Consider the following 142,855-nt stretch of genomic DNA (forward strand, 5'->3'; position numbering starts at 1 on the left):
CTAAGAATCCACGGCAGTTTACACAGTTGTCTCCTAAAAACTCGAGTTAAAGGCTCTGCCACCTGCCTGTATTTACTGAGAAGGGGTGGAACTTTTAGGAGGTGGGGCCTACTGTGTTGGCAAGTTTTATGTCACCCTGACAAGTCTGTCATTTGGAAAGAGGGACTCTCAATTGTGAAAGTGCCTCACAAGAGTTGACCTGTGGGCAAGCCTGTGCTGTATCTGGATCCGAAAGCAGCAAAAAGGGACTCCTCCACAGGCAGGCAAGAGGAGGCTGTGATTCCACACTGGGTAGAGCTTGAGTATAGAACTCAAAGCCCACCTACATAGTGACAGACCTACTCCAACAAGGCCACATCTTCTAACAGTGTCAAACATGGAAACACATGAATCTATGGGGGCCAAACCTACCCAAACCAGCACAGTTATGGTGCTGTATTACAGCACTAGAAATCCTAACTAAGATGGCTACTGAGAGGTGTGGTGGGTTGGCCTAATGTTCATTGACTCTGCCTTGTTTTTCTGCCACTCCCAAGCACCCCCTCCTTGGGACCCCCTCAGGACAAACTGAGGCTGGTCCCCAGCATGTAGAGACCCTGTTACAAAAACACCAAGGAAAAAGGCTTATTGATTGACAAGAAACAACAGATAATGTTTGTCATTTGATCTGTGTTGTTTCAAATATATTTATTTCATGTGTATGGTTGCTTTGTCTGCGTGTATGTCTGTCTACAACATAAGTGCAGCAGTCAGGGAGGCTAGAAGAGGGTGCTGGATCCTCTATAACCAGTGTCACTGGGTTCTGTTGTGTTTTAATTTTCTATTTTTCTTTCCTCATATATTACATCCTCTCCCCTTCCTCTCCTCCCCACAGACTATCCATACCAGCTCCCTTCTCCCCAGATTCACCCTCCCTTCACCTTTCCCCAGAAAAGCGCAGGCCTCCCAGAGATATAAACCAAACATGGCATAATAATCTATAATAAGACCAGACACATGTCATCATGCCAAGGCTGGATGAAGCAACCCAATAGGGGGAAAATGTCCCACAAGCAGGCCATAGAGTCAGAGACAGCTCCTGCTTCCACTGTTAGGAGCCCCACAAGAACACCGGCTACACAACTGTAACACAAGTGCAGAGAACCTAGGGAAGACCTCTACAGGCTCCCTGGTCTCTGTGAGCCTCCACGAGTCAGTTGATTCTGAGGGCCATGTTCTTGTGGAGTCCCTGACTCCTCTGGTTCCTCCAATCCTTCCTCCCGTTTCGCTGCAGGACTCCTCAAGCCCCACCTAATGTTTGGCTGTGAGACTGCATCTGCTCCCATCAGTTGCTGGATGAAGTATTTTTCTCTCTCTAATTTTTAACATAGACGTTTTAACTTAATTTTTATTTATTTATATTTTTTTAATTGAAAACAAATTCTTCTCTCCTACGGTACATCCTGAACAGTTTCTCCTCCCTCCACTCTTCCTAGCTCCTCCCCTAGTCCCTGAATCCCGCCCCCCTCCCCCTCTGTCTTTCTCTCTCTGTCTCTGTCTCTCTGTCTGACTTCATCAGACAAGAGCAGGCCTCCAAGAGAGACAACCAAACATGACTAATCAGAATAGACTAAAGCAAAGCAAAAGCCCTCACACCAGAGCTGGGCAAGGCAACCGAACAGAAGCGAGAGTCAGAGACACCCACTCTCACAGTTAGGAGTCCCACAAAAGGCTAAGCGAACAGCCATAACACACACACACACACACACACACACACACACACACACACACACACACAGGACCTGGTGTAGACCCCTGCAGGCCCATGCTTGCAGCTTCAATCTCTGTGAGCCCATGCTTGTGCCTGCTTTGTTGACTCAGTGAGCTGTGCTCTCCTGGTGGCTTCCATCCCCTCTTCCAAGGAGTTCCTCAAGCTCTGAGGGGAGGGGCCCAGTAGAGACCTCCAATTTAGACTCTCTTTGCACCCACGTCCATCTGCTGCTGGAGAAATGCTCTCAGATAATGACTGGACAAGGCGCACATCTATGCAAATAACAGTATCATTAGAAATCATTTCACTGGTTTGTTGTTGCTTTGTTTGTTTGTTTACCAGTAGTGTTTGGGTCTACCCTAGGCCACTGAGCTATCCAGTCTGGTTCCTAGCCACCCAAGCAGAACTGGTCATGAGCTCCCTCTCGTGGAGTGGACATCAAATTAACCAGACATTGGGTTGGCCACTCCTTCAAGTCCTGAGCCACATCTTGCAGGCCAGACAGGCTGTTGGTCGAGGTTTTGTTGCTGGGGTGGTATCTATGTTTCTCATTCAGTTATCTGCAGAGTGCCTTGCTGCACCAGAGACTTGAAGGCAGGGGATGAAGGCTCCGCGTAGGCACCATCTAGGTCATTTCACATTCAGTGAGCTGCACAGATACTGTCCTCCACAATGGGGCCCAGCTGTTAATTGGCAGAGAGTAACATTCTCTCTCTCTCTCTCTCTCTCTCTCTCTCTCTCTGTGTGTGTGTGTGTGTGTGTGTGTGTGTGTGTGTGTGTGTGTGTGTGTGTTTGGGGAAGGGTGTGTATCCTGGGAATCAAATGTAGGTTGTCAAGCTTAGCAGAAATTGCCTTTACTCGCTGAGGCATTTCACTAGCTGGAATAAACAGGAATAAACAATAATGAAAAAGAACAAATTAGAGATGAGGTTTGAAAGGGAAAATTGTTGAAATGAGGATTTCCTGGGCAAGCAGGAACTCTGGTCAGGAGGATATGAAGAGTGACTGGAAGACACGAGGGAGGGATAGAGTAAAGGAGAATGAGAGAAAATGAAGATGGTTTGACTGCTCTTCCAGAGGACCTGGGCACACTTTCCTGAACCCACATGGCCACTCACAACCATCTGTAATTCCAGGGACCTGATGTCCTCTTCTGACAGCCACAGGTTTTACGTCCACATGATGCATGTGCATATGTATGGGAGTGAATTCCCCTACACAAATTTTAAAGAAAACTTAAGAGACAAGGAAGTGAGAAACGGGATTATTAATGTCTCCGCAAGGAAGTTCCTATTGGAAGAAAATATGAATAACATATAGAAGTATTTCAAAATCATACTGAGGCTTTCTCTCAAGATTAAAGTCACATATAAGACATCAGATTGAATATGTTCTGAGATCCAAACAGAATGAACAACTGGATACTTCACATTAAGACATTTTAATATCATTTTCAAAGAAAAATTTTAAAAATGTCTCAAAGAGATAAAATAAATCAACAGAGGGAAAAATCATATCAATGCTGGACTTTTCAATAGGTCTACTGACAGGACATGGATAATGTGATAATATGCCGCAAAACCCAAAACCCAAACAAAGGTAACTTTTAGGTATTAGGATGTTGATAAAAGTTTTAAAATCTGAAAAATGCTAAGAGAATTTTGAGACCAAGATAGCAAGATCAAATATGTAAAGGCTATAGAAGAGCTGGAAAGAGATGTGTCAGTGGGTAAAGTGCTTGCCTCACAAGCTTGAGGACCTGAGTTTAGGACCCCAGTACAGAGCCTGGTGCAGAAGCATACACCTATCCTCCCAATACAAGGTGGGCACAGACAGGTGGATTCCAGGAGCTTGCTGGTCAGTCAGTGTAGTTGAATAAATGATCTCCAGGTTAAAGACTCTATGGGTCCGAGTTCTGCCTCTCCCCTGGAGTGTCTGAATGCTGCTCCAGCAGACAAAATGCAAGGGGACTAGGCTACACTCCATTCTTGCCACCATCAGGGTGTTGGGCTCATGGGACATGCCAACACACTGCTCAGGGTGGCAGAATGCAGCCTAAAAATGGGGGCCCCAGTCGGAGTGAGAAATGGTGCAGGCTGGAGCTGAGATGAAGATTACCAAATTCTGGAACACCCAGACACTGCTGGGAACCTCGGGGAGTTGGGAATGGCCTGTGGGCTGGTGATGAAGGGCTAGGGAGAGGCTGGGCCATAGCAGAGTTAGTATCAGGAAGGACAAAAGCAGCTATAAGAATAGAGGAGAGGGAAGCCTGTGGAGGGCACATGGCCTGGGTGGCAGTCACCAGGTCATAGATGTCTTTCCAGATCTTGTGGAAGGTGGGCCATCTTCTTGGTTGGTGAGGTGGTGTCGGTCATTTCTAGAGGGAACTCAGATAGGCTTTGGTTGGTCCTGTGGGAAAACACAAATGAAACCCCTCCTGGTTGTAAGGAGAAGGTCTGGTCCCTTCCAGATTCTATCCAAAGGATCTCGCCATCATACTAGGATGAAGGGGGTGGGGGTGACTTTTGTGTGTCAATGGAGGGAGACAGGATGTTTGGAGATTTTGTAGATGTTAAATATGTTAAATGTAGTTAGAGCTATCATTAATTGTACATTGGAGAGGTAGAAGGTTCTCTTTTGTTTTAGAAGTTGGGCTTTTAGGGTTTAATGTGTTCTTTTACTATTCCCTAAGGACTGTGAGGGATCCCAGTATGTCAGTATGTCAGATCTTTCTCTCTCCCTTGGTCCCTCCTTAAGGTCCTGCCTCTGTCTGCCCTGCCTAGCTGTTGGCTCCAGCAGCTTTACCAATCAGAACCAACTGGAGGCAGAGTCCCTCAGTGTTATCTTCAGACATGCAGATTCTCATGCAAACAATTTTGGGGAAACAAATTAACGTAATACAAGCAGCCACACCAATCCAATAGCAAACACCAAACATGAACCAGTAGCAGCAGCTCAATCCAGCAGAAACCACAAGGTTCTGCCGAATTGGCAGGAATCAACCAGAATATCACATGTTCTTTGGTGCATTTCTAGCTACAAAGTGCAGCCCAGGGAAGCCCAGGGAAGCCCAGCCCAGCCCACTGAAGCCCAGTGAAGTGTTGCAAGGCAAGAGTGACCTCTGTTTATGGTATTCCATTCATACTCTTCTCAAACACCACACACCCCTTCGAGCATCCACTCCAGCAAAACATCAGATGCCTTCTTGTGTGTCTGCTTCAACAAAACATCCTCTCCGGAGACAGCTTCTGGGAAAACATCATGTGACTCAAGTGAGTTTACAAAGAAACCAGAAATCTCCACTTCAAAGGAGAAACGGAGCAAACGTGTGTGCACAGACAGATAACAATCATGTGCTATGAGATGAAATGGCTATAAAGAAACATCTATATTTTATTCTCCCACACATAACATAAAAAAATGGAGACTAAAATGTGCATCCTTCATAGTGGCCTTTTTAATGGTTACAAGGCTACGGTTGCATTCAGCTTGTCAATAGTGTATGTCCATATCCACACTAAATGCCAGTATCCAGGCTCTACCGAACGTCACATGGGCTGAACATCACTCTAGACTCTTCTTGTTTTACAGATGTGACATTCTTTTTTTTTTTCCCTAAAGGATTTTCTCCGTCCACCCACTCCCCACTCCCCGCACCAGCCAACAACCCTGTTTGTATGAGCAGACTTTCTCTATGGGGATGAAATTGAGTCCCTGGATAAACCAGCACAATACTGACCCCTGGCGGTCAGCTCTGATGTGTGGCTGCATGAGGGGTACGGTTTAAAACTTTTTTCCCTTTAACTTCTTGACAGTTTGTGGTTCGCAACGCACAGCCTTTCTTAGTTCCCATGTTAACATTTAAGTCATTTTCCCCTTATTTTAGGAAATCTAGAGCTAGAGGAGAGGAAGCCCAGGGGAAACGGCGTCACCTGGTTCTGCTCTGATGCAAACCAAGAATGTGAACTTCAGCAGAGAAACAGAGCCTGTGAGGTATGTGATGCCAACGGAGGCAGGAGAGAAAATGAGAACGGCCCGGGGGTGGGGTTCTGGAAAGGTACTTGAGCTGGGTGTTGCAGATTAACTTCCCGTGGTTGGTCATCTTTGGGGAGGTCTGGGCTGTGAGGGGTGCAGCACTGAGGGTGCTCAATATCAGAGTGACCGTTAGCCTTGAAAATTTGAGGTGTGGGTCTGGCTGTTGTCTCCCGTGGGCTTGCCTGATGGCCTCAGTAGAGCTGGAGTTGGGACTGCTCTGCTCGCTGGGTAGCCTTAGAACTGGTTAGCTTTCTTCTCACACCCCGAGATATGGCTCAACGTGCCCAAGGACTTTGGGATGTGAGGTAATTTTGAAAGGTCCATCATTGCTATCTCTGCCATATATACTCATGTCCCTGAGGAAGAAGGAGAAACATACTAAGAGTAGCCTCTCTTGTATCATCTTCTCTTGCCCCAGGACTGCTCTCTGGTATGATCCTCCTTTTTCCTGCCCCTGGAGGCCTTCCTCAGGCACCTTCTGCTTATTTTTTTTAAAACCTGGAATAGAGATTACCAACAAGGGCCCAGGCCTCTCTCCTCCTCAGAGGATACTTTCTGAGGAATAAGCAGAGCCCAAGGAATAACACTTCTATTTATCGCTGCTAAGGTCTTGCCCATCCATCTTCTTAGGTATATACCCCAGAAGAGTTGTGACCCCACTTCTACTACCCCTATGGTGTACATTACACTAGTATATAGACACGTGCTGTTTCAGCTCACTGTGGAGTTGCCTCTGGAAGTAAGACTCCATCATGCTCCAGGTAGAAGAAGCAAGTTTGTTTCAAAGGGTCCTCCAAGCCTCTGGTCTGGGAATGGGTAGTCTAACCTTAAACAGGGAGGAAGAGAACAGCAAAATGGGCCAGAACTGAAAACGCCATGTTTCTGTGAACAGCCTGAAGGTTATGGTCTCAGTTAGGGTTGTTGTTGTTGGTTTTTGGTTTTTGGGTTTTTTGTTTTTGTTTTTGTTTTTTGTTTTTTGTTTTTTGTTTTTTGTTTTTTTGTTTTTTTGGTTTTTTTTTGCTGTGAAGAGACTCATATGTAAAGGAAACCATTTCATTGGGGCTAGCTTACAGTTTCAGAGGTTTAGTCAATTATTGTCTTTGCAGGGAACCATGCAGGCATGCAGGCAGGCAGGGTGCGAGAGAAGAAGGAGCTGAGGGTTCTACACCTTGATCCCCAGGCAGCAGAAGGAGACTATGTGCCAACAAGTGGAGGTCCCACCAAGATCGGGAAAGTGAGGAATTCCTGATGAGGTTGTCCCAGGAAGCTGGCTGGCGTAGAAGGAGGGACGTATTGGGTGAGTGCACAGCCAAAAAAAAAAAAAAAAAAAAAAAAATCGCACCACGGGAACCTCGAGTTCTACTAATAATTAACAGATCAGATAGTCGCTTTACTCGAACAGCAGGGAATGGGGACAAAGGTAAAAACAGCTAAAGAAATTTATCAAAACTTTAGAAAAGACTAGTCCCTGGCTTATTCATTCAGGAGGACTTAATATTCCTGATTGGGAACAGGTTAAGAGAGATTTGCAAAGAGCACTGAGGAGAGATGGCGCCCAGAGCATTCCTGTCATCAAGCTCTCTCTATGAAGACTGGTCAAGGATGCTCTCTTGAGTACTAACACTAGTATAAAAGGAGGATGTCAGAGATAGAAAGAACATTCAGAGCAGCACAGGATGATGCTTCTCGTAAGTCTTTACAAACCTCTGATTCAGATCAGGATTCATGCTCAGAGGAGGATGAAGAGACATCAGAAGAAGAAATAAAAGTGCCTAAGAGGAAGATTAATAAGTACAGGGTTGCTAAAAAATCAGAATTTTGTCCTCCAAGTGAAAAATCCCTTCTTTAAAGAAGAGGGAGATACTGCTCCTCCCACCTATGAACCCTATCCTTCCTTGGAATGGTGGTAAAAATACAAGGCTACAAGAAGAGGGGTAATTTTCCCTGAGCCTCCCACTGGACAGGGAGTGGTGGATCCTGTTGTTGAGGTCCCAGACCCCAGAAATGCAGGTCAATCTATCAGACAGCTTGTTCCTCTGAGTTTTAAGGAGTTGAAAAACCTGAAAGAAGCAGTCTCTGCTTATGGTCCCCTTGCTCCCTTTACCTCTGCCGTTTTTGAGTCCTATGTTATGTCCAATCTGACTCCTGGAGATTGGCAACAATTATGTAGGGCAGTATTGAGTGGGGGAAGATTATCTATTTTGGAGGGGAGAATATCAAGAGCAATGTGGGCAACTAGCTCGACTTAATGCACAAGCAGGATTCCCCCCAAAGAAATCTAGAAATGCTGACAGGAGCAGGACAATATGTGGCCCTTCCAGCCCAGATTCAATATGATCCTGCCGTTTATGCTCAAATCTCCTCAGCGGCAGTTAAAGCTTGAAAGGCATTGCCCAATAAGGCAGCCAGAGAACAATTATCCAAGATGACACAAGGACCCTCGGAGCCTTTTCAGGAATTTGTGGCAAGATTATTACAGTTGGCTGGGAAGTTGCTTGGAGATGTTGACACCGATATGCCCATAGTAAAACAACTGGCATATGAGAATTCTAATAAATGGTGCAAGGAAGCTATGAGACCTCATAAGAATAAAAGTTTAAATGACTATTAAATTGTGCAAAGAAATAGATGGGAATTATGTGGTGGGACAAGTCTTAGCTGCAGCCATGAAGAGGGGAAATGGAGAGACCAAGACATGTTTTGGGTGTGGACAACCTGGACATTTTAAAAGAGAGTGCCCTCAGAACAAAAAGATAGGAGGCCTTGATTATGCCCTCGGTGCCGTAAAAGTTATCATTGGGGAAATGAGTGCAGATCTAAGCAAAATGTTGAGGGACAGCCTTTACACCTTCTGGGAAACGGGAAACAGGACCCGCTCTGGGCCCCCCAAACCAGAGTGTATGGAGCTATGAAAACTTCTATGATAGAATCTACCCCAATTCAGTTTGTCCCTCAAACCAACCCCTTCATATCAAAGACCTTGTCAGAGGTATCCCCAGGAAGTGCAGTACTGGACCTCTGCTCCTCCACCAGGGCAGTCTTAACACCTCAAATGGGCCCCCAGGCACATGGCACTGGGGTACATGGGCCCCTGCCCTCTGGGTGTATAGGTCTTTTAGTAGGCCACAGCAGTGCCTTGATGAAACGGATAAGAATTTTTCCTGGAGTGATTGACTCTGATTTTACTGGAGAAATTAAAATTATGGTTTCTGTAGAAAAGGATGTTGTAGTTATTCCTCAAGGGGATAGGATAGCTCAATTGGTTCTTTGGCCCTGGTTTTATACCAACAATCCTGTGTTTAAATCTCCCCGTGGAAATCAAGGTTTCGGGTCCACTGGGTCCGGAGCATTTTAGGTTTCCTCTTTAGAGAAACGCCCCACACTCATCCTATGGGTTGAAGGAAAACCCCTACATGGGCTCCTAGATACCAGAGCTGATACCATTGTCATAGCTAAAGCCTTCTGGCCAAAGTCCTGGCCCTTAGAGATATCTTACTCCACCTTACAAGGAGTGGGGACAGCTACAGTTCCTCAAAAAAGCAGCAAGATTCTTAAATAGGGAGATGAGAAAGGACATGAGGGATGGTTTCAGTCTTTTGTTTTAGAGCAAATACCTACCAACTTGTGGGGATGAGATGTAGTCAACGATATGGGGGCTGTGCTGACAATCAGCCTGTACGAAACATGATGAGGAAACAAGGTTTCATCCCAGGGAGAGGACTGGGCAAAAATTTACAAGACCTTCTAGTGTAAGTGAAGAGCCAAAAATAATTAAACATCCTCATAATAAAACAGGCTTGGGAAATTTATCCTAAGGGTCACTGTTAATAAGCCTCCTTACGTTAAACCTTTGCCCATCACCTGGAAGCCAAATGATCAGGTGTGGACTCCACAGTGGCCCCTGTCCAAGGAGAAATTGGAGGCAGCTCATCAATTAGCACAGGAACAATTACAAGCTGGTCATATTGATCCTTCCAATTCCCCTTGGAATACACCCATTTTTGTGATTAAGAAAGTCTGGAAAGTGGAGATTATTACAAGATTTAAGGGAAATTAATAAAATTATGATACCTATGGGACCTACTTAGCCTGGTTTCCCTTCTCCTGTAGCTATACAAAAAAAATGGCATATGATAGTTATTGACTTGAAGGATTTTTTCTTTACTATTTCACTAGACCCTAAAACTGTGAATTTGCTTTTAACATTCCTTCCACCAGTTTTCAGGAGTCTTCTCATCACTATCATTGGGTCGTGTGACCTCAGGAGATGGCCAATAGTCCTACTATGTGTCAGGTATATGTAGCCTTTGCCCTAAAGCCTTTGAGGCAGAAATATCCACAGATATATATTGTCCATTTCATGGATGACATTTTATTGGCGGCTCCAGATGAAAAGGCATTGCTGATAGCATATGCTGACTTACAAGAAGATTTGGGTGCTGCAGGGTTAGTGATTGCCCCTGAGAAGGTTCAAAGGAACTTCCCATACCAATATTTAGGACATGAATTATTACAGAAAGGAATTCACCCACAAAAACTTAAAATTAGGTTAGGTATACTAAAGACCTTAAATGACTTTCAAAAATTATTAGGTTATATAAATTGGCTTTGACTGACGTTAAAATTAACCATGGGACAGTTGAAGCCATTATTTGATTCCTCTCCAAATTCACCTAGACAATTAACTCCAGAAGCTGATGAGTGCTTAAATTTAGTACAACAGGCTTTGGAAGAGGCTCACCTTAATTATATTGATTATTCTAAGCCTCTTTCATTTTTGATTTTTGTATCTGCTCATTCATCTACTGGGCTTTTTTGCTTTAATGTGAGTTTATTTACAAGCTCACCTGCAAAGATAGTAATGGCTTATCCTCAGGTCATTGCTCAATTACTGTTCAAGGCTCAAAGAATTAGCTTACAGACTTTGGCAAAGAACCAGATCTTATTATTACTCCCTATACCAAAGAACAGCTACAACATTTAGCCCAGGGACTTACAGACTGGGCTATTTTAATGTGCACAGTTGTTAGTCAATTTGATAACCATTATCCTGATAGTAAGATTTGTCAGTTTCTAAAAATGCATCTGGCAATTTTTCCATGGATTATTGTAAGTTCCCCTTTACAAAAAGCTCGTTTAGTATTTACTGATGGTTCCCCCAATGGATGTGCTGAGGTAGTGTCTGGAGGGAAGGAAGAGGTTATAAAAATTCTTAATTGTTCTGGACAGCTAGCAGAATTGAAAGCTTTACAACTAACTTTGGTTATGTTTCCTGATGAACCTTGTAACATATACACTGATAGTGTGTATGTGTTTCAGATTGTTTCACCCCTTGAGACCGCTGCCTTCATTGCTCCTGTTTCAACCATTTGTGCCTGCTTATTACAAGTACAGGCTTTGCTATGGCAGCGTCGGGAACCTATTTATGTGGGCCACATAAAAATATGTCTTAGCACAAGGCAATGAGTTGGCCAATTCTTATACTCGGTCTCCATGTTATTAGATGTTAATGAGTAATACTACCTATGATAAAGCTTTACAGATGCATAGAAAATGTCATCTTAATGCTAATTCTTTGAGGTTTCACAATGGAGGAACTAAAAAACAAGCAGCCCAAATCATCAGTCAATGTCCTCAGTGTGCCCCATTTTTTTTCTCTCCCAATTTGAGAGTTAACCCAAGAGGGTAACAGTCTAATGATATTTGGCAAATGGATGTTACCCATATTCCTTCCTCTGGGAAGTTATGGTTCCATGTGTCTATTGATACCTATTCTGGCCTGCTCTTTGCCTCTGCCCACTGTGGAGAGAAAATTAAAGATGTTAAAAGTCACTGCTTACAGGCCTTTGCCTTTATGGGAGTCCCACAACAATTAAAAACTGATAATGGTCCTGCATATACTAGCGGGCCTTTTAAGAAATTTCGTGAGGATTATGACATTGTATATACAACTGGCATTCCTTATAATCCTCAAGGACAAGCCATAGTAGAAAGAGCTCATCTAACGCTTAAGAATTATCTTGAAAAAACAAAAACAGGGGACCAGAATTCCCCACCTGCTTAACTTTCCTTTATTATCTATATTTAAAATTTTTGGTTAGTAGATAAGAATAACTGTTCAGCAGCAGATAGACATTGGAAAGGAATAAGACATAAGGAAGGTCTGGTCCGTTGGAAAGATTTGACCTCAGGATTGTGGAAGGGACATGACCCTGTATTAGTTAGGGTTAGGAGTTCTGCTCGTGTTTTTCCTAGAGATGCTGAAGCACCCATTTGGGTTCCTGAGTGTTGTATACGTCCGGTATGGATGGAGACCTATTGGAGCTTCCTGAAAAATCCTCCGATCCTGATGCCAGTGGGAATAAGGAGCAGAGTTTGACCAGTGGTGATCGCCACCAATAGGGCAACAGGAAAAGCAGCTGTCCTGTTTGTTGACTTGCTGGGAACATGAAGATTCAGCTCTTGTGGTTCGGGTCCCTGGAGTTGTTCCTGTGTCCTTGGATGAAGACGGAGAGTTTCCCCTCACCTTGTGTTGTCATGGAGGAGATTTTGGCATTGCTACAGCCATCGTTACCACCACTGCATATCCCGTCCCACCGTGGCTTGCGCTCTGACCCCTCCATGCACCGCTGCGTGCTGGAGGAGAAGGCCAGACTCCAGCAGTTATCCCTGCCCCTCCCAGTTTCCCCAGCAGCTGTCGCTGCTGTGGCTGGTGTTGCCATTTTGCAGTCTGTGGCTTCACAGGAATGTCATCTGCATGAAGCTGCTGAGGACCAGGGAACTCTTCCCTGGTTGTGCGGATCTCATGCATGGTTCCATTGCCTGCAGGTAGTTCGGGAGAAGGTCGGTTGATCCTAAACCGTTATGGGAAAGACTTTGGCATCTTCGCTGCTATTGTAGCAGCCATTGCTGCTGCAGTCACTGTGGCTACAGTGTCTGGGATTGCCCTCCCCCAATCTATCGTTAGGCAAGCACAGTGGATAAACATTCAGGAGTAGTTGCTGACAATTGGGATTTTTAAATTTAAATCAACAGTCAGTGCTTTTACAGGAACAGCTTGATCTCTTATTTTCACACATGTTTGTGTGAAGCCTTACAATGGCCCTCAGGTGCCGCAGTTGTTGGCCTTGTACTTCTTATCACATGTGCAAACAGCGACTAAGCAGGTGGTACTCTCCTTGTCAGGAGACAATCCCTCTGCCCAAATCTAGTTCAGCCTTCACAAGAAGTAGTTAGCCAAAGATGGGCAACTATTTGGGACCAATACCCACCTAAGACAGGGTCTCTGAGACTGGCAGATATTCCCAGAGATGGGCAAGGGGTTGGCACCCCAAAGTGTCCTAAGACAAGCACTACTTTTTTTTTTCTTTTTTCTTTTTTTCAGAGCTGGGGACCGAACCCAGCTTGCTAGGCAAGTGCTCTACCACTGAGCTAAATCCCCAACCCCTGACAGGCACTACTTAATAAAGAATAAAAAGGGGGACTTGTCAAACCCTCCTGGGTCCCTTCAGTGTTTGACCCCTGCTGAGCCTTGCTGATGTATGTGGAAGCCTTTTGTTCCTAACAAAGGAATGCCCTGATCTTCCTGGTTGCCCTGAGTGGCATACCTGGGTGGTACACCTGGGTGATAACACTGTTAAATCAGTTCCTGATTTTTTTTCCTCTTTCTTTGTTCCTGAGAGCTCAAGCCGGTTTTTCCACTGTGCTTCCTGGATATCTCCACCAGTGAACTTGGGGTGTATATTTGGTGGATCTAAGTAAAAGATTTGGCATTGGTTTTTGTTTTTTTTTTTTCATCTTTATTAACTGGGGTATTTCTTATTTACATTTCGATTGTTATTCCGGGTTTCTGGGACAACATCCCCCTAACCCCTTCCCCTCCCCTTCTCGATGGGTGTTCCCCTCCCCATCCTCCCCCCCTTATTGCCCTCCCCCCCCAATAATCACGTTCACTGGGGGGGTCAGTCTTGGCAAGACCAAGGGCTTCCCCTTCCTCTGATACTCTTACTAGGCTATTCATTGCTACCTATGAGGTCGGAGTCCAGGGTCAGTCCATGTATAGTCTTTGGGTAGTGGCTTAGTCCCTGGAAGCTCTGGTTGGTTGGCATTGTTGTTCATATGGGGTCTCAAGCCCCTTCAAGCTCTTTTGGTCCTTTCTCTAATTCCTTCAACATGGGGTCCCGTTCTCAGTTCAGTGGTTTGCTGCTGGCATTTGCCTATGTATTTGCTGTATTCTGGCTGTGTCTCACAGGAGAGATCTACATCCGGTTCCTGTCGGCCTGCACTTCTTTGCTTCATCCATCTTATCTAGTTTGGTGGCTGTATATGTATGGGCCACATGTGGGGCAGGCTCTGAATGGATGTTCCTTCTGCCTCTGTTCTAAACTTTGCCTCCCTATTCCCTCCCAAGGGTATTCTTGTTCCTGTTTTAAAGAAAGAGTGAAGCATTCTCATTTTGGTCATCTTTCTTGACTTTAACGTGTTCTATTCATCTAGGGTAATTCAAGCATTTGGGCTAATAACCACTTATCAATGAGTGCATACCATGTGTGTTTTTCTGTGATTGGGTTACCTCACTCAGGATGATATTTTTCCAGTTCTATCCATTTGTCTATGAATTTCATAAAGTCATTGTTTTTGATAGCTGAGTAATATTCCATTGTGTAGATGTGCCACATTTTCTGTATCCATTCCTCTGTTGAAGGTCATCTGGGTTCTTTCCAGCTTCTTGCTATTATAAATAAGGCTACTATGAACATAGTGGAGCATGTGTCTTTGTTATATGTTGGGGGATCTTTTGGGTATATGCCCAAGAGGGGTATAGCTGGGTCCTCAGGTAGTTCAATGTCCAATTTTTGAGGAACCTCCAGACTGATTTCCAGAATAGTTGTACCAGTCTGCAATCCCACCAACAATGGAGGAGTGTTCCTCTTTCTCCACATCCTCGCCAGCATCTGCTGTCACCTGAGTTTTTGATCTTAGCCATTCTCACTGGTGTGAGGTGAAATCTCAGGGTTGTTTTGATTTGCATTTCATTTATGACTAAAGATGTTGAACATTTCTTTAGGTGTTTCTCAGCCATTCAGCATTCCTCAGCTGTGAATTCTTTGTTTAGCTCTGAACTCCATTTTTTAATAGGGTTATTTGTCTCCCTGCAGTCTAACTTCTTAAGTTCTTTGTATATTTTGGATATAAGCCCTCTATCAGTTGTAGGATTGGTAAAGATCTTTTCCCAATCTGTTGGTTGCCGTTTTGTCCTAACAACAGTGTCCTTTGCCTTACAGAAGCTCTGCACTTTTATGAGATCCCATTTGTCGATTCTTGATCTTAGAGCATGAGCCATTGGTGTTTTGTTCAGGAAATTTTCTCCATTGCCCATGTGTTCGAGATGCTTCCCCACTTTTTCTTCTGTTAGTTTGAGTGTATCTGGTTTGATGCAGAGGTCCTTGATGCACTTGGACTTAAGCTTTGTACAGGGTGATAAGCATGGATCGATCTGCATTCTTCTACATGCTGACCTCCAGTTGAACCAGCACCATTTGCTGAAAATGCTATCTTTTTTCCATTGGATGGTTTTGGCTCCTTTGTCAAAAATCAAATGACCACAGGTGTGTGGGTTCATTTCTGGGTCTTCAATTCTATTCCACTGGTCTATCTGTCTGTCTCTGTACCAATATCATGCAGTTTTTAATCACTATTGCTCTGTAATACTTCTTGAGTTCAGGGATAGTGATTCCCCCTGAAGTCCTTTTATTGTTGAGGATAGTTTTAGCTATCCTGGGTTTTTTGTTATTCCAGATGAATTTGCAAATTGTTCTGTCTAACTCTCTGAAGAATTGGATTGGTATTTTGATGGGGATTGCATTGAATCTGTAGATCGCTTTTGGTAAAATGGCCATTTTTACTATATTAATCCTGCCAATCCATGAGCATGGGAGATCTTTCCATCTTCTGAGGTCTTCTTCAATTTCTTTCTTCAGAGGCTTGAAGTTCTTATTGTACAGATTTTTACTTGCTTGGTTAAAGTCACACCGAGGTATTTTATATAATTTGGGACTATTATAAAGGGTGTCATTTCCCTAATTTCTTTCTTGGCTTGTTTCTCCTTTGTGTAGAGGAAGGCTACTGATTTATTTGAATTAATTTTATACCCAGCCACTTTGCTGAATTGTGTTTATCAGGTTTAGTAGTTCTTTGGTGGAACTTTTGGGATCACTTAAATATACTATCATATCATCTGCAAATAGTGATATTTTCACTTCTTCTTTTCCAATCTGTATCCCTTTGATCTCTTTTTGTTGTCTTATTGCTCTGGGTATCACTTGAGGAACTATACTGAATAAGTAGGGAGAGAGTGGGCAGCCTTGTCTACTCCCTGATTTTAGTGGGATTGCTTCAAGTTTCTCTCCATTTATTTTAGTATTAGCTACTGGTTTGCTGTATATAGCTTTTACTGTGTTTAGGTATGGGCCTTGAATTCCTATTTTTTCCAGGACTTTTATCATGAAGGGGTGTTGAATTTTGTCAAATGCTTTCTCAGCATCTAATGAAATGATCAAGTGGTTTTTATCTTTCAATTTGTTTATATAGTGGATTACATTGACGTTTTCTGTATATTAAACCATCCCTGCATGCCTGGGATGAAGCCTACTTGATCATGATGGATGATTGTTTTGATGTGCTCTTGGATTCAGTTTGCAAGAATTTCATTGAGTATTTTTGCGTTGATATTCATAACGGAAATTGGCCTGAAGTTCTCTTTCTTTGTTGGGTCTTTGTGTGATTTAGGTATAAGAGTAATTGTGGCTTCATAGAAGGAATTTGGTAGAGCTCCATCTGTTTCAATTTTGTCGAATAGTTTGGATAGTATTGGTATGAGGTCTTCTATGAAGGTCTGATAGAATTCTGCACTGAACCCATCTGGACCTAGGCTCTTTTTGGTTGGGAGACCTTTAATGACTGCTTCTATTTCATTAGAAGTTATGGGGTTTTTTAAATGATTTATCTGTTCCTGATTTAACTTTGGTACCTGGTATCTGTCTAGGAAATTGTCCATTTCCTGCAGATTTTCAAGTTTTGTTGAATATAGGCTTTTGTAGTAGGATCTGATAATTTTTTTAATTTCCTCTGATTCTATAGCTATGTCTCCGTTTTCATTTCTGATTTTGTTACTTTGGATACACTCTCTGTGTCCTCTCGTTAGTCTGACAAAGGGTTTATCTATTTTGTTGATTTTCTCAAAGAACCAGCTTTTGGTTCTGTTGATTCTTTGTATAGTCCTTTTTGTTTCTACTTGGTTGATTTCAGCTCTGAGTTTGATTATTTCCTGCATTCTACTCCTCCTGGGTGTATTTGCTTCTTTTTGTTCTAGAGCTTTTAGGTGTGCTGTCAAGCTGCTGACATATGCTCTCTCCTGTTTCTTTCTGCAGCCACTCAGAGCTATGGGTTTTCCTCTTAGCACACCTTTCATTGTGTCCCATAAGTTTGGGTATGTTGTACCTTCATTTTCATTAAATTCTAAGAAGTCTTTAATTTCCTTCCTTATTTCTTCCTTGACCAGGTTATCACTGAGTAGAGAATTGTTCCATGTATATGTGGGCGTTCTTCCCTTATTGTTATTGAAGACCAGCTTTAGCCGTGGTGTCTGGTAGGAGGCATGGGATTATTTCTATCTTTCTGTATCTATTGAGGCCTGTTTTATGACCTATTATATGGTCAATTTTGGAAAAAGTACCATGAGGTTGTGAGAAGAAGGTATATCCTTTTGTTTTAGGATAGAATGCTCTATAAATATCTGTTAAGTACATTTGGTTCATGACTTCTCTTAGTCTGTCTATGTCTCTGTTTAATTTCTGTTTCCATGATCTGTCCATTGATGAGAGTGGGGTGTTGAAATCTCCTACTATTATTGTGTGAGGTGCAATGTGTGCTTTGAGCTTTAGTAAGGTTTCTTTTATGTATGTACGTGCCCCTGTATTTGGAGCATAGATATTTAGGATTGATAGCTCATCTTGGTGGATTTTTCCTTTGATGAATATGAAGTGTCCTTCCTTATCTTTTTTGATGACTTTTGGTTGAAAATCTATTTTATTCTATATTAGAATGGCTACTCCAGCTTGCTTCTTCAGACCATTTGCTTGGAAAGTTGCTTTCCAGCCTTTCACTCTGAGGTAGTGTCTGTCTTTGTCTCTGAGGTGCGTTCCCTGTAAGCAGCAGAATGCAGGGTCCTCATTGCGTATCCAGTTTGTTAATCTATGTCTTTTTATTGGGGAATTGAGTCCATTGATGTTGAGAGATATTAAGGAATAGTGATTGTTGCTTCCTGTTATATTTGTATTTGGATATGAGGTTATGTTTCTGGGCTTTGCTTCTCTTTGTTTTGTTGCCAAGACAATTAGTTTCTTGCTTTTTCTAGGGTGTAGCTTGCCTCCTTATGTTGGGCTTTACCATTTATTATCCTTTGTAGGGCTGGATTTGTAGAAAGATATTGTGTAAATTTGGTTTTGTCATGGAATATCTTGGTTTCTTCATCTATGTTAATTAAGGGTTTTGCTGGATACAGTAACCTGGGCTGGCATTTGTGTTCTCTTAGGGTCTGTATGACATCTGTCCAGGATCTTCTGGCTTTCATAGTCTCTGGTGAGAAATCTGGTGTAATTCTGATAGGTCTGCCTTTATATGTTACTTGACTTTTTTCCCTTACTGCTTTTAATATTCTTTCTTTATTTTGTGCGTTTGGTGTTTTGACTATTATGTGATGGGAGGAGTTTCTTTTCTGGTACAATCTATTTGGAGTTCTGTAGGCTTCTTGTATGTTTATGGGCATCTCTTTCTTTAGGTTAGGGAAGTTTTCTTCTATGATTTTGTTGAAGATATTTACTGGTTCTTTGTGCTGGGGCTCTTCACTGTCTTCTATACCTATTATCCTTAGGTTTGATCTTCCCATTGAGTCCTGGATTTCCTGTATGTTTTGGACCAGTAGCTTTTTCTGTTTTACATTATCTTTGACAGTTGTGTTGATGATTTCTATGAAATCTTCTGCTCCTGAGATTCTTTCTTCTATCTCTTGTAGTCTGTTTGTGATGCTTGTATCTACGGCTCCTTGTCTCTTCTTTTGGTTATCTATATCCAAGGTTGTCTCCCTTTGTGCTTTCTACACTTGATCTTAGCCAAAAGGCCGAGAAGCGATCCTTTGTGCTTTCTTTATTGCTTCTATTTCCATTTTTAATTCCTTCACCTGTTTAATTGTGTTTTCCTGGAATTCTTTCAGAGATATTTGCGTTTCCTCTCTATAGGCTTCTGCTTGTTTATTTGTGTTTTCCTGCATTTCTCTAAGGGAGCTCTTTATGTCTTTCTTGAAGTCCTCCATCATCATGATCAAACGTGATTTCAAATCTAGATCTTGCTTTTCTGGTGTGTTTGGATATTCAGTGTTTGCTTTGGTGGGAGAATTGAGCTCTGATGATGCCATGTAGTTTCTGTTGCTTGGGTTCCTGTGCTTGCCTCTTGCCATCAGGTTGCCTCTGGTGTTACCTTGTTCTGCTATTTCTGACAGTGGCTAGACCATCCTATAGGCCTGTGTGTCAGGAGTGCTGTTGACCTGTTTTCCTGTTTTCTTTCAGCCAGTTATGGGCACAGAGTGTTCTGCTTTCAGGTGTGTAGTCTTCCCTGTCTACTGGTCTTCAGGTGTTCCTGTGGGCATGTGTCCTGAGTCCACAGGCAGGTCACTTGGAGCAAAAAAAGTTGGTCTTAACTCTGGTCCCAGGGCTGAAGTTGCTCCCGGGGGCTGCTTTTGAGGTCTCCGTGAGGGCAGCAACCAGAAGGGCCTGTCCCACATTTTCCCGGGGCCCCTGTGCACTGGGGTCCCAGATGGTGTTAGGTGTTTTCCTCTGGCGTCAGAAATGTGTAGTCTCTTCTGGCTTCCCAGGCATGTCTGCCCCTCTGAAGGTTTAGCTCTCCCTCCCACAGGATTTTGGTGCAGGAAGCTGTTGACCATGTCCCTTCAGATCCAGGTGGTGTCTGGACCACAGGGGACCTGCCACTTGAGTGCCTGGCATTCTTTTTTAACATGAATGACCCAAGTCTTTGCATTTTTTCTTAAACCTTGCAGGCCTACGCCCGGCTCTCGGTACCATGTCAGCACAGGCACTTACAGCTCACAGTGACACACTTTCTCCAACAAGGCCATACCTCCCTATGGGTCAAGCATTCAAACACAGGAATCTACTTCCCACCACCACATTGATGCCTCTAGCAGAAGTTGTTGTTGTTTACCACATGGTGTGAAAGTATAGAGGCAGGGAAGCTGGAATTTCAGCCATGAGCAGCTAACACATGAAGGCAAAGCTTGCCTGGGTGCCAGCTGCCTGCCTCAACTTCCCTGGTTGATCTGATGGTATCTGTACCTGTCCTGTTTGTTTCTTTGTTTGTCTGTTGAAGTCTCACCCAAAGGAACAGTGCTCTCTTAGGGACTCTGTCTCTTGGAAAATCCCACTAGTGCCTCAGTGGGGCTTCCTTCTTTTTTTGCTGGATGTTTTAGGTGCCTTGTTTTTGATGTTTTGCTATCTCTCTGCTATTTGGTATTTGTACTTTTACTTTGGCTTGCTGTATACTTAATAAACATACTCACTTGAAACTGAAAACATGGCCATCATACCCTAGAGAGCGAGCAGCCCTACCACAGTCAGACTGCTCACCTGGCCACGCCTCCAACAAAGGAGCACACAGAAAACTGACAGCATCAGGCCCTTGAGCAGAAGGAGTCCATACTGCAGAGAGACCAGAAGCCTCAGGGAGGTCCAGCCAGGAGAGGAAGAACTTTGGTTTCTGGAGGCAAGAAACAGACAGAGAAGCCTGGGTTGGGATATCACCTGCTCCTGTGTGACCTCAAGCCATCTCCTTGTAGCTGGAATTTTTGTGTATACAGACCCATCCTAAACTCTGAAGGGACAATGAACACAATCGGGAATGGAGCCCTGGGGTCCCTGGGCCCAAGAGGAAAACAAGTTATAAGTCGGAAGGGGGGGAGGGGAGGGGAGGAAGAGGAGGGAGAAAATGAGATGGGGGGGTGTTGGTGAGTCTGGTTAGCCACTACGCTGTGAGACCTGCCTGTCTTTGCCTCCCAACAGAGATTCCAGGTCTAGATCTGCCATACCCAGCTTGTTATGTGGGTGCTAGGGACCGAAACTCGGATACCCATGCTCACTGCTTGCATAGCAAACACTTTAGTCACTGAACCAGCTCCCTAGCCTTTTATGAGTCTTTGCTATTGGAGAGCTTTCCTTTCTGTGAAATTTATGTTGATATCTCTTCCTTTTTATTCCTCCTTATAGAGATTCAGACTCATTCTTATTCTCTCTGTCTTTTCTACAGCTCTTCCAATGCTTGGGACCTGCTGCCAAGCCACCATTTCTTCTTTTCCACCTCCATGTCTGGACCTGGAAGCACCTCTGAAGAACTCATGCCCAGCCATCCTGAGGATGAGCCTCACTACAAGAGCTCCCCAGGCATCCTTTGCCAGGACTCTTCCCTCTAAAGACACCCCTACTCACCTGTGCTCAGAGCTCCTTGACTTACCTGTGCTCAGAGCCATTGATGGAAGAGTCAGTGATCTCCTCAGGAGAGGTGGTCAGAACTAAGAAGTATATAAAGATGGTAACTGTTTAGAGGACCAGGACAGAGGTCAAGACAGGGTCAGTCCCAAGAGCCATGAGAGGAAGTAGAGAAGGATTAGATGGGAGCACACTTCACAGTCCCTCAGGTTAGGGCTACTTGCATTCAAAACCTTTATACTTATTTTCTTACATATGTAAGGGCATCAACCTTAAAGGCAGGCCTCCCCTACCTTTACCCTCCCCAAACTGCCTGGCTATCCCTCTTTCCTCCTGGCCAACCTACCTGTGCTTTCTGGGAGCCAAGCAATCGTCTGTGAAGGAAGAGTTGATGAGGCTAGAGAAGAAAAGAGAAGACAACTATGAATAAAAGGAAGAATGGGGTCTGGGCCTTAATCTGTGAAAGATGCAGGATGCTCAGAGGTGACTGAACCTAAAATCTTTAACCTAAGACTTACATATTTATGGGCTGCTGAAATAATTTGAAGACCTGAGTTTGAACCCTAGGACCCACAGTGGAAGGGAAGAGCCAACTCCCAAAAGTTGTCCTCTGACCCCAAATGTGCATAATGATCTGTGCCCTCACACATAAAATGATAGCATAATAGCAATAGTAATAATTATTATCATTATTATAATTATAAATTTTAAAAGGGGATTTCACACATCTATGCTATGCCATTTACCGTTTTAATACTTGCATATATGGCATGACATTCAAACCAAATTTAGCCTATGTACTTGACATTTATCATTTCTTCATGGTAAAAACACTTAAAATATTTTTATAGCCTTTTAAAAATAAGTCGAGGTTGGGGAGAAAGTTAAAGTGCTAGCTGCTCTTGCAGATATGGGATGATAGATAGATAGATAGATGGATGGATAGATAGATAGATAGATAGATAGAGAGAGATAGAACATATAGAAATATAGTCCCATATATACTAGTCCTACTAGTAGGACATATAGTGTATATAGTACATATAGATAGGGCATATAAGACCAGCATTTGATTCCCAGCACCCATATAGTGACTCACAACCATCCATAACTCCAGTTCCAGAGGATCCAGTATCCTCCACTGACCTCCATGGGTCATATGTGTTACACAGATAGTCATGCAGTCAAAACATGCATATGTGCAAAATAGGATAAATAAATATTCTATATTTTTAATAATCAGAAACAAATAGCACATTATTGTCATCTGAAGTCTGTGCAACACAGCATTAGAATTTCTGTCTCTTTTATGTCACTCAATGGTCTTCAGCCAAGCCCTACCCTCACTTCTCCTGGGCTTCTTCCTCAGCTTCTGGTAACCACTAATCTATTCCAAGGTCTATCAAATCAGCATTTTGTTACTCTTGATTGGTAGTTTTGAGACAGTGTCTCACTATGTAGCTCTGACTTGCCCAGAACTTCCTTGGTAGACCAGGCTAATCTCAGACTCACAGAGATCCATTTGCCTCTGCCTCCTGGGATTAAAGGCTTGCACCATCATGATTCTTTTAAAGTCAGGGTTACATGTAGTCCCAGCTGAACTCAAACTTACTTCATAGCTCAAGATGATGAACTTGTGATCTACTTGCCTTCACCTCCCAAAAGCTGGGACCATAGGCTGGACAGACATAATAGTAGTTCCAGGCTGTTGTCACCACGACAACTGTGCTAACTTACATGCCCGCCCAGCCCCCTCCACCCGGCCACATGTAAGGCTTTCTCCAAGTTTTCCCCAGCACCTGTTATTGTTTGTCTTTTGGGGAAGGATGGTTTTTACAGAGTGATATGATATCTCACAATGGTTTTTATTCATGTTTCCCTGGTAGGCAGTGACACTGAGGATTTTCTTAGCTGTTTGGTTGTTGTTTGGTTTGGTTTTGATAGTTGCTCAGATTGGCAGAGGAGCATTATGCATAGCAGAAATCAACTCTGGCCTCCCAGTGGAAAGTGGGTTGTGGTGGACCTGGTAGCACAGTTCATCTCTCTCTATCTGAAGCCCTGAGTGGAACTTCCTCATTGCTTAGTCTCTAGGGGATCCACCCAAGGTGAAGGCTCTACTGAGTCTCGGGCTCCTAAACCTGCTTGACCATTACTCTTTCCTCCTTAATAACCTAGGAGCCAGATTACCTAGGAAGAGTAGGTAAGGCTATAAGAGAAAAAGAGAAGATGACTGTGCAGAGTTCTGAAGGGAAAATCAAGTCTCACCCCCAAACAGTGACAGGATATAGGGGAGCTTAGAGCAGACATCAGGAACCAACAAGCTAATAACTATCAGATGACCTTCCTGAGATGACTTTGCCTTAGTTTAAAATTTATGACATAACTCTGGTAGGCAAACCCCCGGAGAAAATCATTTTAGGAAATATTCTTGCTATCAATTTGCTTTTCCTGTATTAAGACATATATATCACTAGGTGTTAGCCCACCCTTTTAAGCAGATCTCTGCAGAACAACAAAGATGTACTGTCTTGTAGTGATGCTATAGAGACACATAGATGATTTATTTATCTTCAAAGGTGATCCTCTAAGAATTCCTAAATGTATTGTAATCATTTAAGCTCTTTTAATGACACTATTAAGTCCTTTCTGATAGCCAAAACTGCAATGAGAACTCTGCCAGACTTTAGTGTCACCAGTTAATTGCTACAGGCATTCTACTACTCAGAACACATTCCAAGAGGTTGTAAAACCATTAATCAAAGGTTATAGAAAGATAATTAATGATTTCTTATAGGTGCTAGGACAAAAAATAAAATAGTGACTCGGTTTATCTACATAAAACTAGGACAAAAAATAAAATAGTGACTCGGTTTATCTACATAAAACTTCACAATAACTTTTTTTTTGGTTCTTTTTTTCGGAGCTGGGGACCGAACCCAGGGCCTTGCGCTTCCTAGGCAAGCGCTCTACCACTGAGCTAAATCCCCAACCCCCACAATAACTTTTTAACTCTCCAAGAACCTGTGGAACTGTGACAGCTGTTTAGCCAGATAATTACTCCTAATAGATATGCATGTAAACATGCTCTGTTGTAAACTTCTATTTCAATTTATGATTTTGAACTTGTGTGCAAACTTGTGATGAACTTTTTACCATGTAATAATGTATTCTGAAAGATGTAAGTGCTGAAGACAACTTTTTAGACAAAACACTATTTAGACAGATCGGAACAGAACGTTTTAGAACAGAAGTGATGCTATTTTTTTTTAATTTGGGACACAAGAGGCTTTTTAGACAGAACTAAACTCAAGAAGAACTTGAAGTAAAGGGATAGCATTGGGAGAAAGGGCATTGAGAGTAAGAGCATTATTGTGACACCAGAGCAGGAGGAGAGAGCAAGACTAGACAGAGAATGCAGGATGGAATAACTTAGAAACTATAGGTAACATAAAAAACTAAGAGAGCAATGGTCTTATAGAGGAAGAGGAAAAAAGGAAGCTACAGAGAGCAGAAGGAGCAAGCAGGCTTCTTCTTACCGTGGGACAGAACAGGTCCTTTCTTAATAACAAGGCAGGCTTAGTCTTATTAAAATGAGTAAAGCTTTCTTCTAACAAACTTGGGTTTAATTCATTTAGCATTAAAAGGGTAGAAGCTTTTTCTTTCTCTATGCAATGAAGATTGGAGCTTATTGTTTTATCCAGAATGAGTGAGTTTTTTCTGCACTGGTGCTTGCTCTTTTGCTCCAAATGCATATGTAACTGTGAATGTGTGTGTGTGTGTGTGTGTGTGTGTGTGTGTGTATGTGTGTGTGTGTAAGTATGTAATTGTGAGAATGTATGCAACATAAACCCAACTGGTTAATAGAAATATATAAATATGTATGTGTGAATCAATATATGAATTTATGTGAGTTTATGCATATTTGCTTATGTAAAAGTTTTTCCTTCTGTGAGCATAATTCTCTTCTCCTGGTTCAATAGAAGTTTATTAATCCAAACTTTCACCTAGCCTCACAATCTAGAGGCATCTAGCAAAAGAGGAAAGTCTCTAGCAATTAATCCTCTAGCAATTAATCTCCTGATGCTTTAGGATGCGGTTTTTAGCCTCAGAGGAACACAGAAGGCAGGTCAGCGACAGTAGCATAGTAACTTAGACATAGATAAGTAAATCAGCCACAGTAGCATAGTAACATAGACTTAGCTAAGTAAACTTTTTTATTATTATACAGCAACCCTAAGTATCTTGTAAGACAAAAGTCTTAGCCTCCACTGACACACTTCCTTCTCTGCTGCCTCAAGAAGAGAGAACAAAAAAGAGGGCTATGCCAGGGCTGGGCTCTGACAAGCTGAACATCAGGGTGCCTTGGAGCAATATGCATTTGTAACTCAGGTCTGCACAGGTGTGCCTAAGTAAGAAAGTGAGTAGGAAGGCTGGAGAGATAGCTCAGCTATTGAGAACACAGATGGATTTTGCAGGGAATCTGTTTGGTTCCTAGCATCCACACAGAGTGGTTCACAGCAATTTGTGACTCTAACTGCAAGAGAATCCTAGTCTCTGGCTTCCATGGGCACTGTCCCACATGTAGCATGTGCCCACGAGTGCACATAATTTAAAATAAAAACATCCCAACAGTTTTTGGAGACAGAGTGTCACTATGTATCTCTGGCTGGCCTAGGCCTCACTATTTAGACTAGACTGGCCTCGAACTCAGATCCACCTGCCTCTGCCTCCCAAATGTTGAAATTAAAGTTGCACGATGCTAGTATAAACTAAATAAGAGTCGAAAAAAGACTCTACGTGCCTACCCCATGAAACTTAAACATTCTTTCCTAATGCAGAGCTAGGTATGACAGAGATTGGAAGCTGTCTCTCCTCAGTCAGATCAGGTGTCAAGATTAGGGGTCACAGAAAGAAGTGAGATATATATATTCAATCAATCACTTGGTCCCTAAAAGGGGGGGCTATATCTCAAAAAAGGGGCTTACCTGGAGATACCACCAGGCTGATGTTTCTGAGAACGGTTACTATATTTTGAGAAGCATTAAATAAACTACACCAGTAGAATGCCGAGTCCTCTTCTGTTAGCTGAGTCATGGTGATGTTGAAGAAGCCAGATTCAGGATCATCCCAGATCATGTACTGTAATTCCCTGACTGCTTTCAGAGGCTCAGAGGTAGTGATCATTCTTTGACATCTATTTGGAGATGTTTGCCGGCACCATGTTTTCGGCACGTAAGGTCCCTCCTCAGGCTTGTACTGGCACCACACGGAGAGACTCTGTCCTACCATTCTATGAAGCTCTTCAGATATAACTGTGGACCCCCAGACACCTGGACAACAAATCAAGTCAGAGGACAGAGCTCCAGCTGTATACATTTGTTTCTGAGGCTGGGGAAGCCAAAAGGCAGGGACTTCCAACATCCAGATGCAGAACATGACCCCCAAAGTCAGCCCTGGTCACAGAGTTAACCTGGTTCCTGTCCAGCCCTTCTTCTTTTATCCCACCTCTCAATGCCTTATATCCTGAATCATCTCACCTGAGACCAGGAGCACCAGCAGCAAAGGGACCAGTAGCATACCAGTTCAGACTCTGTCAGTGGAGGAGAGAAGAGAAAAAGAGGAGGTCTCTGAACTAGGCAGGACTCTTCTCCTGAGTCTCAGCATCTGTGAGATGCAAGAACCAAGCAAGATCAGAGCTTCGATTGGGGAAGTGGCCAGCCTGGGAAAGCAGGCTTATAGACCCATAAGAGGAAGAGTAGCTAGGCCCTGACTGGGGACTCCTAACTGCAGAGACCATCTCTGGCCCTCACATTTCATCCCCGCCCCTGCTCATCCTCTCCCCATCTCAGCTACTCTGCACTATCCACCAATCGCTTTCCTCCATTGTTGCTACAAAAAAGAACACTCTAAAAAAATATGAGAAGTAGGAGGCCTGTTCCTCTTTTCTTTTTCCCTGAGAAAGGACAAAGGTCCCTAGAGTGTGCCCAGAGTCCTGGAAATCCCCACCCTTAAGATAAGTCAGGGCCCTCACCTCCAATGTATAGTCATCCTGGAAGGTTTGTGAGCCACCAGACTCCAACATCAAACTGTAAGGATGGTCTCTGTAAAAGATGAGGGGGGCCTACTGGGGGTAAAGAACAATGAGGAAGAATCGTTAGAATGGAAGTCAAGAGGGAGGAATCTTTGAGGGGTGAGAAAGGAAGCAGGGAAATTTGTGATCATATAAACTGGTATTCATTGAAGGGACACATGAGTGGGTGAGTGAACACATGAGAAAAAGTATCTCACATTAACATTTCACATGCAAAAATGTGTGGAAGAAAGGGTGACCCAGGCTGGGACAGTCTAGCAATAAAATACGCTTATGCTTATATTCAGCATAATACCTACATGTATGGGTTAGTTTAGGAAGATGATGGAGTATATAAACAAGTGGAAAGGAAGAATACCTCCCTGTCTCAAAGATTCCATGACCTGCGATTGGGGGTTGGGGGGACTGAAGGCCCATATCCCTCAAAGTCATGTGATGAAGCTCAACTCCAAAAGAGGTAGGGCCTGTGAGGAGTTGACAGGTCACATGGGCTCCATGCTCATGAATGAAGTTGGTGCCTTTGCAAAGCAGAGCAAGAGATACAGTCTCCTGCTCTGTCTTGCTGTGGTTTGTATCTAATTTCCATTTGCTCTTAAAGGTGGGTGGATCAGAAGCTCAGTCCCCTGAGTAGTGTAAGGCCTTTAAGAAGCAGGCTAGGGGGGCTGGGGATTTAGCTCAGTGGTAGAGCGCTTACCTAGGAAGCGCAAGGCCCTGGGTTCGGTCCCCAGCTCCGAAAAAAAGAGCCAAAAAAAAAAAAAAGAAGCAGGCTAGGGAGTCCTTAGAACAACTGACATACCTTGAGTTACCACTCTGTGTCGTCTGTGTTTCTCTCTCTCTCTCTCTCTCTCTCTCTCTCTCTCTCTCTCTCTCTCTCTCTCTCTCTTTCTCTCTCTTCTCTCCCGTCACTCCCATAACAGACTTTTAACATTTGATGCCATATAATTTGGGGCTGTAAAAGAGCCTTTGAGCCTTCATATGTGTTTGTTAAACAAACCTCTTTGCTTTATACAGCAACTGACTTGGGTGTTTTATTATAGGCCCAGAAAACTAACGCAGTTGTCATCTTCTAAGCCTCAAGAACTAAGTAAATTAATTTATTTATAAAGTAGCCTGTGTAAGTATTATGTTACAGCAGTTTCGAAGGATATGTCTGAAACATTTCCTCTGTTCAAATACTGTTTCGAAGGAGAAGAAACACACACTGCTGCTTAAGTGGGAGACTGTCAGTGTATTAAACTTTTCATTAAGTCACAGCTTTTATGATCTAATAGCCTCAAAAATTTCCTCACACACACACACCTGGATGTGTGTATTCCTAATCTACCTGATATTTCCCAGTCCTATTTGATCATGACAGGCAGAGAGGGGGAATCAGTGTGAGTTCCAGGACATTCTGGTAGTTAGGGATCCAACCATTAATCACTTGTGTGAAACTTAAACCTGGTGTAATATAAGTGAGGAGAAAGGCATCCTTGAATATAGAGCCAGAGATGTGCTGACAGTTTGCTGATTGGGAAGTGCTCGGGTTCATCTCTGTCTCTGAGCTAGAATACCCTGACCAAAAGCAACTTAGGGGAGAAAGGGTCTATTTTGCTATCATTTCTAAGTTATAGTCTATCAACTGGGGAACTCGAGGGAGGCACTATAACCTCTAGTCACATCACATCCACAGTCAGGAGCAGAGAGAGAGAGAATAGATGCATTTATTACATGCCTGTGCTCAGTTCTTTCTATTTTTTATCCTGTTCAGAAACCCCTTCCTAGGAAATGGTGCCACCCACAGTGGGCTAGGTCTTCCAACATCAGGTATCAGCAAGGCAATGCTCACAGGTCAATTTGATTCTGGCAGTTTCTCAAATGAGGCTGTTCCCTCTGTGACTCCAAGGCATTCTGAGCTCATAGTTAAAGCTAACCAGAACAACTGTCAAGAGCTGAGAGACTAAGAGTGGAATAAAAAATCAGTAGCAACCAGTTAGAAAAGGCATATGCACACAATTAGTCTTCATGCATCTGCTACACTCCCAGGGACCCTAGCGCCCTTCTCTGCAGCAGTTGAGGGAAAGAGATGGCAAAGCAAAGAATAAAAGAGCCAACTGCCCCCTGGTACTTATGAGGGACTAAGATTTAGATGTTTGGGATATAAACTTCATTTGATTGGTTTGGTTGACTGCACTGGAAATCAAGCCTAGGGCCCTGTACATGCTGGGCAAGCAAGGGTTCTATCTACTGTCAAGCTACTTCCATATCCTAAAACTTTAATTATAAACTCAAACTTATCTTACCAGAATTACTGAACTGAAGGTGGTATTGGAATCAAATTTTATTTCCTTGCAAAATTGTCACACAAGAGACTGAAGCAACTGAGAAAAAGCACGTGTTGCTTTTGCAAAGGACCAAGGTTTGGTTCCCAACGACCATGTTAGGGGGCTAACGACCACCTGTGACCCCAGTTCCAGAGGATCCGGTGCTCTCTTCTGGCCTCATGCAGCTACATGTACAAATCCATACAACAACACATACAGTTATTCATAAATAAAAGCAAGCCTTTTTTTTTTAGTCACTACACAAGATATTTAGGAAAATAATTTTTCTTCATGATAGAACCTTGAAATGCATCATTACACATTTGTCAGTATCCAGAGAGTGCAAGACAACAATTGTAGGTCCTAAAGAAGCTAGCATGAGCCAATAGTGCCACGTCAGTGTGAGCTTACCCAGTGTAGCAAATACACTGTTCTGGAAGGACAGGATGCTGGAAAGGGAAGACCTATGCATGGGGAAAGACTGAGAGGGAAGTTTTATTTTTTGTTTCTTAGCTTCTTTTAATTTCTGTAATGATATGCACTAACAAAAACAATTTAAGGGCTCAGAGTTTGAGAACACAGCCTATTGAACTGGGGAGGTTATGGCAGCAGGAGCTTGAAGCAGCTAGTCCCATCACAGCCACAGTCAAGAAAACAGTGAATGCATGTCTCCATTGTCCAGAGTCCAGAGACCCCTGCCCAGGGACTCATCATGCACCCACTGGACTCCTGCTAGGCTGAGGGACAGTCAGGATGATCTGTAACTCCAGTCCCAGGAGATTTGAGGCCCTTTCAGGACAACATGGGCACTGCACACACACGGTACATAGACACGCACACAGATAAAACACTCATACATTATTCAAAATTTTTTATCTAATTTTTTTGTGGTACTGTGTTCTGCCTCTCTGCTCGGGGTATCTGGATGCTGCAGGCACACTGACCCAGAGGAAGCACAGCAAAAAACAAAATGGAAAGTCCACAGCCTGTGTTTCCCTTTGGGCATCAGATGACTTAGTGAAGCAGCTCTCTAAGAGGATCCTTGCTTTATTGGGGTTAGATGTGGGCGTCTACACTTTATTTGGAGTGAACCAGGGATTATATACCTCTTGGGGGAAGGGCATTAGAATACCCAGGAAAGGAAGGCTACCTATCTGAGCTACCTAGATACCTCATTAGCATGGAGAGGAACTCCAGGTGTTACGCCACATGACTGAATGCCCGTGGTCCTCTCCGATGGGTGTCATGGTTACATGCTTCAGAGCGGGTAGAGGTAGGTAGGAAGCAGCTCCACCCCTGCCATTCTCAATTCTCTGAGGTTCCCGGGTTTGAGCTCCTCAACCTTACCAGTTCTTATGCCTGTCTGGTCGCACAGTCCCAAATGCCCTCCAGTTTTTAATGTGTATTCTCACATATGTTACTCACTGTCCTGTGGCTATGAAAAGATACCATGACTAAGGCAACTCATAAAGGAAAACATTTCATTGAGGACTAGCTTACAGTTTCAGGGGCTTAGTCCATGGTCATCATGGCAGGGAGCATGGAGGCATGCAGGCATGGTGCTGTAGTAATAGCTAAGAGCTTCATCCTGATCCATAGGCAGAGAGGAAAGAGAGAGACAAAAAGACAGAGAGAGGCAGAGACAGGGAGAGGCAGAGACAGTTAGAGAGAGACAGAGAGACAGAGACAGAGAGACAGAGAGAGACAGAGGCAAAGACATAGAGTGAGACAGAGGCAGAGAGACAGAGATAGAGTGAGACAGAGACAGAGATAGAAAGAGACAAAGAGAGACAGAGGCAGAGAGTCAGAGACAGAGAGAAAGAGAGAGGCAGAGACAGAGACAGAGAGAAAGATACATAGGGACCCAGAGAGAAAGACAAAGGCAGAGACTAGGACTGATGTGGGTTTTTGGAATCTCAAAGCTCACCCTCTAGTAACATACTGCCTCCAACAAGGCCATACTCCCTAATCTTTCTCAAATAGTGTCACTTCCTGATGACTACACATTCAATTGTATGAGCCAATGGGCCATTCATAATCAAACCTCCACTTTCCACAGCCTGTCTGTCCCTCATAGACTTGTGGCCAAATCATAATGGAGAAAGACTTTCAGTCCAACTTCAAAAGTCCCCATAGGCGATCACAATCTCAATATTGCTTCAAAGTCCAAAGTCTCTTCTGAGACTAATGGCAATTTCTTACTGTAATCCCTTAGAAAATCAAAATCAAGAAGCAGATCATAAACTTCCAACATACATTGGCACAGGATATACATTATCATTCCATCATGGAGAAAGGGAGAATTCTGGTCCAAACAAGACTAAAAATCAAACAGATAAACCCCAAATTTTGTGTCTTTATGCCTGATGTCAAAGTGGCAGGTATTCCATGACTAGCATCTTCAATGTCTTGGAGTCTCCAACACAATCCAGGCTTCTTCTTCACAGTTTCACACAGTGGTCCTCGCTGGGTATCCATGAAGACACACCTCTGGCACACACCTACCCTGAGCAGCATTCCTTAGCCAAGGAGGAAGATTCTACAACCCATTTCTTGTATCCTTGACTCTAAATCAAGAACCATGTCACTGAAGCTGTCAGGTTCTGTTGCTTGCTATACAGCTGGAACATAAACCCCTCATTCAATCTTATCTGTGTCAGGTTTCTGTTGTTGGTGGTTTCCTTCCTGCTTAAGCTTTTCTTTAATTCTTTTTCACAAGTTGGAAGCTTAGCTGGGTTCGGTCTTGCCCTGAGGTCACCAATTTAGTATCAAGCTTTTCTTTAAACCTTCATTGTTTTTTTGTTTGTTTTTTGAGACAGGGTTTCTCTGTGTGGCCCTGGATGCCCTAGAACTGGCCCTGTAGACCAGGGTAGCCACAAACTAAGAGATCCACCTGACTCTGGTGGCTGAGTTTGCGATTAAAGACACACATCTGGGTTTCTTTAAACTTTTTATCTCCCTACTTCAGTGAATTTAGCTCAATTACACTTCTTGGAGCCCCCTTTTTCTCCAACTTGCTCCTTTTCTGTAGTCCCACACATCTACTCTGCCACAGGATATGGCTGCTTGGAGAGGTGGGACATGGGGAGTTTGACTATGCTTGTTCAACACTGCCTTTAAAGCTGGTGCTGGGCTTAGGGAAGCTCCCAGACACTGCTCCACTGTGGACAGCATCTAGCTTGGGGGAAAGGGAAGCTCCAGCTTGCCTCAGTGGTAATTGTCCTTGGCTTGATGGATTCAGGCTTGGTGACAGTTGTGGCTGAGAATGCAGAGAGACCTTCTATGAAAAAAGCCAGGCCATGCTTCCAAACAGTTTATTGTCATGGCAGAAAATGGCTAAATAAAACCATACTCCACTTATCAGGGTGGGCCTGAGATTAAATACCTTTAGCAGGGAGGGATGTCTAGGAAGGGAAGCTTATTACCAAAACCATTTGAACCTCTAGGTACCTCATCAGCATGGAGAACTCTGTTTTGAGCCTAGTTGACTCTGGTCACGTCTCTCTTCCCATTGTCTTAGTCTGAGATGTTAGGGATGCCTCATGGAAGGGCTTGAGGGTGTTGACTTTATATGACTGATGGCCACAAATGTCTCTATGGAGGGGGAATGTGGCTACATGACAAGGGTCTGGTGCCGGGAGCAGGTGAATCACTTACTGTCCCTTCAGGGTCTTCAGGGATTCAAACCTTTAGCTCAATCTTACCAGGCTTCATCTTTCAATCCATGGCCTTGCACTTTTCATTATAGATCTGCACAAGAGTGACCACTAATAACCACACTATACAGTTGATATTAGGTTATCTTGAAATCTCCTCTGCCAACACCATTAATCCAAATCCCTTTAATTTAGCCCCAGGCAGATTTTTAGAACAAAGGAAAAAGTAGCCATATTTGCCAAAGCATCACAAGAAAGGGCTCTAAGTCACTTACTTACATTCTTCCCCTCTGAAACTTTTTGATCTGGCCCCTACAGCTCCAATTATCCTCAGCACATGCTCCTACTAGGATGTCCCATTAAACCACACTTAAAGTATCCAACTGCTCTTTCTAGTCCAAAGTCTTCCTTGTTCTTCCAAAAAACATCACGGTCAGGTCTGTCACTGCAATATCCCACTACCTTGTGCTACATCAATTAGTATAGACAAGATAATCTTTCATAGACACTCTCAAAACCTAACCTTAATCTAGACAATCCCTCATAGATATGCCTGGAGGCTTGTCTCCTATGCGATCTTATATTGCATCGTGTGACCATTCACCATCACAGGAGGGATACAGGAACAGTAAAACTGTGTGAAGAAAATGTTTTTTTTATTATTATTTGAAGAGAGATAGGTTATATCATATAGGTTTTACCAGTCCACAGCATGGCAGGCCTGGCTAGCAGTAGAGAAACGGAGATAAGATTTTGAAGTGAATTCTCTGTGGGTCCTGTTTGATTGCTCTATCAAAGGTTCAAATCTTTCTAGTTTCACATTCTTCACTGATGTCTCATAAGGCTTCTTCTACACAGCTCTCCTTAGAGCTGTCCTCTGGGAGTAACACATACTAATCAGAGTTCATAAAGAGAGTGAAGAAAGGCTTAATTTCCCCATTGCAGAACATCTGCCATACTGTTAATAGACAAGGGAAGTTACGCTCACAGCTTGTAGCAGGAAGGCTACTGTTTCTCAGAGGCTCCCTGTACTTTGGATGTCTTGGAAGGCTGTAACACCTGTGCAAGAAAAAAAATAGGCAGGCTTTAGAAACCATTATCTCAGTTGTGGGCATGATGGTGCACACCTTTAATGCCAGCCTTCAGTAGGCAGAGGCAGATGGATCTCTGTGAGTTCCAGGGCAGCTGGACCCTGAAACAAACCAACAAACAAACAAAATCAAAGGAGATTTGACTAGTCCAGAGAGCTCAGGCTCGAAACAAGCCTTCCTGCTCTGAAGGGAAGGGCAAATGGCCCATCCTGCCTCTTCCCATACTTGGGTCTTCCTAGCCAAAGTAAACCCACTGGGCACATGGATCCCAGGATCTTTCCCAGTGCCCTGCACTATGCCTAGGGCTCACCTTACCCCTTAACCACACAACCCTCTTTAAAGGACATCCAGGGGACAGGTTCCAAGAAGCCTTAGGAATCATTCTGATCCACCCCATTCCTGGTCTGTCCCACTTACCTTAGGCCCAGCTTTGCAGAGAAGGACAAACAGGACTGAGAAGACCAGGCCCTTGTTCAGTATGAAGCCACATGTCAGAACAATCACCATCACTGTCACCCACTGCTCTGTAAGATCAAAGGTAAGTGTGGGCACTCCAGGGATGACTTTACTAAATCTAAGTGGACATGGGTTATCTGCCTTCAGGGCTCTGTGGTTAGACCTTCTACCTGCCTTGCACTCTGAGAGCAGCCAAAGGGTTGAATACCCTCGGAAGAGAAAGCCTCGATCTTTCCCATGTTCCTCATGTCAAAGAACAAACTAGTTTTCTGTCTCTTGTACCCCCACCTACACCCCATCTCATGCTTCCTGAATGTGGATACTAGTTGCTGGCATCTCCACCAGCCTCTCACATTTCACCAGACATTAGTGTTTCTCCCTTCTCTACTCCACAACTCTTCTGCTGCCTTCAAAGTGACTGGTTCCTAGTGCTTCCCACAGTGCTCTTTGGCAAATACTATGGTCTGGGGAGAGATAAAGACTCTTTGGGAGGGTTAGCAGAGATGTGATCCCCACTGGGTGTCCAGATATTTTTGATAAAGTTGGACAATGTTCCCTGTGCTTGGGAGACTATTTACCCAACCTAACTGGATTAACCTGAGCCAGCAAGGAACCTGAAGGTATGTGGAACTTCTCTGTAAGCTAGGGAGATAATGGTCTCTTCCTAGACCATTATCATAAGACTATTTGGCTGAGGAATGAAGGTTCACTGGGTCGTAGAAAGTCAAAGAAGGGATATTTACTTTACAGCCCGCATCCCAAGCTGCAAGATAGATAAGAAACTACCAAGTTTGACACTGGACAGCATCAGAGCCAGCACTGTGCCCAGATCTCCTAAACTCACACCTATATTATGCCCATGACATGGTGCTGGTATCACCCTTCAGAGTCCCAGCTAAGAACCTGGTCAAGGCTCAACCCTCAGTACATTCTCCCACCCAGTCTATCACACCCAATCTACCTGCTTGCCCTGGCCACAGCACCCCCTGCTAAGTGTGTCTCTGGTCCATAGTGGCAGTCCTCAGTAGGTTTCTATTGCTTTGGTAAAAACTATGACTGTGCTGACTAGTAGAAACTAGTGGTGATTAAGACAAGTTAGTACCAGGAATGAGGTATCACTATTTCAGACCTGACCAGGATGTGTGTAGGGGAGGATGTGAAAAGACTTTGGAACTCTGGACTAGAAAACCCAATGAGTGTTGAGAACTCAGTGAGGTGTTCTGTAGGAGTTTGGAAGATAAGAATGTGGAAAGCAGTGCAAAAGATAAAGGCCTGTGAGGTTTTAGAGGGAAGCAAGATTCTACTGGGCCTTTTGGGTAAAGATTCTCTGTTTCTGGTTGGCTGTGACTGAAGAATGAGCTGTGATCAACAAGAGACCAGAACCACTAAGGTAAACCCTTTGCTTTTCTTAGACAATGGATGCTGATTATCTGGGGCTGAAGAATCGGTTGTGACTAAGAAGAGAGCGGCATCATTGGGGTGAAGTCTTCTGAAGTCTCTTCAGTGTTTCCTCAGGATCAGCACACAGAGGATGTGTTTCGGAAGCTGCCAAGGTTGTCCCTCATGCTGGAAGCTGAACTTGGTAGTATAAGACTCACCTATGTGTATTGGCTTTGAAGGTATAAAGGGGTCATGGAGAGCAGGGAAGACTTGGCACTGTGTCCCTGAAGAAAGCCCAAGAGATGCTACTGGTGAAAAGTCTAGCCTAGTTGCAGCAAGACATACCAACATTTTGGAGATGCTAGTACCATGGGATGACCACCAAGAATAGCAATAGCAGTGGGATGGAACCAGCCAGAGCCTGGAAGACCAGCTTTGTAGTCTGCAAAGGGCAGAGCTGGAGAAGGGACCCAAGAGACCACAAGTGAACAAGATAATTGGATACTGAGTTGCTTACACAGGTAGAGTTTGGCTTTGCTTTGGTTTGATTGTGATCGTGCCCTGAGTCTACCCTCTTGAAGTAAGAATTTAATTTATTTTTTATTCTTCCAGGAGACCACAGTTGAGAGACAGGATTTTAAAAGGCCTTGTATTTTGAACATGACTGGCTATTTTAAAGAGACTGAATTTTTTTAAGTCTTTGAATTTTTAGCCATGGGACTTTTAAAAACTTATAATGCTTATGTTGTAGTGTTGATATTGATGTGTGCTCTTTGGGAAGAACAAGAAAGGAAAGGTTGTGACTTAACAGCGATGCATTTGTGTGTCAAGTTGACAAGGAGTCAGGAAGCAACATCCTTCGTAGCCTCTGCATCAGCTCCTGCTTCCCGGTTCCTGCCCAGGTTGAGTTCCTGTCCTGACTCCCTTCAGTGATGAACTACTATGTGGAAAGGTAAGCCAAACAAACCCTTTCCTCCCCAACTTGCTTTTGGTCTGGTGTTTCATGACAGCAACAACAACCCTAGGTAGGATAATGACCTGAAGCAACTTGGGTAGAAAGTTTTCATTTCATCCTACACATCCAGGTAAATCTGTCATGGAAGGAGATCGGGCAGGAAATCGAGTCAGGAGTCTGGAGGTGGTGACTAAACAGAGGCTATGGAGGGGAGCTGCTTATTGGCTTGCTCTCCAAGGGTTGCTCAGCCTGCTTTCTTATATAACCCAGGGCCACCTGCTTAGGGTGGGACCACCCACAGTGAGCTGAATTCTCTCATGCCAATTAACCATAAAGGCGAGTCTCTACAGACAAGGCCACAGGCCACTCTGAGCCAAGCAAGCCTCAGTCGAGACCCCCCGCTTTCCCGAATGACGTCTGGTTATGTCAAGTTGAAATATAAAGAGCATCTAACCAGAACATCTAACATCCCCATGTTCCATCCTCATTACCAGAGAAGTAAGGAGAGAAGGAGAGGCCGGGAGGAAGGAAGGGAGGAGAGAGGGAAGATGACAGAGGTGGGAAGAAAGAGGGGTAAGGGAGGAAGAGAGGAATGGAGGAAAGAAGGGAGAGAGAAAGGAAGGAAGGGGAGGGAGAAAGGTGGTGTTGTGGTTTTGTCTTTTACAAAAGTTTATTGTAATGCTAAATGCTGGCATTCAAGATCTGGAGTCTGCACTTGGTCTCTGGAACCCTGGCCCCCTAGGTAATTCTGATTGGTGAATAAAAATGCCAGCAGCCAATGACTGGGCAGAAGATAGATAGGTAGGGATGAGCTTTTATGGGCTCAGAGAGAGGAAAGAGAGAGAGCTACCATGAGGTAGAAGAAGAGCATGTAGAAGAGAAGAGATGTGCAGAAGAGAAGGAAGGAGCGGCCATGGGTTATCTGAGCTATAAGACATGGATGGCCATGTTGGCTGTTCAGTTGGAGCAGCACAGATGAAACATAAAAAGTAATAATGGGGTTACTGATGGAAAGTAGATTCTAACAGCATGGAGGGTAGGCAGCTGCCCAGCTATTGCGCTGCTTCAGGCACATTAAAATGTAAAGGGTGTGTGTGTGTGTGTGTGTGTGTGTGTGTGTGTGTGTGTGTGTGTGTGTGTGTGTCTAAGAAAACACGGGATGTTTTAAAATATTTTTTTGCAACAAGGGAGGAAGGGAGAGAGAAGTGAAAAGGAAGGGAGGGGAGAGGTTGTGGAGGGTTGGTATGAGGAACTTGCTGGTAACCTAGCTGAAACTAAAAATAAAACAAAGAACTGCACCCAGCTGACTGCACTCTCCCCTCCAGACCACTCTGGGCACCGAAGTTGCACTCTGTGGAGGGTTATTTCCTAATTCTCCCGCCATCCCTCTAGGCAGAGAAAACCTGTGCCAGATGCCATTCCTCCCGTCCCTGGAGAGAAGGTAAAGGAAGCTGTCCCAGCGTGGCTTCTGGTCCCTCCCGGTTTGCATCTGATAACTGTCTATCCTATATTGAGCTCGGTGCAGTTCTCGCACAGGATCGCTCACCCGGGCATTCCAGCGACTTTTCCTGTAGCTTTTTAACTAGGACTTCAGCAAAAGGATGGGTGGAAGTGAAGTGATGGGTTCAGAGAACAAAGGTTCAAATTTTCCAGTGCCTGGAGCAGGTAGATTTGACCCAGTGTGAAATGCAAGTGAGACCTTTATCTCCCTGTGATCAATATATATAAAGGAATCCAAGATGGGGCCGCTATCAAATGCCGTAATGGGAAAGCCAGACTGCCAAGAGCTTACTGACCACCAGAGAAGATACGGGATTTGTCTAAGGTCGCTGAGCAGGTTCAGGGCAGAAAGCAAGTAAAGACCTAGAATCTTCTAGTCTCTGAAGTGGCACTTTGCTCTGTCAAGGGCCGCTAAAATAGTCCTTGCGCAACTTTCAGGAGTGAGTTAATGACCTAAGCTGAGGGCAGGGGAACTGTTTACCTACACAGCGGAGTCAGCCTCACCATTCCGGGTGTCACGTGATTCTCCTATTGAGCGGTCAGTAGAGCTAGGCACTCTGTCACCCGTGGTCTTTTTTTTTTTTTTTTTAGATTTATTTATTTATTTTGAATATGAGTACACTGTAGCTGTCTTCAGACACACCAGAAGAGGGCATCGGATCCCATTACAGATAGTTGTGAGCCACCATGTGGTTGCTGGGATTTGAACTCAGGACCTGTGGAAGAGCAGTCGGTGCTCTTAACCACTGAGCCATCTCTCCAGCCCACCCGTGGTCTTTCTGCTTGTTTGATTCTTTTGTGTATATTGGCGTGAGGGGACAGAGCAGTAGAGGTCACCCTCAGAGTTCCTCAAGCCCTCTGCTTTGTGTTTTGTTTTGAGACATGGTCTCGCTAAGTAGCCCTGGCTGGCCCAGAAGTTGTTGTATAGACCGGCTACCTTCAAATAAGAGATCTCCCTGCCTCTGCCTCTCCGGCATTGACTTTAAAACTGGCATTAGCACATTCAGCCTCTGCCTTGTTTTCTCTGTTTGGCTTTTACCCCACTTTGGGGAACAAAGTCTCTCTTTGGGACTTGAGCCTCACTAATTAGAGCCTTGGGGCTCCTCCCGTGTCTTCTCCCCAGCACTGGGACTAAAAGCAAGTGCTTCCATGCCCAACTTTCCACGAGGTGCTGGGGATTGAACTCTGAGACTCATTCTCTTCACAGACTTCGTTACCTCCTCAGTCCTCAGCTCTCCTCAGCCCAAAGGTGGCTTTTAATGTTTGCTTTTCTTCTTTTTTTCAGTCCTGTAAATTGAATCTAGGACCTCACACATGCTAGGCAAATACTCAACTCTACCTACAAATTCTATGTGAGTCAATGCAAGCCTGAGCCTGTTCCTGAGATGGTCACATGTTGGACATAAGCCAAAGGGGGAGGCCCTGAGGTAACAGATTCCTGCTGTCTGCATAGTTTATTGAGGACACCGAAGCCAAGGAATCAGGACCCACTTTCTACCAGCCACCTCCCCACATGAATATCCAGGCTTTTTAAGAAGGAAGAGGGGCCAGCAGTGACCTCACCAATGAGGAACACTGAAAAGCAATGAACTTCTGTTCTTCAGTGTCTGTTCTTCTCCCCTACTCTTGTGGGCTCTCTGAGAGAGGCTGGAGAGATGCTCTGTGTTCACAGCACTGGCTGCTCTTGCAGAGAACCAACATAGCAGACCATAACTATCTAACTCCCTGGGGCACCGCACACCTATGGTATATGGACAAAACATACATACATACATACATACATACATACATACATACATTTTAAAAATTAAATGAACTGTCCATTGTTTATGGCTGTGCAAGGCTATATCCAGTAGTGGGATTAGATTATATTCATTTGAGCTATTGACCAAGGGGGTCCCATAGAAATCTCCTCACAATTTAGACAAAAGGTTGTTCTCTGCAAATTGACATCAGGGAGGCCAGCATCCACATAACTCAACGAACATGAAGTCAACCTGGTGCCTACCCAGAGACATCACCCCTAGGTTCTAGTGTCTTTGGTTCAGGGAGGTACTCTGCAGGCTACTGAAAGAGAAACGTGGACACCAACCCAGCCCAGAAACCTTTGCCCTGTAATCTGTCCTGCCTGCAAAATACACTAAGGCAATGGTGACAGAGAACTTGAGGGAGCAGCCAACCAATGTCTGGCTTGAACTAAAGCCCACTACGAGAGAAGGAACCCACAGCCAAGCAGTGGGTAACCAGAATCAGAGACTAAACAGCCCAGAGGCTTAGGGTAACACCAGTAACTAATCTTAAAAAAAAACTCAATAAAATGATTCCAAGTTATACTCATAGATCAGTGCCTTGTCCGACTGTCATCAGAGAGGCTTCCTCTGGCAGCAGATGGTAACAGACACAGAGACCCATAGCCAGACATATAGAGAGAGTCTAAACTGGAGGTTCCCGTCAAATCCCTCCCCTTGAGCTCAGAGAATCCTTCAGGAGATGGAAAGACCGTAAGAGCCGGAGGGGATCAAGGACACCATGGGGACACAGCTCTTCAAATTACCTAAGCAAGGCACTTAGGAACTCTCAGAGACTGTAGCAGCAGAGAGCCAAGTCTGGCAGGATTTTGGTACTGTCATGTCTATGGCCCATCACCGGGTTTTCTGTATGTAAATGTTTGTCCTTCCTCACCAGCTGATTGGTTCCGACTGGAACGTGGTTTTTGTATAATAAAGAGCCGACAGCAGGACCTGGAGCAGGAAGTATGGAGGCGGGACTTCAGGCCCAGAGAGAAGAGGTGCCGGAAGTGCAAACAGATGAAGCAGATTCAGGGGAAGCAGAACCACGATGGAATGGGGCTGTAAGCAGGCAGCGAGAAGCACACAGGGAGGCAGAATGGCAGCGAAGACAAGGTTAAATTAGACAGTTAGCTGAGAGAGTGCCCAACGAAAGGCCAATGGCTTTAAACTATATAGAGGTCTCCATGTCTTTAATATAAACCTAAGTCAGATCCACGAAAGAGAATGGGTGGATCTCTTGTGCCAGTTCTTAGGACTCTTTTCCTTCTGTCAGGTTGCCCTGTCCAACTTACAGATAGTCTTTCCTTCATCTTATATTGATTTTACTATGATATATATATATATATATATATATATATATATATATATATATACACACACACACATATATATATATATTACACACACACACACACACACACACACACACATCATGATCTGCAGGGGAGCACAGTGAATGACTACATTTCTGAGTCTGTCCTCCTGACCCCAGGAGGCAGTGGGACAAGTAAGCAGCTACAGACGTGACTCATGGCAAGTGGCCGGTTACCAGCTTCTCTGGCGGATTCCATGATGTGGAAGTAGATGGCTTTCGAGTTCACCACATCCAACGTCCTTGTCTTACAGACAAAAAAAAAAAAATGAAGGCACAGAGAATGTGACAGTCCTGGTGTGACACTATGGGAGAAGGAAAGCTCTAGAATTACCCCATTACCCTGAGCTGCCTCCTTAAAGCAGCTCCTTCTGGAAGATGAGGCCCCTGCCCGCTATTGAGCGGAAAGAGACTCCGCCTGAACCTCCACCGGAACTCACCTTGGCACCATACCAGGCGAATCCGATGATACAAGATGACAACATTGTTAGGAGAGAGGTAGATCACACACTGGTACAGCCCCACGTCTTGCTTCTGCAGTTCAGTCATGGTGACCTTGACGATGGATTCGGTGGGATAATCCTCCAGCAAGTACCTCCCAGCCCGGGCCACATTGAAGTCTGGCTTTCTGGTGTTTGTGATCACCAGGGTCTCTGGAGAACCGTGGCTTCTGACCCGTTGCCAGGCCTTCAGGCTGGATGAGTGTAGCATGATGTTGTAAGGACAAGTCAGGGTCAGGTTCTCACCCTTCAGAAAACACTTCTGTTCTTCCTCATCTCCATCTTTGAGCCCTGGAATAGGAGACGTGTGCTTCATAGAGCCAACTTGCATCAGCCACACGTTGCCAGGACATTAATGACCCCAACAAGCATGGAGGGGGAATTTAGGAGTGCTGTGACGATTCCAGAGCTCTTGATTGCTTTGTGTGTGCCTACAGCAGTAAGTAAACCAGGCAAAATAGCCAGAACAGGTGACTGGATCTGGGCTGTGTGTTTGCAGGAAATACCCTGTTTGCATCTTGTAGAGTGGAAAATTTTCACGTTGAATGATTACAAAAGATCTTTACCAGATTGCACCACCATTTCTAATTCTAGAAATGTGTGTGCATGTGAGGCAGCTCTCCACCAGCTGCCTTCCTCTCTCTCTCTCTCTCTCTCTCTCTCTCTCTCTCTCTCTCTCTCTCTGTCTCTCTCTCCCTCTCTCTCTCCCCCCATTCCTCTCTGTGTCTCTCCATGTGTGCCTCTCTCTCCGTGTGTCTCTCTTTCTCTCTTTCCTGCCTTTCTGTCTGTTTCTGCTTATCTATCTCTGTCTCTGTGTGTCTCTTTGTTTCTTTTCCACATCTCTGGCTCTCTCTTTGTCTCTGTTCCCTTCTTTCTCCCCCCTCTGTCTGTCTCTCTGTCTCTGTCTCTGTCTCTCTGTCTTGCTCTCACTCACTCACTCACGCCCTCTTTCCCTCACTCCAGGGTCTCCCTTTGTAACCCAGACTGACCTGAACTCAACATATAGCAAAGTCTGCTTCAGACTCCCCACAGTCCACCCCCCGCCTCAACCTCCTGACTGTTGGGGTCACAGGCATGCCCCACCATACGCAGCCCTCCTATTATTTTCTGTTGTACTTGTGGTGGCCTAGACATAGTTGTTACTGTCTGGTACATGACCCTCTCAGTTCACTCCCTATATCCTTAGATAGAATCCTCCTTCAACCCCTGTCCATCCATCCAAGGGGGGCAATTGCTACCAGACAGTGGCAATGACGCTAACCTTTTTCCCTTCTTGGTCTGTTTTCCTTGCCATGGGCCACCCACACTAGGTTAGCTCTACCATCCCCTGTGACTTTTATGACGCATTTACTGTGTGTGAAATACTGAGCCATGAGCACTCCATCAACCTGTTGGTTAATTTGGGGGGACAGCTTTCTTTACCTGCCATTTACATTGCTCCGTGGTTGGTGGTTCCTTTAAGGGAGATTTGCCTCCCAGGTTTTACCTCTTGATGAGTACTTTCTCTACTTCAGTATGGCCGAGAAAAACCTCTAACTTGTTTCGCACCCTACTGCATCAGGATGGACCACCAAGGTCTCTGTCCTTCCGCAAACTCACCCATCTCTAACACAAACCCTGGTCTCCTCCCACGCCATCTTGAGGAACAGAAGTAAACTTCTTTTAGCAGCTACCTCCCGTCCGCAAGCTCCATCCCTCTTGTTGGTACCTGTCCTCTAGCTTCCTCACCTTCCTCTCCTTACCCGAAACACAGAGCAACAGCCCCAGCCATAGCAGCAGTGGTGACATCCCCCAGGTCCCTGCCTCCTCCGTATGAAGCACCTTCCTGGGTGTGCTAACTGCCAATGGCCAGAGGCAAGAGGCCAAGCGACAGAGTTGTGGGAGCATGCTGCTCCACTTAGAAGTTGACTGGCTTCTGTCCCCACAGGTTCCGCTCCTTTGTCCCATTGAGAAACCCTGAGGGAAATGCGACAGGAGGAAGCTGCCCCAGGACACACAGAAGGGGGCCAAAGTAGAGAACCTAATTTTGTGACACCCTCCTTCCTCCTTTGATGCCACAATCTGTTGAGAAACACTCTGAGGCTAGCTGCCGTTCTCCGACACACCTGAGGTTCCTACACTGTTCTACTCACTGCCTCTGGGGACCAGGACATTGTCACATCCACTGACCCCTCACACTGTCCTCCCCAAGCCAATGACGCTAAGCATTCAGATTTGATCACCTTCCAAAGCCAGGAGATAATCTGATGTCATTATTAGGGGTCATTCACCTTGTTTTCCTGACACAGCATCTCTCATTGGCTCGAACCTCACCAAGTGGGCTAGGCTGCCTATCTCTGACTCCTGAGGCCTGGATTGCGCATGTATACCACCAGGTGTTTTGCATGTGACTTCTGGGAATCAGGTCCTTGTGCTTCTGTGGCAAGCACTTTACTAACGGAGGCGTCTCCTCAGCCTTTGACTCATCTTTCGTCTCATTGTACCCATAGTTCTCAGTAGGGCCCTATGGCTGAATCACTCAGGAAGTCAGGCATGCATAGTCACATCTTGGTCCAACCCTCAGAGGCCCCGAATTCACAGGCCTGCAGAAGGACTGGGGAAATCTGAGTTTTAACAGGCAACCTCAGTGATTCTGACCAAGAATCCAACTAGACCAGTTACCTCAGGACACAGATACTGTGTGCCACTAGAACAGTCACCACAGCCACAGAATCTGAACTGGTTTTCTTCTATTTATTTTTCTCTTTGGGGTGGGGTTTCCCAACAAAGTCCAAACTGTCCTAGAATCCTCAAGTTCCTAGTCTCAGTCTCCCAAGTACTAGGATCACAGACATGTGCCATTGTTCCAGTTTTATTCTGATGCCTTGGGAAAGCACCCTGACCAAACAACAAAAAACAAACAAACAAACAAGGAAAACAGGTTATAGTCCATTATTGTCGAGAAGTCCTAGCAGGAACACAAGAAGCTAGTTACATCACATCCACGGTCAGGAGCAGAGGATAAACTGGATCCTTGGCATCTGCCTGCTTCTCATCAACGAGGTTTCCTTATTCTAAGACAGAGTGGGGACTCAGTGTATGACGTGGTACCACCCATATACACGGTGGGCCCTCCCACCTCAATTAACAGTCAAAGCCGATGCAGCACAGGCCTGCCCACAGGGGACAATTCTTCAATCAAGGCTCCCCTCCAGGGTGGTTTCTGGTCTACCACAAGTTGATAACCTAAGAGCTATGACAGCCGTCATACGTGTGTGTGTGTGTGTGTGTGTGTGTGTGTGTGTGTGTGTGTGTGTGTGTAAGTGTATGTCCCAGACCACCCAGGGGAGTGTGCCAGCGGAGGGACTAAGACTTGGATTTCAGGTAGAGAACGGATTCAGCGAGACAGACAGACACAAACTTGAGGTGTGCACTGCTGCAATAAGCTTTACTTCTTGGCGTATGTTTAAGCAGTTACAACAGGTACATCATAATTGGCAGTCATCCAGCTCTTATTCATTACCACACCAATGTCCCTTGCAAAGAGGAAAGCTAAACATACAGTCTAGGAAACAGTTCTCAGCTGCAAACAATAGTTTAAAAAAACTGCAGCTATACTGCCAGATTTGTGGGCACCAGGCATGCATCCATCGTTTATCTTTGTCATAATAAAGTTTAAACTCTATATTTATGGCCCCTCAGAATAATATGGAAACTTTTGTAACCATTTTATAATTTCTTTCACTTCTTGCTCAATGTTAGCTTCTCTTTTTCTTCTAGTTAACTCTTGATAAGTTTGTCCAACTTGTTGGAACTTGTCTATGATCTTCCTAGAAGAATCATTACTAATTTGAATCATGCGAAACAAAACTTTCCCAAAAGGGGGGAAAGGCTTTTCTGGAACAGCCATGTTGTTAGTAACTGTAATTAATTTCTCTCCTATTTGCTGGGAACTAATGGGTGCAGCAGTTGTATTCATTGCAGCCGTTGAGTTTATCAGGATCATGATGGTGTGAGATGTTTCCATCTCTGAACTTTCAGTTCCTGAGACATCTAAAGGTACATGACCATCTTCCCACACTGCTATATTCTTAAAATCAGATATTGTTGACAGGCTTAAAGTTGCTAAGATCACGAAGGCTAAAACACAGAAGGCACCTCCACTGCAAGCACAGACCCTAGTCATCATCTGTTTGTAGGGAGACTGCCAGGGACCTCCAGGAGGCCAAGCCATTCCAGGCACAGGCCTCTGTTCTGGATAGAAACGAAGCACAAGAGCTTCATGTCATACAGACTCTACTGGAGTGGGTGTGGCAAGTGTAAGTGTGTATGTGTGTGTGTAAGTGTGTGTGTAAGTGTGTGTGTGTAAGTGTGTAAGTGTGTATGTGCTTCTGCGTCTCTGTGTGTGTGTGTGCTGTTATCCTTGTTTTTGTTTTGTTCTTCTTGACACAGGGTCTCTCACTGACCAGAAGATGTTCTCTAACTGATCCCCAAGTCCCAGGGAACTGGCTGTTTCAGCTTCCCCAGGGCTGAGATAATAGGCAGGCTCACCCTAACCAGCTTCTTTTACATTGCTCTTATAGCTTGAACTCTGGTCTCCAGGCTTTCTCAAGAAGCATTTTACCCACTGGGCAATAAACCTCTACTCCGCTCTCCAGTCAGAAAGCAAACATAGCAACGTGAACAGCGTCTGTATCAGTACTTCAAATGTTGTCCCAGAGCACCACTGGAGATCACATGAGCTGGATGCTATGTGGTGATGTGTTTGCTCTTGGGAACCTTGGGATGAAGTTGGCTCCAGCCATTGCTGACATAGAATGAGCTCATGTAAGATCCTCCCCCCATGCCCCATGGGGCCACTTTGTCTGTAGAGCCCAAAGAGGTGGGAACAAGAAAGTGCTGATATGTCCCAGAGAAAGCACTGGAGTCATAGAGTACCTGGGAGGAGACTGAGAGGTGAAGGAAGGTGGGTGGGAGGCAGAGGCACACAGGGGGACAGCTTGGGTTGGGACCCTTGTCATGCTGGCCCCTGCCTCAGTCCAGGCAAAAAGGCATTCAGCTAGAGCAGAACCTGGCTCTCCATCCCCCTGCCTTTGGAGCCTCCACTTCCCTGTCTCTCCAAGGGAGCTCTCTACATTTCATTCTTGACAAGAGGTGATGGCCTCACTCCTGCGGCCTCACTCTGCTCACACACTCCTTGATGCTCATGGGATGCACTGAGGAGTCAATGATAAAATGAACACAGCATGTTGATGTGCTGTACTGATCCAAACCTACAGATGCCATCTGCTTCTCTAGGTGTTTCCCAGGAAACAGCAGTTTCCCAGTTTATCTTGATTCCTCTCTCCCAGTTGCATTATTGTCAAGGTGGGATCTTGTCTTCTTGATCCATGGTTGGGAGTGTTCCGAGGAGCACAGGTGAAGGCAGAAATCTGAGTGTCTGACTCCCAGAGCAGAAGGCCCCAGAGGTGGGAGAGCAGGCTGCTTCACGAGCAAGGGACCTGCCAAGGTGGCTAGAATTGTACGGTCCAGGGGAAGGACAAGGGATGGGGATAGCATGGAAACCTTAATCTTCATGACTGCCCCAAAAGGAGACAGGGAGAAGTACTTTGCTCTGTCTTTATTTCAGACAAACCCACCTATTAAGGGGGAAAGACCAGAGTGTTCTAGGAATTGGTTCCTCTTTCCTGAGGGTGCAGAACATGTTCCCTAAATGATGGATGAGATGAGGAGGGTGGGCAGGACCAGGTGGGGACATCCTGAGCCTTAGATGTCACCTATGATTACAGGCTCAATTCGTGTCACAGTTCCTCTATACCCCCCCCCATGTCAGCTCCTTCTGTGAGATAGACATGGCTGAAGGTCACTATTGTGTAGCTTCAAGATCTGTCATCCAAATGACCTCTTTGTGACAACGAATAAGACGAAGAAGATCAGAGTTTTGATGAGGAGCCCACAGACCACGGGAACAACAACATTGTATGTGGAGACACTGTGGAGAGAGGGGATTGAAGGTCAGTGCAATGGCCAGCCACATTGCAGAATCTACTGAATTTTTCCCACAGAATCATTCATCCTATGTCCTCCCTGCAGCTTCCCCGCAACCTCTAGCCCTGTGCAGTTTAGAGGGTCACTTCCTGGCATTACCAATTAGAAATGCATGCAGTGGAGAGCACAGAGCTCAGGTCCGGGAGATGCATGAAGGAGGAAGGGTTAACCCAGCATCTTGGCCTTCTCTGTGAAATGAGTGAGGTCCACATCTAGGGAACGTGATCTCTGTGGTCAGCCTTCAGACCCTCTTCTGGGGACAGTCACTGCACCTTAGCCTCATTTTCCCATTCATAAACCAGGAAGAACCCAACGTCACTGAAAAGCCCACTTTGGACTGTCATGAGTTTAGCAAAATGGTTCTCCAAGTTCCAGGTAGACAGCAATAGACGTAGAAAATAGACCCAGAGAGGAGAGTGAGCCCTGCTGACCCTGGGCAGATAGGGAAGCAGATGAGGACACACAGACTCTGCGTGATAGGACACAGAGACAAAAGGGACAGGTGACAATGAATCACAGGGAGGCCACATGGAGCATTAATGACATATACTTGTGGGGGTCTCTGCAAATCCATGGCCAGCAGAGTGTCCATCTGCGTGAGGCAAGAAGGACAACTGGATCCACAAATTCAGTAGCTGGTGTTAGTTGAAACTTCTACAGTCTGACCCTGAGCAGTTTATTTTAGGCAAACTTAACTACAGCACAATTTAGGAAAAAGAGGTTCCTGATTGTAATTAACTCAATCCTGTGTGTACAACAAAGCTTACATAACATGATGACACTGAAACTCTTTCCAAAGTACAAATGACATCTTCCATAAGATGAGTGAGAAACAGTGCTCAAGATAAGGATGTTGGCTGAATGACTGAGATAAACGTAACAGTTGTGGTGGGGAGGGGGCAGCCAGGCAGGTGTGACTTAACCACATGGGTAGGGTTGTGAGGAGAGAGGTGACCACTCCCAGGTCTCTGGCAGAAGGCAGGCTTTTCATCTCTTCCTTTGAAGAGACAGCAATGCATGTTTAGCACGACTGGTTCCCCAGTGCTTGCTTACATGTAAGCACAAGGCTGTCATACGCTCTACATATAACAACATACTGGCTAACAAAGCTAGAAATGGTTCATGCTCATAATCCCAGCATTGGTAAGCTGAGGCCAGAAGATCCCAAATCCACAGGAGGCAGCATGGGCAACAGGATGAGACCTTGTGTAAATAAATAAGTAGAACGGAATGGCTAGGTCAATGACCTGCTTACTAACTAAAGCTTAGTTTGTAACCCTGTAGTGCAGTTATACAGAGCAGTGTAAAGTCCTGCTGGTCTGAGCACACACTACAGCCCTGCTCCAACCATGGCTAGTGATTAGACATATAGAAATGTAGAAGTGTACATGTCTACGTGTAGAGATTAGATAGATCGATATGTAGATTAGATAGATGTATAGATACATAGTCTATAGTGTAAGGGGTGGTTGACTGGGCAGAAGAGGTGGGACATCTAGGTTCCTGCAGGCAGGCTAGGAGACACAAGAGAAGGAAAGAGATTCACCATGCTTCAGGGGGAGAGAGTGCCATCAGCCATGTGAGATCTCCAGTGGAGTGGCCATTGGCCAATTCCCCGAATGGGCCTGGGGTAGCAGGTGGGAGATTAGAAACACAGCTAAACTGAGGGCAGATTTAGGGTAGCAAGGAGTAAAGGGAGGGGCAGTCTCGCCGTGGCAGACTTAGAAGAGGCGAGTCACTGAGTCGTATGGCAGGTTAAAAGTGAGCAAGTGTGTGTGTGTGTGTGTGTGTGTGTGTGTGTGTGTGTGTGTGTGTGTAAACATGTCTTTCATCCATGGATCCAAGGAAACCAGGGGGGTGGCTGGTCATGTGATATGCCCTGAACGTAAAGGGAGGTAGTAGAAACTACATGATACAATATAGATATAAAGATATAGAAATGATTGATAGATGATGGTAGATACAGATAGATAGATAGATAGATAGATAGATAGATAGATAGATAGATAGATAGATATGGCGGAGGTATCATGAGAAATCATTAGGAAATAGCATTGAGCTCAGTTAAAGAATAAATCAAAATAATAATCTTGGAAGAAGTTCATGTAGTCATGCAAATGCTGATAGACTGGGGTTACATGCCCCTCTGTGCTGACATCCTCTCCAGCCTCCTGCCTGTCTCCTACCAGGATGACAATATTCCTAAGGCCACTTGGTAAGGTCAGCAGTTGACAGAGCTGGAGCGGTAACCAGTGCAGGGTGGCTGGCTCCTGTCTCTCATCTTGTGGTCACCACAGTACCTTCCCTGGTGCCAGCCTCGGCCCCCAGAGGAACCTGCTGCTAGAAAGGCCCTGCTTCTGGCCTTGGCTAACTGCACTGCTTCCCAAGTCAAGGCTGCCAGGGTTCTCTTGTGTTTCCTGGAGCTGTGAGCTGTTGTCATGCACTGGGCTCCAGGGCACGTAGAACTTCACCTATCTCTTTCCCAGGCTTTGCACAGACTGTGGGGCCTCTGAGGTGATGGGACTCCATGTACCCATGCATCGCTTAGGGCTGCCCTCACCCAATGACTGGATGCAGGGGTATAAACACACCAGGCCTTCTGCCTCTGATAGAAGCAAGTTCAGGTGTTCACCAGACTCTGTTGTATGACCCACACTACGGCACACCTGGGAAGCTGGCCCTGTTTATGACCCTTTATTGATTTCCTTCCCTGCCCAGCCTCATTTCCCTAATGACTCTGCCAAGGACTACTTCCTAAACATTTTCATGAGGTTTACTTTCCCATGCCCTACCTATGAGGAAGTCCCTGCCACAGGAGGAGGGGGCTCCCTACAATGCCTGCCCATCAACAGGGCAGGGGCTCTGCTCTTCTGTCACCCAGGCAGAGAACTCATTGAATCCCAGAGTTCTCTGTACAGGCAGCTGGGATGGCTGCTGCTGTCCTGTCTGGACTCTGACTAACAATGATCAGAATTGGCGCATGATCCCACATTATATCTACACTGGATAAAGTTAGCGGGTGGAAGAGGTACAGTGGTAGTCAGAATGTGAGCAGGGCGCCTACCTCCTGTGCCTTGGAAAATAAAGGCAAGGAAGAAAAAGTAACTTCTGGGAAGATGGCTCAGTGGTTAAGAGCATATACTGCTCTTCCAGAGGGCCTGAGTTACATTTCCCAGTAGCCATATTGGGCAGCTCACAGCTTACTGTAACTCTAACCCCAAGGGATCAGATGCCTCTGCAGTCTATTCAAGCACCTGAACTCAGTTGTACAATTTACACACACACACTCACACACACACACACACACACACACACTCACACACACAGGCATGCACACACACCGACGCTTGCACACAGGCAGGTGCAATGAAAAGTTAATATTTTTAAAAGAAAAGAAAGATCAATGCTAACACTCACTAGATTGCAAATGTTATTTAGTCCATGAAGGCTGAATAAGTACCTACCCTGTGCCAGACACTTGACCTGGTACCAAGCAAACAATGCGAAGAGGGGAAACACTAGGCCTGCCTCCAAGCCTGGAACAGGAGTCTACACTCTCAGAGAAATGAGTACCCTGAACACACCACATCTAATTTGCTAGGAATATGTTTTTCTTGGTGCTGAAGATGGAAACAGATTCTTGTGCATCCTTAGCCCATTCTCTGAGCCAATGCTCAGCCATAGAGGAAATGTTTTAATAGACTAAACCCAAGATGGCCGCCCTGCAGTACCACCACCCCATTTCAACATTGGGGATTGTCTGCATAATCTTTTCTTAAATATTTTTGAGATTCTATTTATTCTTATTTATGTATAAATGTGCTTGCCTGATATGTTTATGCACTGTGTAGGTGAAATGTTTGCCCATGAGAGCCAGAAGAAGGTACAGGCACTGGGAATATAGGTGACATGATATACCATGTGGGAGCCCAGAATCAACCCAGGTTCTCTGTGAGAACAGCTGCTGCTCTTAACCACTGAGTCATCTCTCCAGCCCTGAAACTTCTGATGTTTACAAGAGAAGCTTGCACGTGCAATAGTGTGCAGAGTCGTGTAAGTGCTCAAAAATCTTCAGAGAAATTTTGTTGCGATAAAAGATTTTAAAAATCAGCCTGGCAGTGGTGGCAGAGGCGGGTGGATCTGTGAGTTCAAGGTCAGCCTGGTCTACAGAATGAGCTCCAGGACAGTCAAGGCTACACAGAAAAGTCCTGTCGGAAAAACTAACAACAGACGATTTTGAAATGAAAACAACTAAGAGTAAACAAATGACTCTAAGCTTTATGAGTCTTCTGATCGATGGTAATATGTGTGTTTATTGAAATTATGATTCTGAGGAGTAGGGAGTAATGTTTAAGGATTATGTGTTTAATTACTTGTTTGTTTGTCTTAGATAGACGCGCTTTATATACCTCTGGCTGTCCCAGAACTTACACTAGACTGGCCTCAAACTCACAGATATCCTCCTGGATCTTCTGTCCATGCCCTGTTCCCCAATCCCCATGTTCTGGGATTAAAGGCATGCGGGTACACTTGCACTGCTGAAGGACGATCTTAGCAGAGAAAATGATGTTATGTGTGTAATTAGAACAGGTACCAGGCTAAGGCATGTATGGATAAAGACACTCCATGTGGCTATGGGTGGGGTCAGATTGGATCAGCGGGAACAGTAAAGACTTTTTTCACTGTTGACACAACATTTAAATGAAAGCCTATTCCAAGGTATATCAACATCCATTAGTAACTACAAGAAGGGACATGCATGCCAAGGTGATCACTCTTAACTTGGCCTGCGGCTACAGTTTGGATTTGAGTTGGTCACATTAGTGACACTGTTAGGAGGTGACAGAGAGGTGAAAGGCTGGAATCAGTCAGAGGCCTAGGCCTGTGGGTCATCATCCATCCATCCATCTACTTCTGTTCTTGAGTCTATGGTCCATCATCCTGCCATTTAGTCACCGTGTACCCATAGGAACCCATGCACACAAATATTTATCCACGCACGTATTCAACCATCCACCCATTCACCATCCACCATGTATCCATCCCCAAAGGGATAAAGCAACCATGCCTGCTCTTCTTCCTCTTCATTTTTCTCAGTCTCATGACCATGGAGGGAATGGCTTTGTCATAAGCTGCCACCATGATATGCTGTCTCACCACAGATCTCAAAGCCATGCACTTAAAGCTCTAGAGCTCAGAGACAAAGAAAGCCCATCCTCTGTTAAATCTATTGTCTCAGGCATTCATACAAAGATGAAAAGGTGACAGACATAAACATGGGTTAAGAATCTCCTGGAAAATCTTATTTTAGCATATCCGGAAACCAGGGGTTCTGGCTAGTTTGATTGCTAGAACTGCAAACAGAAAAAAAAAAATGCAAACCATTTCCATAAACTTACAATCCTTCAGTCTATGGAGGTGTGCTCCTTCTGTCTATGGGAGGGTGCTCCCACTAGTATTAAAATCAAATAAAACAATACAGTCAAAGAGAATGAATGAGCGATACTAGTGATGCTTGCAGTACAATATCTGGGGAGGCCGTGGATAACCTGTTCTAGCTCTGGCCTTCTAGCATCCCAACAATATCCTTTGGTACTGTTAGGTCACAGGGATCCCTGGTTCGCCCAATGTTACATACACAGCTAGTGTACCTGACATGAGAATCTGTCCAGCTTCTGGGTTGGCAGGACTAACAGCGTTCACTGAAAATGCCCGTTTCCATCCGCCCACTCCTCTCGTGTGCTAGGAAACTCGGAGGGTGAGCTGGAGAAGACAGGAGCCACCTGCGCAGTCAGTCATCTCTGCCCTCTCTGGAAATTTGCACACAGACTGAGGTGCATCAAGTCTGATCCTGCTCCGCCCACCCCATATCCTCATTCCCACCTCCTCTCAACACAAGGATAAAGAAATAAAGGGTGTCCAAGCCAGGAGCCAAGAAAACCCACCTCGTAGGATCTGTCCCATTGTTGATGGTGACTCCAGGATCAGGAGAGGAAACAACAGCAGTGGACTTGGGTAGGGATCGGGTTGGAGTTGAGTGTTTTGTGGTAATGAGGACGGGAACCTCAGTCGGCTTTGTGGTAGGAATGATGTCAGGAACGGACACACCTGAAGAACCTGAAGGAAGACAAAAGAGATAGAGAAATGAATGGTGGATAGATATGGGTGGGTGGGTGGGTAGCTGAATAGGTGGATGGAAAGATGGAGGGATGGATGAAGGAACAGATGTATGTATATATGGATGTATGGATGGAGGGAGGGAGAGACGTATGGATTGATGGATGGACAGATGGACAGATCAGTAGGTGAAGAGAAATAGAGTAGAGGAGGTAAATAGAGTAGAGGATAAATATAGCCATTCAAGAAGCAAGGTTTTCTTTTGCTAAAATCCAAAGAAATAGTGTAAAGTTATCCTGAGTCAGAGGCAGGAAAAAGGAGGAAGGGTGGGAAGAGGCATGAGGAAAGATTTCTCGGGCCATTTGAATTGGGAATTCTCTCCCCTGTTGCTGCTCACTCTCCACCAGCCCCATCCTCTCCTGACACTGTTCCCGCTGCCTCTGGAAGTCACGTCACTCTCAGGCTGTCCTTTACTGGTATATTGCAACTGAGCCCCGTCTTGGGCTTGGCACAGACTCTCCTGGTTCTAGGGAGTGAGGCCTGTTCCTTTGCTCTCTGCCGTCCCTGACACATCCACTGTTACTCGCCGGGGATATAGAGCCCTGCAAGGCACGAGTTATTTCTCAGAGAATTCAGAAATTCACAGTGGGGACTTGTAAGTACGTTTGTCACTACTGAAGTGAGCCTAGAGGCTTGTTCCTCATAAGCAAGTGTCACTTCAGGTCTACTGAGGCAGGGTGTGCATTTGAAATAGGGTCTTCATGTGGTTTATCCCCACAGCAAGGCCTAAGATATAGAGTTTAGAAGCCCAAGGTAGGGCCACCAATGGCATCTTGGAAGGAGGAGGGTAGATTGCAAGAGGCTTCCTAAGAAGAGAGCACAACATCCATTGGTTGCAGTACCTACAGACTACCTGCAAGCCAGCAGAGCTACAGAAGCTCTAGCCCAGTCGACTCAAGAACATGCACACCACCCAGGCATATGGGCACACATTATGGGACCAATGGACACCCTACTGATATCAGCCTCAGGCCAGTCTGAGCCTGACACCCAGGCCCCAGACCACTGGCCTGTACAGGCTGCATATGTAACTTCTTTGGGACAGCCTCTAACTGCCCTCCAGACATATAGCTAACCTGTCCAGGGGTTTGACGCGTGCTTATGGCACTATGACCACCATTGTCACCACCACCATGATCTCCTATGCAGCTTAGTTGGCACACAGCACTCAGCTTGCTTACCCACCCTGTGGAGAGCAGACAGCAGCCACCATGTCTACAAGATCACAGGTAGTAAAAAGTCTGCCGGAACCAGTGAACTATAATCTAGCACAGAAGATTAGAACCAGCCCCGCCTAGGATATGGATGGAGTGTCCACAGTTAATCCCGGGTAATTGGAACAACCTCCTGCAGACAGTCACCCTACCATCCCACTCCACTGGGAGTCAGACTGACCCTAGACTTCCTTAGAAACCTTGGTGAAAAGACACAGGGAACACTTGTTCTGTGTCCTTGCCCAGGAGCAAACTTGGCAAGGTTTGATCTGAGGCTAGGGTCAAGGCCTTGAAGGACTTAAGGTTTTAGTTCCTGGCAAGCTGGGAGTCCCCATTGAAATGACTGGAGTTAGGAGTCCTACAGTTGATGAGCGCTTGGTCAAGGGCACACTTGAGACTTCCTGTGTTCCCTTTGTGCAACATTGCTTGATTAGATTCCTGCTGACTTTGCCTCATTGTATGACAGCTTTCTGCTAATGCTCTCCCATGTTTCCCACACAAACTGCCTAGAAGGTGCTGTACTGTATGTTTGAGACAAAGTCTCTCACACTGTATAGTTATGACTGTCCTAGAACTCACCTCATAGACCAGACTGGTCTTGAACTCAGAGATGCACCTGCCTCTGCCTCCTCAGTGCTGGGAATAATAGTGAAGGGCTACCATGCCCAACTGATACTCTACTTTTTAATCAACTGGCTTGGCATAAAACATAGCTTGAACAATGCCTTCTGAAGCCAACTTTCATATATATATATAAATATATAATTTCTGATCCCCTGGTTCTCTCTTTGAGGTCATACTCCTACCAGCCATTTCTCTTCACAGCTGTTTAGTTATGATCTGAGCAGTTTCTCTCAGCAGAATACCTATGGGCAGCCAAGCAGCTATGAATAGCAGAGTAGCTATGGTCAACAAAGCAGCTATGGGCAGTAGTCTCTCTCTTGTTATCCCACTCAGACTGGGTCCTACAGCCACAAAATCAATATAATCAAAGAAGCAACATCTGTGGGTGGGTGGCAAAGCTAATTCCCAGAAGCCCACCCCAGTAGCATGGGTGTTTCTGGGCAGGAGTCTGGAGGGTTTCCTGGTTCAGGAGAGAGTTGGAGCATGAGTGACAGGGGATGTGTGGGGATTTAATCCTACAATCAAATGTAGAGGAAGGCAGGGAGGAGAACATGGAGGAATGAACACTGGAGAGTGAGGTGGCTTCATTAAGCCTCGTGGATTCATGGATGAAGGGGCATACCTTGGTTTATATGGATCTCCCTATGAATCCTAATGAAGGCTCTTTCTGCCAACAGTGCAATTTCTGTCCACAGATGAAATGACAGTGTGACTGACTCTGGAAGATCTAGCTGATTTCTTTAAGCATTGTAAGGTTGTTAGGATGAAAAAGAGAGCTTGGCAACCCATTATGCACGTCTACTAGATACAGAAACAAGAAAACCTGAAAGGAATCCATGCTCTCCTAGGAAGATCTGCCAAGCTGCCAAGGTTGCCATGGAAAGGCTTGATGGGTGATTTTCAAACAAGAAAACTTAAGAGTCCCTCTGGCCTGAAAGAAACGTCCAACGAACAGCATGTAGCATACATAGTATGCTAAGCTATAAGGGCAGAGGGCTGCCACACCGGTCTGCAGAGAGCCCAGAGGATCCATAGGTCACATAGGAGGACATGAAGGAAACAGAGGGAGCTTCCCTCTAAGACTCTGAGGTTCCAGAGAGAACCCCCTCTGGAGGAGGGACTGTCCAGCACTAAGCAAGAGACTGGCAATGTCCCAACCTCAGCTGTAAAAACTAGAACCTTGCCTGGAGGATAGAGTGCAACCAGTAGTCTGAGCACATCCTCCCCAACCCTTCTCACCTCTGAATGGTGCTCATTGGGGAGGAAAATGTGGCCTTAAAAGCTCTGGCAGTCTTTGAGGGTCATCCAGAGATTGCTTCTTAGGCAGCCGTGGCCTGAACCAATGTGACTCACGTGAAGGAAAATAAGGCACCATGGGTTTTCCTGGAACTTTGATGGAACAGACTCTTTTTTTAACCAGAAAATGTTCTAAATGTATAGTTCCCTATTTATAGCATTGGCTGCAGTGTTGTTCTGATGAAACATTGAAACAATCTAAATGATTAGTTAAAGAAGAAAGGTCTCCTAGGGACATGACTTCTAAATAGAGGTCTCAAAAGTAGAACTAAACCATTCCAAGTATAATGCCCATCTTTCCCCAGGGGAATCTATACACAGGAGCCCCTAATTACTGTCAGATCCAGTGCCTGCCAAGAGCCTTGAATAGCAGCAAGAAGAATCCAGAAGAAAACTGGGCTTCCAGGCATCAGGAAAACTGCCCCACATGGTGGGATCATCTTGTCCCCACCAAAGATATAAATAATGACACACAGGCTTTATAATATCTTAAAGCTTGGGTCTGCTAGCCAGGGCTGTCTCACAGCTACTCTATACTTGTCTTGACTAATCCTGGCACTTACCAGTGCCAGCTCTACCTCTCTACTCCACTGTGGTCCAACCATTTACCTCTGTGTCCCTGGAGAACCTTCTTACTTCATTTCTTCATTTCGTCATCCCTCCCTCTCTCCAAAAATTCCACCCTCTACTTCCTGTCTAGCTATTGTCAGATCTTTATTATAGCCAATTGGATGCAATTCTAGACTCCCTTAGACAGGTGAGAAAGAGCTGGATTTTCACAAAGTAGAAAACCTGGTAATGGACCTTAGAAATGCCATACCAGAATCCTTCCAATATTCAGCTCTGTACAGAATTAACAATTTGGGTATACAGAGACACATACACCTTTCCATTCATGTCTGGCCCACCTCCCTCTCCCCTCTCGCCACACACTTCCTGGGCACTCACCCTTGGTCACCACCAGGCGGACGGGATGGAAGAGCAGAACAGGGTCGTTCGGAGGATGGTAAATCACACAACGATATAATCCAGAGTCTGTCACTTGAAGGTCAGTCATTTGAACAAATAACATGGCCTCGGTAGGGTCATCTTTCAGGGTGTACTTCCCCACACGGACTTCACTGGATGTTGTAGAGGACCTCTCTGTGACCACCAGGGTCAAGGGTTCCTTCCCAGCTGATAGCCTCTGCCAAGCCTTCCTGCTTCTGGCATACTTCATGATGTTGAAGGGACAGTTCACTGTCAAGGTCTGGCCCTCAACTAGATCATACCTTTCTTCCTCTGGGACAATGGCAGCTTTGACTTCTATAAACAGAAAGAGAGAAACAGGTTCTGTAGGGAGTGACGGCTGTCCAAGCTCTCCACTAGGAAGGAGTTTTTTGGTGTATGTTTTAGTACAAGAGCCAGTGATTTGCAGTCCATGGAAATCAAACTTGATAAATAACACTTTAGTGAGTATATGTTAATGTATGTGTGCATGTGTGCATGCCTGTCCTGCCCAGCGGCCAACCTCAGGTAACGCTCACACCTCAGAATACTGTCATTTAGCTGTCTCTTTTTTTCTCAAGGTCTCTCACTTTTTACATGGAACTGGATGATTCAGCTGGGCTGTCTGCTCAGTGAGTCCCAGGGATCCAGCTCTTTCTGCTGCCCTAGTGCCAGGATTATTAATGCGTCTGGCTTTACATGGCTTCTGCATATCAAACTCAAGTCCTGATGCTTGCGAGGCTGCACTTCACCGACTGTGTTATTTATTTCCCTAGCTCTGAATGACCCTTTAGAGACATGAAACTGTCTGACTGGAGACATGAGTGACCAGTGCATGATGGGAGGGAAAACCTGTGGAAAGGCACTTTCCAAGGTGAAGACTGGATACAAAGACATTCTCCAAGCACAGGGTGATGCTCAGGAAGTCTGTTGAGGCTCTGTCTAAGTCAGGATGAAGAGACCCTCAGTTCAGGAGACACCAAGGAAGTATCGAGAAAAAGAAGTAAAATCAGGCATCCCGGGCACGATGGATGGGAATTCTGCCTGTCTGGCATCTTGTCCTCCCTTCTTTGAGTGACAAAGCGCTCCTTTCTCAGGGTAGCCATCCCTCTATGGCTCAGCTGATGGACCTGCCCACTTTCCCAAGTTCACAAGTTTAACAAGTCAAAACAATCCTAAAACCTTGGCCATATAGACTGGTTTAGGATCAGCATGGGACTAGGATGAGCCAATCAGAACCTGTTCTGTTACTATTCAAAATCTTATGTACAGGCTGGTGGCCCACAGGGTGTGACAACTTCCCATTGCTATAGGAATCAGCTGCCTGAGAGTGAGACAGGCAGAGGAAAACTGGAGGGGGTGGGGGTGGACTGACAATTGAATTGTGGCCCTAGCTGTGTTTTCAAGCCAGCACTGCTGGATTCCCTGGTACCTAAGGCAATAAATCCCTCTTATTTTTGACAGAAATCACAGCCACGTTTTTTTTTTAAACTGGGAGTAAGATGTCCTCCCTTTGGATGATGTTGGGTGTCCCCCACTGGGTGTCAGATGTCCTCACTGGGTGTCAGGTGTCCCACACTGAGTGTCAGGTGTTGGAAAACAATTTCAGTTGTTATAAACTAGAATGTGAGTGTTTGGTTATCACTCTCCAACAAAGACACTGACAGAATGCCAGATCAGTAAGTTGGCCTTTCACTTCCCCAGACTTCTGCTGCTGTTCTTACAACTGCCACACATACATGCACATACACATGCACACACATGCATGCATGCACTTGCACACACTCACACATGCACATAAGCACATGCACACATACACACCCACATGCACGCAGACATATGCATGGACACACACACATGCACACACTCACACATGCACTCGAGCACAAGCATGCATGCACACATGCACATGTATGCACACATGTGCACGCACATATGCACATGCATACACTCACACTTGTAAGTAAGCACATGTACACGTACACACAGACACATGCATGAACACACACACATTCACTCAAGCATATGCATATGCACACATGCACACATGCACACATGCACACACCATGCACACATGCACCAACTCATGCAGCCATGCGCCACTCACACAGGCCAAGACTTACCACTTCAGTAGAGCCCTTGCCTGCCTACCCAGGATATCAGGCTCCAGAAGGCTCTGCCCTCATCTGGCCTTGGAAAGATTCACCTCAAGCACCCACGGACAGTTCTGTAGTTGAGCCTGGCTCAAAGGCCAATTAGATCTCTAAGGAAACCTTGTGAACAGGCTTCCTTGCACTCTCCACCCTCTCCGTGATGGTGCACGCCAGTAATCTCAGAACTCAGGAGACTGAAGTAGGCACATCAGGAAAAAGTTCAAGATAACCAATCTTCAGCTACATGATAAATTTGAGATCAACCTGGGTTACATGAGGTCCTGTCTCAGAAAAAAATAAATAAATAAAAGTAGCAGAGGGTGGAAGAACGTCTTCATACGCACAGACAGGCTTTGTTGAATCCATTTTGATTCTTTCATCACAGGATGTCTGAAGTACCCTTTGTGACAGACTTGTGGACTCCACCCTTGAGTTGTCATCACGGAAGCCCTGACTCATTGAAATGTTACAGAGGAAGACCCAGGGCTGGGGGCTGGGCCAGCCCTGATCTGCACATGTGAGAGCTCGGCATTCGCTGAAGAGCTGGGATCGCAGCCTCCATTAGGAGGCTTCTGTTCATACCTTTGACTACTAATCTAGCAGATTTGCTGGCCCAAGGTAACCCTGGGAAATATCTTTGAAACAACTTACATCTTTGGGATCTAATGGACTGTCCACATCTAAAGCACCATGGGGGAATAGAGGAAAAAACATTTCAACATGAAATAATATTATTCAGATGGCCGGGCATAACGACACACACATATCTTTAATTCAGCACTAGGGAGACAGAGGCAGAATGATCACTAGGTGAGTTTGAGACTAGCCTGATCCACATAGACAGTTCCAGGACAGCCAGGGATACATGGAGAGACTCTATCTCAAAGATACATATATGTTATTCAGATCATGACACTTTGGATTGATTGGCTGGATCTGATGGCCTAATAGTGCCCATCTGTAATCCAAATACACAAGAAGCTGAGGCAGGAGGACCACCAGGTCAAAGACAAGTTGGTTATAAAGTGAGACCCTAACAAAAAAAAATAGTGAGACCCTGTCCTACTCTGTCACTGTTCCCATGGAAGGATCTGTATGTCTGTGACATCAAAATGTACACAGAGTCTGGGAGTCTGGGGAGCAGCTGCCTGGCCTATGGGAAGTCCTGGGTTCCATCCTCAGGACTGCAAACAAAACAAAACAAAACAAAACCGTTAAGAGCATTCGCTACTCTTGCAGAGAACCAAGGTTTGGTTCTCAGCACCTACGTGACAGCTCACAACCACCTGTAACTCCAGTTCTGATGCCACCTTCTGGTCAACCCCCTCAGGTACCAGACATGTATGGGATACATATATATATATATATATATATATATATATATATATATATATGTATGCAAACACTCGTGCATATAAAATAAAGACTACTTTTTAAAAAGTAGAGCCAGAGAAAAGCAAGCATGGAGCACCTGCCTCTCTAAGTCGCTCCTTCCTTATATTTCTGCTCATCGGCCTCAGGGTCTGATTTTCTGAGCTCAGGCGGCCTGAAGTAGGCAGTATGTGGCCCTGTGTTTGATGGCCACGTGCTTTACAAAGGTGGCTCTCCACCTTCCTAGTGTTGCCACCTTTTAAGACATTAAGTTCTGGTGACCCCCAACTTAATAATAATATTATTATTTAATTGCTACTTTATAGCTGTAATTTTGCTACTCTTTTGAATTGTAAATTTCTATTTTGCAATGATCTTCTTAGGAGACACCTGTGAAAAGGTCATTCGACTCCCCCTTCATCACCACCTCCCACCCCACCCCTGTCACAGGGGTTGAGACCCACAGGTTGAGAACCCCTGCTTTAGTGCTTAGTGGGAGAGAGCTTCAGAGGGTTAGAGAGCCCCCTCCATTGGCCAAGTGCTTGCTGCACCTGCATAAGGACCTGAGTTTGATCTCTAGCACCCATGTAAAAAGTCTAGTACGGCAGTACATACTTCTGCTCCAGCAGCAGAAGGGAGACACAAGTGGGTCCTTGGGGTATACTAGCCAGCTGGCCTAATGAATAAGTTAACTCCAGGCTCAACAGAGAACTCAAGAGCAAGGTAGGTCCTAGTGTGGCAATGCACACTTTTAATGTCAGTCACCGGGACGAAAAAGCAGAGCAGTGGGGCTAGATAGAGGTCCAGCCTGGTCTACATAGCAAATTCCAGCCAAACAAGCTACATAATGAATTTTTATAAAAGGAGCTGGCACTCTGGAGGCCGAGGCAGGCAGATCCCTGAGTTCAGGACAGCCAGGACTATACAGAAAAACAACACACACACACACACACACACACACACACACACACACACACACACACACACACGGCTTCTAAAGTTCTGGTCCAGAACGGCCACCTCCTCCCACTCCTGCCTGCCTTACCTGAGACAAAGAACACCAACAGGAGTCCCCAGAGCCCAGCCTTCCTCATCCTTCGAGCTCAGCCCTGACGGCTTCTCTGGGCTACTAGGACAGCTAGAAGACACCCTAATACCAGACTCTCTGGAAAGTTTCACAACAGGACGTGAGGCCATTCCTGGGAGGTACGGTGCTGTTACTGGCCACTCTGCCTGCTGATGTCAGTAGGGTAGTTCAAGGGACCAGTGCTCAAACCTCAGTTAAACTTCTTGGAACCTCAGTTTCCTGTTCTCTGAAAATTATTTTCTTTTCTACTGTAGTAATTTTGTGTGTGTCGGGGGGTGTATTCCCCCTCTGCCCATTTAGCTCCTGAATAATTGAGAGAGAGGCCTGCTAGATTTATTCAACAAGCTTTAAAACACTAGAACTGGGCAGATATTCATATATTTTTAACTCTCTATGCCACTTTGCTATTTCCCTGCCATGTGCCCCGAGTTACTTGCCACTTGGTTCAGCCTGGGCTGCTTCTGCCATAGCTGTCTGTCCTCGGGGTGAGCGTCTCTTGGCCACTTGATGCTCATGGTGCATCCTGCTTCACGGTGACCTCATTCCTCTCTCTTCTTTTCCCCTTGTGGTCCCTTACACACACACACACACACACACACACACACACACACACACACACTCCATTACCTCACAAACACATAGACACACACACACACACTCCATTACCTCACAAACACATAGACACACACACACACACACACACACACACACACACTCCATCCCCTCCATGCACTCCATCACTCCATTCCTCCACAGACACACACACACACACACACACACTCACACACACACATACACACACCACATCACACATCCTGCCTTCCTTTCTCCTCTGCCAAGTCATAGGTTCCAGCTTTTTATAAGCCAACCAGAGGTAATTGAGGAGCATTCAGACAGTACATCAGACATTACAATGCCATGTGCAGACTGTAACTTGATCTTAGCGTACATAGCACCTGAGACCAACCCCAACACTTACTTCTGTCCTGTTTTTTGACTGGCTGATTGGTTGGGTTTTTTGTTCCAGTTTTTTGTTTGTTTGTTTGTTTGTCTGTTTGTTTGTCTGTTTGTTTGTTTTTGCACAGTCTCACTCTGTAGCTCTGGCAGTTCTGGAAGTCACTCTGTAGGCCAGGGTACCATAGAATTCAGTGATCTGCCTGCCTCTGCTTCCCTAGTGCTGGGTTTAAAGGTGCCACTGAAGCAATTAACCTTTTCAGTCACACAAACAATAGTTTTGCTAGTTTTTATTCAGAGAAGGTTTTGCCATGTAGCTCAGGCTTGCCCATCCTCTGGGCTGAGGTAACAGGGACATGCAACACACTCGCTCTCAACCTCGGAAAATTTTGGTGAGAATAACTGTAGTCAGCTCCTGCACTGTCTCAGCATCCATCTCGAGCACAAGGGCAGCTTTCTCACTTCAGAGACAGGAATTTGCCACCTCTGACCAGGCTTCCAGCACTTCATGACATGCCACTCCTTCAATACGCTGAATTCAATTTCCTCTTCTGGCCACCCCTGTCAGGGCAACCAGATACAGCCTGCTTGGCTGACTCTACTGATAACTTCGAGTTAATTAATGGACACCAGAGAGACTGTGAGTCTCCTCCAGAGGTGGGGTGGGCACTCTACTACAATGTGTGACTGCACACTGTCCCCCAGTCTCGAAGCCTGCAGACTCACTTCCAGGAATGCTAATCATAGCCATCAATGCCTGGGTCATCCTTGCATGGTGGCCTCACACCAGCACCTATGGCACTTGCTAGAGTGGTCACCCCTTTGTAACTAAGTTTATTGATCTGTCATTCCTAATCTAAACCTTGGCTTTTTTTTCATCACCATTGCCATCACCGTCATCATCACCATCAACACCATCATCACCATCACCAACATCATCATCACCATCACCTACAGTGTCAGAGCAATAGTGATGATGGTGGTAGTGATCTCGGTGGTCGAGCAGTTGTCTGGCTTGTACAAAGCTCTTAATTCCATTCGTAGCCCTGAAACAAACACAGCAGTGGATGGTGCCCCTGACCCTTCAAAAGCAGATAAGGACACCCTGCCTGCAAAGGGAAATGACTGCCTGGCGGGGTGCGGTGGGGGAGGGGTGCAACAAACAGAGAAGTCAGTGCCAGGTTTTCAAGTAACAGTGAAGATCAAAATGTTCAGATCACAGTGCAGAGACTCCTGCATAGTGCAAGGCCGGCTAGTCATGTGGCTATTCAGAGAGCGAGGGAGGCAAAGACTTTAGTGAGAAATGCAACTCATCCTTCACCTAAGAAGGGAAATGTGGGAAGCTGAAGCTAGCTAATGGTTGAGAGCACTGGCTGCTCTTCCAGAGGACCTGGGTTCTGTTCCCAGAGCCATGTTTAGAGGCTCACAACCCGGTTTTACGGGATACAATATCTCTGGCCTCTACAAGCTGTGGCAAGCTTGTGGGGGTCAGTTATGTCCTTCCACTGTGTGGGTCCCAGGGACTGGACTCCGGTCTTCAGACTCAGTGGCAAGGGCCTTTACCTGATGAACAATATTCCTGGCCCCGTATTTCCTATACTTCTGATTCAGTTGGAAATTCAAACTGGGCCTGGTGACACCCATCTTTAATCTCAACACTTGAAAGACAGAGACCAGGTAGATCACTGTAAGTTTCAGGCCAGCCTCAAGTATAGCAAGTTCCAGGAGAGCCAGGGCTATAAATGAACCCCGAAGCACAATGGAAACTGGTGCTGGTCATCTCAGTGCTCAGAACCGGAGGGAAGCAGGCTCAGTAGTTCAAGGTCACCCTCATCCACATAGGAATTTCCAGGCCTGTCTCACAATCAACAAGCCTCTCTCCTTCCACTCAGCTCTCAGTACCTGGTGTCATGACCTCCACTGGGGTAGTAAGTGGACCATAGGCCAAAAATACTCTGCTGCCATCCAAAAGCTGCCTGTGTCCAAGCAGAAGCGTGTTGCCGTGTCCTGTATTGCTACCCTCACTGAGGCGTCCATCCTTTGTCCCCATGAAAGAAAAGAATCCCTTCTTACCATTGGTTTACAACTTCATGAATGCATTAAGGAGAACCCCACTGGGACCTGAACACCCATGAATGAAATTCCAGGTGATGAGGGAGCTCACAGGCACTACATGTGGAACCCACGTGAGCCCTGAGCACAGCAGCTGCTGCAGCTGCACAATCTCTGAGGGTAAACCAGGCCCAAGAATGAGCTTCTGCCCAAATAGCAAGTTCCTGACTCCCCAAGGAGTAAGACTCTGTATCATGGTGAGCAGCTCCTTGGAAACTCAGTACTGAACTGTGATACCTCTGGGTTTCTGGGACTGAGCTCATCTTGACTTCCCCAAGCTTCTATCTATCTGCTACAGAGTGACTTGTTTGGTGAGAGGGGCACAGTGGGAGAGGGGGCAGCTGGCCCTTTAACTGTGTTCTGCACAGCCCACCCCAATACCATTCACATGTACCAAATATGTCCTTCTCCAGTTAGCTGCAGGCTTATGAAATGTTTGCATAGAATTCACCAGGTGATTAGGCCTGCACTCGGCTGCTAAAAATTTGAGACAGTGAAAGAAGGAGGAAAGACTAAGTAATTGTCTTAGACTACATGGGCCAGGAGTTCATTTCTTTCTGCATTGATTTTCAGATCTGTAAAATGGGTGTGTGCAAGGGGGTCTGCCCACAGGTAATAATTTTCAACTCCCCACACTGGAAATTGCCCCTAAGTGGTAGGAGATTTTGCAGTGAACAGGATCTCTCTGAAAGGTTTGGCCCTGTCAGCCAAGCTCCTAAAAGAGGACCTTCCTGGGCTCCCCTGTGGGAGATGGCCGCTAGAATCTGCAGCAGGGACGCTCGGTTCACATCCACCTGCAGCTCTGTCTCTCCCCACTTCAGACCTGGTTCTGCACGCAGGCCTCAGGTTAACAGACCCCAAACTCCCAGGCCCTACCTGTAATCCCTAAGATGCGGAGTATGTTAATTCAATGGCTCCTTTCCTCAATGACCCCCATCCTTGAGGTAGTATGTGGATTCCTCAAAATGCAGGAGCTTCTCCTTCCCTCTGAGGGCCCAGAAATAAAACCTAATAAGAGGTTTAATAGAGAAGACTTCACTATAGAGAAGTCAGTCACCATGGCGTCTGGAACGTCTGCTGTTGCTCTGAAAACACTAATAGTAAAGATGATATTAATGATAATAATAATTATAATGATGACAAGGGACGCCCTACTCTTGTTTTCATTGACCTTTGCCATGTTGTTAGTATCCTCTGAGATCTATAAGATGCATCTGTGCAAATGTCATATCCTCTGAGGGAGGGGTGGGGAGCATAGCCACCCTCTGTTCTAGTAAGCCTCTTCCTACTCTTTCTCACTATGAGCAGCAGGGTGGGTAAGAAAGGAGCCTGGGAGGCAGTATGGAAGCCAGTAAGGGCCATTCCAGGGCACAGAGGTGGGTGGGGCTGTGGGAGGAGGTCAGGAGAACCGGATCTGGCTACAGTTTCCTTGCAGTTGAACAAAGAAGGAAGTAGGCCAGCTCTGAACCAAGTCAGATTGCAATGTTGTGATTTGTATGGGGAAGTCAGAAGGCTGCCTTCCTCCTGCCTGCCAAGCAGATACTGGGAAGGCCAGCTCACAGCTCAAAGGGGCTGTTCCCTGGACTTCGGGATCACACTGAAGACCTGTAAGCAGATCTTACATATAAATCCCAGCACAGTAGTGACAGATGTAAAGGATGTGGCCTAAGTTCCAGGTCTGCCTGGCTTCCAACTAAAAATCTCTTTAGTGATATTTAGGGAGCAGTGGCTTCAGCTGAAGTGTATCCAATGTCTTTATTCAAGGACTGTGAACTAGGTCCTCACTGTGACTTATGGACCCAACCACCTAGGATCATACTCAGTCCCCGCCTTTTGTCCCAGTTATGTGACTTCCTGTACATGGCTTGGTCACTGGTGTCTCAGTTATCCCATCCACAAGCTAGACTTCACCAGCTTATCAGGTCTACTGTGAGGCCTGAATAACTGACAGCCAAACACAGTTAAGGCAGTCCTCTGTACCTTGACGAGCTTAGCAGGGTGGGATTTCTGTGTAGGAGCCTTGAGGAACCACAAGCAGCCTCAAAAAGAGGATACTGAGAACCAGCCTTCCCTGGCTTCAAGTTTTGAGCCCCAGAGCATGAACACCCCGCCCCCAATTCATAGAAGAGTTCTCCCAAGTCATCCAGAAATGGAAGCAGCAGAGATACCAGGGGGTGGCTACCCCTCCTGGGCTGCAGTTAGATAAACACCCCGGCTAAAGCACAGACTATAGAAGCATCAACCCTCACAGGAGACAGATGCTCACACTGTGAGACTCAGGAGCCTTAATGGATCTATTGTGGGACAAGTGCAGCCAGAGAAAAAGAACTGGACAAGATTGAGGTCAAGAAGCCTCGAAAACCCTGAAAAATCTCATCTTGAGACCAAAACCTAATCTTGAGACTGGCAGGAGAAAGGACCACTCCCTCCCTGTTCTCAGACTGCATGCCCCAGGGGACATGGCCCTGTGACCCCCACCTCCACCTCCCTTTCATCCTTCTTGAGGACAGCACATAGCCTCTTGACCAAATTACAGATTTAAGCACCTGAAATCCCTCTTCATGCAAACAAAGCATTTCCAGCACCTCAGCCCCAGGCAATAATGGACACTCTCCTTAAAAAAACCACCCTCCCACTCCCAAATAAAGAGAAGTACTGTTTCACCAAATACTGTCTAGAAGAGCTGTTTCACTCTCCTACCCCATAAAGAAGAGCTGAAACTTGAAAGCCATCTCTGAGAAGGCCTCCATACCACCATTCAGCAAACCCACCCATCCAGACATGCACCATTCAGTTCCTTTCACACCAGTCAGGCTCACTATAGTGCCTGAATACCCTGAGGGCAGAAGCAGAGCCAGCCCCAAAGCTTCTTCTCATCATGGCTTCTTTCTTTTCCCTTTCCCTCTGTCACTAGAGGTCAATGGCACCCCTTTCTGTGAGTCCAGCCTTCATGTGCACAGACCCTTGAAGAGAGCTCCAGGGAGAAGCGGACATGCTGGGCACACCTGGGGAAGAATCTGTAAGGCTAGTGCACCCACTGACTCACTAGACTCCCATCCCTACAGCATCATGAAGATGGCTGAAAAGTTCACATACATGTAAGATGACTAGCTGCTTGTATCCTACGCTCCCCAACTCCCCTCCCATACCCAAGCTAGGTCTTGAGCATGAAGAACCAGCCAGTATATTCTGGTATTGTCAAGGCCTGTGGGGTCTTCCTGAGGTCCTTTGCAGGTAGCTGGACCATCACCCCTTCATGTCCTCTGCAGCTAGAGAACATCTAAATGTTTCCTCACCTCTGGTCCTACCCCTAGGGTATCCTGGGTGATGCCTCTCCATCTCTGGTCTTGGCCCTAAGACATACCCCCGCCCTCTTTGGTATATGCTTGTACCTCTTATAAGCTTTGTAACTTAGGTCTGACATCAGAACACTAGTGAAGCCTTAGGGTAGACAAATTTTCTAGAGTTCCCAGCCAAGCTGGAAAATGTATCGGTTTGTGTTCTCATGCTAATTATGTTACCCAAAAACCTGTGTACAGTGCTCTGCACAAAGGCTGAAGTGAGCCTGCCCCTAGTTGGCTCTGACTGGGAAATAAGGTTGCCAGTGGTCAATGACTGAGCAGGGAGACAAAGGCAGGACTTTTAGACTCCTGGACAAGAAACACAGGAGAGGGAGAAGAAGAGAAGCCACCATAAGAAGGGCACAGCACAGACCACTCTGGGAAAATGCAGGGGGGTAAGACATCTGAAATGTAGGTGTAAGGGGTAAAGCAGCCCCAGGGACAGCCAAGCAACAATAAAATATAGATTTAGTAAGTGTTAACTCAGGAATATAGAAGAGGGTTTGCTAACCTCAGGGAGGTTTGGAAGTGCCCAACCACTGCGCTGCTCAGAGCCTATTAAAAATAAGCCAGCATGGGTTGGGGATTTAGCTCAGTGGTAGAGCGCTTGCCTAGCAAGCACAAGGCCCTGGGTTCGGTCCTCAGCTCCAGAAAAAAAATAATAAGCCGGCATGTAGAATCATGAATCCAAAACACTTGGGCGGGTGTAGAGCAGGCATGCTCAACCACTAGGAGAATAGGGGGGATTTAATTTACTACTGCTACAGGAGAACACCAAAGATGCTCAAGCCACCAGCCTCTTCCAAGTCAGTTGTTAAACATTGGCTTACCTAAGAGGTCAGCAAAGAGACTTACCCAACACAAGCTGCAAGCCCAACTTCACCCACCCTCATTGTGAAATGTCACAGCCTTACGTCCTAGTTGGAAATGAAAGAGTGTCCTCAAAACTGTGTTTCTACTTTGAACAAATTCTGGGTTCTTTCTGGGGCTCAGGGAGTACGTGGCATTGAGGCAGGGTCTAATGACTTCCATCACACAATCCTCCTGCCCCAGCTTCTCTGATCCTCAGATCTCAGGCTCCTGCCACCATGCCAAGCTGCATTCACTGGCATTCCCCCTGACCTAAGGAGTCAGTGTCAGGGTGGACATAGGAGCAGGACACAGGTTTAGGATAATTGTTAAGAGCTGGTCTGTCCAGTCTCTATCCTGAGCCAGGCTGCTACCATGCCCTGTGATTCTGAGACCTTTTCCTTTCTGATCTTTTTTCTTTGGTGTCCTTCAAGTTTCCAGGCCAGCAGCAATGACTTCAGGTCATCTCCTTTCTTCCTCTCAGAATGTCTGCTCACTGTGATCTCTAGGTACCCTGTTGAACACGATCCAAGAATGGAGCTATGTGGGGAAAATTCTGAGTGCTTATGAGAAAACTCCAAGGAAACAAGACAAGAGTCTTGTGACCTCTATGCCTTCTAAATACAGATTTGTTCTTGGGATGTGTTTCATACACCTCCCAGATTTAGTAAATGGGATAGCTTTACTTCAGATTACCAATTGTCTTACTATTTTTATTAAGATAGGGTTTTATTTGCAGCCAACCTGGCCACTTAAAGGAATGGTTGTAAATGGCTCTTACAACAAATGAAGGCTCAGAATCAGAGGGTTTAAATCCAAAACCAATAACATTTATGCCAGCTTCAGTTTGCAATCAATCTGATCTTTCCTTAAAGCAGCTACTCAAGAAAGTGCTGCCGTACTTGCTATTCCTCGTTGCCCTAAAGATATTATCACTTTCTATCTTCAAAGTCCTTTTAAGTTACACACAGGATATTGGGGGCCTGTACTGTCTAGAGCAGTTGGACATTTTCATTGGGTCACAACGGTTTATCCATGAAAGGAATCAGCTCATAAAGGAGTTATTGAGGAAGATTATATGGGGAAAATCACAGTCGTGATCACAGTGCCCACTGATTGGCAATTTAAAGCAGGAGGGAAAAAATTACACAGTTATTTCTATTACCTTATATAGTCCCCTCATGGAAAAATGTGCTCTGTAAGGGAGGATTTGGTATTCGAGATAAACTTTAGAGGGTTGGTTGATTCTGCAGCTGATGTCTCTGTTATAACAATAGAAGAATGGCTACCTGAATGGTCTATCATAGAGGCAAATTCAACTGATAGGATTGGGAGCTACAAGCGCTAATGATAGTAAATAAAGTGCTACAAAGTTACAATGTGTAGTCTAGTAAAGTGCTAGAAAGTTACAATGCATCCTCCAGTAATGTGCTACAAAGTTACAAGACATGGTCCAGTAAAATGCTACAAAGTTACGATATGTAGTCCAGTAATGTGCTACAAAGTTACAAGGCATGGTCTAGTAAAGTGCTGCAAAGTTACAATGTGTAGTCCAGTAAAGTGCTACAAAGTTACAATGCATCCTCTAGTAAAGTGCTACAAAGTTACAAGGCATGGTCCAGTAAAGTGCTACAAAGTTACAATGTGTAGTCCAGTTGTCATAATGATAGTAAACAAAGGGCTACAAAGTTTCAAGGTAGTCCAGTTGTCATAATGGCTGCAATCTTGTGTTACTCGTGTAATCTTTGAGGAAAGACTTTCATCCACAAACTCTTTTTCTCCCTGGAATACTCCAATTTTTTTAAATTAAAAGGATATCTAATAAATGGAAATTGGTTGATTGAGGAAATGCTAATGCCACCATGTGGCCAATGGGAGCTCTACAGGCTGGTTTACCTATGCCTACAGCTATTCCTAAAGATTGGCCTTCAATTGTTTTCGATTTAAGACATAGTTCTTCATGAAACTATGACACTCTTCCATTTCCAACTAGGACATAAGGCTGTGACATTTCACAATGAAGGTGGGTGAAGTTGGGCTTGCAGCTTGTGTTGGGTAAGTCTCTTTGCTGACCTCTTAGGTAAGCCAATGTTTAAGATCTTCTTCTGTTCCCCAAGATCCAATCCTCCAGTCTCATAGGTCTGCAGAAGAAAATCTGTGACAACCTTCCTTGCCACCTGTTCCCATATCCTGTGGATTCCACAGATTGTCCCCTTCTAATCTCCCTCTTCCAACCTGATGCTTTATCCCGTTCTGGACCTCAGCAGACACCCTCTATTGTGCTATCAAGGGCACGCCTGCCATGGCAACAAGTAGGCTGAAGGTGGATCCATACCTTCCCTGCTGCTTCTCCAGTTCCAGCCCCACCAGCACCAGATCTATAGCAGAAAACCTACTGCAGTCTCTCTTTCCTCCTGACCCCATTCCTAATGAGTTACAAAGATTTTCTCCACCAACCTTTCTTCTCCATCCCAGCCTCCCCCTCCTCCAACTGCATTCACTGCAAACAAACCAGTGTCTTAAAGAAATCCAGGAAAACACAAACAGTGAGTGGAAATGAAGAATTTTAGGAAAACACAAAAAGGTAAAAGCAATGAACAAAAATGTTCAGTATCTGAAAACGGAAATATAATTAGCAAAGAAAATCCAAACTGAGGGAATTTTGGAAATAAAATATCTAGATAAGAGGTTCTTATCAGGGCTTCTTATTTCGGACTGAAAGGAGAAACTGTTGCAGGTTATTTGATCACACTGTGAACTCCAAGTGAATGGGAAAAACCTTGTTGTTTTGTGGCTCAGCCCTAGCACACACATTTAACTGGAGAGCTTTCTGTAAACAGCACTAAATAAGTCTACAATGAGTCAAGAGGCAGAGCAATCAACCAGGTGACAAGGAGTGATCATAAGAAAACCCAGGAAGGAGAGAAGAGAGACTTTGAGTGAAGGATATTTAAGACAGCATGGAGAAGGAGAAGGAGACTTTTTTCCTTCTGGAACACTGATGGAGAAGAAAGGTCAGCCAGTTTCTTCCTCTGCTTCTGAGCTAGCAGGTTTTCACCCCAGCATCTGGCTCCTGCACCTTCATTGGTAAAATAGAATGGCCGGGATTTTTGTTTCCTCTTATTGGGCAGATGAGGAAGTGACAAACATTCATATATCCTTCCAGCACCTGGTGCTCTCAGCACAGCAATCAACAGTTGAGAACACGAGACACAGTCTCATAATCTGTTGACACAATATGTGTGGGGGTAGGTTACCCCAACATCTCCCCCCCCCTTTAGTCTAAGAAATGGCTTTATCTCTAACACCAGTAACAGTAAGACATTTTATGGGAAAAGTATGAGAACCATCAAGGTAAGAATTCTATTCACAATGTCCAGTCTATTTGATTTGCAACTTTGGAGAAAATACTCCATCATCTATTTTATCTTGGTGAGTCCAACATTCTGGAGAGGGTTTGTGTCAAATCAGCATAAAGAGAATTTCCTTCTAGGTTTAAATTAGAGGGCAACCGAAGGAAATTGAAAATACGATATTGATCTTGTGACTATGGTACTATTATCAGAACCCCATTGATTAATGGTAAAGCTCGGAACTTCTGGAGTCTGAATACGACAGTAGCAGAGCAAGGGAAAGGAATCTAAAACATCTCTCATCCCTTTTATAAATACCTTAAACCACTTTCTTATCATTACTTAAGCCTTTACATCCCTCAACCTCCATAATTTGCATTTACCAATCTTACAATACCTTCCTAGACCCTAAAACACTCTCTTAGATCCTCACAGCTTAAACCTCCTTATTTTCAGACCTTACATAAACTGGTTAACAAGATAGACTGTATCTAGACCTAGTAGTAACAGCTCTTAGAGGGCAAGGCCTGTGGTCTGACTTTTCTACATGAAGAGAATTGAGAAGGCAGCTGAAGCCTTGGTTTCTACTGTTAGATTTGTAATTCTTTCATTGGTTTAGTCTTTAAATGCATCAGATACCTAAGAAGGATGAATTTTACCTGAATAAGCAGAAACGGCAGAGCAAGCAGCTTCCAAATCTATTAAAAACAACAGACTTACCAGCTACCTGAACAGTCATCCTAGGTTCTTCTGCAGTTGGTGGAGGCATAAGTCTTTGTCCACAAGGCACAAAACAATCTAACAAACTTTCCTGTGAAACAGAAACTTAGGGGGCACTATCCTATCTTGTCTAGCCAAGTGAGGCAAACAATTCCCCAGTGTCTTGCTTGTCCATAGTTTAAACTGTGCTGTCAGCAGGTGAAGTAAGGGGTAGTCTTTTGCCCAGTGGTCAGCTTTGCCACGTTTCTAGGTGAAGATTCTTCCGTGCCCATCATCTTCTTTGGAGATTAAGGATGCTCCCAGGAGCTGATATATCTGCCTATCACAAAAAAAGCTTTTTAAAAAAAAAGCATTTTACATGCCATATTCTGCAGATCTCTGAAGTGATTGAGACTAACCTATCTATCTAAAATATATCTGAATAGACAAACTTTGTTTGTTTTTAGTTACTTTCATTGAAAATGTAAACAAAAGGCTTAATAAGGCTTATTACTGTAATTAATTGTATCAATTCTTCTAGACAAATATTACTGTCTACCTGTGAACCTGAGTAGACCTTAGCAGTTTATAAATCTTAATTAAAGACAAAGAATCTAGATAAACATACTTTATGTATCAAACATGTTGTTACTTATCTAAATTTTCTAGCAGCTCTGTGTTGTGCAATCAGCAAAGACATAAGTAGCCAGTCACACATCTTAATTCAGCTTTTGTTAATCTCAGTAGATCTCTATAACATGAAACTTCATCATCAGAAACATTCTATATAAAATATTCTAAACAGAGTATGCTCTAAACCAAAGTTGAATCACATACAATATGTTGTAGCAAGTATAACCTTAAATTTGTATCATCACATAAAATTCCATACAAATGAAAAGATAGTTGAGGCTTGTTGATTAGTCTAAAAGGAGATATAGTAATATACAGAGGTTTTCTGGAGATGCCCCCCATCTCCCTGCCACCATCAGTTGCAGATTTCCATCCATTCTCATGACCACTTGGTCATCTCTACTGTCCCTCCACACACCTGATCCTGAACTCACCTCCCATTCCTCTCCCATTCCCCTCCCATTCCCTTTCCCACCCAGTTCCCTCCCTCCATCTGGCATGACATAGAACGGGAATAAGGAAGGTGCCCAAGAATCAATAGGGGTAATTTTATCTGTGACTCATTGCGTTGAGGATATGGAACCTAATGAGGCCATCTCCTGTAACCAGAGACAGAAAGGGTGGTTTAGTAAGGCCATACATATCCAGGCAGGAGAGTCTATGCCAAGCAATTGAGCCACAAAAGGCAAGTTGTAAAGTGACATGCTGAGTGTGTGTTTTTTATCCACGAATTCAAAGGTCTCAGGTTGGACTGATCATGATTGACCCCAGAGCTGAGCTGGGAGGGGCCAGAATGCAACAGCTCCCAGGCGAAGATGTTAAGTTTTGTTTTGTTTTTTTAACTACGTGCAACAAGATACCCACAGCCAAACAGTGGACGGAGCTTAGACTCTTATGGAAGAGTAGGGGGGAGAATTGGGTGCCCAGAAGGCAATAGGAACTCCACAGGAAGACCAACAGAGTCAACTAACCTGGACCCTTAGGGCTCTTAGAGACTGAACTACCAACATAAGAGCATTCACAGGCTGGACCTAGGCCTCCCTGCATGCATATATGTGCAGCAGATGTGCAGCTTGGTCTTCGTGTGGGTCCTGAACAACTGGAGCAGAGGCTATCCCAAAAGTTGTTGCCCGTATGTGGGATATGTTCTTCTAGCTGGACTGCCTTGTCTGACCTCAGTGGGAGAAGATGCACCTAGCTTCACAGAGACTTGATGTGTCAGGGTGGGAGGATACCCAGGGAGACCCCCTACCTTCTTAGAGGAGAAGGGGGAAGAGAGGCTGGGGGTAAGGATTGTGGAAGGGGGTGACCAGGAAGTGGGCAATCGGCAGGATATAAAGTGAATAAATTAAAAAACATTAATGAATATGATTGTGTTCTGAATAAATAAACAAACAATTCATTAAGACTAAGAAGTTTTATAATTGTTGCTTTATACCATGTGGTCATCTTGCAAACCATATTCTATATCCAGGTGGTCATCAGCCAAGAAGATGGAGAGCCATATGGTTGCTATTTAAAAACATTTTTTTCTTAATAGTTCTACTCATGTATTTTTAAAAATTAGTTGCATCCAAGTTACATGCACATATACCATAAACAAGAGTTTAGTCATGAGAGAGAAAGAGAGAGAGAGCTACCCATATATAAATTTTTAGTTATAAGCCTTTTGAAATAAGTTTAAAGCCAAATTTTGTTGCAGATTATATAAATTCTTTAATCACACCCAATGATCTTACAAATCAATACTGATATAAAGACTATTTATATATTGGTCTTAAATTCTTGAGAGCAGTGTGCAAAGAAATCAGAGATAAAAGATTTCTGAGAGAGAGGAAGTAGATGTTGAGGCAGGAACAAGGGCATCATTTTCTTTAGACTGCTTCCTGCTGTCTGGAGGTGATGACTACCCTGGGGACCCTAAGACAGCTGGCTATTTCTCTCACTGTCCAGGCTCTGTGGGACATCTGGGGATAGGAAAGTGCAGGCCTAGCTGAAGTGGTCTGTGAGGCTGGACCACCTGCAGCTAGCTGCTTTGAAGCTGTCTTGTATGCAGATTTTGAGGAAACAACTGGATCAGGAAGGATGCTGGGACAGGTGTGTGTGTGTGTGTGTGTGTGTGTGTGTGTGTGTGTCTGTGTGTCTGTGTGTCTGTGTGTGTGTGTCTGTGTGTGTGTGTCTGTGTATGCGTATGTGTGTATATGTGTATGTGTGTGTATGTATGTGTGTCTGTGTGTGTGTCTGTGTATGTGTGTGTGTGTGTGTGTGTGTGTGTGTGTGTGCATTAGTATCTCAGCATCTTCGAGGGTGGATCTTGTCAGGGCTGCTTTAACTTTATTGGTGTTTAGTCGTTTTGCTCTGAAAACATACAAACTTTTAAAAATAACACTGTAGGGACATTTTGACATTAACACATGTATGAAATGTGTGGTGTGCACAGATCAGCTAATGTCAATTCTCTAAGGTTGGTGCTCTAAGCCTGAGCATGTGAAAAACATCTGCCCAATTTTTTTAAAGATTTGTTTATTTTCTGTACATAGTACACTGTCACTGTCTTCAGACACACCAGAAGAGAGCATTGGATCCCATTACAGATGGTTGTGAGCCAACATGTGGTTGCTGGGAATTGAACTCAGGACCTCTGGAAGAGCAGTCAGTGCTCTTAACCATTGAACCATCTTTTTAAGTCTATCTTTTTAATCTTTAATTGGCTTTATTCTGAAGTCAATCTTTTAAAAATCAATTTACACTGCATAATCAAACTTTACTAAGGGGTTACATATAACCCACCCATGCTATATGGGAGGATGGCATGTAATAATAAGTCATGAGGACCAAGTAGCCAGAAAGATTCATTGGCTACTGCAGAGACACCCGTGTCTCCTCAACTTACCCCTCTTATAGTCAGAAGATTAGGAGTAAATGTTTTGAGCCTTGTTACCTATGTACTTAACCATAACTACCATAACCAGGAATAGATTTGCAGCATTCAAAGGGTTTTTAGAATGACAAACTATCACCTCTCTTTCAGCCAGTCTCCTGTTGTTCCCACAGAGAAGGACCACTGCTCATGTTGTCTTCTTTACTGTCCTTTTGGTCTCTTTCTTTGCACCGTCCATCAGCAGCCAAGATTTGTAGGCGGTCTCCCAGGGTCAATTTTTATTACATTTGAAGAAATCCATAACTTTTCATTTCCTGTGGGAATAAAGCATAGTCTCTTCCCCAACATATTTCCTGACTTCCATTCTGAGGTCAACACATCCTTAAAGTGAGGAAGTTGATCTAATTTAGCATTCCTTTCTAAAATCGAGTGTTCTTCAGCATCTACCTGTCTCACTGACATTTAAAAGATTTAACATTAAAAAAGTATCATGTAATCTATTGCTGGGAAATCTCATATTCCTTTTCTGTTTTATGGTCATCTCTATACTATAATATATTTTATGTTATAATATATAAAAATTGTTTCATTTTACTGGACACATATGCTAGAGAATTATCAGTTTTAATTTGTAAAGGTATCCCAATAATGTCCATCACTTCCTTGAAATATATAATTACAGAATCAGCCTTTTCAGAACTCAAGGCAAAAGCCCTTTGGAAACCTGAATAGGTACCTATGGTATGATGTATGTACTTTAATTTTCCAATCTCTGCAAAATAAAAGACATACATTTGTCAAATTTTTTGGGTATCTTTAAGGTTACTTACAGCACATAGTGGAGCTTGATTACACAAAGAACAAGAAAGACAACTTTTTTTATAATTTACTTGGCTTATTGCCAGGTTATAGAAAATTTTTTCTCTAAACTTCTATAATTTACATTATGTCTTCTATAAAATTTTGAAGCTTCTGATAAATTTCCTATTAATTATTGATCTATCTTCTCATTTCCTAGTGCCAAAGGGCCTGGCAAACCCATATGAGAAACTACAAATATGTAGCTGTATAAATAACAAATTAATTCTGAATCATTTGGAATAAGCTCAGAGAGGTTTCTATATGTAAAACAACTCTTTCTGCATATAGTCAGTAACTATATTAAGGGATTCTGGAAAAATCTAACAGAACCTTGAGAACAGCATATAGTTCTGATATTTGAACTGAATATGTGGGCTTTGAATTACTTTACTTATATTTCCTGTCTTATAGCCTGTCATTCCAAATTTATTGGCATCTGTATGAAAGGTAGGAGCTTTAGAAATTGGTGTTTCTCTTACTATATGAGGAAGACTCCGACTCATTCTTTTTATAAACTGAAGTTGTTTGATTTGGGGTCATATTTGTTAATCTCTCCCGAAAAATTACTGAAAGCTCTTTGCCAATCTTAATTGGTTACCCATAATGAGGTAATTTCAGCATTTGTACAAGACACTATAATCTCTTCTGGGTCTGTTTTTGATAATCAACGAAGTCTTATTCTTCCTTTCGTAATTAAATCAGAATCCTATTCTATATAAATTTGATTTTATTTTACTCTGTTCATATTCCCAAAAAAGTCCATTCTAAGAAATTACTTTCTCTTTGCAGAGAAATTCCTGTGGGAGAATGAATAGAAGATAAAATCTATAAAGTACAATCAAACTTGGGATCCCAGCAATCTGCACATGCATCCTGTAATCTCCTTTCTACGAGCCAGTTGTCTCTGGTAGATAATTTTCTTGGACCATTTAAATCCAAATTTCCTTGTAAATTTTGAGTAAATTACTTAACTCTTAAGTAGTTAAACCAATGATGGTACGTAGCCAATAACTCCTAGCAATTTTTGAAAATCATTAAGAGTTTGTAACTGATCTCTTCTGATCTGTACTTTCTGTGGTTGAATTTTCTGTAGACCTATCCTATATTCCTAGATAGTTGATAGAACAACCTCTTTGTATTATTTTAGGAGTAATTTGTAATCTCCCAAAAGGCAATTTTTTTTACTTCAACCAACTTATTTTCTATGTTATCTGTATTGAAATCAACCAACAAGATATCATCCAGATAATGATAAATTAAAGATTGAGGAAATTGTTTACAGATGATTTCTAGTGGTTGTTGTACAAAATAATGGGGAAAGGTTGGGCTGTTTAACATTCCTTGTGGCAAAACTTTCCATTGATATCTTTTTGCAGGCTGTTTATTGTTAAATCTGGGCATAGGGAAAACAAACTTTTCTCTATCCTGTTCTTGCATGGTGTCTTAGTCAGGGTTTCATTCCTGCACAAACATCATGACCAAGAGGCAAGTTGGGGAGGAAAGGGTTTATTCAGCTTACACTTCCACATTGCTGTTCATCACCAAAGGAAGTCAGGACTGGAACTCAAGCAGGTCAGGAAGCAGAAGCTGATGCAGGGGCCATGGGGGGATATTGCCTACTGGCTTGCTTCCCCTGGCTTGCTCAGCTTGCTCTCTTATAGAACCCAGGACCACCATCCCAGGGACGGCACCACCCACAATGGGCTGGGCCCTCCCACCTTGATCACTAGTTGAGGAAATGCCTTACAGCTGGGTCTCATAGAGGCATTTCCTCAAGGGAGGCTCCTTTCTCTGTGATAACTTCAGCTTGTGTCAAATTGACATACAAAACCAGCCAGTATAATTGACTCCTTGTCAACTTGACACACAAACACATCACTATTAAGCTTCAACCCTTACTTTCTTATTCATCCCCAAGATCTAAATAACTTTAAGAGTCCCACAGTCTTTACATATTAAAAATTCAATCCCTTTAAAAATCCAATATCTTTTAAAATTTAAAGTCTTTTAAAATTCAAAGTCTCTTCACTGGGGGGCCCACTGAAACACTTTCTTTCTTCAAGAGAGAAAAATATCAAGGCACAGTCACAATCAAAACCAAAATAAAACTGTAACCATCCAATTTCTCGGATCCACCCATGATCTTCTAGGCTCCTCCAAGGGCTTGGGTCACTTCTCCAGCTCTGCCCTTTGTAGCACACACCTTGTCCTCTAAGTTCCAGATGCCTGTTCTCCACAGCTATTACTGCTCTTGGTGGTCATCTCATGGTACTGGCATCTCCAAAACGCTGCTGTCTTCTGCTGCAACTAGGCTTCACCAACAGCCTCTCACAGGCTCTCTTCATGGTGCCAAGCCTCAACTCCTTTGCATGACCCCTTCAGTCCTGGGCCATCAATTGCAACTGAGGCTGCACCTTCACCAATGGCCTTCCATAGCCTCTCACAGTGCCCAGACTCAGCTGCTATTCATGACCCCTTCATGCCTTCAAAACCAGTCCCATCTGGATGACTCTTACATATTACCAAGTTCAGTCACAGCACAAGGTACAACTTTGGCTATCTCTGGACACAGACTCTTTATGCTCACAGAAACATTGCCCAGAAGATTTCACCTCAATGACGTTGGTCTCTTCTTAATCACCACTAATATCTTAGCTCCAGCTGATCAGCATCAATAGTTCTAGTAACGCAAAGGTTCACTTTAGCAGTACTGGTATCTTGCTAATTACAGCCAATTCTTCAGTCCCAGCTAACCAAAACCACAGAATCTTCACAATCAAAACAACATAGCCCTGATAAGAGTCTTTTATCTTCCCTCTGAAACTTCACAAGCCAGACTTCCATATTCTGCACTGTTCTCAACATTATCTTCCAAGCTCCTATAGGACATCCTACAGAGCTCTTAATATCCCAAAGGCTCTTTTAGCTCAAAGTTCCAAAGTCCTTCCACAGCCCTCCCCAAAACATAGTCAGATTGTCACAGTAATACCCCACTCCTGGTACCAATTTGTCTTAGTTATGGTTTCTATTCCTGCACAAACATCATGACCAAGAAGCAAGTTGAGGAGGAAAGAGTTTATTCAGCTTACATTTCCATGTTGCTGGTCATCACCAAAGGAAATCAGGACTGGAACTCAAGCAGGTCAGGAAGCAGGAGCTGATACAGAGGCCATGGAGGGATGTTGCTAACTGACTTGCTTTCCCTGGCTTGCTCAGCTTGCTCTCTTATAGAACCCAAGACTACCATCACAGGGATGGCACCACCCACAATGGGTTAGGCCCTCCCCTCTTGATCACTAGTTAAGAAATGCCTTATAGGTCTTGTAGGACCTATAATTTTTCCTTAGTTAAGGGCCATTGATCTACCTAAACAGAGTTGTTAGCCACTTTAATGGTAGAGCAGTTGATACTTTATTAGCCATGCCCCACTCTTCCTTTTAAATTTGAAGAGCTAACACCTGTTGTGACCTGCTTATGCAACTTGCATGGTCTGCAATTGTTTTTGATAACATTTTTCAATACCTTCCTCAAGAACATCTCCTATTTCATGGCTTGTCCCTGAAGTTGAAGAAATGTTAATCTGTTTTTCTCACTATTGTGATAGATCTATTTCCCATAAATTTATGTCTATATATGGCTTTAATCTATCTGACCTTCTGGTCATATACATTTAGCTCATTTTAAACTTTGTTTAACCTAAAACACTATCCCAATCCCTAGAAACTTTGTAGTTACCTTTCAAATTGACCAAGAGGGATTCCAAGAATCCATCAAATTATTGTTACATTTGCTTCTGTATCTACTAGGCCTTGAATCTCAATTGTATCTGATTGTAATTCCAATTTTGGTCTCTGATCATTTATGGAAGTTTGTCAAAATACTTGTTTCCTAGTACCTTTGAAATCTCTTGTTCTACCCATTGGAGATGTTCTGTTCCTGTTAACCGGGTTCTCTGTAAGTTTGGAGCTGTGCTGTCTGTCCTATCAGGCACTAATTTTTCTGGTTTCTGTCTGGGACAGTCTCTTCTTGGTTGACATAGAGTGAGTAGTTCATGTTGTTTTTACTGAGGGGCCAAGGAAGCCCCCCCCAGTCCATTTCCCAATAGTAAAGAGTTGCCTCATTCCTAAGAGAGCTCTACATTCCTAAGCTGTATGTCTGCCATTTCCACATCTGTTACATATCCCAAGAAGCTTTCTCTCTGAATTATCATTAGAGAAAATATTATCCTTAGAACTATTTGTCTATGGTCCTTTTGGAAATGACCTTGTGTAGGTTGATGTCATTATGCAGGTGAGGGAAGACAAGTTAGGTCAGGGCCATGATTGGACAGTAAAAGAAATAGGGCAGGAACAAAGCTTTTGTAAGGCAGGAGAGAAAGGAAGAAGATAGAATCAAGATGGAGACAGGGAAGGATGACCCAGATCCAGGTTGTCTTGAATTGCCAAGATAGCTGGGATGGATTTCTGTAGCCAAATTTATCTTATCTAGGTGGGTGGTTTATATCCATATCAATTGGTTGTAAGTTTATTGTGTGGATATATTGTGGACTGAGAATTTAACATCTAAATCTGATCATTGTGTTACAATTTGTTGAGTCTTGATTTTACTGGGTGGCTGGAACCAGAGTGTTCACAGCTAGCAGAGAGCTGCCTGGAGAGATACTAATCTGAGATAAATTAGTGCTAGTTCCAATGGTCCAGCAGAGCCAGAACTAGTGAGAGTGCAACTTCCAGGGTACATGTGGAACTGTTCTGATGCTTTTTATTTTAACCTTGTCTTCCAGAGCTGAAGTATCAGACATTTTGATCTCTAATACCTTTAGCAATTGCCTATCCAATCATAGCAATATTATAAGCACTAGGTCTAATATCTTCAGTAGTTTTAATCTATTCATAAAGAGGCGCTGATCTTGTTTTTAAAGGTCTAATAGACTCTTTGCATTCAGCATTATCATCCTCAAAAGTTAAAGACTCAATTATTACCTCTCTTGCATCTGGATATTGCTTTATTTATATTAAAGCTAACTTTTGTTTTTAAAAAAATCAGTAAAAGGTTTTTAGCGGGATTCCCAAACCCGAGGATCCCTGCCCGCAGCAGCTCGCTGCTCCCAAACCCCGTGGGAAAGAGACCTCACCGCCTGGACAGGTGGGCACTCCTGAGACTGCAGAGCGGAAGAGACCACCAACACTGCCCACCCCTGCCCACATCCCTGGCCCAAGAGGAAACTGTATACGGCCTCTGGGTTCCCTTGGATAAGGGCACAGCAGCATCAGGACCCCTGTGTCTGAGACACCACCGGAACCTGAAGGGACCGACCAGATAAACAGTTCTCTGCACCCAAATCCCGTGGGAGGGAGAGCTAAACCTTCAGAGAGGCAGACACACCTGGGAAACCAGAAGAGACTACACCCTGCCCACATTACTGATTCCAGAGGAAAACACCAAATGCCATCTGGAACCCTGGTCCACAGAAGCTCCCGGAAAGGGCGACACAGATCTTCCTGGTTGCTGCCCCCACGGAGAGCTCGTAAGCAACACCCCACAAGCAAACTTGAGCCTCGGGACCACAGGTAAGACAAACCTTCCTACTCCAAGCGACCTGCCTAGTGAACTCAGGACACAGGCCCACAGGAACAGCTGAAGACCTGTAGATAGGAAAAACTACACACCTGAAAGCAGAGCACTCTGTTCCCATAACTGGCTGAAAGAAAACAGGAAAACAGGTCTACAGCACCCTTGACAGACAGGCTTATAGGACAGTCTAGCCACTGTCACAAATAGAAGAACAAAGTAACACTAGAGATAATCTGATGGCAAGAGGCAAACGCAGGAATCCAAGCAACAGAAACCAAGACTACATGGCATCATCGGAGCCCAATTCTCCCACCAAAGCAAACATGGAATATCCAAACACACCAGAAAAGCAAGATCTAGTTTCAAAATCATATTTGATCATGATGCTGGAGGACTTCAAGAAAGACGTGAAGAACTCCCTTAGAGAAACACAGGAAAACATAAATAAACAAGTAGAAGCCTACAGAGAGGAATCACAAAAATCCCTGAAAGAATTCCAGGAAAACACAATCGAACAGTTGAAGGAATTAAAAATGGAAATAGAAGCAATCAAGAAAGAACACATGGAGGGGCTGGGGATTTAGCTCAGTGGTAGAGCGCTTACCTAGGAAGCGCAAGGCCCTGGGTTCGGTCCCCAGCTCCGAAAAAAAGAACAAAAAAAAATTTTTTTCAAAAAAAAAAAAAAGAAAGAAAGAACACATGGAAACAACCCTGGATATAGAAAACCAAAAGAAGAGACAAGGAGCCGTAAATACAAGCTTCACCAACAGAATACAAGAGATAGAAGAGAGAATCTCAGGAGCAGAAGATTCCATAGAAATCATCGACTCAACTGTCAAAGATAATGTAAAGTGGAAAAAGCTACTGGTCCAAAACATACAAGAAATCCAGGACTCAATGAGAAGATCAAACCTAAGGATAATAGGTATAGAAGAGAGTGAAGACTCCCAGCTCAAAGGACCAGTAAATATCTTCAACAAAATCATAGAAGAAAACTTCCCTAACCTAAAGAAAGAGATACCCATAAGCATATAAGAAGCCTACAGAACTCCAAATAGATTGGACCAGAAAAGAAACACCTCCCGTCACATAATAGTCAAAACACCAAACGCACAAAATAAAGAAAGAATATTAAAAGCAGTAAGGGAAAAAGGTCAAGTAACATATAAAGGCAGACCTATCAGAATCACACCAGACTTTTCGCCACAGACTATGAAAGCCAGAAGATCCTGGACAGATGTCATACAGACCCTAAGAGAACACAAATGCCAGCCCAGGTTACTGTATCCTGCAAAACTCTCAATTAACATAGATGGAGAAACCAAGATATTCCATGACAAAACCAAATTTACACAATATCTTTCTACAAATCCAGCACTACAAAGGATAATAAAGGGTAAAGCCCAACATAAGGAGGCAAGCTATACCCTAGAAGAAGCAAGAAACTAATCGTCTTGGCAACAAAACAAAGAGAAGAAAATCACACAAACATAACCTCATATCCAAATATGAATATAACAGGAAGCAATAATCACTATTCCTTAATATCTCTCAACATCAATGGCCTCAACTCCCTGATAAAAAGACATAGATTAACAAACTGGATACGCAATGAGGACCCTGCATTCTGCTGCCTACAGGAAACACACCTCAGAGACTAAGACAGACACTACCTCAGAGTGAAAGGCTGGAAAACAATTTTCCAAGCAAATGGTCTGAAGAAGCAAGCTGGAGTAGCCATTCTAATATCAAATAAAATCAATTTTCAACTAAAAGTCATGAAAAAAGATAAGGAAGGACACTTCAAATTCATCAAAGTAAAAATCCACCAAGATGAACTCTCAATCCTAAATATCTATGCCCCAAATACAAGGGCACCTACATACGTAAAAGAAACCTTACTAACGCTCAAAACACACATTGCACCTCACACAATAATAGTAGGAGATTTCAACACCCCACTCTCATCAATGGACAGATCATGGAAACAAATTAAACAGAGACATAGACAGACTAAGAGAAGTCATGAGCCAAATGGACTTAACAGATATTTATAGAACATTCTATCCTAAAGCAAAAGGATATACCTTCTTCTCAGCTCCTCATGGTACTTTCTCCAAAAAGGACCATATAATTGGTCAAAAAACGGGCCTCAACAGGTACAGAAACATAGAAATAATCCCATGCGTGCTATCAGACCACCACGGCCTAAAGCTGGTCTTCAATAACAATAAGGGAAGAATGCCCACATATATGTGGAAGTTGAACAATGCTCTACTCAACGATAACCTTGTCAAGGAAGAAATAAAGAAAGAAATTAAAGACTTCTTAGAATTTAATGAAAATGAAGGTACAACATACCCAAACTTATGGGACACAGTGAAAGCTGTGCTAAGAGGAAAACTCATAGCTCTGAGTGCCTGCAGAAAGAAACAGGAGAGAGCATATGTCACCAGCTTGACAGCACACCTAAAAGCTCTAGAACAAAAAGAAGCAAATACACCCAGGAGGAGTAGAAGGTAGGAAATAATCAAACTCAGAGCTGAAATCAACCAAGTAGAAACAAAAAGGACCATAGAAAGAATCAACAGAACCAAAAGTTGGTTCTTTGAGAAAATCAACAAGATAGATAAACCCTTAGCCAGACTAACGAGAGGACACAGAGAGTGTGTCCAAATTAACAAAATCAGAAATGAAAAGGGAGACATAACTACAGATTCAGAGGAAATTAAAAAAAATCATCAGGTCTTAGTATAAAAGCCTATATTCAACAAAACTTGAAAATCTGCAGGAAATGGACAATTTCCTAGAAAGATACCAGGTACCGAAGTTAAATCAGGAACAGATAAATCATTTAAAAAACCCCATAACTTCTAACGAAATAGAAGCAGTCATTAAAGGTCTCCCACCCAAAAAGAGCCCAGGTCCAGATGGGTTCAGTGCAGAATTCTATCAGACCTTCATAGAAGACCTTATACCAATACTATCCAAACTATTCCACAAAATTGAAACAGATGGAGCTCTACCGAATTCTTTCTATGAAGCTACAATTACTCTTATACCTAAACCACACATAGACCCAAAAAAGAAAGAGAATTTCAGGCCAATTTCCGTTATGAATAGCAACGCAAAGATACTCAATGAAATTCTTGCAAACCGAATCCAAGAGCAAATAAAAACAATCATCCATCATGATCAAGTAGGCTTCATCCCAGGCATGCAGGGATGGTTTAATATACAGAAAACGTCAATGTAATCCACTATATAAACAAATTGAAAGATAAAAACCACTTGATCATTTCATTAGATGCTGAGAAAGCATTTGACAAAATTCAACACCACTTCATGATAAAAGTCCTGGAAAGAATAGGAATTCAAGTCCAATACCTAAACACAGTAAAAGCTATATACAGCAAACCAGTAGCTAATACTAAAATAAATGGAGAGAAACTTGAAGCAATCCCACTAAAATCAGGGACTAGACAAGGCTGCCCACTCTCTCCCTACTTATTCACTATAGTTCTTGAAGTTCTAGCCAGAGCAATCAGACAACAAAAGGAGGTCAAGGGGATACAGATCAGAAAAGAAGAAGTCAAAATATCACTATTTGCAGATGATATGATAGTATACTTAAGTGATCCCAAAAGTTCCACCAGAGAACTACTAAAGCTGATAAACAACTTCAGCAAAGTGGCTGGGTATAAAATTAACTCAAATAAATCAGTAGCCTTCCTCTACACAAAACAGAAACAAGACGAGAAAGAAATTAGGGAAATGACACCCTTCATAATAGACCCAAATAATATAAAGTAACTCGGTGTGACTTTAACCAAGCAAGTAAAAGATCTGTACAATAAGAACTTCAAGACTCTGAAGAAGAAATTGAAGAAGACCTCAGAAGATGGAAAGATCTCCCATGCTCATGGATTGGCAGGATTAATATAGTAAAAATGGCCATTTTACCAAAAGCGATCTACAGATTCAATGCAATCCCCATCAAAATACCAATCCAATTCTTCAAAGAGTTAGACAGAACAATGTGCAAATTCATCTGGAATAACAAAAAACCCAGGATAGCTAAAACTATTCTCAACAATAAAAGGACTTCAGGGGGAATCACTATCCCAGAACTCAAGCAGTATTACAGAGCAATAGTGATTAAAACTGCATGGTATTGGTACAGAGACAGACAGATAGACCAATGGAACAGAATTGAAGACCCAGAAATGAACCCACACACCTATGGTCACTTGATTTTTGACAAAGGAGCCAAAACCATCCAATGGAAAAAAGATAGCATTTTCAGCAAATGGTGCTGGTTCAACTGGAGGGCAACATGTAGAAGAATGCAGATCGATCCATGCTTATCACCCTGTACAAAGCTTTAGTCCAAGTGGATCAAGGACCTCCACATCAAACCAGATACACTCAAACTAATAGAAGAAAAACTAGGGCAGCATCTCGAACACATGGGCACTGGAAAAAATTTCCTGAATAAAACACCAATGGCTTATGCTCTAAGATCAAGAATCGACAAATAGGATCTCATAAAACTGCAAAGCTTCTGTAAGCAAAACACACTGTGGTTAGGACAAAATGGCAACCAACAGATTGGGAGAAGATCTTTACCAATCCTACAACAGATAGAGGCCTTATAACCAAAATATACAAAGAACTCAAGAAGTTAGACTGCAGGGAGACAAATAACCCTATTAAAAAATGGGGTTCAGAGCTAAACAAAGAATTCACAGCTGAGGAATGCCGAATGGCTGAGAAACACCTAAAGAAATGTTCAACATCTTTAGTCATAAGGGAAATGCAAATCAAAACAACCCTGAGATTTCACCTCATACCAGTGAGAATGGCTAAGATAAAAAACTCAGGTGACAGCAAATGCTGGCGAGGATGTGGAGAAAGAGGAACACTCCTCCATTGTTGGTGGGATTGCAAACTGGTACAACCATTCTGGAAATCAGCCTGGAGGTTCCTCAGAAAATTGGACATTGAACTGCCTGAGGATCCAGCTATACCTCTCTTGGGCATATACCCAAAAGATGCCCCAACATATAAAAAAGACACATGCTCCACTATGTTCATAGCAGCCTTATTTATAATAGCCAGAAGCTGGAAAGAACCCAGATGCCCTTCAACAGAGGAATGGATACAGAAAATGTGGTACATCTACACAATGGAATATTACTCAGCTATCAAAAACAATGACTTTATGAAATTCGTGGGCAAATGGTTGGAACTGGAAAACATCATCCTGAGTGAGGTAACCCAATCACAGAAAAACACACATGGTATGCACTCATTGATAAGTGGCTATTAGCCCAAAAGCTTGAATTACCCTAGATGCACAGAACACATGAAACTCAAGACGGATGATCAAAATGTGAATGCTTCACTCCTTCTTTAAAAGGGGAACAAGAATACCCTTGGCAGGGAATAGAGAGGCAAAGATTAAAACAGAGACAGAAGGAACACCCATTCAGAGCCTGCCCCACATGTGGCCCATACATATACAGCCACCCAATTAGACAAGATTGATGAAGCAAAGAAGTGCAGACCGACAGGAGCCAGATGTAGATCGCTCCTGAGAGACACAGCCAGAATATAGCAAATACAGAGGCGAATGCCAGCAGCAAACCACTGAACTGAGAACAGGAACCCCGTTGAAGGAATCAGAGAGAAAGAACTGGAAAGCTTGAAGGGGCTCGAGACCCCATATGTACAACAATGCCAACCAACCAGAGCTTCCAGGGACTAAGCCACTACCTAAAGACGATACATGGACTGACCCTGGACTCTGACCTCATAGGTAGCAATGAATATCCTAGTAAGAGCACCAGTGGAAGGGGAAGCCCTGGGTCCTGCTAAGACTGAACCCCCAGTGAACTAGACTGTTGGGGGGAGGGGGGCCATGGGGGGAGGATGGGGAAGGGAACACCCATAAAGAAGGGGAGGGGGAGGGTTAGGGGGATGTTGGCCTGTAAACTGGGAAAGGGAATAACACTGGAAATATAAATAAGAAATACTCAAGTTAATAAAAATAAATCAGTAAAAGATTGACCTGAGCCCTGGATTATCTTGGTAAATGATTTAGATCACCCTCCCTGTTGTGCAACCTTGTTGCAAGCATTTAAAGCTACTGTACAATATCGATCTACAGAGTCTGCATTGATAACTCCGCAACCTGACCTTCACCTAGCAACTGATTCTTGACAACATTAACACCTCTAGTCCTATTACATTGCTCCGAAGCTGAAGCTGCCTCTCTCTATAAGGTCAACCACTAGCAGACATCCAGCTTCCAATATAGCTATCACTAAATCTTTCCAATCCTATGGAAATATACAATTTTTTTTGTGGCCCGGTTATTTAATACCTGTTTCACACAGGGTGAGTGCATTCTATACGCTACCATTGCCTCTTTAAATCTCTTTAGGTGTAGCATCTCTGGGTTGCCATCCAAATTCCTCATAACTTTGTGGGTTTTTCTCATCTCGGAGTAACTGCCTTATAGTAGCTGTGAGAGCTATTGTGGGTTTTCTAAGAGGCATGGACTGCCATCCTGTAATCTCATCACAAGGTGGGGCTAGCAGCTCTTTATTCACTAAAATCTACACTGCTCCCTCATACAAAAAAAAAAAAAAAAAAAAAAAAAAAAGCTATGACACAGTGAGAGAGCTTCCACAGCTTACTCACTCTGAACCAATGGGGAGGACAGCAATCCCTGTCCATCTCTTAGTGTTTCCAGATTGAGGGCTATGTGACCTCCCTGAAAGCAGCTTGCTTTTAACATGATAATCTCAGACAATCCTCTTTTTTGGCAGATGAGGAAATACCTTGCCATCACAGCAATTAACAATTGAGATTACAGGGGCAGCCTTTCACGGCCGGTTGATACAATATGCCTGGGAGCAGGTTATGTCAACGCATATGTGAAGACAGGCTAAATAAATTTGCTGAATAGTAGGGAAGAAAGACTCCGCACTACCCCTCCCTTGACACCCAAAAAGGCACTTCTGGAAAGTACCAAGATTGAGTTACTTCAAATGTTTTGTTGGCCAAACGGGCCCCACAGGAATATACAACCAGCTCAAGCGGTTGCCAAGACTATGGGCTGTTCTCCACGAACTGGAAGCATGGCCCAATTGCTGAAGACAACACCGACACAACCCATTTAATGTGGAGCCTACATACAGCCCTTGCCCTTATGGCTTAGTGTCTATGGTACAAGATGGCTGTCTGCGTGCTATCAAAAGATAAGTGTAAACACCAAGCCAGCCACAAACCCTTACCTACAATGGTGTCCTTCTTGCAGGACATGCTAAGGCAGTGGTGGCACAATGATTGTAGGAATAACCAACTAATAATTGATTTGACTTAAGGCTCACTCCACAAGGCAGAACCCATGCCCACCACTGCTAGGGTGACTGAGAACCTGAGGCTAGATCGCCCAGGGCCCTAGAGTAAAACCAAGTAATACTGGTCTTTAAAAAAAGAGTAATGATAAAATGACTCCTGATGACATTCTGCTCTGCTTGTACACCAGTGCCTTGCTCAGACACCATCAGAAAAGCTTCCTTCTGCAGCAGATGGCAGCCAATGCAGTGTTGCAGCCAGATATAACGCAGAGAGAGAGAGAGACCTTGGAACACACAGCTCTATAGGGGACATCGCCATCAAATCCTTCATCTCAGAGCTTCCCCATGGAAGGGGAGGCAGGAAGAGCGTAAGAGCCAGAGCATGGAGGACAGCAAGAAAACAAGGCCCCCTGAATCAGCAATGGCAAAGCTCATATGATCATATAGTTTAGTAATGATATAGGAGCCCTGAGTGTGTGTGAACAAGTGGGTCTTGTGCCTTCTCTTGGGCCCTTTTCCTTTTGTTCGTTTGTCTTGTCCAACTTCTACGTGATAGCTTTTGTTTCGTCTTGTATTTCACTTTGTCATATTTTTTAAATGAATGGTTTGAATTAATGAATGAAAAGCTAGCCATTAGGGTAAAGGTTAATAACTGAACTGTCCTGTATACCTGCTGGGAGAGGGAAGAATTAGTTTCCTCCAATGGAATGACAGATTTTTGTGTGTGCTTTTTATTTGGTTACAATTTGGTAGCGGTTTGTTGTAATAGTTGCTGGCTGGTTGGTTTCTTTCTGTGTTTTCTTCTTAGGTGGTGCTTTATTCTGTCTCCTTGATTTTAAGGGGTTTTTATTGTTGCATGTGGCTTTTGTTTTTGTTTTAAGAAAGAACTTAAAGTTGGGGGTCATGAGGGAAAAAATCTAGAAGGGCTTGAAGCAGAGAAAGAATATCATCAGAATATATTTAAATTTAAAACTGGTTAGATAATAAAAAATAAAATCAAAATTATTATCACTAGATCTGATTTTTTTTTTTTTTTAGAAATTGTGGTTCTGTACTACTGTTTTTTAATATAAGTGATGCTCTCTTTGGATAGCGTTGAGATGACAGCTTTGGTGAAACTCAAAATATGGGGTTGCTTTCTCTCAAGCTTTGAATTCAAACTCAGCCCATAGTGCAAAGCGACCTGTATTGATGTGAGCTGTGCAGACTTTGGTACTTATGTCAGAGCTCGGTAACCAGCTTCAAAGTCCGCTATGATTGTGGAAGTATGGCGGCGAGCTTCTGAGCCCACGGCAAAACATGCATCAGGGTCACAGGCTAAGGAGAGAGCTCAAGGGGGAAAACAATCATGTCCAGGCTCCAGGGCTGCCCTGGGTGGATAAACAGAAGCGGAAAGGGCTCAGCGCCCAGCTGTGCGTGGCCTTTCAGAGAGGCCCATTTCCCTCTTTCACACAGAGTGGATGGTATTTATAATTGACCAAAGTTTTTCCCTTCCCCTCTCTCTTTGATGCCCACCTGGATAAGCTAGTGGTATTCTGGAACCTCTTGTGTTCTGACCTTAAATTATTGCTACCAGAAAAAAAAATGGAGCTGACCTTTGTGTTTCCAGCCACTTCCCCTTTCCAGGGAGTCCTCGTCTCCCTGAGGAATTGGGGGTCAGCACTTACAGTGCAGTCAGTTTGTTTGTTTGCTTTCTTTTAGTACTGAGAATAAATCCCAGGGTCCTGCACATGTCAGGCAAGCACTCTACCACTGTCACCACCATCCCCACCAAAATCACATCACCATATCATCATCACCACCACCATTGTCATCATCCTCATCATCACCATTGTCACCACCACCACCACCACCATTGTCGTCATCATTACACTGGCCCTACAGATACCATAGAAGCCATTTATACAACCTATGGTGTCTTCAGTGGGGCAGGGACATTTGTGTTTATTTCTCCCATTATTTACTTTCTCATTGATGTGACAAGATACCCATCGACAGCAATGTACAGGTGTCGTTGACTCAATTTAAACTTCTCCCCATCTAGCTTATGAATGAATGAGACTCAGACTTGGTTATTTTATTTGGTTTTGACAATTACTGGGGGCGCAGGATTAATCCCTAATCTATTTTCCTAACTGCCGACCTGGCTACCTCCCCAGTATACCCTAAACACTTGCTGTTTCTCCTGACCATGTTCTCATGGTCCATTTCCACTCGCGTCAGTTTCTTCTCTCTCCCATCTGTCCATCTTCCTTCCTCTGCAACCTCCAACCAGGTAACTCAAAAGCTGCCTCTTATTCCTCCAGAAATTGGCTGTAGCCATTTTTAGGGAGGAATAAGGACAACAAACCAACCACGAAACCCTCAACCCAAAATCTGTCCTGCCTACAAGATGTGCAGAGACGAAGATAGAGCAGAGACGGGGAATGGCCAACCTGTTGCATTATTTTTTTTTTTAAGCCGCCATGCTACGACCAGTGGGCAGGCCGGCAGGCTTGGCCTGTTCTCTACTCGGGGAGACTCTTTGACGCAAAGTTCCAAAATCTCTCCACCCGACTTGCTAAGTTCCCATGCCAGGTCCCTGCCCTGCCAGCCCCACGCATCCAAATCCCCGTGGCTGACTGGAGTGCCCTGCCACTGTACCTTTCTCTGGATCTCAGTTGAGTCACTGTGTGAAGGAAAACACCACACAAACTTATTTAAGAATCAACACGTAACTCAATCGCTGGGCACATCAACTAGCATCCTAATTTGTAAGCTCTTCTAAGTTAAATACTCCTGTGGGGAATCCTGGTGGATCCACCATCTAAACCGGGAGCCTCTTGTTTGCTACATGTTGCTCCCCAAGCTCTCCCCATCCAAAAACAAGTCCCCTTTTCCTGCCTCCTCTCTTCCTTTCTCTGGTCCGGAAGTCCTGCCTACTCCTTGCCGAGTGATTGGTCCCCTGAAATCTTTGTTCATTAGGGGAAGGTTCTGCCACACCAACCAATGCCTGCCCAAATTGAGACCCATGGGCAAGCACCAATCTCTGACCCTATTAATGATACTTTACTATGCTTGCAGACAGTTGCCTAGCAAAACTATCCTCTAGGAGGCTCCACCCAGCAGCTAGTGAAAAGAGAGGCAGAGATCCACAGCTAAACATTAGATAGAGTTCAGGGAGTCTTATGGAAGAGCTGGAGGAAGAATTGAGGGACCCAAAGACAGGGACTCCACAGGAAGACTAACAGAATCAACTAACATGGACCCTTGGGGGCTCCCAGAGCCTGAGCCACCAAGCACAGCCTGGACCTAGGGCCCCTGCACATATGTAGCAGATGCTCAACTTGATCTTCATGGGGGTCTCCCAACAACTGGAGCAGGGGCCATCCCTGAACCTGTTGCCTGCCTATAGGAGCCTAGCATAACTGTCTTCTGAGAGGCTCCATCCAGCAGCCAATGGAAATAGTTTTAAATTAAGGAATAAGGTTTGCACAACAAAAGCTGGTAAGCATGAGAAGTGACCTCCCAGCACTTGGGGGCAACTAGATCCTTGCGTACCGAATTTACCGAATTTATTCTGCAGTGCATAGCTGCAGACCAAACCTCAACAATTCCCCTTAATGTCTCAATAAAGAGGCTCTTTCTCTTATATAATAAACAACATGCAGTAGGAACAGCTATGAAAATTATTAGGTAAGAGTTCTATTCAAACAGTCCAGTCTGTTTGCATTTGGCAACCCAGGAGAAAGTATTCTGGTATCTATGCTATTCTGGTGAGTTCAAAGACCTGTATCGAAATCCATTTCTATCCTAACTTGCATTATCAAACTAAAAACATTTTCTTAGACCTAGAAAATCTTAAATCCCAAACAAGTTAGGCTTATAGTAAGACTATGGCTATCCAGTCTTCAACCCCATCAGAAGGCAAGCACTTCCAAAATTATAAAATGACAGACAATGGCTGCCTGGACAGTATCTAAAACATTGGAACATCATAAGGGAGGCAGTGTTCAGTGTGTCCAGGGGACTCAGTACCACATGGTGGAGAAGGGATAAGGCAGGAGCAGGAGACTGGCCACATTGTGTCCCCAGTAGGAGGGAGAGATGAACGTTAGTGTTCAGTTCACTTTCTCCCTTTTGTTCAGTCTGGAATGCAGTTCATGCGGTGGTGCTGCCCATGCCTAGGGAATCTTCCCCCTGAAATTATCCTAGTCTAGAGACTCCCTCACATGCGGCCACAGACCTGTGACCTACCTGATCCTAGTATTAATCATAAGTTCAATCAAGCCAAGGTTCAGACTCATGGTAACCAATGAGGCTTGAGACCAGGATAGACCAGGGAGTGAAGTATCGAAGGGACAGCTGGAGCATGCCAAGTAGGCTAGGCTGGCTCACCAATGCCCAGGTTAAAAGCACACATCAATGTACCCGGGTCTTCGTGCTTTCAAGGCAAGCACTCTACTGACTGAGTCATGCATGCCTTCAGCCCCTTCTTTGGAAATCAGCAGTCACTGCTTATGGAAGGTGGGAGAGTGAGAAAAGGCTATGAGACTTAGGTGGATGCCTGACTGGAAACAGCAGTGACTTGGAGAAGTGGGACTTGGCAACGTGTGTGTGTGTGTGTGTGTGTGTGTGTGTCTGTGTGTGTGTGTGTGTGTGTGTGTGTGTATGCATGTGTACAATAGATGATCCCAATGGTTTTCTTTTTCAGACATTCTAGATATTTGGACTGAGGGCAGGATTTGCTCAAGTGGGAGATAGGAAGAGAATATTGGCTCATGTATCCAGTGGGGAGATCCCCAAAGAGAACTCCTTAGGAGGGGAATTAGAAGCCCTATTTTGTCACAGGAAAGCACTTTCTAGGATCCAGAGCAAGTGTGGACAAACTCTGCTAAAAAAAAAAAAAAAAAGTCAAAGTCTACCATTGACCTGACAGCCTTCTGGAGCTTGGTATGAAATGGAGGACTCCCTTTACTGTCAGGGCTTCCCCTTCTCTGACCTTGACTCTGACATGCAGAATGTCACATAACCTTAGTTAGATTACAGATTCAACTTCCGTTCTCCTAATAAGAACCCATTTAGCTAGCACCCGAGATTCCTGAAAATGCTTCCCCATGCTAATGAGGCATTGGTACCCTAACCCTTTAGTCCATACCTCTGCCTACCCTAGATGTGCCCACCACTGATCCCCCAAAACTATATAAGCCTTGAATCACCCCAAGAAAAGTTGATCTGCCTCCCTGCAGCTGCTTCTAGTGTGATCGTTCACCATACGGACTCACAGGACTTTCCAACCTCCCTGCAAATCTTCCCTGCTCCCTTCGACTGAGTGCATCTCTATCCTCCCTGGTCTGAACCAAGAAAAGCTTTCTGGTCTGAGCCAGGTTAAACATCAGCAAATCAAGTTCTAGAAGGATGGACAGACATACAGACAGATCCACACATATACACATCTCTGGCTAGCAAGCACACATGTAGAGCCACCACCCTACTGAGGGTGGATTAACTCACAAAACCCCTAGAGTCCCCCTCCACTCATATACTTCTATTATCTCTTCACTGATCCTGATGACCCTGATAGAGAGGTCAGGCACAAAGACCAGTAGTGCCCGTGTGACCCTGACCAAGCCACTAACCCTGTCTGGGCCTCAGTTCCCTCTCCTATGAAAGGAGACAATAATTCCTGCCTCTAAAGATTGCTTGGGGACACAATGACTGACATAAGCACTGTGTGAGCTGCAAGCATCTCCTGGAGGTGCTTCTCTGGCATTCTTTCCTGTCCTTATGCTCATTAGGAACGGAGGGGGGTTAAGTGTTCCTTCTGCTGCTATGACTAACACTCTCTGACAAGGGGCTGCAAAGACGGGCCCATGCTTAACATGCTCATGGCTCCTGCCAGAGCCCAGGGTCAGTTTCCAACTCCCACATTAAGAGCTCATCCCATAACTCCAGTTTCAGGGCACACGCATACACATATAAATGATTACAGGTGCACACCTATGCACACATAAACCATTACAGGGACATATGTATATGCATATAAACCATTACAGGTACACACATGTACACATATAAACCATTACAAGTACACATGTGTACACATATAAACCATTATAGGTACATACATATGCACATATAAAATATTAAAGGTGCACACATATGCACATATAAACAATTACAAGTACACAGGTATATGCATAATTTTTTTTAAAACTTTGAAAACAATAACAACAAAAAACAGCCACTCTGACCAAGAGCAGCCTGTGGAGGAGGGAGTTTATTGGGCTGAGCTTCCAGGCCACAGCCCATCTTTGAAGGAAGTCAGGATAGGAAGTCAAGCAGGGACTGGAGCAGAGACCATGGAGGCTCACTGTCTGCTGGCTCGCTTGCCGTCCCGTGCTTAGCTAGCTTTCTCATACATCTCAGGACCACTTGCTGAGGGAATGGTGTCTCCCACAGTGGACTGGAGCCTTCCATATGAACTGACAACCCAGACCATGCGACACATGGTCAGACACATGTCCCAGTCCAGTCTGACCTGGTAATCCCTCATTTGAGACTCTGTCCAGGAGACTCTAGGCTGTGTCAAGTTGACAGTTAAAACTAACTGTCAGGGCTGGAGAGATGGCTCAGCGGTTAAGAGCACCGACTGCTCTTCCAGAGGTCCTGAGTTCAATTCCCAGCAACCACATGGTGGCTCATATCCATCTGTAATGGGATCTGATCCCCTCTGGTGTGTCTGAAGACAGCTACAGTGTACTTATATATAACAAATGAATAAATCTTTTTAAAAAACTGTCAGCTTCCTTAATCTCCTCTCTTCCTGCTTCTCTCCTCAGCACAGGGTTCCTGGGGCTCTGGATGGTGGCTGGATTATCAGTTGCTGGGAAAAAACACCATTGTGAGAGCCAGCTGATCCAAGGCTTTCCCTGAAGCTCTAATGGACTGAGGAGGAATGGAGTTCCTTATCCAACACTAGGAAATGCCTAGTAAACTCATCAATACCCTGGGGCCAGGGCCTAGGGGAAGGTGTGATTTTCTCAGAGGTCCTTTGGACCCAACTCTTCCGCACAAGGAGCTGTGGTTATCAGTCCCAGTGCCACTGTGTGCTCACTCTGTGATACTCTTGATATCCTGTCTTACTTTTAGGCAACATTGTGTGATTAGCTTCCTGCTGACTTCCTCCCATTGCAGGAGAGCTTTCTGCTGACTGTCCCATTCCCCCTCTGCAACACACATACAACTGCTGTTGTTACTAATAAATGAGTCTGGCGTTAGCTGTCAGTTTCTGCAAGACCTCCTGATGCCAGCCTCCCTCTCCTCTTCGTTTGTGTCAGTCCTGGTCTACCCGCTCCGGGACCTGAACTGAAGTCCACTGGCCCGTGTCACACCATGACCAAGGCAACTTACAGAAGGAGGCATGGATTTGGGCTGGCCATTCTAAAGAGCCGAGACCCCACTGACAGAGCAGCATGGCAGCACGCAGCAGGCTGGACCACAAGCAAGAAGGGGAGAGGGAACTCACAGTAGGGTTAAGGATGTAGTGGCAAAGCCCCTATGACACACTTCCTCCAGCAAGGCCATACCTCCCAATCTGTCCCAAACAGCGCTCCCAACTGGGAACCAAGAGTTCAAGTGCCTGAGACTATGGAGACCATCTCAGTCAAACCACTACAGTGTCCTCTTCAGTGTGATCTCCTTGTGGATAGTTAACGTGCAGTGGACCTGAGATCAAGGCCAAGTTTGACTCCCCAGGGCAGCCTCTCATGTCAGTGTGACTACAATGAGTCACTGTCCCTCTCTGATGCCGTGTCCTCTTCTGGACAGGAACACGGAGAGAAGTCCCCCACACACCACCCTCTAGGGCAAGTGGGTGTGCATGTCAATTGCACACGAAGACCTCACTATCTAGAGAGGAAGAGGCAGGCAGAGAAGGGAAGTCAGCCAGCTCTGGCCTCAGTCTGACAACAACTGAGGAAGAGAAGGCACAGAGCAGTTGCTTACACATTAGCCCCTCACACAGGGTCAGGAGCTCTGGTACAGGAGGCAGGAAGAGCCTGAGTCCTTCAGGGAGAGGAGCCGTGGAGATGCTGCAAGCTCAGGATAGGGCTCAGGCGTCGTGGAGGAGGATGCTCTATGTAGCCCGGAGCATGGGCAGTCGTCAGGAGCTGGGTGATGCCCGCTGGAGGTTATAGAGATTTGGGCACAGACACTGCACAGTCTGGACCTTGGCAAGGCTGCCCTCCAAAGGACCTATGGACAGAGGAGACCAGGACTGGCCCAGCTGGTGGGTGCATGGAGGTCTTCAGCGAAGGAGAAGTTAGATAGGAGAGTGTGACAGTGAACCCCGACCCCTCACGTGTGTTCACATGAGGGTGGGGCTCTGTGAGCCTGCAACACATGAGAGCTGTTCACTCTGATCCCTCCCCACTTGAGGACTCCATGGTAGGGACACTGGGAATAGGAGTGCTGTAGACACCTATTCCTAAGCTCCTGCACCCTGCATGGCTTCTCTTTTCTCAAACCCCAGCCCAGTCTCCTTCTTCTTCTTGCCTTTCTTTCTTGAGCTCCAGCAGAGCCAGTAGAGTTAGGTTTGGGAGGGGCTCAGGCAGCAAGGGTACCAGAGAGGCCAGGGATGCTGCCTGCCATGGAGAGGCAACAGGGGCTGAAGACGCCTGCACAAGCTTGCTTGTTTTTGTGCACTAAGAGTGGAGAAGTAACCCTGTGGCCACAGCTGTGCACGCTCCCGTAGAGTTTACATAGTGGCTGCAGAATGCGTGCCTTGCTCTGCTTACTGGGAAGGATGCTGCCAGGTCTGGCCTCAGCATCCTTGGACTTCCTGTTCCATAGTGGGAGTGGTGAGGAGTCACCGCAGATAGCCCTTCAGCGGCAGAATGTCACCTTGTCAATGCTCAACTCCCCCTAGACACCCTGCCTTGCCACTGACTGATTGACACTGGTACCTCAAGGCTTGAAACCCCTTTGCCAACCTGATCAAAGGCTTTCCCACCTCTCAGACCTCCCCACAGGGTGACCTGTGCTTCCTTGGTGCCGGCACCACTACCCACTCCTCTGTCCCTTTCTTCCCCAGAGCCCTTCACAAGTCCTATGCCAATCTGGATCAATGCCTTGTTCCCTGGCATCCTACCTGAAACACTGCATTGCCATTTAAAGGTTTCCCTACTGTTAAAGGACTTTTAATTTTATTTTTATTTGTTTATTTTGGGAAAGGTTCTCATGCAACACTGACTGAACTTGCTGTGTAGCCAAGGATAAACTTGACCTCGCCATCCTCCTGCCTCTACCTCCCAAGTTCTAGGGTGATAGTCAGGCACCCTCATGCCTGATTTTCCCCTTACTGATCTGATAACTGTGAATAGCCTGTAGCTATTGATATTGCACAGCTCATGTAATGAAAGGTGATTTATTTCAGCTTTTCTTTGTGTGGAACCGAGGGCACGCGGATTGAGAGTCGATGTCTCTCCTTCCAGTCTGTGGGTCTTGGGGCTCAATCTCGGGTTCTCAGTCTTGGTAGCCAGTGTCCTTACCTGCTGAAGCATCTCGCTGTCCTGTGACAGCTCGTTTAAAAATGTGTGTGATGGCTACATCGACTTCTTAGCAGTGAGTGCGGCATGTCGGGGAGCTGGGTATATGGGGGTGACACGGGGCCTGGGGCTCCATTCTGAAGTCTTCCATGCCCAGGTTTCCCACTCCCACCCTGACCAGGCTCCTTCCCGCCCCCTTGTTCTTCTGTTCCTGAGAGTAAATGTCATCTCCTTTCCTCTCGTCACCTCTGCTCCACATGGGACAGGAGGGCTGGTCGAAAGGTTCGGACCCCTGAGGGAAAGCTGGGCTTGGAGTTCTAGCCAGGTCTCCAAAGGGCCTCTAATTCTGTCATCTACCTTCAGTGGGTCCATCTTGAGTGGATAACAGAGACTGTAAGCTGGAGAGGAAGTGGGAGAATGGGGGTGGGGGAGGAGAGATGAGCATTCTCTTAGGGGGAGGAGAAATGAGCATCCTCTTACTTCACTTTCCTCTTGGGCTTTCTCAGCCCTCCTCAGCCCTGGCCTTATGAGGCAGGAGATCACAGAGTCTGAGAGCCTTTATCTAGTTTAGTACAGGGACCTAGACTCAAAGCCTGTAGCTGGAGGATACACAGGACCACACTGGCCTTGCCTAGCTTCCCTCTCGTCTACAGAGGTCTCCGGCTTCCTCAGCAGTTCATGCAGGACAGGCTGTGGTGGCTCCTGAATCCTGCCCAGGACTGCTCTCCTCTCTTCAGAGCATCCCTCCATTCTTGTTCCCACCCCAGCTGAGGAGGAGAAGTGAATGATGGCCTGGGAGGCCACATACCTGCTCTCCTCAATGCTGCTGCTGCTCCTGACCTCAGGTGAGGACAGGGGACAAGGACAGAGGGAAGGAACCGGGTTGAGGAGAGGGCAGGGGGCAGGAGGTGTGCACAATGGGGCTCTGTGCTTGGGAAGGCAGAATACATGGGAGGTTGTGGCCAGCCATTGACTGAAAGCAAATTCTGAGCATAGATACAAAGAGGGGTCACTCCCTGAGAAGGGAGCCTATTTTCTCCTGCTGCTGCAGAGGATGGGGCTCTGACACGAAGCATGTATTCCCAGGCTCCTGGGCACAGGACCCAGAGGTACTTCGAACATGGGAGGGCAAGACTGTTTCTGTGAAATGCAAGTATAATCCCAGATACCGCCTCAGTGAGAAGACCTGGTGTAAGGAAATATCAGAAGTCGCTTGTCAACCTTTAGTGTCGAGTGTCAGCAGAGGTGTTGAGAAGCTAAGATTCTCCATCCAGGAATATTCTCGGTTCAGGTTCTTCACTGTCACCATGACTGAGCTCAAGATGGCCGACTCGGGCATCTATCACTGTGGATTCTTTAGAAATCGTAGAAACTTCATCAGTATTCTCAAAACGATCCGCCTAGTGGTGTCAAAAGGTGAGCTTCCCCTTTCTATGTCGTTTTTAAGCCTTCCTGAGTCACAAGGCTCGAGATTGGAGAGGACTCAAGAAACTGTGTCCTCTAGTAGAGGGCTTCTCAACCTATGGGTCAAAAGCCCTAGTGGGGTCACATATCAGATATTTACATTGTGATTCATAACAGTAGCAAAATTACAATCATGAAGTAGCAATGAAATATCTTTATGATTGGGGTTTATCACAACATGAAGAAGTGTGTTAAAGGCCCAGGGCATTAGGAAGTTTGAGAATGCCTAGGCACTCTGGTAGCTGAAAACTGAGGCACCAAAAAAGATCCCTCCCACAAGGCCATCAGCTTGTTAAGTTTGGGGCCAACCCTAGGAGGCTTGCTGGCCTCTGAGGACACTGGTAAGCACCAGTATCTCTGAACATTTTTGCTGCTGTTGCTAACAGAAATCTTCCATGCGCTCATGCTATGGCAGACATGCAAATGTTCTTTTGGGACTCAGTTCTCTCCTTCTACCATGTGGGCTAAACTTAGGTCATCAGGCTTGGCACAGAGAACCTTCATCCGCTGAGCTATCCCATCTACGCCATTAATGTGGAAGAATCTTAAAGTTCCCTAAGGCTTTCACAAGCTTCCATTCCTGAGTGTTCCTTGCCTATAATTCCATGAGAGCCCTCTCCAGGGCCGGTGGGCTCCAGCACACCATTACCTCAGAGCAGAGGGAGGTGGTCACATGACAGAGAGGAGGCAGAGAGACAGTAAAGGAGACTCTGGAGTGAAAGATGTGAGTCCTCATCCTGGATCCACCATTAATAAGTAAGAACCTGTGAGCTTTGGCATGGCAGCCCTGAGACCTTCACTGGTCCCTAGACCCCTTCACAGCTCATTCTGAACACTGCAGGGGTACCAGGCTCCTTGCATTTGTCTATGATGTTCAGAGCTTCAACAGAGCCCTCTCCATGATGCCTACACATTTGGTCAAGTAAGTACCTGAAGGTCAGTCCCATCCGAGCTTTGACCCCAAGTCTATTCCATGTAGAAGACATATTAGGTATCATGGTAGTTTGAATGAACTACCCATGGGCTCCTACAGTAGTAGAGGTGTGGCCTTGTTGGAGGAAGTTGAAGTCATGAGCGTGGGCTTTGAGGTTTCAGATGCTTGTCAGGTCCAGGGTTCCTCTTTCTTCTTGCTGCCTTCAGATCCAGATGTCTCCAGCACCATGTCTACCCACAGGGCCCTTTGATTCCCTCCAAGATGATCATGGACTAAACCTCAGAGCTGCAAGCCAGCCCCAGTTAATTGTTTTCCTTTGTAAGAATTGTCATAGTCATGGTGTCTCTTCATAGCAATGGAAGCCCAAATTGAGACAAGTGTAAAAAGTATGTGGCGTGTTCAAATGTAGTGCAGGCAGGGCTGGAAAGACAGCTCTGCTGGTGTAGGGCCTGACATGCACATGGGGGTTCTAACCTCAGTTCTAACATTAAAAAGCCTGAGGTGGTGGCCTACACTAATAATAGATCCTTGAGACACACTGGCCAGCCAGCCTAGCTAAATCAGCAAATTTCAAGAAGAAGATGAGACACTCTGCCTCAAAAAATAAGGTACTCAGGGCTCTACATCAGGATGACACCTGAGGTTGCTATCTAGCCTCTACATGCACGTACACCCCACACATGTATATGCACACTCACATGACAATTTCTATGCACGCAGACACAGGGATCATTTACAGAGTTTGAGTTCCATGGGCCACATGTCTCGTGGCTCTTGCAAATAAAAAAACAAAATGAGACACGACTCTCTCTGAGCTCTGAGGAAAACCAATTCATACTTCAGCCATCCTTTCAGGCTTATGGAGTACACGCTGATGGTGTATAGAGAGAGCTAGGTCAGGTAAGGATACCTTGGAGGCCAGGGTTTCTAGCAGCCTGGCTTTCTCCCACAATCTTCATCTGAATTTCAGGACAATAAGAGGTGGATTTCCCTTGGGTAGCACAGTTCAGTAAAAGGTAAGCAGTGGACTTGGAAGACAGTTGGGTCCCATTTCCCAGATCTCTAATTAGAAGGTACATTCTTAGGAAGCCCCTTGCAATCTACCCTCCTTCTCCCAAGATGCCATCGGTGGCCCTACCTTGGGCTTCTAAACTGTGCATCACAAGCCTTGCTGTGGGCATAAACAACTTAAAGGTCTTATTTCAAATGCAGACCCTGCCTCAGTAGACCTGAAGTGACACTTGCTTATGAGGAAAAAGTCTCTAGGCTCACTTCAGTAGTGACAAACATACTTAAACGTCCCCACTATGAATTTCTGATTTCTCTGAGAAATAGCCTGTGCCTTGCAGGGCTCTACATCCCCAGCAAGTAACAGTGGATGTGTCAGGGATGGCAGAGAGCAAAGGGACAGGCCTCACTTCCTAGAACCAGGAGAATCTGTGCCAAGCCCAAGACGGGGCTCAGTTGCAATACACCAGTAAAGGACAGCCTGAGAGTGACGTGACTTCCAGAGGCAGCGGGGACAGTGTCAGGAGAGGATTGGGCTGGTGGAGAGTGAGCTGCAGGCAAGAGAATTCCCAACTCAAAGGACCAAGAACTCTTTCCCCATTCCCCTCCCCTCTTCCTCCTTTTCTCCTTCCGTTCTGCTTTTACTGCCTCTGACTCAGGATGACTTCATACTCCTTCTTTGGAGTTTAGCAAAAGAAAACCTTGTTTCTTGGATGGCAATGTTTATTTCCATCCTCAGCTCCATTGCTTTTCATCTACTCATCTGTCCATCATTCAGTCTGTTCATCCATCAATCTATATTTACATACATAAATTTGTCCCTCCATCCATTATCCATCTATCTATACATACATACATACATACATACATACATACATACATACATACATACAAACATACATACATCTCTCCCGCCATCCATCTCTCATCCATCCCCCCATCTTTCCGTCCATCCACCCACCTACCCATTCATTATCTATACATGTCTTCCTGCAGTTTCTTCAGATGTGTCCATTCCTGACATCATTCCTATTGCAGAGCTGACTGCTGTTTCCATCCTCGTTACCACAAAATACTCGCCCAGTGACACAACTACGACCCCATCCCTACCCAAGTCTACTGCTGTTGTTCCCTCTCCTGATCCTGACGTCACCGTCAAAAATGGGACAGATCCTACCAGGTATAACTTCTTGGCTCCTGGCTTGGACACCCTTCATTTCATCATCCTTGTGTTGAGAGGATGTGAGAATGAGGATGTGGGGTGGGCGGAGCAGGATCAGATTTGAGTCACTTCAGTCTCTGTAGATATTTCCAGACATGGAGAAGGTGACTAGCTGTATAAGAGGCTCCTGTCCTCCCTAGATCGCTCTCATGTTTTCTTGCACATCAGAGTAGTGGGGGGGGGATGGAAATGGCATTTTTTTTTTGGTTCTTTTTTTCGGAGCTGGGAACCGAACCCAGGGCCTTGGGCTTCCTAGGTAAGCACTCTACCACTGAGCTAAATCCCCAACCCCGGAAATGGCATTTTTGATGAATCCAGAAGTAGGGCAGATTCTAGACTAGCTGTGTATGTAACATTGGGTGAGCCAGGGACCCTGTGACGCAACAGTTCCGAGGGACGCTGTTGGAATCCCAGATCAAAGCTAGAGGAGGCTACCAACTGCCTCCCTGGATGTTGTATGACAACCATCACTAGTACTGCTCAGTCATTCTGTTTGACTTTACTTATTTGTTTTATTTGATTTTAATGATGGTGGGAGAACCCTCCTATAGACACAAGGCACATACTACCATAGACTGAAGGAACGTCAGTTTGTGAAGTGGTTTGCACTTTTTTTTCTGTTTGTACTTCTAGGGATTAAACTCGCCAGAGCTCCTGGTTTCCGTGTGCTAAATTAAGGTTTTTCAGGAGATTGTTAACCCATGTTTATGTCAGTCACCTTTCATCTTTGTATGAGCGCCTGAGACAATAGGTTTAACGGAGGAAGGGTGTACTTTGTCTCCAAGTTCTAGATGTTTCAGTGCATGGTTTTGGGATCACAGAGAACACAAGATATACCCACAAGGCATATCATATCACCTATATTCCCAGTATCTGCACCCTCTTCTGGCTCTCAAGGGCAGACATTTCACATACACAATGCATAAACATATCAGGCAAGCACACATTAACATAAACAAGAATAAATAATAGATTGTGCAGATGATCCCCAATGTTGAAATGGGGTGGTGGTACTGCAGGGCGGCCATCTTGGGTTTAGTCTATTAAAACATTTCCTCTATGGCTGAGCATTGGCTCAGAGAATGGGCTAAGGATGCACAAGAATCTGGTTCCATCTTCAGCACCAAGAAAAAACATATTCCTAGCAAATTAGATATGGTACGTTCATGGTACTCATTTCTCTGTGAGTGTAGACTCCTGTTCCAGGCTTGGAGGCAGGCCTAGTGTTTCCCCTCTTTGCTTTGTTTGCTTGGTACCAGGTCAAGTGTCTGGCACAGGGTAGGTACTTCTTCAGCCTTCACGGACTCAATAACATTTGCAATCTAGTGAGTGTTAGCACTGATCTTTCTTTTCTTTTTAAAAATATTAACTTTTCATTGCACGTGCGTGCGTGCATGCCTGTGTGTGTGTGAGTGTGTGTGTGCGTGCGTGCGTGTGTGTGTGTGTGCATATCTCTGTGTGTGTAAATCTGTGTGTGTGCCTGTGTGTGTGCGTGTGTGTGTGAGTGTGTGTGTGTAAGTGTGAGTGTGTGTGTGTGTGTGTGTGTGTGTGTGTATAAATTGTACACCTGAGTTCAGGTGCTTGAATAGACTGCAGAGGCATCTGATCCCTTGGGGTTAGAGTTACAGTAAGCTGCGAGCTGCCCAAAATGGCTGCTGGGAAATGCAACTCAGGCCCTCTGGAAGACCAGCATATGCTCTTAACCACTGAGCCATCTTCCCAGAAGTTACTTTTTCTTCCTTGCCTTTATTTTCCAAGGCACAGGAGGCAGGCACCCTGCTCACATTCTGACTACCGCTGTACCTCTTCCAACCGCTAACTTTATCAGTGTAGATATAACATCGGATCATGCGCCAATTCTGATCACTGTTGGTCAGAGTCCAGACAGGACAGCAGCAGCCATCCCAGCTGCCCGTACAGAGAACTCTGGGATTCAATGAGTTCTCTGCCTGGGTGACAGAAGAGCAGAGCCCCTGCCCTGTTGATGGGTAGGCATTGTAGGGAGCCCCCTCCTCCTGTGGCAGGGACTTCCTCATAGGTAGGGCATGGGAAAGTAAACCTCATGAAAATGTCTAGGAAGTAGTCCTTGGCAGAGTCATTAGGGAAATGACACTGGGCATGGAAGGAAATCAATAAAGGGTCACAAACAGGGCCAGCTTCCCAGGTGTGCCGTAGTGTGGGTCACACAACAGAGTCTGGTGAACACCTGAACTTGCTTCTCTCAGAGCAGAAGGCCTGGTGTGTTTATACCACTGCGTCCAGTCATTGGGTGAGGGCAGCCCTAAGCAGTGCATGGGTACATGGAGTCCCATCACCTCAGAGGCCCCAAAGTCTGTGCAAAGCCTGGGAAAGAGATAGGTGAAGTGCTACTGTGAGGGGACGTGCCCTGGAGCCCAGTGCAGGACAACAGCTCAGAGCTCCAGGAAACACAAGAGAACCTTGGCAGCCTTGACTTGGGAAGCAGTGCAGTTAGCCAAGGCCAGAAGCAGGGCCTTTCTAGCAACAGGTTCCTCTGGGGGCCGAGGCTGGCACCAGGGAAGGTACTGTGGCGACCACAAGATGAGAGACAGGAGCCAGCCTCCCTGCATTGGTTACTGCTCCAGCTGTCAACTGCTGACCTTACCAAGTGGCCTTGGGAATATTGTCACCCTGGTAGGAGACAGGCAGGAGTTTGGAGAGGGTGTCAGCACAGAGGGGCATGTAATCCCAGTCTATCAGCATTTGCATGACTACATGAACTGCTTTCAAGATTGTTATTTTGATTTATTCTTTAACTGAGCTCAACGCTATTTCCTATGATTTTTCATGATACCTCCGCCATATCTATCTATCTATCTATCTATCTATCTATCTATCTATCTATCTATCTATCTGTATCTATCATCATCTATCAATCATTTCTATATCTTTATATCTATATTGTACCATGTAGTTTCTACTACCTCACTTTACACTCAGGGCATATCACATGACCAGCCACCCCCCTGGTTTCCTTGGATCCATGGATGAAACACATGTACACACACACACACACACACACACACACACACACACACTTGCTCACTTTTAACCTGCCATACGACTCAGTGACTCGCCTCTTCTAAGTCTCCCACGGCGAGACTGCCCCTCCCTTTACTCCTTGCTACCCTAAATCCGCACTCAGTTTAGCTGTGTTTCTAATCTCCCACCTGCTACCCCAGGCCCATTCGGGGAATTGGCCAATGGTCACTCCACCGGTGATCTCACATGGCTGATGGCACTCTCTCCCCCTGAAGCATGGTGAATCTCTTTCCTTCTCTTGTGTCTCCTAGCCTGCCTGCAGGAACCTAGATGTCCCACCTCTTCTGCCCAGTCAACCACCCCTTACACTATAGACAATGTATCTATACATCTATCTAATCTACATATCTATCTATCTAATCTCTACACGTAGACGTGTACACTTCTACATTTCTATATGTCTAATCGCTCGGCATGGTTGGAGCAGGGCTGTAGTGTGTGCTCAGACCAGCAGGACTTTACACTGCTCTGTATAACTGCACTACAGGGTTACCCTAAGCTTTAGTTAGCAAGCCGGTCATTGACCAAGCCATTCCGTTCTACTTATTTATTTACACAAGGTCTCATCCTGTTGCCCATGCTGCCTCCTGTGGATTTGTGACCTTCTGGCCTCAGCTTACCAATGCTGGAATTATGAGCATGAACCAGATTTCTAGATTTATTAGCCAGTATGTTGTTATATGTAGAGCGTATGACAGCCTTGTGCTTACATGTAAGCAAGCACTGGGGAACCAGTCGTGCTAAACATGCATTGCTGTCTCTTCAAAGGAAGAGATGAAAAGCCTGACCTCTGCCAGAGATCTGGGAGTGGTCACCTCTCTCCTCACAACCCTACCCATGTGGTTAAGTCACACCTGCCTGGCTGTCCCCTCCCCACCACAACTGTTACGTTTATCTCAGTCATTCAGCCAACATCCTTATCTTGAGCACTGTTTCTCACTCATCTTATGGAAGATGTCATTTGTACTTTGGAAAGAGTTTCAGTGTCATCATGTTATGTAAGCTTTGTTGTACACACAGGATTGAGTTAATTACAATCAGGAACCTCTTTTTCCTAAATTGTGCTGTAGTTAAGTTTGCCTAAAACAAACTGCTCAGGGTCAGACTGTAGAAGTTTCAACTAACACCAGCTACTGAATTTGTGGATCCAGTTGTCCTTCTTGCCTCACGCAGATGGACACTCTGCTGGCCATGGATTTGCAGAGACCCCCACAAGTATATGTCATTAATACTCCATGTGGCCTCCCTGTGATTCACTGTCACCTGTTCCTCTTGTCTCTGTGTCCTATCATGCAGAGTCTGTGTGTCCTCATCTGTTTCCCTATCTGCCCAGGGTCAGGCAGGGCTCGCTCTCCCCTGTGGGTCTATTTTCTACGTCTACCTGGAACTTGGAGAACCATTTTGCTAAACTCATGACAAGTCCAAAGTGGGCTTTTCAGTGAGGTTGGGTTCTTCCTGGTTTATGAATGGGAAAATGAAGGTAAAGGTGTGGTACCTGTCCCCAGAAGAAGGTCTGAAGGCTGACCATAGAGATCACGTTCCCTAGATGTGGACCTCACTCATTTTGCAGAGAAGGTCAAGATGCTGGGTTAGCCCTACTTGTTTCATGCATCTCCCAGACCTGAGCTCTGTGCTCTCCACTGCCAGCATGTCTAATGTGGGACGATTCTGCTGCATGGGTGGCCATTGCAATGACCTTCAATCTCTTCTCTCTGCAGGGGCTGTGTATTCAGTGTGGTTCCCGTGGTCTGTGCACTTCTCATCAAGAATGTGATCTTCATTGTCTTATTTGCTGTCACACAGAGGTCATTTGGATGACAGATCTTGAAGCTACACAATAGTGACCTTCAGCCATGTCTCTCACAGAAGGAGCTGACATGGGGGGGGGGGGCTATGGAGGACCTGTGACACGAATTGAGCCTGTAATCATAGGTGATATCTAAGGCTCAGGATGTCCCCACCTGGTCCTGCCCACCCTCCTCATCTCATCCATCATTTAGGGAACGTATTCTGCACCCTCAGGAAAGAGGAACCAATTCCTAGAACACTCTAGTCATTCCCCCTAAATAGGTGGGTTTGTCTGAAATAAAGACAAAGCAAAGTACTTCCCCCTGTCTCCTTTTGGGGCAGTCATGAAGATTATGGTTTCCATGCTATCCCCATCCCTCGTCCTTCCCCTGGACGGTACAATTCTAGCCACTGGGCAGGTCCCTTGCTCATGAAGCAGCCTGCTCTCCCACCTCTGGGGCCTTCTGCTCTGGGAGTCAGACACTCAGATTTCTGCCTTCACCTGTGCTCCTCGGAACACTCCCAACCATGGATCAAGAAGACAAGATCCCACCTTGACAATAATGCAACTGGGAGAGAGGAATCAAGATAAACTGGGAAACTGCTGTTGCCTGGGAAACACCTAGAGAAGCAGATGGCATCTGTAGGTTTGGATCAGTACAGCACGTCAACACGCTGTGTTCATTTTATCATTGACTCCTCAGTGCATCCCATGAGCGTCAAGGAGTGTGTGAGCAGAGTGAGGCCGCAGGAGTGAGGCCATCACCTCTTGGCAAGAATGAAATGTAGAGAGCTCCCTTGGTGAGACAGGGAGGTAGAGGCTCCAGAGGCAGGGGGATGGAGAGCCAGGCTCTGCTGCTAGCTGAATGCCTTTTGGCCTGGACTGAGGCAGGGGCCAGCATTGCAAGGGTCCCAACCCAAGCTGTCCCCCTGTGTGCCTCTGCCTCCCACCCACCTTCTTTCACCTCTCAGTCTCCTCCCAGGTACTCTATGGCTCAGGCGCTTTCTCTGGGACATATCAGCACTTTCTTGTTCCTACCTCTTTGGACTCTACAGGCAAAGTGGCCCCATGGGGCATGGGGGGAGGATGGTACATGAACTCATTCTACGTCAGCAATGGCTGGAGCCAACTTCATCCCAAGGTTCCCAAGAGCAAACACATCACCACATAGCATCCAGCTCATGTGATCTCACCCAGAAGGCTGAGGAGTGGCTGGACCCCTCATCTCAGGTCAGGAAAGCACATTCCTGTCAGGGAGACTTCCACCTCCTCCTGTGAAGATCCTAGGTCCTAAGGCATGCTTCAGTCTCATAAGGATGGTTCATTGTGAACATGGCTTTCTGTGTAATTCCCCCCCTGGGGTGGCATTGATGAGGCACGGGGTATTTACAGCCCTATGACATCTAGTGTGTCCGGAGAGGCCTCAGTGGAATTCATCTATGTTGGTGTTCTGGGTGGGTCTTTGGAGAATTGATCCAGAAAATGGTCACCTCAGTATGATGTATGATTTTTTGTGTGTTCCTAAAGAACCAAGCTGTTATTTCCTGGGCTTTTCCACCCAGGACTTCTCTGATCCCTGGAGTAATGACTCTGAGTCTTCTTGTTTATTAATAAATGCCTACATCATAAGCTTCAGCTTGTTCTCCAACCAGTTCTTAATTTATTCTAAGCTGAGTGCATTCACGTGGCTGGTTTTCTCTCATTGTCTTCTTTTTTTTTTTTTTTTTTTGGTTCTTTATTTCAGAGCTAGGGACCGAACCCAGGGCCTTGCGCTTCCTAGGTAAGCGCTCTACCACTGAGCTAAATCCCCAGCCCCTCTCGTTGTCTTCTTATGTCTGAGTTCCCAGAGCAAAATCTGTCACCTTTATTTCCCAGAATTCTCTCTCTCTCTCTCTCTCTCTCTCTCTCTCTCTCTCTCTCTCTCTCTCTCCTTCCCTCTCTCTCTCTCTCTCTCCCTCCCTCTCTTCCTCTCCCTCTCCCTCTTCCCCCTCCCCCTCTTCTCTCCTCCCCTCTCTCTCTCTCCCACCTCCTATTTCCTGCCTCAGCTCATTGGCCGCAGGCTTCTTTATTGACAGATAATGCCTATAAGAGATTCTCTCTACACCAAGCAGGAGGCTTTGGTCCGGTCAAGAACCAGTTGGTGTAGTACTTGCCACGAACCCAGGATTGGTGCACAGAAACCATGTGGAAATGCTGGTTGCGATGTGGCAGACTTTAATTCCAGCTCTGTAGGGACAGACACGGGTCATTTCCTAGGTTTTGCTGGCCTGCAGTCTAGCCAGGCTAGCTCGAGAGCCTGTGTCAAAGAGCAAATGTATGGCTCTTGAGGAGCAACATCCAAAGCTGACCACTGGTCTCCACATGCACTCTCCCAGAAATGCCTGCACACATGTTCTTTTAAATGCTAAGGGAGAGACTGAAGAAGACACCTAAGAGACCTCCTGCGCACATCGATTGGTAAACTTTAGGTGGTGGACACGGTCATTTTACCAAAAGCAATCTACAGATTAAATGCAGTTCCTATCAAAAGTCCAATGCAACCCTTCACAAAAATTGGATAAACAATCTTAAAATTAATTAATACAGAAGCATAAAAGACCCCTGTATGGCCAAAACAATCCTGAACAATAAAAACACCACCAGAAATATACTACAGAGCCATGGTAGCAGAACCAGTACAGTGCTGGCAGAAAACAAACAACACACACACACACACGCACACACACACACACACACACACACACACACAAATGGATTCACTGATCGATAGAATAGACTTAAGGACCCAAATAGTCCATACATCCAGGGGAGGATGTAGCATCTTTAACACACCATGTCGGCAAACTGGTTATCTACATGTGATGAATGAAATTTGACCCTTCTCTCACTCTGTACATATGTACATCAATTCCAAGTGGATCAAGGATCTCAATATTAAACCCAGAACTCTGAAACGTCTAGAGGAAGACATCGGGTGTACACTATGGGATACAGGCCGAGGTAAGAACTTTCTGGATAGGACCGTGGTCACGCAGGAAATGGTGCCAACAGCCAACCTGTGGGACCTTATGAAGTTAAAAAAAAACCTCATTCATTGCAAAGGAAACTTAAGCATCTGAAGAGGCAGACAGCCTACTGAATGGGAAGCAGTTATTTCCAGCCGGGCATCTGACAGGATTGCTGTCCAGAATATACCAAGAACTAAAGCTCACAACTATATCAACCCAATTTAAAAATGGAAGTAAAACTAAACAGAGAGTTCTCAGAGAAGTGTAAATGGCTAAAGAATGGAGGGTTCTAAGATTTTGTTTCTATTTTCAACAGTATGTGTGTGTTCTCTCTCTCTCTGTGTGTGTGTGTGTGTGTGTGTGTGATCTGTGTGTGGGTATGTACACATGGGTGAAGTATCCATGGACCATGGAGACCAGAAGAGAGCATTGGATCCCCAGAGCTAGAGTTCCAGGCATCTGTGAGCTACCCAGTGTGGGTGCTGGAAAGAGAACTCAGTCCTCTGTAAGAACAGTATATGTTTTCATCACTGTCGTTCGCCACCTCTCCAGCCCACTACAAAACATTAGTGTTCAAAGTCACTAGCTATCAGAGAAATACAAACTAAACCTGTCTTGAGCTGTCTTCTTGACCCAATCAGAATAGCTAAGACTAGGAAAACAAGCGTTTGGGGAGGATGTGGGGAAAGCATTCACTCACTATTGGGAGTGCCAACTGCTGTAGTCACTATGGGAATTGGCATGGCTCCTCAAGAAGCTAGAAATGCACTTGCCAGGTGGCCCAACTCTGCCCTTCCTGGCATATACCTAATGGACTCTGTTATATGAGGGAGACAGGGGCTCATTCATGTCCACTGCTGCTCTATTCACAATAACTAGGACAGAGAAATGGCCTAGATGTCCATCAACTAATGGCTGTATAACAAATGATGGTATCTGTTTACAACAGAATTCCATTCAGTTGTAGAGAAAAATCCAGTTATGAAAAGTTCAGATAAATGGGTAGAACTGGAAAAAATTATACCACATGAGGTAGACCAGGCCCAGAGAGACAAACACAGCATGTTCTCTCTCATAGGTGAGTTCCACTGTCAAATCTTTAGAACTCTGAGTTTAACTTGGAGTTTCTGTGGGAGACAGGAAGTAAAAGAGCATCGGGAAAGGGAGAGAGATTATGGAAGAGGGGATGGAAGGACACAGGTTATAAAGGAAGTAAGGGGAGGCTTAGGTGAGGAGGGGAATAGGGTAACAAAGAGGAAACGGTAACCAACACTGAGTTATCTGAGAGCCATATTGAAACCCACTATTTTGTGAAGTGGAAGTTTCTGGTTTCTATAAAACTCAGTTGTGTCATGCAATGTGTTTCTGGAAGCTGTCTTGTGAGAGGACACTTGATGTTTTGCTGAGAGCAGACCCTTGAGAGAGTGTGTGATGTTTACAAAGAGTATAAGTAGAACCCCACGGGTAATGAGAGGCTGCTCTTGCACCGCTACACCATGCAACGCTTTGCTGGTCGTCACTGGTCTTTGCTGGTCTTCACTGGCCCTTATTGGTCTTCAGTTTTTAGAGAGAAACTCAGCAAAGGACTTCTCATGGTATTCTGGCTGATTCTGGACGACTCTGCTGGCTCATGCCGATTTGGCAGAGACTTCTGTTTCTGTTGAATCGTGCCTCTGCTAAGAATTCATTTTTGGTGTTTGCTGTTAGAGTGGACTTCTAGGATCCTGACAACAAAAATTGGAATTGCCTCAATGAACTACTTCTAAACAGATCCACAACTCACCCCTCCCCTACCACCCCCATCCTATAAACCTTCTTTCTTCCCTACCTCTGGTGTGTAGGCTAGAAGGGAGGTTAAAGCATTTAAGAACCCTTATTAAAATAGAAACAGAAAAATCAAAGCCTACAATTTTATAAAATTGTACACATACACAAACACACACATGTACACACACCACACACACATACACACACACACCACATACACACACACATACACCACACACACCACACACACACGCACCCCCATACACCACACACACCACACACACACATACACACACATCACACACACATACACCACACACACATATACACACACATACAACACACACACCACACACCACACACACACACCACACACATACACACTACACACACACACACAAATGTAAATGGAGTTACCCTACATGGGGGTTAATGCTTCTCCCACAAGTCATAGAATGCAAAATAAAAAGTCTCAGTACCAGATGTGGGATACCGTAATCAAGTCGTGGGTTGGGGGAGATCCCAGAACAGTGATAGCAGGCTTTTGCCGTTGCTCTCGAATGCCCACTCAACCTGGCGGTAAGGTCCTGGTACTGAAAATAGCACATAATTTTGTACAAGACTTGGAGAAATCAAGATAGTGCTTACCTAGAAGCTTCGTACTTGTGAACTAGCTGCCTTTGTCCTGGAAAGCACTCTCTTGTGCTGAGGGAGAGGGAGGGAACATTCCCTAGCAGTTCTACACCCACTGTGAATCCTGCAAACTACAATAACAATTGTACTGGCAAGTCAGACCCATAAGCGCTATAGGGGTATGGATGTTATGAAGGTAACCAAGCCCTTTCTTACTGGATTTAAGTTTCACTCCACTGAAGGAAATTCATGCCTGGTACTGTAAACATGATCAAAGCCTCATGTCTGGGGAGCTCTTAAGCTCTGGGGGTGACTCTGCTGTCATTGCATTGTTAAATGGAGATAGTATCACACTGGCCAGGGTAGGTCTCAGTCCTCATCAGAGAAACTTTGCAGAGAATAAATGTCTGTAGACATTTATGGTATATTATATGCCCTTCCCCGTAGCTCAGTGTTGGGAGCGATGCCCTTAAAACCCTCCATTATTGATGTTAAAATTATAATTAAAGTATGACGGGGTTCATTAAGAGGTCAGGACAACAGAAAATCCCCAGCCAGCAGCAGAAAGCGAATATAAATCTGGTGGTCAGGATGCCTAATGATATGACAAACTTGTGACCTTTCTGAGAAACCAACATCCTGTTGACGTCAGCTGACCACAAGAGCACTGTGTCCTTGGCTTTCATAGATGTTTCCCGATTCCCCCCTCCCTCTGTTACCCCTGCTATGGTATAAATTCAGCCTTGGGGAAAAATAAAATTTGTCGCCTTGATCAGACTTTTGTCTTGGCATCCTTCAAGTCTCTTGTCCCCCATTCTCTCCTAGGTGCTCCCCAACCTCCTCCGATGACAGCCCTGCAGGATGGGGCAGCTCAGGAAGCATCATAGAAGAAAGAGTGAAAAGATTGTAAGATCCAGATATCACATCCCCCTTTTCCTTAAAACATTTTGTAGATTTATTTATTTCATTATGAATATGTGTTGCACTGTGCGCATGCCCAGTGCCTTTAAAGACGCTACAACAAAAGGATTTGGACCCCTGGAACTGAAGTTACAGACAATCGCCAGCTACCAAGTGGGTGCTGGGAACCAACTCAGGTCCTCTGCAAGAGCAACAAGTGCTCTTAACCACTGAGCCAACTCTCTAGCCTGGTAAAGTGATCTCCTTTTTTCCCCTCATGCTGTCGGGTAGCCAACAAGCTGGGGTGTTGTGCACGCTAGGTAAATGCTCCACCACTGAGGGGCACCCCAGCCCTTGTTTATTGTTCTGTTGTTATTTATTTTACTTTCAATTGTGTGCACACAGAAGGCAGGTGTGTGTGCACCTGTCAGTTTGCAAGAGTGGAAGAATCTGGAAAAAGGCATTGGATCCCTGGAGCTGGGGTTACACACACGGGTGGTGGAGCTGAACTTGGGTCCTCTGTAAGAGCAGTATGCTCTCTTAACACCTGGGCCAGTTCTCCAGGACCCGGGCCTCGTTTGGCTTGGTTTGGTTTTTTGTCTCTTTGGTTGGTTGTTTTTTTGTTTGTTTTTAGTTTGGGAGTTTGTTTTGTTTTGCTTTGCTTTGTTGGTTTTCCATTTTAGGGGTGTTTTATTTTGTTTTGACAGGATCTCATTGTGTGACCCAACCTGACTTTTAACGTACAATCCTCCTGCCTCAGCCTACCCAATGTAGGGATTACACCATCATCGCTGGTGTCCACCCTCTCTTGGAACCTGGCCTTTATTCTTAAATTGGTGAGCCCTCTCTTTAGAATGAACAAACAAAAACAAGTTTGAAGCTTTTAGCCAAGTCATGGTGGTGTGGGCTTTAAATCTAAGTCCTCAAGAGGCAAAGAAAGGTGGATCTATGAGTTCAAGGCCAGCCTGGTCTACAGAGTGAGTTTCAAGACAGCCAGAGCTTCACAGAGAAGTCCTGTCTTGGAAAAAAACTAAAGTAAACTAAAGACGTGGTACTTCAACTAGAATTCTCATATAGCCAAGGATGATTTTGAACTTCTGATTCTTCTACCACCTCCTCCTGTGTGCTACAATTACAAGTGTGCACCACCATACCTAGTTTATATGTACTAGAGGTTTGGGGCATGCTAGGTAAGCAGACTACCAAGTGATCTATGCCTCCATTATGATTTTGCATTTAAAAAATGTTCACTGAGCACCAAACCTTTACATACAATATCTCATGAATTCTCACAATGACCTTGCAAGGTAGGTGCTCTTTCTACAAGCAGTTTTGCAGGTGGCAGAGTGCAACTCAGTGGGCCTGATTGCTCACAGATGTGCTCAACAGGTGTACTCACAGATGTGCTCAACAGGTGTGCTCACAGGTGTGCTCAACAGGTGTGCTCACAGGTGTGCTCATCAGGTGTCCTCACAGGTGTGCTCAACAGATGTGCTCACAGGTGTGCTCAACAGTTGTGCTCTCAGGTGTGCTCACAGGTGTGATTACAGGTGTGATCACAGGTGTGATCCCAGGTGTGATGACAGGTGTGATCACAGGTGTGATCACAGGTGTGCTTCTTATGGCTTTCATTACATTGGCCTGTCTGGGCTGAGTCAAGATGATTTGAGCCACACTAGAATGGCATCTTAGGTTTGGTGGTTGTTTTATTTTGTTTTGTTTGGTTTGGTTTTCCTGTTTCTCTGATAAAAGATGCTAACAAAAGCAATTTAAAGAAGGAGTTCATTTTGGCTTAGAGTTCCTGAAGAGTACAATCATCCCAGCAGGGAAGACATGCCAGCCTCCCTTAGCTGGAAAGGAGCGAGTCACATCAGCTACTGGCTGGAGGCTGGCTGGTCACATTGCGTGTGCACTCAGGAGGCAGAGAAGGAACACAAATGGTACCCAGCTATAGAACTCCAAAGTCTGACCCCAGTGACCTGATTTCTCCAGAGAGACTCCACCCCTAAAGGTTCCACAGCCTTCCCAAACTGCACTGCCCTCTATGGATCAAGTGTGCAAACGCACTCCGGAAAGGGGATGTGTCACGTTCAAACCACTGTATATGCTTGCCCTGAAGTCCTCAAGATGCCTGGAGGGTCCTAGAAACAACATTCACGGGGCGTCTCTCTTCTTCTCTGGGTATTTGAAAACATAAGACACCACTGAAGCCTGCAGGGCCAGCCTAGACTGACACCGGGTATCCTCTGAGGGTCTTGGCAGAGCCTGGCCCACGTCTTTCTTCTCCCTAGCAGGAGCCTGTCTGTTGGCTTGTCTCCAGCCCCAATGGTTGGACCGTGGCAGCCAGCAACCCCTTCAACAGCACCCTTTCCAGATTCTCTACTGGATACCCACTGCCTTTATCCTAATGTCATGTCCTGGACCACGTGTGTTTAAATCTCTCCCAGCCGTCATCTCTCCTGTATGGTTGCTTTCACGGAATTCCTCGGCTCTCACCCCCACCACCTCTCCGGGAAGCCTCTCACCTCTTCAGAGCACAGGAAGACCACACCCTGTCCTGTGACTGCCATACCTGCAATGCCCCAGGCCCCAAAGCCACTCACTGTTTTGTGGCCCATTTTTTTTCCTCACTTCACCTCCCTGACCATTTAAAACATTGTTTAATATATTCAAAACGCTATATTTATTATAGAGATAATTCCCAAGTACGTACATAACAGTACTTCAGACAAACACTCCAAGTGTTGATCAAAAGGTACCGTTTCATTTAGGCAGATGGGTATGGCCAGGTGGCTCACTAACCTGTAACCCTGGCTCGGGGAATCTGGCACCATTTTAGCCTCCATGGGCACCTACAGTCACATGCACATACCCATACAGCCACACACGCGCGCGCACACACACACACACACACACAATTAGTAAAAATAAGCCTTAAAAAAAAAATCTTAACCAATCCAGTAATGGTCGACTTCATTCTCCGTCTCAGTGTCTCAAGTAGACTCCTCGTTCTAAAAGCCTGGTCGGGCTTTCCCAGACATCCCTGCTATGACCTCTTTTTGTCCATTCCTTTGCCCTTTCTCTGTCACCCACAGTGCAAGGAGCAGGACACTGCCCTGAACTTAGAGGCAAGCCTTTGACAAGGTCCAATTACCAACTCTGAGCTGGTCTCCACCCACTAACAGATAGAGTGGCAGCGCCCCTTGTGGCTCAACAGGAAATTACACCTTCCCCACCTCTGCAGATTACATTCCTTTTAAAATTTGAATCAATAATGAATAAGACTCAGTCTTTCTTCAGTTTAGGTTTATATCTCTAGCGTGCACAGGCTGTAGAGTTGAACGTGCACCCGGCCCGGATCTTTCTCATCTATTCTTATTACAGAGGTGCTGGAAGAGGCACCAAGCCTCCCCATCCACCTCCAATGTCCTCTCCACCTGTCCCTCTGCCTGTCCCAGCAGCTGCAGGGAAAGGGCCCCGTGGCCTGCAGGTCCCCACTCGTACCTCTGCTGCTGTTGTGTTCCCAGGTGAGGAGGGGAGAAGGGAGTGGTGGGAACTGTTGTGGGGGGTAGCACTGTGACCACAGGCCTGGGGTGGGGCCAATTCTATGCATACGCTGGACCTTGTTCTCCAGATTCATGCGCACACTCAAAGGTGCCAGTGGTTCAAATAGGGGTGGGGCTGACCCTCTCTGTGAAGTGCCTGTTCCCATCCATGAGTAGGGCCTACAGGAAGGAATTTGGTGCTGGATAAGACCAGCTTTTTTATGCATCAGGTTAACCCTGGAACTCCTAGTCACTGGCATCTCGATTCTCAATCTGGGATGACCCCAGTGTTGGCTTCTTCTTTACCATAACCATGGACAGTGTGATAGAGGAGGACTCTAAGCACTACTAATGAGCCATATACCATGGTTCCAGCAGCTCTGTCAGGTGACCTCCAAATTCCACCTGTTAGCGTCTCCAGGTGAGCGAGCCCCTTTCCCTGCCCTGCAGGGAAGTTTCTTTGCTTACTTTGGAGGTTGTCCTGTCATATCCTCCTGGAAAGGTTGCTGAGAACAGGACTTTGGGGACCCAAGTAGATGTACACACTCAGCCACCTCAACTATCCATGACTTACAAGCATGCAGCTTTTCAGAGATCCTCAGACACACCAGCCAGACGTGCTGAGCAGGCTGAGCCTATAGTAGCTGGCCACATAGAGCCCAGGCTTCTTCCATGCATTGCGCACATAGCAGATCCCCAGCAAATATGCATTCCCAGGCTTCCAAGAAACTCTTACCTAGAACATCCCGTGGTGGTGTAAGCTTACTGGGGCTGTCTGTTCTTCCTGGACCAGATGACAGACATTCAGAGAGGGCCTCCAAAGTCCTCCTTACCTAGATGGTAGTCAGTAAGCAAGAGACCCCAAAGTCAGAAGGGTTTTGTGATTAGGAGGAACAAAATCAAGGAGAAAATTGTAGTGGAAATTTCTGGTTTCTTTGGCGATTCAGTTGTGTCATGTGATGTTTTGGGTTTGTTGACTGGCTGGTTGGTTGGTTGGTTAGTTGGTTGGTTGGTTGGTTGGTTGGTTGGTTGGTTGGTTGGTAGGTAGGTAGGATGGTTGGTAGGTTGGTTCGTTGGTTGGTTGGTGAATTGGTTGGTTGGTTGGTTGGTTGGTTGGTAGGTTGGTTGGTAGGTTGGTTAGTTGGTTGGTAGGTTGGTAGGTTGGTAGGTTGGTTGGTTGGTTGGTTGGCTGGTAGGTTGGTTAGTTGGTTGGTTGGTTGGTTGGTTGGTTGATAGGTTGGTTGGTTGATTGGTTGGTAGGTTGGTTGGTTGGTTGGTTGGTTGGATGGTTGGTTGGTAGGTTGGTTGGTTGGTTGGTTGGTTGGATGGATGGTTGGTTGGTAGGTCGGTAGGTTGGTTGGTTGGTTGGTTGGTTGGTAGCTTGGATGGTTGGTAGGTTGGTTAGTCGGTTGGTTGGTAGGTCGGTAGGTTGGTTGGTTGGTTGGTTGGTAGGTTGGTTAGTTGGTTGGTAGGTAGGTTGGTTGGTAGGTTGGTTAGTTGGTTGGTTGGTGAGTTGGTTGGTTGGTTGGTAGGTTGGTTAGTTGGTTGGTAGGTAGGTTGGTTGGTTGGTAGGTTGGTAGGTTGGTTGGTTGGTTGGTAGGTTGGTTAGTTGGTTGGTTGGTTGGTTGGTTGGTTGATAGGTTGGTTGGTTGATTGATTGGTAGGTTGGTTGGTTGGTAGGTTAGTTGGTTGATTGGTTGGTTGGTTTGTTGGTTTGTTGGTTGCTTGGTTGGTTGGTAGGTTGGTAGGTTGGTTGGTTGGTTGGTTGGTTGGAAACTGTCTTATGAGAGGATGTTTTGCTAAAAACAGACATGTAATGTTTTTCTGGAAGCTGCCTGGAAAGGGAGCATATAATATTTTGCTACAACATACGCTTGAGAGAACACAGGAAGTTTGGAAAGGGTATAAATATAACACAACAGACAGTGGCAATACTGGTCACTCTTTGCTGGTCTTTGTTGGGCTTTGATGGTGCCGGTCTTCTCTGATGACACTGTGCGGTATTAGTTTGCCTTGCCTCTCTTTGCTGGTCATTTGTCAAGACTTCATAGAGAAAACACACCAAATAATTTCTGATGGTGTGCTGGAAGTATTTTGCTACTTCCACAGTTGCTGGCCACGTGGCTTGTTCTGGATTGAACTGCCCTTGCTGATTTGTGTGTAATGTCTGCCAAGTGGACTGGGCTGCAGCTGCTGATTCAGGTTTGGTGTTTGCTAGTGGACTGGACTGAGAACAACGAAGACTGAAATCACCCCAAAGAACTATTTCTAAATAGGTACACTTCCCCCATACCCTAATAGCCTTTCTTTTCCATTACCTCTCGTAGGTGGTGGGCTAGAGGGGAGGTTGAACCCTTATTAACAAAGTAGGCTGTGAAAAACATATGCTTATATGCATACACTGTGATTCTTTTCACACACAGAGTTACACACACAGATAGACACACGGGCACACACAGTTACACACAGAGTTATATACATACATACAATTATACACACAGTTACACACACACACACACACACACACACACACACACACACACACACAGGGAGAAATAGCAGAGACCAGATGTGCTAACATGTGCCTGTAATCCCAGCAGTCAGGAAATATATAGGTACGTTGATAGAAATAGAAACGTATAAACAATTTCAGGGCTTAATGTTTTTAATTTTGACCAAACATACAGAGGTATTTGGTGTATCTTCAAAATATACCTTTGATTACCTTCTACATTGTTTTATCTTTTAGAAAGATACAGTGCTGCAGATCTATTCTCTCAGTGCTCAGGAGAGGAAGGCAGAAAGATTTTGAATTCTACACCTGGGTAGGCTACATGGTGAACGTAAGCTAGCCTGAACTAAATGAAATCTTGTTTCATAAATCAGTGTCTGGAACTGTACCCCACAGATGGGCTGTGTCAGCCTCATATGCACAAGGTCCTCGGTTCCTCACCACCAACAATAATGTGTTTGTGTACACATGTATACGCGCGCATGTGCTTTTGAGTTATGCCCTCTCCCAATCTCTGGAGTGTTTTTCTCTTTCTTTAATAAACTGTCTTTTCTTTTATCCCTGTGAGGAACAATTTAGAGGCTGAAGAGATGGGTCAGCAGTTTCAAGCCTTGCTGTTCCTGCAGAGGACCCAGCAGTCACATCACCACCTCTGCTTGGAGCTCACAACCATCTGTGACTTCAGTTCCAGAGGAATTGACTCCATTTTCTGACTCTATGGGTACTGCATGCATATCATGCACACATGCACATAATTCACACACACACACACACACACGAAATGAATACACCGGTTAAAAAATTAAAAAGCTATAGCTAAATTTAATTTACTTTTATATAAAAATAGATTCTGAGTCACCATATTTTGATAAAATTGATTTTCAAAATGCCCTACCAAATTATGACTGATTGTGGGAGTCACTTCTGCCCAGACACAGCGTCTAGACCAGCATGCACTCTGTTGAGAGTTGCCAGTCATCAAGACCATGTCATAACGACTCTCTGAAACTGTTCCGAGCTTTTCCCACTCATAACTTTACTTTGATTCAGCTTGGAAAGCAAGCCTCATTCCTTCCTCGCATCAAAACATGAATGCGGCCCAGCCTGGCATTCAGTAGCAAAGACAGGCAGATCTCTGTGAGTTCGAGGCCAGCCTGCAAAGTGAGTTCTAGGATATACAGAGTACATAGTAAGATCCTGTCTTTTAAAAAAAAAATGGCAAAACAAGTAGAGGTTGTGGTGAATCTTCTCCGGAGCAGTGCAGAGCCGTCCGCCCATTTACAGACGCATCAGCTGCTGAGCAGAACAGAAGGAACGTTGGCACTTGGTCCTGGTGCGCAAGAGCAGGCGTTGATGGCTCATTTCTCCACGAATGCACAAGACAGTGGCTTCAATATTCATGTATTTTCTTATTTTTGCGCAGGGGTGTGTGCGGGTGCTCACGTGCACATTGGCGCACATACATGTCCGTGTTTGTGGAAGCCAGAGAGCAACCTCGGGGGTCGTCTCTCATAAGCCATCCACGTTGTTTTCTGAGATGAGGTATCCCACTGGGACCTGGGGTTAAGCAGAGCTGCTGACCCGTGAGCACCGGGGCTCCTCCAGGCTGCGCCTCCTCAATGCAGGAATTGCAAGTGCAGGCTCTCACACTGAGTTTTGACATAGGTGCTGGGGATCCAAGTCAGGTCCTCGTGTGTGTGTGTGTGTGTGTGTGTGTGTGTGTGTGTGTGTGCGCGCGCGCATGTGTGTGTGTGCCCGCCTGCCTGCTTGCCCATCTGTCTGTCTGTCCGTCTTTCACCCATCTCCAGGTACACAGGTATACATGTATGCATGTGTATGACATCCGAAAGATAACCTTGGGTCTGGGTACGGTTCCCTCAGGTGATAGCCACCTTTTCCCCTCCAATATCTTTCACTGGCCTGGGACTTGGCAAGTAGCTTACGCCAACTGACCTATGAGACCCAGGGGCCCATTTGCCTCTACGTCTCCAGCCTTAGGATTACTAGCACCTGTCAAGAAAGGTTTGTAGTTTGTTGTTGTTGCTGTTGTTGTTGTTGTTGTTGTTGTAACATGGTGTGGTGGTTTGAATGAAAATGGTCCCCATAAGTACACAGGGAATGGCACTATTTGGAAAAATTAAGATGAGGACTTGTGGCCTTGTTGAAATAGGTGTGGCCTCATTAGAGTGGGTGTGGCCTTGTTGGAGTGGGTGTGGCCTCGTTAGAGTGGGTGTGGCCTTGGAGTGGGTGTGGCCTCATTAGACTAGGTATGGCCTTGTTGGAGTGGGTGTGGCCTCATTAGAGTGGGTGTGGTCTTGTTGGAGTGGGTGTGGCCTCATTGGAGTGGGTGTGGCCTTGTTGGAGTGGGTGTGGCCTCTTCTGAGGAAATGTGTCCCTGGTGGTGAGCTTTGAGGTTTCAAATGCTCAATCAGATCCTCTCTCTCTTTCTTCCCTCCCCAACCCCCCCCCCACTGCTGTCAATCCAGATGTAAGACCCTCTCTCAGGTCCTTCTCCAGCACCATGTCTGCCTCAATGCCCCCATGCTTCTCACCATGAGGACAAAGGACTAAACCTCTGAACTGTAGGCCAGTGAAATGTTTTCCTTCCTAAGAGCTGCTGTGGTTGTGGTGCCTCGTCATAGCAGGCACCTGAACCCCGCCCCCTCACGTGTGTTCATACGACGGTGGGGCTCTGTGAGCCAGCAACACATGAGAGCTGTTCACTCTGATCCCTCCCCACTTGGGGACTCATGGTAGGGACACTGGGAACAGGAGTGCAGTAGACACCTATTCCTCAGCTCCTGCAGCCTGCATGGCTCCCCTTTTTCTCAAACCCCAACCCAGTCTCCTTCTTCCTGCCTTTCTTTCTTGAGCTCCAGCAGAGCCAGAACCAAAGGAGAGTTAGGTCTGGGGGCTGGGGGGCTCAGCCATCAAGGGTACCAGACAGGCCAGGAATGCTGCCTGCCTTGGAGAGGCAACAGGGGCTGAAGACCCCTGCACGAGCTTGCTTGTTTTTGTGCACTGAGAGTGGAGGAGTAACCCTGTGGCCACAGCTGTGCAGGCTCCCGTAGAGTTTACATAGTGGCTGCAGAATGCGTGCCTTGATCTGCTTACTGGGAAGGATGCTGCCAGGTCTGGCCTCAGCAGCCTTGGACTTCCTGTTCCATAGTGGGAGTGGTGAGGAGTCACCGCAGAGTGCCCTTCAGCGGCAGAATGTCACCTTGTCAATGCTCAACTCCCTCTAGACATCCTGCCTTGCCACTGACTGATTGACACTGGTACCTCAAGGCTTGAAACCCCTTTGCCAACCTGATCAAAGGCTTTCCCACCTCTTAGACCTCCTCACAGGGTGACCTGTGCTTCCTTGGTGCCAGCATCACTACCCACTCCTCTGTCCCTTTCTTCCCCAGAGCCCATCACAAGTCCTGTGCCAATCTGGATCAACCCTTGTTCCCGGGCATCCTACCTGAAACACTGCATTGCCATTTAAAGGTTTCCCCACTATCATAGGCTTTTAAAATTATGTTTATTTGTTTATTTTGGGAAAGGTTCTCATGTAACCTTGACTGAACTTGCTGTGTAGCCAAGAATAAACTTGCCTCGCCATCTTCCTGCCTCTACCTCCTAAGTTCTAGGGTGATAATCAGGCACCCTCATGCCTGATTTTCCCCTTACTCATCTGATAACTGTGAATAGCCTGTAGCTATTGATATTCCCTAGCTCATGTAATGAAAGGTGGATTTATTTACTTTAAATTTTTCACGGTGGGGAACTGAGGGCACGTGTGTTGGGAATTGGGTCTCTCTTTCCAGCCTATGGGTCTTGGGGTTCAATCTCAGGTTCTCAGTCTTGGTAGCCAGTGTCCTTACCTGCTGAAGATCTCGCTGTCCTGTGACAGCTCGTTTAAAAATGTGTGTGATGGCTACATTGACTTCTTAGCAGTGAGTGTGGCATGTTGGGGAGCTGGGTGTATGGGGGTGACACGGGGCCTGGGGCTCCATTCTGAAGTCTTCTATCATGCCCAGGTTTCCCACCCCCACCCTGACCAGGCTCCTTCCCACCCCCTTGTTCTTCTGTTCCTGAGAGTAAATGTCATCTCCTTTCCTCTCATCACCTCTGCTCCGCATGGGACAGGAGGGCTGGTCGAAAAGTTCTGATCCCTGAGCGAAAGCTGGGCTTGGAGTTCTAGCCAGGTCTCCAAAGGGCCTCTAATTCTGTCATCTACCTTCAGTGGGTCCATCTTGAGTGGATAACAGAGACTTTAAGCTGAAGAGGAAGTGGGAGAATGGGGGTGGGGGAGGAGAAATGAGCATTCTCTTAGGGGGAGGAGAAATGAGCATTCTCTTACTTCACTTTCCTCAGGCTTTCTCAGCCCTCAGCCCTGGCCTTATGAGGCAGGAGATCACAGAGTCTCTGAGAGCCTTTACCTAGTTCAGTACAGGGACCTAGACTCAAAGCCTGTAGCTGATGGATACACAGGACCACACTGGCCTTACCTATCTTCCCTCGTGTCCACAGAGGTCTCCGGCTTCCTCAGCAGTTCATGCAGGACTGGCTGTGGTGGCTCCTGAATCCTGTCCAGGACTGCTCTCCTCTCTTCAGAGCATCCCTCCGTTCTTGCTCCCACCCCCTCTCTCAGGAAGAGAACTGAACGATGGCCTGGGAGGCCACATACCTGCTCTCCTCAATGCTGCTGCTGCTCCTGGCCTCAGGTGAGGACAGGGGACAAGGACAGAGGGAAGGAACCAGGTTGCTAAGAGGGCAGGGGGCAGGAGGTGTGCACAGTGGGGCTCTGTGCTTGGGAAGGCAGAATACATGGCGGGTTGTGGCCAGTCATTGGCTGTAAGAAAATTCTGAGCATAGACACAAAGAGGGGTCACCCCCTGAGAAGGGAGCCTATTTTCTCCTGCTGCTGCAGAGGATGGGGCTCTGACACGAAGCGTGTATTTCCAGGCTCCTGGGCACAGGACCCAGAGGTATTTCGAACATGGGAGGGCAAGACTGTTTCTGTGACATGCTGGCATAATCCCGGATACCGCTTCAATGAGAAGTTCTGGTGTAAGGAAACATCAGAAGTCGCTTGTCAACCTTTAGTGTCGAGTGTCAGCAGAGGTGCTGAGAAGCTAAGACTCTCCATCCAGGAAGATTCTCGGTTCAGCTTCTTCACTGTCACCATGACTGAGCTAGAGACGGCCGACTCGGGCATCTATCACTGTGGGTTCTTTGGAAATCAAAGAAACTTCATCTATATTCTCAGAACTATTCACCTGGTGGTATCAAAAGGTGAGCTTCCCCTTTCTATGTCGTTTTTAAGCCTTCCTGAGTAACAAGTCTTGAGATTGGAGAGGACTCAAGAGACTGCGTCCTCTAGTAGAGGGGTTGTCAACCTATGGGTCAAAAGCCCTACTGGGATCACATATCAGATATTTACATTGTGATTCATAACAGTAGCAAAGCTGGGGATTTAGCTCAGTGGTAGAGCGCTTACCTAGGAAGCGCAAGGCCCTGGGTTCGGTCCCCAGCTCCGAAAAAAAAAAAAAAAAAAGAACCAAAAAAAAAAAAAAAAAAGCTTAAGCTCATAACAGTAGCAAAATTACAATTATGAAGTAGCAATGAAATATCTTTATGATTGGGGGTTTCACAACTTGAAGAAGTGTGATAAAGAACGACAGCATTAGGAAGTTTGAGAATGCCTAGGTGCTCTGGTAGCTGAAAACTGACCCCTCCCACAAGGCCATCAATTTGCTAAATTTGGGGCCAACCCTAGGAAGCTTGCTGGCCTCTGAGGACACTGGTAAGAACTGAACATTTTTGCTGCTGTTGCTAACAGAAATCTTCCATTTGGTTTTTAAATATCTAATTTTAATTGTATGTGTGTACATGCTCATGCTATGGCAGACATGCAAATGTTCTTTTGGGATTCAGTTCTCTCCTTCTACCATGTGGGCTAAACTTAGGTCATCAGGCTTGGCACAGAGAACCTTCATCCGCTGAGCTATCCCATCTACACTATTAATGTGGAAGAATCTTAAAGTTCCCTAAGGCTTTCACAAGCTTCCATTCCTGAGTGTTCCTTGCCTATAATTCCATGAGAGCCCTCTCCAGGGCCGGTGGGCTCCAGCACACCATTACCTCAGAGCAGAGGGAGGTGGTCACATGACAGAGAGGAGGCAGAGAGACAGTAAAGGAGACTCTGGAGTGAAAGATGTGAGTCCTCATCCTGGATCCACCATTAATAAGTAAGAACCTGTGAGCTTTGGCATGGCAGCCCTGAGACCTTCACTGGTCCCTAGACCCCTTCACAGCTCATTCTGAACACTGCAGAGGTACGAGGCTCCTTGCATTTGTCTATGATGTTCAGAGCTTCAACAGAGCCCTCTCCATGATGCCTACACATTTGGTCAAGTAAGTACCTGAAGGTCAGTCCCATCCGAGCTTTGACCCCAAGTCTATTCCATGTAGAAGACATATTAGGTATCATGGTAGTTTGAATGAACTACCCATGGGCTCCTACAGTAGTAGAGGTGTGGCCTTGTTGGAGGAAGTTGAAGTCATGAGCGTGGGCTTTGAGGTTTCAGATGCTTGTCAGGTCCAGGGTTCCTCTTTCTTCTTGCTGCCTTCAGATCCAGATGTCTCCAGCACCATGTCTACCCACAGGGCCCTTTGAGTCCCTCCAAGATGATCATGGACTAAACCTCAGAGCTGCAAGCCAGCCCCAGTTAATTGTTTTCCTTTGTAAGAATTGTCATAGTCATGGTGTCTCTTCATAGCAATGGAAGCCCAAATTGAGACAAGTGTAAAAAGTATGTGGCGTGTTCAAATGTAGTGCAGGCAGGACTGGAAAGACAGCTCTGCTGGTGTAGGGCCTGACATGCACATGGGGGTTCTAACCTCAGTTCTAACATTAAAAAGCCTGAGGTGGTGGCCTACACTAATAATAGATCCTTGAGACACACTGGCCAGCCAGCCTAGCTAAATCAGCAAATTTCAAGAAGAAGATGAGACACTCTGCCTCAAAAAATAAGGTACTCAGGGCTCTACATCAGGATGACACCTGAGGTTGCTATCTAGCCTCTACATGCATGTACACCCTCACACATGTATATGCACACTCACATGACAATTTCTATGCACGCAGACACAGGGATCATTTAAAGCGTTTGAGTTCCATGGGCCACATGTCTCGTGGCTCTTGCAAATAAAAAAACAAAATGAGACACGACTCTCTCTGAGCTCTGAGGAAAACCAATTCATACTTCAGCCATCCTTTCAGGCTTCCGGAGTACACGCTGATGGTGTATAGAGAGAGCTAGGTCAGGTAAGGATACCTTGGAGGCCAGGGTTTCTAGCAGCCTGGCTTTCTCCCACAATCTTCATCTGAGTTTCAGGACAATAAGAAGTGGATTTCCCTTGGGTAGCACAGTTCAGTAAAAGGTAAGCAGTGGACTTGGAAGACAGTCGGGTCCCATTTCCCAGATCTCTAACTAGAAGTTACATTCTTAGGAAGCCTCTTGCAATCTACCCTCCTGCTCCCAAGATGCCATCAGTGGCCTTACCTTGGGCTTCTAAACTGTGCATCGCAGGCCTTGCTGTGGGCACAAACAACTTAAAGGTCTTATTTCAAATGCAGACCCTGCCTCAGTAGACTAGAAGTGACACTTGCTTATGAGGAAAAAGTCTCTAGGCTCACTTCAGTAGTGACAAACGTACTTACAAGTCCCCACTATGAAATCTGAGTTCTCTGAGAAATAACCTGTGCCTTGCAGGGCTCTACATCCCCAGCAAGTAACAGTGGATGTGTCAGGGATGGCAGAGAGCAAAGGAACAGGCCTCACTTCCTAGAACCAGGAGAATCTGTGCCAACCCCAAGACGGGGCTCAGTTGCAATACACCAGTAAAGGACAGGCTGAGAGTGATGTGACTTCCACAGGCAGAGGGAACAATGTCAGGAGAGCATGGGGCTGGTGGAGAGTGAGCTGCAGGCAAGAGAATTCCCAACTCAAAGGACCAAGAACTCTTTCCCCATTCCCCTCCCCTCTTCCTCCTTTTCTCCTTCCGTTCCGCTTTTATTGCCTCTGACTCAGGATGACTTCATACTCTTTCTTTGGAGTTTAGCAAAAGAAAACCTTGTTTCTTGGATGGCAATGTTTATTTCCATCCTCAGCTCCATTGCTTTTCACCTGCTCATCTGTCCATCTGTCCATCATTCTTTCCGTTATCCATCAATCTATATTTACATACATACATTTGTTCCTCCATCCATTATCCATCTATCTATCTATACATACATACATACATACATACAAACAAACATACATACATCTCTCCCGCCATCCATCTCTCATCCATCCCTCCATCTTTCCGTCCATCCACCCACCTACCCATTCATTATCTATACATGTCTTCCTGCAGTTTCTTCAGATGTGTCCATTCCTGACATCATTCCTATTGAAAAGCTGACTGCGGTTTCCATCCTCGTTACCACAAAATACTCGCCCAGTGACACAACTACGACCCCATCCCTACCCAAGTCCACTGCTGTTGTTTCCTCTCCTGATCCTGAAGTCACCGTCAAAAATGGGACAGATCCTACCAGGTATAATTTCTTGGCTCCTGGCTTGGACACCCTTCATTTCATCATCCTTGTGTTGAGAGATGTGGGAATGAGGATGTGGGGTGGGTGGAGCAGGATCAGATTTGAGTCACTTCAGTCTCTGTAGATATTTCAAGACATGGAGGAGGTGACTGGCTGTATAGGAGGCTCCTGTCCTCCCTAGCTCGCTCTCATGTTTTCTTGCACATCAGAGTAGTGGGGGGGATGGAAATGGCATTTTTGATGAATGCTGTTACTCCTGCCAACCCAGAAGCAGGACAGATTCTAGACCATATGTGTATGTAACATTGGGTGAGCCAGGGACCCTGTGACCCAACAGTTCCGAGGGACGCTGTTGGAATCCCAGATCAAAGCTAGAGGAGGCTACCAACTGCCTCCCTGGATATTGTATGACAACCATCACTAGTACTGCTCAGTCATTCTGTTTGACTTTACTTATTTGTTTCATTTGATTTTAATGATGGTGGGAGCACCCTCCCATAGACACAAGGCACATACTACCATAGACTGAAGGAACGTCAGTTTGTGAAGTGGTTTGCACTTTTTTCTGTTTGTACTTCTAGGGATTAAACTCGCCAGAGCTCCTGGTTTCTGTATAAGCTAAAATAAGGTTTTTCAGGAGATTGTTAACCCATGATTATGTCAGTCACCTTTCATCTTTGTATGAGCGCCTGAGACAATAGGTTTAACGGAGGATGGGTGTACTTTGTCTCCAAGTTCTAGAGGTTTCAGTGCATGGTTTTGGGATCACAGAGAACACAAGATATACCCACAAGGCATATCATGTCACCTATATTCCCAGTATCTGCACCCTCTTCTGGCTCTCATGGGCAGACATTTCACCTACACAGTGCATAAACATATCAGGCAAGCACACATATACATAAACAAGAATAAATAAAAGATTTGCAGATGATCCCCAATGTTGAAATGGGGTGGTGGTACTGCAGGGCGGCCATCTTGGGTTTAGTTTATTAAAACATTTCCTCTATGGCCGATCATTGGCTCAGAGAATGGGCTAAGGATGCACAAGAATCTGTTTCCATCTTCAGCATCTAGAAAAAACATATTCCTAGCAAATTAGATGTGGTGCGTTCATGGTACTCATTTCTCTGAGAGTGTAGACTCCTGTTCCAGGCTTGGAGGCAGGCCTAGTGTTTCCCCTCTTCGCATTGTTTGCTTGGTACCAGGTCAAGTGTCTGGCACAGGGTAGGTACTTATTCAGCCTTCACGGACTCAATAACATTTGCAATCTAGTGAGTGTTAGCACTGATCTTTCTTTTCTTTTTAAAAATATTAACTTTTCATTGCACCTGCGTGCGTGCGTGCGAGCGTGTGTGTGTGTGTGCATGTGTGTGAGTGTGTGTGTGCATGTGTGTGTGAGTGAGTGTGTGTGTGAGTGTATGTGTGTGTGCATGTGTGTGTGAGTGTGTGTGTGAGTCTGTGTGTGTGAGTGTGTGCGTGTGTGTGAGTGTGTGAGTGTGTGAGTGTGTGAGTGTGTGTGTGTGTGTGTGTAAATTGTACACCTGAGTTCAGGTGCTTGAATAGACTGCAGAGGCATCTGATCCCTTGGGGTTAGAGTTACAGTAAGCTGTGAGCTGCCCAATATGGCTGCTGGGAAATGTAACTCAGGCCCTCTGGAAGGGCAGTATATGCTCTTAACCACTGAGCCATCTTCCCAGAAGTTACTTTTTCTTCCTTGCCTTTATTTTCCAAGGCACAGGAGGCAGGCGCCCTGCTCACATTCTGACTACCACTGTACCTCTTCCACCCCCTAACTTTATCCAGTGTAGATATTACGTGGGATCATGCACCAGTTCTGATCATTTTGGTCAGAGTCCAGACAGGACAGCAGCAGCCATCCCAGCTGTCCGTACAGAGAATTCTGGGATTCAATGAGTTCTCTGCCTGTGTGACAGAAGAGCAGAGCCCCTGCCCTGTTGATGGGCAGGCATTGTAGGGAGCCCCCTCCTCCTGTGGCAGGGACTTCCTCATAGGTAGGGCATGGGAAAGTAAACCTCATGAAAATGTCTAGGAAGTAGTCCTTGGAAGAGTCATTAGGGAAATGAGGCTGGGCAGGGAAGGAAATCAATAAAGGGTCATAAACAGGGCCAGCTTCCCAGGTGTGCTGTAGTGTGGGTCACACAACAGAGTCTGGTGAACACCTGAACTTGCTTCTATCAGAGGCAGAAGGCCTGGTGTGTTCATACCCCTGCATCCAGTCATTGGGTGAGGGCAGCCCTAAGCAGTGCATGGGTACATGGTGTTTGTCTTAGTCAGGGTTTCTGTTCCTGTACAAGCATCATGACCAAGAAGCAAGTGGGGAGGAAAGGGTTTATTCAGCTTACACTTCAATGTTGCTGTTCATCACCAAAGGAAGTCAGGACTGAAACACACAAGTCAGGAAGCAGGAGCTGATGCAGAGGCCATGGAGGGATGTTACTTACTGACTTGCTTCCCCTAGCTTGCTCAGCTTGCTCTCTTATATAACCCAAGACCACCAGCCCAGGGATGGCAGCACCCACAATGGGCTGGGTCCTCTCCCCTTGATCACTAAGTGAGAAAGTGCCTTACAGCTGGGTCTCATGAAGGCATTTCCACAAGGGAGGCTCCTTTCTCTGTGGTAACTCCAGCTTGTGTCAAGTTGACACACAAAACCAGCCAGTACAGAGACCTAGCACCTCAGGGGCCCCACAGTCTGTGCAAAGTCTGGGAAAGAGATAGGTGAAGTGCTGCCCTGAGGATGTGCCCTGCAGCCCAGTGCATGACAACAGCTCACAGCTCCAGGAAACACAAGAGAACCCTGGCAGCCTTGACTTGGGAAGCAGTGCAGTTAGCCAAGGCCAGAAGCAGGGCCTTTCTAGCAGCAGGTTCCTCTGGGGGCCGAGGCTGGCACCAGGGAAGGTACTGTGGCGACCACAAGATGAGAGACAGGAGCCAGCCTCCCTGCACTGGTTACCGCTCCAGCTCTGTCAACTGCTGACCTTACCAAGTGGCCTTGGGGATATTGTCACCCTGATAGGAGACAGGCAGGAGGCTGGAGAGGGTGTCAGCACAGAGGGGCATGTAACCCCAGTCTATCAGCATTTGCATGACTACATGAACTGCTTTCAAGATTATTATTTTGATTTATTCTTTAACTGAGCTCAATTCCATTTCCTAGTGATTTTCCATGATACCTCCACCATATCTATCTATCTATCTATCTATCTATCTATCTATCTATCTATCTATCATTTATCAATTATTTCTATATCTATACTGTATCATGTAGTTTCTACTACCTCACTTAAAGCTCAGGGCATATCTCTCTTTTTTTTTAGATTTTATTTATTCATTTTATATATGACGAGTACACTGTCACTGTCTTCAGACACACCATAAGAGGGCATCAGATCTTGTCACAGATGGTTGTGAGCCACCATGTGGTTTGGGGGATTTGAACTCATGACCTCTGGAAGAGCAGTCAGTGCTCTTAACCACTAAGCCATCTCTCCAGCACCAGGGCATATCTCATGACCAGCCACCACCCTGGTTCCCTTGGTTTCGTGGACGGAAGACGTGTGTGTGTGTGTGTGTGTGCGCGCGCACACACACACACACACACACACACACACGCTCATTTTTAACCTGCCATATGGTTCAGTAGCTGGCCTCTTTTAAACCTTTACTCCTTGCTCAACACTAAAAATCTGCCCTCAGCTTAGCTGTGTTTCTAATCTCCTGCCTGCTACCCCAGGCCCTATCAGGGATGTGGCTAAAGTCACTCAACGTGAGATCTCACATGGCTGAGGGCTCTCTTTCCCCCTGAAGCATGGTGAATTCCCTTTCCCTATTCCTGCCTGCCTGTAGGAACCTAGAAATTCCACCTTTTCTTCCCAGTCATTGACTGGGGTCATCTTTATTGATTGATCAAGAACCAGTTGGAGAACAGGACCATCAGGATCACATGGAAATTTCCAATCAAAGCATCATAACCACCCCCTACACTACATATACTATATATCTATACATATATCTAATCTATATCTCTATATGTCTAACCTATAGGTCTAGACCTCTACACTTCTACATTTCTATATGTCTAATCACTAGCCATGGTTGGAGCAGGGCTGTAGTGTGTGCTCAGACCAGCAGGACTTTACACTGCTCTGTATAACTACACTACAGGGTTACCCACTAAGCTTTAGTTAGTAAGCAGGTCATTGACCAAGCCATTCCATTCTTTTTTTTTTTCTATTCTTTTTTTCGGAGCTGGGGATCGAACCCAGGGCCTTGTGCTTGCTAGGCAAGTGCTCTACCACTGAGCCAAATCCCCAACCCAAGCCATTCCATTCTTATTTATTTACACAAGGTCTCATCTTGTTGCCCATGCTGCCTCCTGTGGATTTGTGATCTTCTGGCCTCAGCTCACCAATGCTGGGATTATGAGCATGAACCATTTCTGGCTTTGTTAGCCAGTATGTTGTTATATGTAGAGCGTATGATGGCCTTGTGCTTACATGTAAGCAAGCACTGGGGAACCAGTCATGCTAAACATGCATTGCTGTCTCTTCAAAGGAAGAGATGAAAAGCCTGCCTTCTGCCAGAGATCAGGGAGTGGTCACCTCTCTCCTCACAACCCTACCCATGTGGTTAAGTCACACCTGCCTGGCTGCCCCCTCCCCACCACAACTGTTACGTTTATCTCAGTCATTCACCCAACATCCTCATCTCGAGCACTGTTTCTCAGGCAATAGAACCCATCTTTATGGAGCATGTCATTTGTACTTTGGAACTGAGAATGGGATCCACAATGGAGGTGTTAGAGGAAGGATTGAAGGAGCTGAAGGGGTTTGCAACCCCATAAGAACAACAATACCAACCAACCAGAGCTCCCAGGAACTAAGCCACCACCTAAAGAGTACACAAGGGCAGACCCATGGCTCCAGCTGCATATGTAGCAGAGGATGGCCTTGTTGGGCACCAATGTGAGGAGAAGCTCTTGGTCCTGTCAAGGCTGGATCTCCTAGTAAAGGGGAATGTCAGAGCAGGGAGGCAGGAAGGGGTGGGTGGTTGGGTGGGGAAACACCCTCATACAAGAAGGGGGAGGGGGAGGAGATAGGGGGTTTATTGATGGGAAACTGGAAAAGGGGATAAGATTTGAAATGTAAATAAAAATATCCAATTACAAAAGAAAAAGAAAATACAGAGAGAGAAAAAAAAGAGTTTCGGTATCATCATGTTATATAAGCTTTGTTGTATACACAGGATTGAGTTAATTACAATCAGGAACCTCTTTTTTCTAATTGTGCTGTAGTTAAGTTTGCCTAAAACAAACTGCTCAGGGTCAGACTTCTAAGTTTCAACTAACACCAGCCACTGAATTTGTGGATCCAGCTGTCCTTCTTGCCTCACGCAGATGGACACTCTGCTGGCCATGGATTTGCAGAGACCCCCACAAGTATATGTCATAAATACTCCATGTGGCCTCCCTGTGATTCACTGTCACCTGTTCCTTTTGTCTCTGTGTCCTATCATGCAGAGTCTGTGTGTCCTCATCTGTTTCCCTATCTGCCCAGGGTCAGGCAGGGCTCGTTCTTCTCTGTGGGTCTATTTTCTAAGTCTACCTGGAACTTGGAGAACCATTTTGCTAAACTCATGACAAGTCCAAAGTGGGCTTTTCAGTGACGTTGGGTTCTTCCTGGTTTATGAATGGGAAAATGAGGCTAAGGTGCAGTGACTGTCCCCAGAAGAGGGTCAGAAGGCTGACCACAGAGATCACTTCCCTAGATGTGGTCCTCACTCATTTCACAGAGAAGGTTAAGATGCTGGGTTAACCCTTCCTCCTTCATTCATCTTCCGGACCTGAGCTCTGTGCTCTCCACAGCACGCATTTCTAATTGGTAATGCCAGGAAGTGACCCTCTGAACTGCACAGGGCCAGAGGCTGTGGGGAAGCTGTAGGAATGACCTGGGTTGAAAGATGGTGTGGGAGTGTGGGTGGCCACTGCACCGACCTTGAGGTGATGTGACTTACAGAGGCAGCCGGAACAGTGCCAGGGAGAGGATGGGGCCGCTGGAGAGTGAGCACCAGCCAGCGATAGAATTATTGCCACAACTCAAACTGCCCAGAATCTTTTCTCATGCCTCTTCCCACCCTTCCTCCTTTTCTCCTTCCATTCTTTCTTTTTTACTATCTCTGGCTGAGGATGACTCTGCACTATTTCTTTGGATTTTGGTAAAAGAAAACCTTGCTTCTTCCGTAGCAGTGTTAGTTTCCATCCTGAGCTCCATTTTCTCTCTCCACCAATTATCTTTCCACTTCTCACCCATCCATTTATCTGTCCATTCCATGTGCCATCTTGCAGGTGATTCAAGTACTACTGTCTATTGCAGGTTTCCAACTTTGAGAGCTCATACACGTAGTCCCACACAGGACCCACTCTCCATTGCCAAGTCAACCGTTGTTGTCCTCTCTCTCCAGACCCTGACGTCAACTTCACAAACATGACAGGTGTTACCAATATGTTTTCAGGCCACCGGGCTCTTTGTTTGAATACGTTTTGTCCCCAGCCCTTGCCCAGAAAAAATGTGGGAGATAAGAATGAAGCCAGGGAGGGGAAGGCTGAGGCAGGAGTGAACTCAAGTCACCCCAGTCTGTGTAAAAATTCCCAGAGAGCTGACAGGTGGTGACTGACTGGGAAGGAGGATCATGTCCTCCCCAGCTCACCTTCTACATTTCTTTTACACCAGAGTAGTAAAAGGAAGGAAGTGGCATATTTGACGAAGCCCATCTGCCCTGCCAACCTAGGAGTGTAATGATGTAGTGAAATACCCTGAGCCTGTGTTCTCATGGCAGGTAAACTGCGTGACTTCGAACAAGTCGGGAACCTCTGTAGCTTTAGTTTCCTGTAGTGGAGGGACACCAGAGCAGAAGGGACACTAGAGCAGAGGGGGAGGGACACACAACTCTTTTTTGGAAACAAGATCTGTGTAGCCTTGGCTGTCCTTGACCTCTGTGTTGACCAGGCTGGCTGTAAACTCGAGTGCTGCCCCCAAGTGCTGGGATTCAAGGCATTTGCCACTGTGCCTGCCGAGTCCCTCAGCTCTTACAGCTATGGTGAGGACTCTCTTGAGTTTTTTGCTTTTGTTTTGCTACGCTTTGCTTTGCTTTGCTTACTTAGTTTGTTTTCTTGTTTGATTTCAACACTGGTGTGAGCACCTTATTCTACATGGACGGAATGACAATTTCTGGACATAAATTCTCACCGTTGTTGTTGTTTTTGTTGTTGTTGTTGTTACTAAAGCCGGGGATGGAAATTAGGGCCTCACCCATGCAAATAGATGCGTTCCCTCCAAGCTCCACCCCTAGCCACTGGTCTCTGGGTTTTAGAATAAGATTTTCAGATTTCTATCAGGCAATTGTGTTGGCCAGCTTCCCCTCACTGTAACAGACCCTGCAGGCTAATCAATTTATAAAGATGAGAGGAGCCTAGTTTGTCTGGGAGCTGTAGAGGCCTCAACACACGGCTTTGAACCTGGGACAGGCAGCACGTGGCAAAGCCTTTCTCCATAGCCGGGCTACGAAGAAAAAAAGAAGTGGAGACTGGGTCCCATTGTCTCCTTGAGGATGGGGGAATGGATAGATAATGGATATGTGTATGGAGAGGTGATGGCTGAAGAAACAGGTAGGAAATGCAATAACTAAATGGGTGAATGAATTGGTAGATATCACCAATGATTGATAGATATCACCAGTGATTGATACAAATCGCCAATGACCTGAAGTCTCCGATTAGTCCCAGTCTATCTCATCATCATAATTATCTCATGCTTCGTCGCGTCTGTTTTAGTAAGACTCTTGTTCTCTTGGTGCTGAGGACAGAACCCAAGGCTTCATGAGTCCTTAGCCCATGCTCTGAGCTCCACACGAGGCCCCAGCACAAATATTTTAAAATTCTAAGCCTGCATTGACTAACTTGCAGTAAACCTGACTCACTCTGCACTAAATAAGTTCCAAATTATGGATTTCAGAAGACGGCTTGTACGTGTGATGATATCCAGGGTAACATACATGCTCAAATTTTCATGGAAATTGTATAGGGATAAATAATTTTTTTAAATGGACTGCAGAGAGGACTCAGCAGTTAAGAGTACTTGCCGCCCTTGCAGAAGACCCGGGGTCAGTTCTGAGTGTTAATGTCAAGCAACTCACAACCACTTATATAATAACCAGTCCAGAGGCATCCCGCACCCTCTTCTGGCCCCTGTGGCCTCTGTGCTCACATGCACAAACCTGCATATGAGACACCACTATGTACACATGAATAAAAATAAAAATAAAAACTTAGAGAACTAAGAGTAATATCAATGACTAATAACTGACAAAGGATTGTGCTTCTCTGACTGATGGGAAATTTGGCATTTGTTGACATTAGAATCACGGATACTAGATACTGAGGTTGAAGGACAATCTTAGCAGACAAGATGATGATGTGCAGTGTAAATTTTAAATAATCTGCAAAATATGATGATCAGAAGGTGGCTGGTGTGGCTGATGATATACAGAGGGACATGTATGCTCAAATTCTCTGGGGAGATTATATACAGATAAATGATTTTTAAAACAGAATTAGTGTCATGCTAAAATAGGTCTACGCATGGATAAAGACTGGACAAGACGGTGAGGAGTCATTTTAGATTAGTCGGAATGAAGTAAACGTTTTCTCTCTGTGTTAATTCAGCATTTAAATGAAGATACATCAAAATTCAATAGGAAATGCATCAAGTTTGTGGCTCTTGATGCTGCTTATTGGTGTACGCTGGATCTGATGTGTTCTGCAGAGGCCCAAGTTGGTTTAGTCACCCGAGTGGCCCTCAGTCACTGAGGAGAGAGTAGTAGAAACTTCAGAAGGCTCTGTGTACTCTATGTGACCCTTGTCTGATTCATTGTCATCTGCTCCTTTTGTCCCTGTGTCCTATCACACAGAGTCCGTGTGTCCTCATCTGCTTCCCTATCTGCCCAGGGTCAGCAGGGCTCGCTCTCCTCTCTGGGTCTATTTTCTACGTCTATTGCTCTCTACCTGGAACTTGGAGAACCATTTTGCTAAACTCATGACAAGTCCAAAGTGGGCTTTTCAGTGACGTTGGGTTCTTCCTGGTTTATGAATGGGAAAATGAGGCTAAGGTACAGTGACTGTCTCCAGAAGAGGGTCTGAAGGCTGACCACAGAGATCACTTCCCTAGATGTGGTCCTCACTCATTTTGCAGAGAAGGCCAAGATGCTGGGTTAGCCCTACTTGTTTCATGCATCTCCCAGACCTGAGCTCTGTGCTCTCCACTGCCAGCATGTCTAATGTGGGACGATTCTGCTGCATGGGTGGCCATTGCAATGACCTTCAATCTCTTCTCTCTGCAGGGGCTGTGTATTCAGTGTGGTTCCCGTGGTCTGTGCACTTCTCATCAAGAATGTGATCTTCATCGTCTTATTTGCTGTCACACAGAGGTCATTTGGATGACAGATCTTGAAGCTACACAATAGTGACCTTCAGCCATGTCTCTCACAGAAGGAGCTGACATGGGGGGCTAAGGAGGACCTGTGACACGAATTGAGCCTGTAATCATAGGTGACATCTAAGGCTCAGGATGTCCCCACCTGGCCCTGCCCACCCTCCTCATCTCATCCATCATTTAGGGAACGTATTCTGCACCCTCAGGAAAGAGGAACCAATTCCTAGAACACTCTAGTCATTCCCCCTAAATAGGTGGGTTTGTCTGAAATAAAGACAGAGCAAAGTACTTCCCCCTGTCTCCTTTTGGGGCAGTCATGAAGATTATGGTTTCCATGCTATCCCCATCCCTCGTCCTTCCCCTGGATGGTACAATTCTAGCCACTGGGCAGGTCCCTTGCTCATGAAGCAGCCTGCACTCCCACCTCTGGGGCCTTCTGCTCTGGGAGTCAGACACTCAGATTTCTGCCTTCACCTGTGCTCCTCGGAACACTCCCAACCATGGATCAAGAAGACAAGATCCCACCTTGACAATAATGCAACTGGGAGAGAGGAATCAAGATAAACTGGGAAACTGCTGTTGCCTGGGAAACACCTAGAGAAGCAGATGGCATCTGTAGGTTTGGATCAGTACAGCACATCAACATGCTGTGTTCATTTTATCATTGACTCCTCAGTGCATCCCATGAGCGTCAAGGAGTGTGTGAGCAGAGTGAGGCTGCAGGAGTGAGGCCATCACCTCTTGGCAAGAATGAAATGTAGAGAGCTCCCTTGGTGAGACAGGGAGTTAGAGGCTCCAGAGGCAGGGGGATGGAGAGCCAGGCTCTGCTGCTAGCTGAATGCCTTTTGGCCTGGACTGAGGCAGGGGCCAGCATTGCAAGGGTCCCAACCCAAGCTGTCCCCCTGTGTGCCTCTGCCTCCCACCCACCTTCTTTCACCTCTCAGTCTCCTCCCAGGTACTCTATGGCTCAGGCGCTTTCTCTGGGACATATCAGCACTTTCTTGTTCCTATCTCTTTGGACTCTACAGGCAAAGTGGCCCCATGGGGCATGGGGGGAGGATGGTACATGAACTCATTCTACGTCAGCAATGGCTGGAGCCAACTTCATCCCAAGGTTCCCAAGAGCAAACACATCACCACATAGCATCCAGCTCATGTGATCTCACCCAGAAGGCTGAGGAGTGGCTGGACCCCTCATCTCAGGTCAGGAAAGCACATTCCTGTCAGGGAGACTTCCACCTCCTCCTGTGAAGATCCTAGGTCCTAAGGCATGCTTCAGTCTCATAAGGATGGTTCATTGTGAACATGGCTTTCTGTGTAATTCCCCCCCTGGGGTGGCATTGATGAGGCACGGGGTATTTACAGCCCTATGACATCTAGTGTGTCCG

The 142,855-nt window shown here is 45.4% G+C and overlaps 4 protein-coding genes and 1 long non-coding RNA gene across 17 annotated transcripts; 2 read left to right on the forward strand and 3 right to left on the reverse strand.

The window, feature by feature from the left end:
• Positions 1 to 3,172: 3,172 nt before the first annotated feature.
• Positions 3,173 to 28,080, reverse strand: Treml4 (triggering receptor expressed on myeloid cells-like 4). Of its 9 annotated transcripts, none has more exons than XM_039084477.2 (6): positions 27,368 to 28,080; positions 26,874 to 26,926; positions 26,322 to 26,666; positions 21,683 to 21,733; positions 21,362 to 21,419; positions 3,173 to 20,611 (listed from the first exon to the last, which is right to left on the reverse strand). In XM_039084477.2, exons 2-6 carry the CDS (start codon positions 26,911 to 26,913, stop codon positions 20,443 to 20,445), a joined length of 663 nt encoding a protein of 220 aa, XP_038940405.1. In that variant the 5' UTR covers positions 26,914 to 26,926; positions 27,368 to 28,080; the 3' UTR covers positions 3,173 to 20,442. The 9 variants fall into 9 exon arrangements, with proteins under 9 accessions (XP_038940405.1, XP_038940404.1, XP_038940407.1 ...); XM_039084476.2 differs by having other exon boundaries at positions 26,874 to 27,000; XM_039084479.2 differs by having other exon boundaries at positions 3,173 to 6,132; positions 20,475 to 20,611; positions 21,362 to 21,443; positions 26,874 to 28,080.
• A 5,976-nt stretch (positions 28,081 to 34,056) lies between these two features.
• Positions 34,057 to 45,675, reverse strand: Trem3 (triggering receptor expressed on myeloid cells 3). Of its 3 annotated transcripts, none has more exons than NM_001191581.1 (4): positions 44,173 to 44,218; positions 42,371 to 42,721; positions 34,895 to 35,001; positions 34,057 to 34,445 (listed from the first exon to the last, which is right to left on the reverse strand). In NM_001191581.1, the coding sequence occupies exons 1-4, from the start codon at positions 44,216 to 44,218 to the stop codon at positions 34,392 to 34,394; spliced, it is 558 nt and encodes a 185-aa protein (NP_001178510.1). In that variant the 3' UTR covers positions 34,057 to 34,391. The 3 variants fall into 3 exon arrangements, with proteins under 3 accessions (NP_001178510.1, XP_017452035.2, XP_038939880.1); XM_017596546.3 differs by lacking the exons at positions 34,057 to 34,445; positions 34,895 to 35,001 and adding exons at positions 38,358 to 39,484; positions 42,108 to 42,177 and having other exon boundaries at positions 44,173 to 45,675; XM_039083952.2 differs by lacking the exons at positions 34,057 to 34,445; positions 34,895 to 35,001 and adding an exon at positions 38,358 to 39,484 and having other exon boundaries at positions 44,173 to 45,675.
• A 155-nt stretch (positions 45,676 to 45,830) lies between these two features.
• On the reverse strand, positions 45,831 to 63,483 carry Trem1 (triggering receptor expressed on myeloid cells 1). 2 transcript variants are annotated; one of them, XM_039083174.2, is made up of 4 exons: positions 63,325 to 63,483; positions 58,717 to 59,073; positions 54,403 to 54,574; positions 45,831 to 48,401 (listed from the first exon to the last, which is right to left on the reverse strand). In XM_039083174.2, exons 1-4 carry the CDS (start codon positions 63,371 to 63,373, stop codon positions 48,299 to 48,301), a joined length of 681 nt encoding a protein of 226 aa, XP_038939102.1. In that variant the 5' UTR covers positions 63,374 to 63,483; the 3' UTR covers positions 45,831 to 48,298. The 2 variants fall into 2 exon arrangements, with proteins under 2 accessions (XP_038939102.1, NP_001100355.1); NM_001106885.1 differs by lacking the exon at positions 63,325 to 63,483 and having other exon boundaries at positions 48,012 to 48,401.
• Positions 60,661 to 111,312, forward strand: Ncr2 (natural cytotoxicity triggering receptor 2). Its single transcript, XR_005489030.2, has 3 exons — positions 60,661 to 61,526; positions 69,347 to 69,530; positions 110,927 to 111,312. It is a non-coding gene; the product is annotated as a natural cytotoxicity triggering receptor 2 (long non-coding RNA).
• A 16,425-nt stretch (positions 111,313 to 127,737) lies between these two features.
• Ncr2l1 (natural cytotoxicity triggering receptor 2 like 1) lies at positions 127,738 to 141,755 on the forward strand. 2 transcript variants are annotated; one of them, XM_006244494.5, is made up of 4 exons: positions 127,738 to 128,074; positions 128,316 to 128,645; positions 131,775 to 131,958; positions 141,376 to 141,755. In XM_006244494.5, exons 1-4 carry the CDS (start codon positions 128,017 to 128,019, stop codon positions 141,473 to 141,475), a joined length of 672 nt encoding a protein of 223 aa, XP_006244556.2. In that variant the 5' UTR covers positions 127,738 to 128,016; the 3' UTR covers positions 141,476 to 141,755. The 2 variants fall into 2 exon arrangements, with proteins under 2 accessions (XP_006244556.2, XP_038940410.1); XM_039084482.2 differs by lacking the exon at positions 131,775 to 131,958.
• The last annotated feature ends 1,100 nt before the right edge of the window (positions 141,756 to 142,855 follow it).

This window comes from Rattus norvegicus, chromosome 9 (assembly GCF_036323735.1).
Source record: "Rattus norvegicus strain BN/NHsdMcwi chromosome 9, GRCr8, whole genome shotgun sequence".
NCBI lineage: Eukaryota > Metazoa > Chordata > Mammalia > Rodentia > Muridae > Rattus > Rattus norvegicus.

What these genes read in the sequence shown, in the direction of transcription:
- Trem1 (XM_039083174.2), bottom strand. Translation starts at nt 63,373, where the DNA reads ATGAGGAAGGCTGGGCTCTGGGGACTCCTGTTGGTGTTCTTTGTCTCA. An exon ending in CCGCCTGGTGGTGACCAAGG is followed by an intron (nt 54,575 to 58,716) that starts GTGAGTGCCCAG and finishes GTCTTCCTTCAG; the next exon opens with GTTCTTCAGGTGTGTCCGTT. An exon ending in AATGGGACAGATCCTACGAG is followed by an intron (nt 48,402 to 54,402) that starts GTGGGTTTTCTT and finishes CTCTCTCCACAG; the next exon opens with TGTCTCCACATACAATGTTG.
- Treml4 (XM_039084480.2), bottom strand. Translation starts at nt 26,772, where the DNA reads ATGTTCTGCATCTGGATGTTGGAAGTCCCTGCCTTTTGGCTTCCCCAG. An exon ending in ATCAATGGCTCTGAGCACAG is followed by an intron (nt 20,612 to 21,361) that starts GTAAGTCAAGGA and finishes TCTTGCCTCCAG; the next exon opens with AAACCAAAGTTCTTCCTCTC. An exon ending in GAGGCGTGGCCAGGTGAGCA is followed by an intron (nt 6,133 to 20,474) that starts GTCTGACTGTGG and finishes CAGGGACATGAG; the next exon opens with TATATATGGCAGAGATAGCA.
- Trem3 (XM_039083952.2), bottom strand. Translation starts at nt 44,377, where the DNA reads ATGGGACAAAGGAGCGGAACCTGTGGGGACAGAAGCCAGTCAACTTCT. An exon ending in GCTGTTGCTCTGTGTTTCGG is followed by an intron (nt 42,722 to 44,172) that starts GTAAGGAGAGGA and finishes CTCCTATTCCAG; the next exon opens with GGCTCAAAGATGGAGATGAG. An exon ending in TCGCCTGGTATGGTGCCAAG is followed by an intron (nt 39,485 to 42,370) that starts GTGAGTTCCGGT and finishes GCTCTTCCACAG; the next exon opens with GTCCTGAGTTCAAATCCCAG.
- Ncr2l1 (XM_006244494.5), top strand. Translation starts at nt 128,017, where the DNA reads ATGGCCTGGGAGGCCACATACCTGCTCTCCTCAATGCTGCTGCTGCTC. An exon ending in TCACCTGGTGGTATCAAAAG is followed by an intron (nt 128,646 to 131,774) that starts GTGAGCTTCCCC and finishes GTCTTCCTGCAG; the next exon opens with TTTCTTCAGATGTGTCCATT. An exon ending in AATGGGACAGATCCTACCAG is followed by an intron (nt 131,959 to 141,375) that starts GTATAATTTCTT and finishes TTCTCTCTGCAG; the next exon opens with GGGCTGTGTATTCAGTGTGG.